Genomic DNA, 127,958 nt, shown 5'->3' with positions numbered 1-127,958 from the left:
CTCTCCGGGCGCTGCGGGGGCCCGGGGCTGTCCCTTGTCCCCTCGCAGCCCGGGCTGCAGCGGCACCTGCCCGGCGCTCTGGTGCCCTCTGCAGCCGCTGGGCCGGGGCTCCTGCGGGCAATGAAAATCGGTAATCCTGCCGGAGACAGCTGTTTTCGTTAGATTAATTTTCGTTAGATTAACTTCACACGCTGGTGCTCCCCCGGCCCGAGCCGCCCGCGACAGAGGGAATGGTGCAGCCACGGATGTGATTTCTGTAGAACAGCCTGGAGACAGATCCTTCTGCTCTACGGCTGAGCCGCGGGCAGCACAGATAAGGGACCTGCCTGCTTTCGATGCACATAAATCAAGAGCAGAATAACAGCAGCACAGGCACGCTGAGAGCCAGCCCCCCTGTGCTCCCCTGCCTCTTGTGTCCAGGGGCAGTTTCACCCACAAGGAACACTTACAGTGGGGGCAAATGCAAGCTGCTCCCCTCACATCAAGTCCTGCTTACACAAGCCTCTTGCATCTCCTGTGGGCCTGTCATTTATGAACCTGAATATTCTGCTCTTCATTGCGCTATGCATTTATTCATGGCATTGCCCTGGGAGCCTCAGTTGTGGTCTGCCTCCCCACTGTTTGATTCACTAAGGAATAGAGGAATAGAGTTAGGTACAGATCCAGAATAAGAAAATTATTCTTGCCCCAAAACATTTAAAACCCATACTTTCGTGTGTTATAAAATAGCAGAGGTGTGTATAATTTCTTAACAGACTCACTGCATAAATCTTTGTCAAATCTACTTTCTCTCACAGCCTGTGAGAGTGTATGGTTTCTGATTGTGGGCATGATGAAATTAAATACATTCCTAGTGATTGAGAACAACCTGAATGGAATGGTACCTATCCTTCCACCTACCCAGTCCACCCCTACGGAGAACTGAAATGGAGAGGTAAATGGTGGGAGTGACCTCAGACCATCTCAACTACACAGTAACAATCCCAATGACATACTGTTTCAGGTGGCTGCTTTATGGAATTGGCTCTTATCACTGGAGTCCTGTGCAGTAACATAGTCTCTGTTGGAGAACTTGGTTTCAGGTCTTTCCCTGCCTCGTTTTCCTGTCGTTGAAGTTGTTATTTTTATTTTAAATGCAGCTATTCTAAAATCATTGCTAATGTCCTGCATTGCAGTATCCTCCTTTCCTCAAAGGTTCAGCTGCCAGTAGAAATTGACTTTGATGTTGGTAGTGCAGCTTTGTCTGGAGCCCCTGTTGTGTAGGTCAGAGCATCTCTGTTCTGAAAAAGGAGCTCATGGGGGTGGCTGCTGCTTAAGCCCAGGTGTTGTCAGAGGAAGAGGATGTTGGATCTCTTGGGCCCAGCTCATCTCTTTGAAGTCACTTCAGGCTGGTGGCCAGCTGTCAGCCATGCAGGGCTCTGCAGGAGTCTGTTTGTAGCAGGCAGATGTGTCATTCAGCAGCCACGATGCACACTTGTCCTGTGCCCCCAGGCACTCTTGGCATCCCTCCTTTCCTGTGCAGCCAGAGCTTCGTGGCACCCTGGGGACCCTGCAGTTAAAGCCCCTCTGTGTCAGTGCTGGGGAATCCTGATGGGAAGATTCTTCCTGAAGTGTGTTCTGAACACTGCTTGAACAGTGCCTCTGCTGAGCCTTAGTCTGAGCAAAATGCTCCTGCTTCTGCCTGACCATGAAAACAGCTCCTCTGGGTGCCTGCTGGATGCTGGGGGATGTGGAGCACACCCCTTTGGCTGGACCTTGGTCTGTGGTGAGTTCAAGCCCAGACAGTGCTGAGGACAGCTCATTGCTGGGAGGGGAGCACAGCAGCCAGCAAGAAGCCAGGAATTTTATTGCAAACTGAAACTTCAGGGCAGTTTTGCAATGCAAGAACACTGACCCTGCTTAGCCACGAGGAGATTTTGTGCCCTGTAATCCCACACTGATCTGGATTACTTTTTTATTTAAAGAAACTGACCTCCAGTAGACACAGCAGGTCTCTCTGGCCCAGCAAGCAAGTCCTGAGCACAAGAACAGAAACAAAAGTTCTAACTAATAAAACAAATGGTGGAGACCACTATTGTGCCTCAATAAAAATGCCAAGGAGAGCAGTGTCTCCCATAGGTCTTGACATTTTATTAGTAGATTAAGTCATTTAGCTAGTCTTCTTAATTCTTTTTTTGAATTAATAAATTAAAGGTTACCAAATGCTCAGCACATTTGCTTAGAAAGAGGCCATCATTAAAATGCTGCCTTCTCTTTCCAGCAGGCAGCCTCGTTTCTTTTGGGTTTAAAGAAAATGCACACCTCCATAATGCAATTTTAACCAAGCAAAGCTGGCTTACATCTCTGGTGTGACACTCCATGTGTGACTCTGGGTAAGGTACCCAGCTCCTCTGTGTTTCAAACGTATTCCAGAACTTCTCCACCTCCCAAAGGTGTTCTGGCCTCAAAGCCAGGTGATGCTCAGATGTGTTATGAACGAGGCCATGAGGGTCATGACATGCAGGAGTAAATGGGAGGTGAGAATGTCCAAGGCAGAGTTGTTCTGAAGCTGGAAGCCTGTGAAGTGGTGATTGGCAGCTTTATTGTGTTTGGGACAATTCCAGAAAACAATTCTTCATTACTTGCTCAAAAGCAGTTTTTCCACTCTTCCTTAAGCCAGGAATCAGTCTGGTCTTCCCAGAAGTGATGAAAATAAGCAGGTTAACTGAAACTCTGCTAACACTTCACTTTACTTGGCAGAGTAAAAGGACTCTGCAATGCAGCCCCAGCAAAGAGCTGCAGGACTGTTCACAGGCCCAGGGAAACACAGCTGCAGATGTCACGTGAGCAGGTTCAGAAGAGGAAACCAAGTGTTGATAGATGCCAGTGTGCAGGCCCTGCTGTCACGCTCTGGTGACTCACCCCAGTGGATCAAGACAGGCCTGGAAAGCCGAGCTAATTTGTCATTTCCTTCCTCTTCCTCTCCCAGGGCAGCAGGTCACAGGGCCCCTCTGACCTTTAGCCTCTGAAGGGATGAGAGACTAAAGAGCTGACAGAGGTGTGTGTTCAGGGAAAGAAAGCATCAAAGGCTTACATTTATTTGCTTTTCTGGCACTCCTTGTGTTTCATGCATTGGCTCTTTTCTAATTAAATCCGGAGAAACAAAAGAAGTCCGAGGTTTCTCTCCCAGAGCTCTTTCATGCTCGGTGCTGCTGTTTGCAGTGAACGCAGGCATCTCCCACTGATGAGAGCACAGCACTGATGAGACAGAAATTCCCACCCAGCTCATCTTCTTTCTCTATCGCTGACAAATTCGACCTGCAGCAGGAAGCGAGGCACTGATATGATGCAGCGTGGAGGTGCTGCAGGAATCTCCCCTCCAAACCCGGGCCAAGCTGCGAATCCCCCTGCAGACACTCCCGCGGGGGTTATTGCAGGCTGGAGGAGCCGCTTTGCTCCTCCTGGCCCCGAGTCTGCCTTCGAGCAGGACACGGGGAGGCAGCGGTGAGCGCCACGGCCGCCTGCCGGGACCGGGGTGGGGCGCGAGCCCACGCGTGCAGAACTGCGCCAGTGCTCAGGTGTGCAGAGCTGCGCGTGCGCGCGTGCTCAGGTGTGCAGAGCTGCGCGTGCCCAGGTGTGCAGAACTGCGCGTGCGCGCGTGCTCAGGTGTGCAGAACTGCGCGTGCGCGCGTGCCCAGGTGCGCAGTGCCGCGCGTGCCCAGGTGCGCAGTGCCGCGCGTGCCCGGCAGAGGGCGCCGCACAGCCGGCAGCCCGGAGCCCCTCCCGGCATTTGGGGCTGGTGAAGGATTTGGGGTTTGGGGAAGGGGTTTGGGTTTCCTCCCCTTCCTGCCCTCCCAGGCCTTTCTCTTCAGGCACGAGGGTACAGCAACAAGCCAAACCAATTCCAGCTTTCCAGGAGGAAAGAACAGAACTAATCAGACATCTTGTTCTCAAACATTTCTCTAGAAATACAACAGAATTTTGCTCCTCTTGCTTTGAGAAGGGATTGAGCTCAGATCACTTTGCTCTGGAAATTGAACATTTCAGAGCATTGGTACCTGGTGGGAAACCACAAGGCCAGAGTTTGAAAGAGCAGAGAAAATCGAGGCAGCAGCAGAACTGCATCTGTGCTGAACGAAGGCAAGCCTCTGGAGCAGGCCCTGCAGACTGACCATCAGGAACTGCCTTTACATTTGACATTTGTTTGGAAAGTGTGATAGGCCTGTGCCAAAGGGACTTTCTGACCACATCAGGGAGGAAAAACAGATTCTGAGGTTGGCCACAGTTTTCTTTAGAATCCCTTTCTGTGCCTCATTTATTTACCTCTAAGTGAGGGATTATGTTTTCTGTTCACGTCTTTGCCTCTTGTCTGTTTAACTTAGGAGTTGTTTGGATTAGAGAGACTTCTTTATTAAAGGCTTGGATGCTACTGTAGTGCACAAATGAAGATAATTCAAACATTACCATGTTCCCATAAATACTCCAAATGTTATTATCCTTACATTTCTCCATAAATGCTAGAGAGTTATGATTTGTTTAAAGTGTGATTTAAGATAATTGGTTAGTCAGAATACTGGTTTGTTTCTGAATAATATGTAGTTAATAATATCTGCTGTTGAAGCCAAGAACTATTATAGATTCCAGAAAAAAAACAGGCAAAAAAAAAAAAACCCTCAACATCATATTTCTTATGAATTACTAGACGGAAGTGGTACTAAAAAGAGGAAACCCTTCTCACCACAGCACAGTGCACAGAATAATGTCTTCCCAGACAATGTATGAGGATCCCTGTTCAGGGCAGTTTTCTTGGGCAAAGAGCTCCATAGGAAAAGTGTAATTTCAGAAGTCCTCCACGACACAGATGGACATCTTGAATTCATTTCAATTGCAGTCTCCTGCCAAAAGAGCTCATGATCTGGCCCGTACCCTGCTGTGGACAGTAGCAGTTCTGTCTGAATCGAGCCCTCTGTGTCTGATGGACACAGAGCTGAGCTGCACAGAGCTGCTGGGCAGGGTCTGACCCTGTGTGTGTGACTGCCCAGGGCAGGGGCTGGGCTGGGGTTCAGGGGTTGCAGTAGAAGCTGCAACATTTGTGTTGGCCAAATGCCATCCTGGCAGCTCTTCACCAAACACAAACCTGTGAGCAGGTCAGTCCACTTCCAGCTTCTCTAATGTCTCATGATGCAGTGGGCACAGTCAATAAACCTGGGGATGCCAAGGGTCTTTGCACCTTCCCCCAGGAGGTAAATGCCCTCCCGGTTGCTGCCTTCCCAGTGCAGTGTTGTCACTGTGCAAGCACCGAGCTTTTCCCAGGCTCCAGAATAACCCCTGGCAGGGAGTTACACTGTGTGAGTTACACACAGACACACATGGATGGAGACACTCACCCCCACATCAACGCACAGAGATAGACATGTGTGTATCTCAAACTTCCCTTGCTTTGTTGCAAGCCTTTGCTATGAATATGCTTCATTAGAGCCTGGTCAGTTGTTGTTCAGATTATTGCCATGGTGGACTCTGTTTAATTAGATTTTTATTTGTAATGTTGTGCTGGAGTCGAGTCAGGAGAGGATTCTCTAGGCAGCAGATCAAACTCATCTATGAGAGCATTGAGGTCAGAGAAATGGCAAACTGCAGGCCAGATGTAGTGCTGATTTATACAATCACAGAAGCAGCATGCCACCCCTAGCTCCTGTTTGTTCTCAGAGTGTGCCACTGGAGGCGCTTCACTGAGTATCAGAACTATCTGAACTTCTGGGATCAGTGGCAAACCACGTGGCAAGTTCAAACCTTCCTTAGAGGCCAGGTGGCCTTGGGGCTGTGTCACAGACCTGTTGGAAGGCAGGGAGGGGACTTTCTCAGCTGCTCCTTTTCCTTCCGTGCCAGTGACCTGACAAAAACCAGCACAGCTCTCTGGAGTGGGGCAGCAGCAAACACACATCTCAGTCTTGTGACACGCCACATCGGGACCAAAGTTCTGCCCAAACTCTTCTCACTGCTGTTATCTGCGGTGGACCTTGGAATTTTTTTTGGTTTTTTTCCTTTCCACTGATGCAATTAAGATGAAGCAATATTTTAAGTCTTTCTTCTGGACTTGTTCCTTCTGCAGTGACCACAAGAAGCTGGTCATAATTAATTAAGTATCATCAAACACCCTAATGGCTCCTGGGCAGTTGCCCCAGAAGGTTTAAATTACATTGTTAATAATGTACACTGATAGATTTTTCCCCATCTAATTTCAGTTTAAGTTTTCCATCCTGGCATTTATTCTGGTACAAGAGTTTTACTACAATTGCTGTTGTATCAGGAAGCAGATTGAGACAGTCTTCCCAAATAAGTGCTTGCCTTTTGAAGCAGGAGGGGAGAGGAGCGCCTGAAGAAGTGGGCAGAACTCTCCAATTCAATGGGAGAAGTTCCTCCCGTTAGTGGGCAGGGGGCAGCAGGAGTTTGTGTAGGCTGAGAAGTGAACTCAGAGAGGGAGAGGGGTTGTGATTTCTGTCAGGGAACCCCAGTGCAGCAACTCTTATTAGAGCCTGTAAATAAATATTTTTCTCCTTGATGCAACAAAGCACTCACTAATAAAAGTGAGCATTGAGGAGCTTCTAATCTCATGTTAGAAACAAATCATATCTGCCCCAGAACTTCTGTCTGGAATTAGCTGGTTACACAAGGCATAACCTTGCTGATAACTAACAGTGTTATCATGACTTATCTGAAGTTTACTCTGGCTTTCTTTTGGTTCTAGTACATCAATAATTAGGGCTGTTCTGATCCAGCTCATTGCAGTGGGATTTGGGTGTGGAACAGTGTTTATAAAACAAATTTGTCCTTGTGCAGAAGCCAGCATCCCACAGAAACCCTGCCTGCCTTACTCAGGTGGTTCTAATCTGAAATAATTACTTGGATAAACAGTTTCTGCCTGACACCTCTACCAGATTTCCCATGGGATCTTACATAACCTCTGTCCTTTACGAGACTATTGTAATATAGAAGGAAAAGGTCACGGGATTCATCCACCCTGTTTCCTAAGTGCTCCAATGGAAGTCCTCATCCAGCACTGGAACAACAAACCCTACACACTACTTAGCAGTGTTATTCACTCATGATTCAACTAAAATGCCATATGTGAATGTGGAAAAGAGAGTTGTCAGAGTATTCCAGAGAAACTTCCTTGTGGCTGAAGCTCCAGTTTTCTCTTGGGCTTGCGTCTCTCGCTCCATCACTGTTTAAGGTGGCCACTGCAGGCACAGGCCACTCTGTCCCTGCATCCTGAGCCCTCCTTCCCCCTGCCCCCCACCTGAGGGCCAGCCTGGATGGGTCGTGGGGACAGAGCTCGTTTGTAGCTCCATGGCATTCTCCTTTGCTTGTTCCCTTTCCCCCTGACAGCAGTTACTGAACTCCAGCTGGGAGGAGCTGTGGGCCTCCCCCTGCTGAAGGGCCCAGCTCTGTGCTGTGCTCACAGCTGGAGCTGCTGGGGAGGGTGGGGATCAGGCCTCACCTTGTGGTGTCCCACCATGGCAGGAAGAGGCTTGCAAACGTGGCACATTATTATAAATAGCCTCACTAATGAGGAAAGCTTGTGTACTTGTCTAACACTATCATTTGTGTCCTGGGAGAAAGGTTAGAGCAAACAGAGGAACTCCTGCAGGCAGAGCAGGGAGAAGCAGCTTTCAGAGGTGGTGAAAAGGGGAGCTGGGATGTTGTTTTCTTCCTCCACTTCCATAAATCAGAGCTTTTGGTGAACACAGCCTGTGGGGACCCTTCAGTAAGCCCCTCCTGCAAGATGCCACATTGAAGTCCTACTTGCTGACCCAAGGCTGGAACTGTGATCTTGCAGAAACAGGCTCATGGCAAGCCCAGCTTTTAGCTCAGCTCATGAAGGTGCTTAAATAAGCAGATTTGCAGCTCACACATGCTTATAACACTGCCACTGCTTCAAAGAGCTCTGTAAGCATCTGTCTGGGAGCACAACCCAGGCCTCACCAGCTCAGCCTGGAACGCTGCAGCCAGACAGTGTTGATAAATCAGTCACCAGATGAGATACCAGAAAACTTTTATACAAGCTTTTAATACAAAATTCAACAAAAATATATATAATCAGGCATTTTATGCAATGCATACATTCTTTATATCTGCAGGTACAGATAAATAACAGAAGGCAAAACCAAGTATTTTGCTTATCTTTGGCCATTAACCAATAATCACCCCCAAACAGATATTATAGGGTTAAAGGATAATAAACTGAGTCTGCAAATGTCTCTCATTACAGACACAGTATCAGGCAAAAATACAGTAGTCAGATTTTCAGAAATGTAAGGAAATAGTTCTCTAACACTGCCCAATACTGAAATTTCACCTGGTTTGCTGCTATGGAGCATAAGGCCTTCAGCTGACTCAGGCATGGTCCTGGGTTACCTCAGATACACTGCACCCCTTTTAACCTCCTGCCCTTCCCCACACACTGCTCTCTACAAAGCCACGCTGCACCTCTCACAAATAAACTAGCACAAAGTCTGACCTGGGGGCAGCTTTCTGCACCCCAACCAATGTACAGAAGGAAGCTTAACTGCTGTGTAAGTCAATAGTTTTCCTACCTCAGTGTGCCAGAACAGCTGTCCTTCCACTTACAGCTCAGATGCATCACGGCTCTACCAAAGCAATATATACATGAGACACATGAAAAATCATACAAGCAATTTTTAAAGGTACACTGATAACATGTAGCAGCTTATGTCTATATATGTACATGTTTTCACAGTTACAATTTAGAAAATTGAGAACACCAGGAATACTTCTACTGTGTTTTCTATAAATAGTAAAAAAAATTACCTGTCAGGCATTTTGATAAAATAGTATTTAGGTTATCACTTTAAATAGCTCTTGAAAACCTGTAGAGTTTTAAGCTTAAAGGCTGTACAGTTTGAGGATTCTGTAAAGTGTTTGTAGCCAGTTTCAGCAGCTGGGCCACCTCCCAGTTGTCGGTTTCGTTTTTTTGTTTTCTTCTCAAATAACTCAAATCTGGTAACAAAGGAACTCCACCACTTTGGCCGGGATAGGCAAGTTCTTGACCTGGCTGGTGGGCATCACCCTGCGGATGGCCATGCGACACAGGTGCTGCAGGCTGGACACCTGGCTCGGGGTTGCCCAGAAGTACACGCTGCCATCCTGGGTCCTGCACAAAACCCACAAAACCCTCCGGGTTATTCCACAGGAACCAGCTCAGCCTGCTACCAACTCACACACACAGCTAGGTAGGGGACTTGCTGGGGCTCAGTTCCAGCTGCTCCCGATCCTGATTTACTCCAGTTCCTATTCTAAACTACAGCAGCACAATAAGCAACTTGTCTATGCAAAGGGAGCAGATCTCCCAGCAGCTACTGCTGTGCCACCTCACACACAACAACTGCCCTCAGCTATCTGATGGGCTTCTTCCAGTCCTCATGTTTTGGGTCTCTCACATATTTATTTTCAAAGATAAGAAATGAGTTTATCAGCTGATTGATTTTACTGCTACTCCAGGCATGTTTAAACAAACAGTACCAGTCAGAAGCACCAGGCTGCAAGTCAGAACTGAAGATTTTCAGAACACTGAGCCACTGTTTTCAATCTCTTGTGTTACCTTCATATTTCAGAAAGGAAAAGAAGCCTATACTTGCCCTGCAGCCAGAACACTGCCATCAGTAGAGAAAGTACAGCAGAGTCCATTGTTCAGAGGTGCAACTTGTACAGGGTATTCTTCATCAATTCTCCAGAACCTCACCATTCTGAGGGGGAAGGACAACACAGGAAGTTATCAGAGCGGGTTTTTAACTGTGCTTGGTGTTTTCTGTGCGCTGCACCGTGCTGACGGTGCTGAGAGGCTCCTGTGCCAGGGCAGGAAGGCAGCAGGGGCAGCAGCCCCGTGCCCACACTCACTTGTCGTCGGCCAGGCTGGCCACGTGCAGCCCGTCGTGGCTGAAGCACACGGAGCGCACCCAGCGGTCGTTGGCGCCGCCCGCGAAGATGGGCGTGGGCGGGGGGAACAGGTGCCTGCGGGAAAATGGACAGAGCCACGCTCAGGGACACGGCCTCAGCCAGGACAGCAGAGCTCAGGCACTCACACACAAACAGCGCCAGCTCCCCACGGGTTCGGCAGCGGGGACTGAACTGCCGCGTGCTCTTCGGCCTTGCTCAACAACTCAGCACACACTAAAATACCAGTGCTGCACTGCACTGGTATTAACTCTCTCTCAGATGGAAGAACAACCGCCAGCCTCTGCCACTTTAGGACTTCCATCAGCCACTGGTCATTTCCAAGTGCGCTCTGGGAGACAGTTTCCAGATTTGAGTGCTCTACTTACCCAAATTCCCTAAGGATCACTCCAATATGTGGATCCCAGACATAGACTCGAGTATCATAAGATGCAGTAGCCAGTAACGCTCCATCAGGAGAGAACTCACAAGCTACAACATCATTGTGATGGCCTTCAAGTTTCCGTAGCATGGAGTATTTATCCATATCCCAGAGGAACACCTGCAATTAAATGAGCTGATGTTATAGCTCTGCTCAGAGAGGCAATGAAGCATTTAATTTGTTTTTTAAGTATAGCTAGTCTTATTTAGGATTATACTAAAATCAGGTATTATGAATTACTACAATTAAGAAATATGCTCAGTGTCATATTCAGATTAAAATCAAGGTTTTTTAAAAAATAATTAAAGCAGACATGCAAGTTCTAACTCAAATTTGTTAAATGTTATTAACAAAATAAGCCAAAATATAAGATAAAGGCAACACAATTTAACCATGTAGCTTACTGAAATTCATGTATTACAAAACTATTTTATTAAAATATTCAGAAATAAATAGGGTTAAACTCTACAGTCCCCTCTTTTCAGTAACTACCAAAATTTTAAGAAATATACAGACAGAAAATGTAAGGTTAACATATTGTTACTCCAGTGGCATCCCTTTAAGATCACTTGTTTACAATTGCTTGGATCACCAACGTCAGCCTAGGAAGAGAAACAGATACTGCAAGCAAAAAGAATTTTCACAGCCAAAAGTTATGTCTTTGGCAAAACAACAGGGAAGTCTAACCACATTATTAGAAAGAATTTAGTCATTTAAAATCAAGTCAACAGTAACAAACAACATTAATATTACAATTTACCCAACTAATTGCACAGTATATTGTAAGAATTCATTAATTCAATATTACAGTATTTTACATGCAATTATATATCATATATTATCAAAATAAGGACTGTGCAGAATTACTTAATAGGAACTATCCATGTACTGCAGCATGGTTTTACAGGAATATAAGTCTTTAGCAAAAGCTGTTATGTCCCTCAAAGCACTCACTAGTGGCCTTGATTTCTCCCTTGACAGTTTTACTGCACAGGTTAAATTCTGACATCTTAGATAAATTTATGTTTGACCAAAACAAACTCAGCCTTAGTGCCTCCCATACCGCCTGACTCTGAACCATTTTACAGTCAGTTATAAACACGTTCACCAATTTTTCCAAGGAGACCCCAACATTCTATAAAACTGGAAACTAAGTTTGAGGAGTCAGTGTGTTTCACTGCTGTGAAAATTATTAAAAAAAAAAAAAAAACAACAACAAAAAAAAAAAAAAAAAAAAAAAAAAAGCAAGCAAGCAAGCAGACAGTGGACATGGAGCAGCACCTGCGTACGTACAGGACCCCTTGCAGCCGAGGGCAAGGTTACTTCGTCCTACGGTACAGACGGTACAGCTCGCCGGGCTGGCGGCCAGAGCTGCCACTCTCTGCCCGCCAACACCACTGTGCTCCTCAGAGTGGTGCCAGCTTAACTCAATCACACCAATATTGCTGCCACCACCTGTGACAGGGAAAGCAAGAAGCTTATGGAAAACACACAGCCTCCAGACAGCAATGTACACATCCCCCTCTGCTCCTAGAGAGCCAAACCCCAGAGCTCGGCTGCGCTCACCACCACGGACAATGCCTCTGAGCACTCGCACAGGAGTGATGGCCAGTGCCCCAGCTGGGCTTCTGAGGCTCCACTACACTGCCTACAGAGCCCCTGGAACCAGGCTCAACTCCTTTTCTGGTTTGCCCTAACTCTTCAGTGCCAGGAGTAGCTTATGGCATACATGCGTTACCTGCACTGCTTTCAGTTCTCTAGCAGGGCTTTAGGATGGAAGCCAAACCAGTGTGCGCCTCTTCCCTCTAACTCTTAGATACTACTGCCATTGGTAGGGGAAAACAGGGAGAAATGTTTTTGTTCAGCAGGAGATGCCCTGACTGGCTCCATCTTTGGGAAGTCTTTCTCATTGAGCACGAAACAGGAAGGACAAAATCAAAACCAAAATAGTTTTATGCATTAATCTAAGTATCTTTTAACACTGGCAGCTTTAGTGGTCTTTGTTTTATGCCGTGACCCTGTGCAGACCTATTTCTCCACACTTACAGCCTCTTCAACTAAAAGCAGTGCAAGTTCCATTCACAAATCAGGGTCTCAATGCACCATTTGCCAGTTTAATTTCATGCACTTTCACATCATCATCAAACATTAGAAGTTCATGACACCGAGCACAAGCTTAATGTTACTTAGATTTAAAATGATTATGCACACAATTCAGGAGAATTAAGGAACAAGAAACTCTGACACATACTGCTTTACTAGCTCCAACAGAACAGAGGATGGAGGAGTCTGGGGAGAATGCACAGCCATACACCCAGTTCGGATGGCCTCTCAGCACCTTCATCATGTTTCCTAAACAGAAAGGCATTGCTGTAAGAATTGGTTAAGTATTACAAAGATGGGGAAGCTTTTCCAAGTTAGTTATTTCTTTGCGAAATTTTGTACTATTTTCCCAAAATACTTCTTGCAGAGTCATTCTACACAGAAATAAAACCCCTGCAATACAGCCTCTACTTCCATGTCCCTATTCAGAAAGGTCACTTCATGCACTTAGCCCAAAATCTGCTTCTGCCTCCAGGGCTCAGACAGATAAAGAATTCCAAGGGAATGCACAGTGAGTGACTAAAGAATTCCAAGTGCACAGTGAGTGACTAACCGAAGACAGTCAGTTTTTAAGCAATCCTGACCAAACTGAGTCTAGAGCAGTAAAAGAGGTGAGTACATGGGTGCTTCTCTCAGGTGTTGGAGCAGATAAAGCCCAGACATTACCATCATCTTTCAGGTCCCACACTCGCAGGGTTTTGTCTCTGGACGCAGACACGAGAATCAGACTGCCATCGGGGGCAAAGGTTAAATCTCTGACAACTTCTGTGTGGTCCATCAGGTTAAGGAGGAGTTTTCCTGTTACATGAGAACACCACAATTTAACTTGAAGGACTCCTGTACTTAGATCAAATGCTTTATGGATACAAATACTGAATATAAAATTACTGCATGTAAAGACAATTTTCTTTGTAGAAATGCTCCCTACAATGAGCAGCACATGGATCCTTTCACTCTCCTGTATCAAGAGGTAACTCCTGAGAAAGTTACAAAATCTATATACTAGAACCTCAGAAATAAGGCCAGACTTGTCTTTTGATGGACATACCTGTTCAAAGCTTCAATTTACAAGGACAGATTACTGAATAGTCATTATTTTTCTTAACTGAGTACTCTCCAACCAAGCAGCTGTGCTACCACAACAGTGAAAGTCCCTAAATTCAGATTCAATCTTTTTGAGTCATTCATTTTCTTTTTAAAACGATTAAAGGTCCTCATCAACATAAACCAGCAATTTCATGCTTTTAAGGCACGGTAAAACTAGGAAGACTATTAAGTAAACAACCAATGTACGTACACACACAATTATTTTGTGTCTTCCATCTCTCACATCTCAAAGCATGACGTGCCTCTCTTGTTCCTTTGGCAATTTTTCATTACTTCTAGTTGCAGGAGCTCACGTTTTTTAATATTTTGTCATTTGTATTGAAGGTTCAGTTCCCAATTACAATTCTATAACCGATTCCTGGTGCGTACCAACAATATTATCTCTGCAAAACGTGTGAGCTGGCACCTGAGCGCGACAAGGAACGTCTGGACAACGCTCTCAGGGCCACGGTGGCAGTGCTGGGCTGCCCTGGGGCGGTCCAGGAGCCGGGCTGGGCGCTCCCCGCGTGTCCCTGCAGCTCAGGGTCCCCGCTGTGCCCTCAGCTCCTCTGCACTCACCCGTGTAGACGTCCCAGATCTTGATGCGGCCGTTGTTGAGGCCGGTGGCGAGGAGCAGCTGGTCCTGCCCGAACTTGAAGCGGTGCCACTCAATGTTGACGCAGCGGCTCTGCTTCTCGGGCACCGAGGAGCCGAAGGCCAGGCTCCACACGATGTCCCCGCAGTCGATGATGTGCTCGCAGGGCCTGTTCTTCTGGCCGCCCTCGCTGCTCTGCCGCGGCAGCCGCGTGCCGGCAGCGTTTGCGCCATTCTTGGTGCCGTGCAGCAGGCTGCAAGACAGCACAAAGCACGCTGCAGCACAAGGTACAGCCAAAACCAAACCTTTCTTCAAGGTCTAATGGAACCTGGGAGTCGTCACGATGGACATCTCTGAGGTGCAAAACGGTGCATCTTTACTTTAAAATTATAAAAGTGGCTTTTGCTGATAACTGAGAAAAATGACCAGCACCTGGAAACCTTCCAACACAAAATAATACTAACACTCTGTATACAGTTTTACTTCTGTGGAGAGCACGATACCAACTTAATCTACTGCAAAATCCAACAGTTTCAAAGCATTTACAGAAAAATGAGCCACAATAAATTTCTAGGATTTTCTGCTAAAGAGTTACTGAGTGTCCAGCACATGGAAAACAATTAACCACCCCCAAAAGGGGGGAAAAAATGGGTTAGAGAAACGTAACCAGCTACAAAACTGCAGTGGCCAGCTACCAACTTCGCTAACATGCAACCTGCAAGTGCCAATAAAATGTGTGTTTTGGAACTCCACTTGCATTCGAACAAGGATGATAAGGAAAGAGGTCTGACTTTAAGTAAATTCCTAAAAGATAAAGCCAAACAGCATCATGATAGGAAGTGTAAAGGGCCAGATCACCCTACGTCTCTAAATTCCCTTTTCATTCTAACTTCCTCTTATTTTAGAGTGTGTGAATTAATTAACAAGTCACTCCTACACAGGCTTTGTGAGGCTGCAATAGTTGTTCCTCTTGCTGGCCACACAGGAAGAGACAGAACAGCTGTTATTTTAAGGAATTCATTTCTCCCAAGCCTAGAAGACCAATGCATGCGTTTTAATCGATTTGAAGCTATCTCCTGTTTTCCAGGTGCACCGAAAGCCATAGCGGTTTGTCTTACAAGTTGTTGAGGCACTGTGCCCAGGGGACCAGCTTCACTATGCGATGTCCCTGTGACCACGCCAGGTACGAGCCATCGGGAGCGAACGCGACCGTCCAGTTCTCCCTGCCGCACTTCTTGTCGAAGGGAGACGTGGGGGCCAGGAGCTCTCCTACCGTGCGCGACCGAGCTGGGGGGACAGAGGAGATCCGTGAGGGGAGGTCCGTGCAGCGCCTTACACCGGCGGCACGGGCAGCCGCGCGTCACCCTGCTTTGTTTCACGGCGATTAACGCCCCCGGGAGAGGGCCCGGTGTCACGGAACAACCCAGCAGGGCTGAGCCCCCGCAGGGAAACACGCGGTGCTGCTCGCGCTGTGCACGATGCCGCAGCCGGTGCGGTACGGGCCCGCGCCTGCCCACGGCCGGGAGAACGGGCCGGTGGTCGGGAAAGGCTCCGTGTGCCGGGCCGGGCTCCGTGTGCCGGGCCGGGCTCCGTGTGCCGGGCCGGGCTCCGTGTGCCGGGCCGGGCTCCGTGTGCCGGGCCGGGCTCCGTGTGCCGGGCCGGGCTCCGTGTGCCGGGATCCCGTCCGTTACCCGCGGGCAGCCCCGAGCGCGCTCCGCTGCGGGATGGGCTGAGCGCCCGCCCGCCCCCGCCCGAGCCCGGGCCCAGCCGGAGCCCGGCCGCGCTGCCCCCACCCGCCTCCCCGCTCACCGATAAGCTTCTCGTTGACACTCGGGGGAAAGCTGGCCATGGACGGGCGGCCTGAGGAGCGGCGGGTCTGCCACGGAGCGGGACGGGCGGGCGCGGGCGAGGCAAGATGGCGGCGGCGGGCGTTGGGGCGGGGCGGGGAGCGGAGCGCTCGGGGGGCCGGGCCGGGCTCCGGGGGAGCGGCTCTGCCGGCCCTGCCCTGCCCTGCCCTGCCCTGCCCGGCCCGGCTCGGCTCGGCTCGGCTCGGCCCGGCTCGGCCCTGCCCTGCCCTGCTCTGCTCTGCTCGGCCTCCCGGGACCCTGCCCTGCCCTGCCCGGCTCGGCTCGGCTCGGCTCGGCTCGGCTCTGCCCGCCCTGCTCGGCCCTGCCCTGCCCTGCTCGGCCTCCCGGGACCCTGCCCGGCCCTGCCCGCCCGCAGCCGTTCGAGCTCCTGCGCCCGGTCCTTTGCCCCTCCCGGCCGTGCTGCTGTCGCGGCTCGGTTCGCAGCCTGACCCTGTCCTCCCGCCGTGCGCCTCCCTGGTTCGGGGGCTGGAGGAGTCTCCTACTCTGTAGTGTTATTTTCTATACGAGTGTAGTTCAGCATTTAAATCCAGCAGCATCTGGTTTATGAAAAAATTTTGAATTTGCTGTTAAAGAAGTTGTTCACAAGGAACTTGGAGAAAGAGACCCTGAGAGCCCCTCATTCTCTCTGATTTTGTATTAACATCTCTATACATCTGTCTCTCCTTCCATTTCCTCTTTTCTCCTTTTGAATATTTAAATTCTGCCCCTCTATCGACGAAGTGACACTTCCTTGCTCTGTCTGGACATCAGAGAAGCACACAGCAGGATAATTAGCTGCAGATAATAACTGATTTCATTCCAAAGCAGTGGCCTCACTGGCAGGCACATTGCAATAGCCATGGGATCAGCTATTCAGCTGTAGCAAGAGCCAGGAATTACCCCAGCGTGAGCAAGGCCAGCAAAGCATTTTTGCAGTGACACAATGTCAAAGAGAGGAGCAGGGTGAAGCTCGGCGTGTTCTTGGTGATGTGAACCCTGGCATGGATTAGTGCTGGTTTGTATAAATTCCCCTAGCACACCCTAGCACTTATTTGAAGCAGCACAATCCTGTTCCTGCTCCGTCCATCCCCCACTGCCCGCTGAGGGAAGAGCCCTGAGCAGCTCTCTGCAGCTAATCCCTGGACAACTCCTTGGAGCAAGGCAGTCTTGAAGCCAGTGAATATTGTGAAATGCTGCTTGGAATTGCTCATGGGTTGGGGATGTGTGAGCTGGGCCAGCCCAGGGCTGAGCTGACTCACGTAAGGATTCTCTGGAGGGTCTGAGCTTTGCTCAGAGCCAGCACACGCTGCTGACCCTGGGGGCTCTTACAGCCAGCTTTGGCTTACTCAGCTTCACAGGGGTGTTACCACGCTGCTGCCTTTCTCACTTCTTTTTCTCCAGTCCACATTTTGTGCATTATGGACACAAAGGCAGAAAGGGATATGTAAAACCCCAGGGGTTTGCAAGCTTGTTAGAAATTGTTTGTTGTCACAGGCTGTCCTGGTGACATTGGTAGCGTCTTCTCTGTTCAGGAGGGACTGGAAGGGCTTGTCCTTGTGTCTGAAGCCAGAGAGGGAGGGATGAAAAGCTGTGTTCTGTCTGCAAGCTGCCAACTCATCCCCTCTGTTCAGTAAAATGTATCTGTCTGAAATTCAGTCTAAACTTGAGGAGATAAAGAAACCACATTTTCCTTCCTGGGCACTCTTGCTGTGTTTGTTTTCCTGGCAAGTGGTGTATGCAGATGATTTTTCAGATGATTTTTCAGTTCTTCCTGGGTGAGGTGTGGCTGTGGGATCCCAGGCTGTCACATACTGCCAAGGCCTGCAGCGAGTGGCTCAGGCTGATTTCTGGGTTTTCCATTATCTTCCTTTAGGGATGCAGCTGCCAAGCCTGCACAGGGCTGCTCAACTGGGAAGCTTACAAACTTGGTGCCATCTTTCTCCATCAAGTCTTTGCTCACTGCAATAAGCTTTCACAAGTGAAAGGGCTTTTGTCCTTTTTGCCTGTCCTGGAAATACCTTCAGGGTTCCAGGCTATGGAGCTTTTCCCCAGGCTGCTGGAGCACCAGGATCTGCTGTTTTCACATTCCTGTATTCTGACATGGTGAATTCAGTTCTACCCATTTTCTTTGCTTTGTCTTCTCTTTTTCAGGCCCACAAGTGATGTTTCTCCTCCTCACAGCTGTCATTCTATAAAGCACTCTTGGCAAATTAGTAACAGTTAGGTCCAGTCACACTTAAATCCAAGGTAGCTCATCTGTGCAATAGTGCTTGCCATTAAAAATTATGCTATTTTTAGTCTACACTGTTAATTATTCACAAGCTCCTGTTTGAGAACCTCTTGGGGAAGGAGAAAGTTCACCCTCAGGCCATGGAGGTGGAAGAGATGGTGAAAGGAAAACACAGAATGGAAGGAAGGAGATGGCAAAGAAGGTTGAGGAGGAAAAGAGCTCACAATGAAGTGAATGGTGAGCAGCAGAGGATTGAGACAGGAAAGTGCTGCCAGGAGTTGGACATCAATGATCCTTGTGGGTTCCTTCCAATTCAGGACATTCTGGGGTTCTGTGATCCTAGGGAGGTCCAAGTGGCAGCTGCCCCCAAGCTGAGGGGTTAAAAATTCAACATGCCTGTAAAGTAACAGCCCAGCCCTGCAAGGAGCTGTTAGAATGCATGGGACCTTGCACACAAGGCTTTGCCAGCTCTTGGTCTGTAAATACATTTTCAAAACTTTCATTTTCAAAACTCTCCCAGGGTGTCTCCCACCCCCCTTGCTGCAGTTGTGCCATGAGGTGCTGCTGGGCTGGCACCAAGCTGTTGCTTCGTTTCCCATCCTGTTGTGTGCCTGGTGGCTGCGAGCAGTATTGGCACCACTGTGGCCCTGGAGAGTTTGCAGTCTAAACAGACAAGGCAAACAGCAGCTGGGAGGAGGACTGGGGGATGAGGCCACTTTCTCAGGGTCATCATGGAGCAGTCAGGAGCATAACTGTGTGATTTTCCCACAGGCACCAGATAAGGCTGCCTCCCTTCCTGGAATTCTGGGCTGCCATTTCTCTCTCCCCTTTTGTCCATTGCTCTGTGACCTCTTTACCATTGCTTCTTGTGAAGAATTTTAGGTGATCCTAAATTGATGTACATCTGGTACTTAAGGAGTTAATTTCAAACGTCTGCTAAAAGAGTGTGCAGGGGAAAAGTTGCACAGATGGAATATCAGACCATGGGAATTTTTTCTGGTTTTTTTTGGTCTCATTGGGATTTTACAATTTTTGGAGCACATCTTTGGATATAGTAACTGGAGCAGATGGCTCAGTGTATGTGGGGAATTCAGTGCTTCCACGATGAGTAGCTGCACTGAAATAACAGAGACAGAATTTTGGGGTTTTTCCTTTTAGATTCAAACCATCCCTTCTCTGTAAGCCAGCCATGGGTGCCTTGTAAGGGAGCTGCTTGCAGAAATATCTGTGCTAAATTTACCCTGAGGGTACAAGAGGTCTTATCCCAGATGGCTGAAGAGACACTGAGAGTTTTGAGCTGTCCTAAACTAGAGCAGGAGGGAAGGAAGCTCTGCGAGTGCTGAGGAGCCGGGTGCTCAGTGCCCCAGGTCCCTCCAGGCATTGGCCAGAACAGGCTGGGATTGGGAAGCTGGTGTAAGACCAGAGGAATTCAAAGCAGTCACAGAACAAGTCAGAAAAAGGGCTGTGTCCTGGCCAGCTCTGAGTGTACAGATCACAAGACAGCAGAGAATGTTCTGAATTGTTCCAAACCCAAATGCTTTTGTGATAATATGAAATATTTACCTTATTTTAAATATCTGACCCAAGGCAGAACTCTACAGTGGTTGCTGCTAACCTGGGGTGCAAGCAGTATGAAACTGCTGAATATGTTCACAATGGAATGGAAAGAATACCAATTTTGGCTGTTGTGTTTTTTATTTTTTTTTTTTTTTTTTTTTTTAATGTCTTGGCATTAGACTATCAGGATTGCGCAAACAGAGGGAAAATCAATGGCGTGGAGGGTGTAAATGTCAATAAATCATCTATAAAGTCAATTTATAGAAAACCAGCTTGTGTTTAATAGGAAAAACAAATGGGTTAGACTCCCTACATTTTGTAGAGCAGATCAATAAAATAATCAGGACAGAAGAAGTCAGCTTGTTGGGAATTGCAGGGCTGTGTGTGACAGCTTCTGCCTGGAAACAGCCGAGGCTGCATTCCTGCTGCGGGGAGTTGGGAAAGAGCAGGTTGCTTATAGATAAAAGAGTGTTTGCTCACAGATCAAACAGCTCGAGGTGGGCCTGAGCTGGTGTTGAACTGAGCTTGAAAATATTTGGGTGGCTTGTGTCCAGCCCTGTTGCTACAGGGAACACATGCAGAGGACTACAGAGGAGGTGCAGAATCTGAGAGAAATGGACATTCTTTGAAAGAGGAGGTTGGACAAGCAAATTTCTCCTAGTCCCCATTTGCGAGTTGTGAAATTGCTGTAAATAGGTGTAAGAGGAGAGAACACAGAGCCTTCCCTTCTGTGGTACCCTGAGAAGTGTGGCTGTGCTTGGCCAGTGTGTGCAGGGTAAGGCTGGTGTCACCCTTGGTGGTCACACCCTGTGCACAGACACACAGGGAGGGAGCCACCAGCAGAGCTGTACCTTCCAGTGATGGCCTCTCCAGGTGTGGCTGAGCCCAGCTCTCTGTTCCTCACACTCCTGTGCAGGTGTGAGTGCAGGTCTGCTCACAGCTTTCTGGGGCTGGCAGAACACTCTGGGAAGAGACACAGTTAAACTCATACTGCAAATGGAGCTGTGATCCTGTGCTTGTGCCTTATGAGAGCACAGCCCATTCCATGGGGTAAAGGAATAAGCCACAGCACCACAGCCCCCCTGTTTGGCTGCCCCACACCACAGGCTTTGTTTCTTTATGTCTGTTCCTAAACAGCCCCGGGTGCAGAGGCGCCAGGGCTGTGCCTGTGTAATTCACCTCCTGCATCACCTTTCTCTGCACTGCTCATCTGGCTCTGATCAGCCAGCCAGGGTCACTCCAGTGAGTCTGAGAGCTCTTAAGGGAAGGCCCTGCCCTCTGCATTAACGTAATTGCAGGTTATTTGTGAGATTCCTTCCATGGCTTACTTCCTGAAGGTCTGGCACAGAAATCCGGTTTTGTAATTTGAGCTCTAACGAGTGGCTGGATGTAATTATGGGCTCCATTATCCCAGCAGCCTCTGGAGCATGGAAAGTAAAAGCTCAGTGTTGCCAGTAGCACTGAAAATACAGCAGTTGGCAGCTAATAATTCCCTTGTGCAAGCAGTCTGTGGGCAGTGTGTACACAGGTAGGACCCAGCTTCTCCGGGGCCGGCTCTGGTCTGTTTGTAAATATTTCCCAGAAGAAGCTGATGAGATTTCTGGTTATACTCCCATTATAGCTCTCCTGAAGGCACAGATTGCACACAAAATGTGTAACAAGTAAGATGAATAGGTTCCCCACTGAAGCAAAGCAGGATTTGGGGGAGCATAATGAACCTTTCTGCCAGGTGTCATAAATGGGGTTGAGCTGGACCTATGGACACAGGGTCAGCTGCAGAACAAAGGGACTCGTGGCTGGCTGAGCACAGGCTGCCAAGGCAGCTGAGCACTGGGGATGGCTCTGGGAGTGCTCTGGTCACTGAAGGCTGCATCCAGCTGGAGACAGGTCAGCAGCTGCCGGGCTCTGGGGAGGGGGCAGTCCAGAGGGGCCCTGCTCCAGGGGAGGCTGCTGCTCACCTCCACGATGTTGCCTGTTCCATCTTTTCAGGTTGCAGGGATGGGATTGCTTTCTCGTTGCTGCCTGTGCAGCACTAATTCCCAAGGTCTGGGATGCAGTGGGAGCCCTGGTAGGTCCCTGCAGTGCAAACAGCATGTCTGTAGTAAAGGCTGAGTAACACAACTCGGGTGGATGGTGATAAATCCACCACGTGGAGATCAAGCAGACTTACTCACACTCAATCTAAGTGTAGGTTCTAGTCTTTAAACTGCAGTTGGAATCCCTTCCATGCTCCTGGGTCAAAGCCCTCCAGCTCCCCCATGGCTCTATCCAGGCCCTGTTTTGGGCTGCATTTGAAAACTGTGATTTCTTTTTTTTTTTTTAATTTGAGATCCATATATGGAAGTAAAAGATGAATTGACCACTTGAATCCTGCCAGTCTAACACAAGAAAATACTTTAAATGCAATTCCATTACTTGATTTAGCTGGAGGAAGCTTGTGTGCTGCACCGGTGTAACCTTTTCCTTTCCTTCCTTACTGAGCCTGGAAGCATTGCCCTCTTGCCTTCTTTCTGTTGGAGCTGGCTTTTCCTGTCATACTGCATACTCTGAGAGAGCTTGGCATTTTTCCCTGCCCTCTGCAGCTCTGGAATGCTTTCTTGCTGTTTCTTAATGCCTGTTATGACTGCAAATAAGGCAGAGGTGGTGCCTTTGTTTCACTGCTGCTTTTAAGTCCCATGATGGTATTTGGGGAATCCGTGGACCTGCAGCACTGCAAAATCACCCCCACAATGAGCAACGAGTCCAAAAATGCAAAGCAGGTTAATGAATCCTTATAGGGTCAGGTTTAGGGCAAGGACAGTTATTAATGGCCAGCAGTATGAGTCTTCAACATTGTCATTGCCCATGTGGCCAGAGAATTAAAAAAATAAATACAAGGACTGGATCTGTGTGTGGATACCAGCTGGGAGCTCACCAGGAAAGTGCAAATGTAACCATGGTGTTCACAAGAGCAGCATGGCCCTGGGGTAAGCTTTATCCCCAGTTTCTAGCTCCATTTAACAGCAGCTCAAAGGCCTCTGCACTGCTCAGCATTATTTAGAGGCCCAGAAAAGCAGCACATGTTTTATCCAAAGGGTATTGTCATGTACCATCCATCCAAACCTCTGGATATCTACTGCAAGTAAGCTTTTTTAGGGTTTTATTTTAGAAAAGCTTGTGTGGGCTTAAGCAGCAGTTGCAATTAAATAGGGCAGCATCAGCTAATGGCATGAGTCATGGGGAGGAAACTGAGCAGCAGTTGGGGAAAACTCTTCAGTAACAAAGGGTCTTTATATTCATAAATTCATACAGGCTGACACAAGGCTTACACAGAGGTTGTTTAAGAAGCAGAAAATTCAATTCTGGTCTTGATATTTTCCCAATTCTTAAAGACTTACTTTTCCATCAGACAGTTCCTTTCCCTCGTCAGTCCCTCCCCTAAGCTGAGTACTTCAGAAGACAGAGCAGGGAGGAAAGGCAATCTCTGATGGCCAAGCTGCTCTGGTGGCTCTTCTCCCCAGTGCACTGCACCCAGTTTTAAGTTAAAATAAAGTCCAGGTGTCCCACGTGTGAACCTGCAGGTCTTTGCCAAGCGCTGACTCCCCCCGTGCCAGTAAATCCCATTTCTGCCCCCAGCCCTTTGGTCAGAGCTGAACTGGCAGCAGCAGTGCTGCGGTGCCAGCAACAAAGGCCACACTTGGTGGATGTGCTGATGGCACTGAACCCAAATCCTGGCTCTCAGACTGTGTGATTATGGTCTAAAATCAGCTGATCTGACTGAGAAATCATGCCACTGAACTGAATGGGACTTGCACAGGTTTTTACACAGTGCCAGGGGGACGAGTGTCAGGCCCAGTCTTGTATTGTGCAAATTGAGACCAGTTTTAATTCTGGGGTCCTCCGGGTGATGGGAATTCCCTGGGGCTCCTTGGGTGAGTCTGCCTGGGTGTGAGCAGCCTTTGGGAGCTGATCACCAGGCACTGGAAGGCTTTCTGGAGACAAGTTTAATGTGATTTTAGGAGAATTCTGCATTGCTTGCAGTGGTACCACTGTAGGATGCAGAGGAGACAGGGACTAAGAACAAGCTGGAAGCTCCTCTTGCTGACCCTGTGGTGTGATAAACAAGAAAGGAAACAAAATGTCAGGCAGAGGAAGTGATAACCTCGAATTATCCTTTGGGGCAATGTTCTAATCTAGGCTGATCTGATTAGTCACCAGAACAATTAAAACACTGCTTTATAATATTCAAGTAACTTAACCTCTGCAATGACTGTCATATGTGGGGATGGCATTACTCACTAGGGAAGGGAAAAGCAGATACACAAAATGATCTCATTCTGCTGAAGTCTTTAGAACAGGAACACATACACTGGGAGTGATTGTGATCAAACAAACTTCAACTGGGACTCGACTAAGAGCTTGTTTATAGCTCCAAGGCAAGTGGGCAGACACTAACAGGGCTGTGTCCCTTTCCCGTGCACGCATCAGCCTCCATTTCAGAAAATATACTGTTCCATTAAGTGCAATTAGAATATCTGAGCTCTTAGAGGCCCTGATAATAGACTGTTCCTTTTATCAGATCAAGTACCAGGGATTGAACTCCTGGTGTTTTGCATCCAAATGAGATTTCTACTGGAACAGAAATACTTGCTTTTAGAATTGATTGTGTGAAACATCGTGCTACAATTTGAATGATCCCTTGATGATTGGACTTTCTGGGATAGAAGTTCCAATGTGAGTATCTTGTACAGAATCCCTGATTGTCAGGTAATTTGCTGGCTCTGCTCTTGTTTAACCGATCCTGTCGCGCTCAGGGAGGAGCTGGGAAGCAGGGAACACAAAGGAAACTCCGTGGTTTGCTCTTAAGAAAAGGTCTCCTCACGTTTTGCGGTGTATCCACGCGTGCGGGTGGGTCCGTGAGACAGCTCACGGAAGAGCAGGAGCGCACGGCCGGGCTGCTGGCCGAACCCGAGGGCGTCCAGCGGCCTCTGATGCCCTCTGATGGACACAGGGGCGGCAGCGGGAGCTCCCTCCCGGCTCTCCCGGCTCTGCTCGGCTCTGCCGCTCCTCCTCAACCCGCGGGGCTCGAGGGCTTTGGAGCTAGGAAGGTTAAGTCACTTCTGACCAAAACCTGGCAGATCCTTTCCTTCCTCCCTTCCTTCCTCCTTTACTTAGGTTTGTTTGTTTGGCTTCTCTCAAGAACAGGAGAGAAATATTTTTGACCCTGATGGCAGATTTGGCGCAGTTCCCCCTCAGTGACACCCCGTCCATCAGGAATGGGATCAAACCTGTGCCTTACAGAGGAACGCTTCCAGAAGGGATGGGAGCTTTCTGGACCAAAGCAGATAAATAAAAATAAAAAACTACCGCTCAGCAGGTTTGAGCCACTGCTGGAGTGTTTGAAAAATGCTGGCGAAAATGAGAAACTGGGATGGGAGGAATGGAGAGAAAAAAAATCAAAGGATGAAACAGCCTTCAGGTAGTCAGAAGGGAAAAAAGTTAATAAAGAAATCATCTGAGTTGAAACACAAAATAGAGGAAAGCAGAAGATGTGAGAAAGGAAAAAAAAAATTCCATATTCTCTGGCAAGAAGCCAAGTGTCACCTCCAAGAGCCACTTCAGGTGTAATGCCAGAGAGACCCAGATCTCCTGGGTAGGTGTAGGTGATGTTCATGAAATTAACTGAATCTGAAAGGGTAAATGCACCAGAAAGGAAGGAAATGCTGCAGGGCTTCTGCTTTTGAAGGGGACTTTATTGGAGGTGGGGCTGTTAACTGATGGTATCTGTGACACAGGATCAGCACCTTCACTCCTGAGCAAGGACAAAGGGTGAGCTGAGAGCTCCCTGAGGTTTTCCTGCAGGCCTGGCCAGGTCATTTCCTATGCATGCCTCGGCCTCCTCCTCTGCCTCCTCATCCTCTAGCTCAGGCAAAAAGCAGAAGTGCCAGAATACCTCCAAGGAAGTGATTCAAGGGGCATTTTTGGCTGGATTGAAAACATCCGTGGCTGGAAATTTCACAAGGGGGACTCTTCCCACGTAGATAAATGTCCAACTCACACTTTATGGCTTGGCTGTTCAGGCTGTAAACTTCTGCTGAGAGGGAATAGAGACATGGCAGGGACTTCCCTGTGCCAAGAGACTCCTACCACTAGTGCCACTTTGACAGCCACAGTGGGAGAGTTTTAGTGAGGAAATGCCATTGGCATTCACAGCAAAACCTCACAACACTCTGTGGATGCCTTAGGCTGCAATTCCTTATTTTAGTTCACATAGAAGCTTAAGGAAGTGCATAAAAAAGCTCTTGCTAAAGTGTCCTTAAAAATCCACAAGCAGGAGGTTGTCAAGAGCTGCTGAAGAAATGGTGCCACCACTCAGAGCTCTCAGGAGCTGGGGAGCTTGGAAAGGTTTATTCTCCAACAATTCCCAGCTAGCTGTTACAGACTGTCCTGTCTCTGCCTGGGGAGGGCACAGTCAGGGGGGGACTGGCACAAAATTAATTGTAGAGCTGTTGTGGGGATTTGGGGACAGCAGAGGGAGAATGGGTCTCCAGTCTAAGTGCTGGCTGGAATTTTTCATGGAGTTTGGGGGAACACTATGAGAATTTCCAACATTGTCATTCTACCCCTGTGTCTAAAATCTGTGAATACTTCAGCAAATCCTGTTTGCTTTTAGATTTGCTATGGGAAAAGCACTGCCAGAAGCAGGAAGAAGCACTGTTTGTTTTGTTTGGTGTGTTTTGAAGGGAAGAAATAACCTGTCCTTTTCTACCTCAGTCAGGAGTTCCCAGGATGCTTCTCTCTGATCTAGTCATATCAGCCTGATTTCTTTCTGGCATTTTGGGACATGTTTTTCAGAACCATATCAGTCAGCTGAAGCCCTTTCCTGCCCCTACATGAATTATTATTGTTTAGATTTTGGCAGAACACAGAGATCCCTGTGAAGATTGTGGCTGGATTGCCTTCAGTGGAGATTATTTCTGCCTGACTGCTGTGGGACACTGAGGGGTCAAATCCAAAAAAATCCAGTTGGAAAAGGAGACGTGACCAGAAGGGGCCAGTGGGGTCAGCTCTGCCTCAGGGAGACCCAGCCCTCAGGTTTAATATGAATTAATAAACCTTCCTGGGGAAGGGCTCTGCTCCACTGAACCCTTGGGGGTTTTGTGTTCATCTCTGCACCTTTGGTGTTGGTGTTTTGTGTTCTCTGCCTTTGCACTCCCTGTGACAAAGCCTTATTCTTCAACCAATTAATTGGGTTTTTTCCTTATATAAAATATTTGCAATTGATTTTTGTCTTTTATAAAACATCTGCTCTTCAAAAATTTGCTGTCACCCAGATTCCTAGATTTGATGCTAGAATGCAATGGAACTGCTTGTCCTGTAAATCCAAATTACAGGAATTTTATTGCTTATTATTTACAGGGAAAGTTAACTCGGGATAAATTTGATATTGCTGTTGCTGGTAATAATTCCTATGTGCTGTGATAACAGCAAGAGTCTCTGAGTCACATCAAGGCCCTGACTGAGTGGGGGGACAGAAATTCTGTTTGATTCTCCAGTTCTTCTGCCAATTTTAAATCCACTGTTCCAGAGCCCTCACCTCAAGCTGCATCTTTATTTATCATCAGAATTTCAACGTGACTCTGGAATGAAAGAACATTATTTTGTGCTTCTGTGTACCCAGAAGGAAAACAAATTAACATTCCCAAGAAGGAAAGTGGAAGTGGATGTTTATTTGTGTACATCCTCCTTTTCTGAGTCACCGAGTAAACAGTTGGCTGGGGCTGGTGTGACCAGGCTGGGGACGAAGGTGCCACACTCGGATCTGAAGTTACTGCCAGAGTTCTGCAGCGAAGACTCGTAACAGAATAAGTTAATTTATGCAAATACCCGTGTTTATGTTTGAAAGGTAAGGTACAGCTGTGCATTCCAGCCTGAGCCAGCAAACCTGCGGGCGACGTGTCACGCACCGCGCTTGGAGGTGGCCCCGCAGGGGGAACGCACATCAGCCAAGGGTGCTGTCCTGCCAGGGGGGCGCACACGCGGGAGCACCGCGGGTGTGGGCAGGGATGGCCACGCTGCGTTCCGCAGGGCGCTGTGCCCATCCCGGAGGGCGCTCTGTGTGTGCCCGTTCCCGAGGGCGCTCTGTGTGTGCCCGTTCCCGAGGGCGCTCTGTGTGTGCCCGTTCCCGAGGGCGCTCTGCGTGTGCCCGTTCCCGAGGGCGCTCTGTGTGTGTCCGTCCCGGAGGGCGCTCTGCGTGTGCCCGTTCCCGAGGGCAGTGTGTGTGCCCGTTCCCGAGGGCGCTCTGTGTGTGCCCGTCCCGAGGGCGCTCTGTGTGTGCCCGTCCCGGAGGGCGCTCTGTGTGTGCCCGTCCCGGAGGGCGCTCTGTGTGTGCCCGTCCCGGAGGGCGCTCTGTGTGTGCCCGTCCCGGAGGGCGCTCTGCGTGTGCGGTCCCGGAGGGCGCTCTGTGTGTGCCCGTTTCCGAGGGCGCTCTGTGTGTGCCCGTCCCGGAGGGCGCTCTGTGTGTGCCCGTCCCGGAGGGCGCTCTGTGTGCCCGTTCCCGAGGGCGCTCTGTGTGTGTCCGTTCCCGAGGGTGCTCTGTGTGTGCCCGTTTCGGAGGGAGCTGTGCCGGCCCTCAGGACCTCGCCACGGCTCCTCCTGCCCCGCCCGGCTCCGCCCACGACGGCCCCGCCCCATCAAACCCCGCCCCCACTGACACCGCCCTCCTCAGTCCCCGCCCCGCTCCCGCCCAGCCCCTCCCCTGCGCAGGCGCTGCGCACGCGCAGGAGCGCGCGGGCGCGGGCGGGGCGGCGCGCAGGCGCAGTGCGGGGCTCGGTGTGCCCCTGGCGCGGCGGGCGCGGCGGCGGGGGCGGCGCGCGCTCCCGCTTCCGGTGAGGTGTCATGGCGGGCCCCGCGCGCTGAGGGCCCGCGACACCGGCACCGCCCGCGCGCACCCGCCGCTCCCCGGGCGGGCGGCGGCGGCGGCGGGACATGGCGGCGCACAAGCCCGTGGAGTGGGTGCAGGCCGTGGTGAACCGCTTCGACGAGCAGGTAGCGGGGGCGGCGGCGCGTCCCCCTCTCCGGGCCGCGGGGAGGGCCGGGGCCGCGCGGCGGGGGAGCGGCCCCGCTCCCCGGGGGGGGGGGGGGGGGCGGCCGTGGCAGCGCCGCTCCTGCCGCCCCCCCGCCCGTGCCGGGGCCGAGGCCCCGGGCCCCGGCGCCCTTTGTGCCGGGCGGGCCCGGGGCGGGGCCGCGCACCCCTCACAGCCCCTCAGCAGCCCCTCGCAGCCCGGCGCTCCCGCCGCACCGGGATCCCGCCGCTGCCGGGCCGGCCGCTCCAGGTGCGGCGCATCCGTCCTTGTGCCGGCAGCGGCGGTGAGGAGGGGCCTGGCTTCCCCTCGCTGCTGCTCCCCCGCCTCTCCCGGAGTGTCTCTGCTTTCCGTGGACGTTCCTGTGAGATTCACGTCCTTGCTTTACATCATCTGGCTCTCCAGAGGGGAGGGAGAGCCTCGAGAGCGAGGTTACGGAGGGCTGGAGCGCTGCGGCGGCCGTGCTGCCCGTGCCCCCCGGTGCCGGGGCGATGTCGGTGTGCAGCCCCATCCCCTGAGGCGTCACGAGGGGGTTCCAGCCCCTGGTTTCCATTGCAGTGAGGGATATTTACATCTCCTTGCGAAAGTCAGCGCTAGTAGTTCGGAGAAGGATTTTCTGAATGGAAATAAGAGGGATTTGCTGGCCTTAGACTTTATATTTCTCTGATCCACCAGCAGGAACTGCTTACTGGGATTAGGTGGGTGACTCCCCGTGGGGCTAAGCTCAGTGCTTACGCTCCTTCCCTGCTCCCAAGGTGCTTTCCTGAGTGAGGTGGCTCCCGTCAGGCTCAGTGATCAGTTCCTGTGGTGTTTGTCTCATTTTGCCACACTTTGAGTGCAGCCCTTGTGTCACAGGAGGCCCAGCTCTGTCAGACCCTGCTTGGTGTAAATCCATCAAAAGCATGGAGCTGCTCCTGCAGACTGAGCCTTGTTCTGTGCTGCATCTGTCCCTCAGAGCTGCTGGGCTTCAACACCCTGCAGAAAGATGTGGCCTGCTTCAAGAAAAGCAAGATTCATATGGAGTTTATTTTGAAGAGGAAAATAGCAAACTTTGTCTTTTGACATTATAATGTGGCAGATTTTTGCAATATATTATAGACATATTTGCATAGTTACCTTATTCTCCCCCTTGAGTCATAGATCATTTTTTCCATAAGCTTAGAAAACACAGGATTGATTATGCTCTCAATAATGCGAGAAAATATTTCTTGATGTACTGGTGTTAAAAGGCCCTGGGCTTTCTCCTCTTCTTTGTGGTGTATATTGTGGAATTGGGCTTGCCAGCATCTATTAGGAGTTACAAACTTTGAACAGAATTATTTTTCTGTGCTTTTTGTGGCATGGTTATGGATAGGTGTAGGGGAGGAGTCCTCTCTGGACAGGAAGAAAGCTGAGATGCTGAAATAGTGGAGTTACAGTGATAATATGCATCAAGTACATCATTGTCAGTCCCAGTTGTGGTGTCTTATCAAACTATACTGAATATATGCAGATTACTTCAGTGGTGTTCATGCAGCTGTGAGGGTTTGCATCCTGTGTCTGCCTGAATGCAGGACTGTGGGTTCAGCACCAGGAGCCAGCTTGGCATGTCCCAGTGGGTTTGAGTGAGGAGGGCAAGAAGGGCAGCTCAGCTCCATTGTGTTTTGGTTTTTCTGCCCAGGGGAAGACAAACTTTTCCAGGGTTTCTTCCTTCCTTTGCAGAGGAGGAAAGTGTAACCATCTTTCCTCCCAATTTACAGATGTAGACAGGCTTTTCATTCATTTGCTGAGTGCTTGAATTCATTTTAGGAAAGATGAAACAGCAAGCTGAGAGGATGCTAATCGGTATTGAAAACAAGGGAAATCAGGGCAAGCCAGTCTGCTCTGGTCTGCTCTTGTTTATTGTTATAAATGCTGCTTTAACCAAAATCTGCTTTTGTCTGTGCAATTCTGTGGGCCTGGAGTGACTGGAAGGCAGAGTTTTGTGAATTAACCAGTGCCTGGCTCACGGAATAAATCCTGGAGCTCCTGCCAGTCCTGCCCTGTGCTCCAGTGAGCCTTCACCTGCTGCAGGGCTGGCTGGGGCTGCCCCCAGGCTCCAGCTGCTGCAGAAGAAGTTGTTGCTGGGACTGATGTGACCAGACCCCGCTGACAGAGAGCACGGGGAGAACTCTCAGCAGAGTCTGCACTTAGTACTAGTTATTGAATTTTTCAAAACTTGGGGTGAACAGGATAAAATTAGACTGCTGTAGCCCAAAGAGCCTGGAAATTTGTGGTGTTCCTTGTGATTTCAGACATAGTCAGAGCTTTGGAAAATAAAATTCTCTCAGTTTTTCCTATGGAAATACTCACTTCCAAGTTTATGTTTTGTGTTTTCATAATGCTTTAAGTGTGTTACAGTGTGAAATCACAGGAAGGCTGGCACTGCACTGGAGTAGTTGTGAGCACAGTTGGAGTAGTCTGACTGCCCAAACCATTTATATCTAGATTGGTTTAAAACTATCAGATGTAATAAAAACTATTAATCCTTTATAAACTTGTGGCCATGTAAGTGGTTATTGTGGTGGAGTGCCCATCCCTGGAAGTGTTCAGGGAGTGACTGGATGTGGCACTCAGTGCTCTGTGCTGTGACAAGGTGGGGGTCAGTCACAGGTTGGACTCAATGATCCCAGAGGTCTCTTCCAACATTAGTGATCCTGTGGTTCTGCAATTCTGATATGCTTTAAAGAGAGAAGACTTTAGTTATGTGGCTTGTGGTTTAGGCTTCCCATTTGCAGTTCATGAGGTGTGATGGCTCTCAGTTAAGAAAGTGCATAAAAACTGGAAGTCAGTAGTAATGTTCCATTCTCCCTTTAATTAAAAGGTATTAAATTAAAGCAAATATTCCCTCTGCCTGTTGATTTTTCTCCGCAGTGTTTGAAATCTGTGCAGACTCAGAGACCTGCAAAAGCAGCGGTTGCAGGTACCAGCTCTGGTTTTCCTCGTGCCTTGTTAGGACATCACTTGTGCTGTGCTGGCTGTGCCCCCAGGGAAGTGGCTGTGCTGGGAGGTGAGGCTGGGCAGAAGGTGCAGCTCCTGCCCACAGCTGCTGTGTGTGGGGCAGATTGCCCCAGGAGCTGGGGCTGAGCCAGGCTGGAGCCCTGCCCTGCAGCGTGAGGCGTGCTGTTCCATCTTCCCCAGAGCAGAGCCTGCACTGGCTCTGGTGTGATGGCTCTTAGGGTGTGTGCAGGGGATTTGCAGCTGAGGTGCTGCTCTGCACAGGGCTGGAGCCCAGGGACAGGAAGGAAATGCCCAGTGCTGCAGGTGTTACCTGGCTGCAGTGAGGAGCTGCTGAAAGTGTCCAGGTGACCCACGGCCCTTCCTCACCTCACACAGTGTTTGTGTTGGCAGGATGGATAAATACAGCATTGGTCACAGCACCAACTTCCAGCTCACCTTCTGACAATGCTTTATTTTTAGAGCAACCTATAGAAAAACTTCTGGAAGTTTTGAAACAGGCTGAGCTGTGAGGTTCTTTTCAGGGATAGTGCCTCTTTAGCAGGTGTGTGTGGATAGAGGGGAGGAAGGTGCCTGTTGATTTAGAGGGATTTGTGTCTGGTTCTGACAGTGCTGGTGCTGAGGAGGGGTGGTGCTGTGGGGATTTTCTGTCACCAGTACGTGTGTGTCTTACAGTCTGCTGAAAAGTTCCAAGAAATTGTTTGGAAGGATGAACTGAGGTGGATTTTGGGTCTGTTAAGGATAGCAGTAGGGATTTTTTCCTAGATATTGTGTGTTTCTCCAGACTATTAATTACCAACTAACTAGAGTTGATTTGTGTTCATTAATTGCAAGTGATAAAGCAAAATCCATGGCTCAGTGTAGCTTTTCTCAACAGCCTGAGTGCACAGCTTACAGGCACTCAGGCCTATCAGTGGTCATAGTTCCAAACCAGTGTCCATGTTCATATAACAAAAGATTGGACCTTCTTGCATCAGACTAGAGAATACCTGAAACAGGTATTGCTAATCACTTCACAGGCATGGAAAACACCCATTTTTCCTAAATAGTTACTATCTATGACCAAAGCAGGATTCCTTAAACTGAACATTTTTGGCTAAAAGTGAAAAAAATCCCAAACACAGTATATATATTTTTTCTTTCTCCATTTCAAAGATTTGCAATTTGGCACTGTAAAGGTTCCAGATTTCATCTACCTATTTTGTCTTTGTCTGCTCTGTGAAATAAGGTGAAATTTAGAGCCAAGTGCCATTGTTCCCTGTCCTGTGTGGCTTGTTTGGTCCCTGAAGGAGCCATGAGGCTGCACTGGGGTGAGGAGGGTGTGTGGAGCCCACCTGGGTGTGGGCTGGACGTGCCCAGGGCAGCTCCAGCCTCGCTGGCTGCTGCTTCCTGTGCCAGTGGTGACAGGAGCTGAGCTGGGGCAGTGACTGTCCCTTTGCTGCTCTGGGGTGAGCTCAGAGCAGGGCAAGTGGTCAGGGTCAAAGCCCCAGGTATATTTAAGCTTTGTGCTCTAATTTCTGTACAGGAAACCATTCGTCAGTATTTGTTTTTTCTAAAATAAAATCAAAGTCAATGAAAGTAAAATTTCAGCTTTCCCCCACCCCCACGTTTAGATTAATGGATATTTGTAGAGAAGTAAACTAGATTGTCTTTAGTTGCTCAGCACTGTCACTGCATTCTGCGAGGGGAAATAAAATATTCCAGCATGCCAGAGTGCCCAAAGAAAAGAGCTGAGGAATAAAACCCCCCAAAATAACAGTGCTAATATTTCCTTTTTGTATAGTTTCCTTTTTTAAATGATAGTATAAAAAGCAGATTTACTTCTAGGTGACCTTGTTGTAGTGGCTGTTGTGGCAGGAAGCTCCAGAAGTGTGTAATGTGATGTTTCTCTGGCATGGGAGCACACAGAACTAAATCTATGACACAGTTTCTTTGAGAGGCTCTTCTCAAGTGTTTTAGCACTCAGTGGTATTGAGCTTTGCTGCTGCTGTCAGCACAGAGACTTGAAAATTCAAATAAAAAGTACTAGCAATAGTGAAATTTTAAATTAAATGTATCTATCATCCTCCAATGACTTCCAAAAATGTATTGTAGAAATACCATCTGACAGTGAAAACAAAGCTTGAGTCACAAATGCTGTTTATTCTGCTTTTGCAGGGGTAAAGCGAGCACGCAGGAGCGCCTCGTGCTGCTGTGAAGCCCTGCAGTCCAAGCTGCCAGGGAGTCACAGGTTCCAGTGGGGATGAGCTGGGCTGCCCACGGGAGCTGTTGCTGTGGGTGTGTTTGCAGGCAGAGTCTCAGCCCTCCCCCTGGAGGTGCTGCAGCTCCCGGAGCCCGTCCAGGTCTGGTGCTCCTCGGGGACCTGCGCCTGCTGCTCCGGGGGCTTTGCTCTGATCTGGAGGACCAGGACCATTTTTTTCCTTCATTGACAGTCAGCCATTCTCTTGGGAGAGAGCAGCCCATGTCCATAGGGATCCTAGTCCATGGTAGCAAAAGAATTGAGCTTGAACCCACACCAAAGCTCAGCTTATACGGAGAGGGAGTCGCTCCATGGCACCAGAACAGGACAGTGTGTCAGTGCCCTCTTCCCTCCCTGGGGACAGGCTGGGTCAGGCACGCTGCATGCAGAGCTGTTGGACAAAGTGCTCCAGGTTGGGGTTCTTCAGTGCCATTTGTCTGCATTTTAAATGTGGGCATTTGGACTTTCCCCAGCAGAAGGTGGTGTCCGGTGGCTGCAGGGGGGCAGTGGGGAGGGTGCCCTTCCAGAGCCCCCTGCCTGGGACGTGCCTCCTAAGGCACTTTGCAGCTGTAAAGCTGATTGTAATTCCTTGGAATCCTTCTTTTACCCTCTCTTAAATTCTCTCTCTCTCTGATAATCTTTTCTAATGCGCAAATATTACACCATGGCTTTTCCACTGAGCTGTTGCTGTCTTTCAGAATACACCTTTATTCACAATTCTGGTCAAAATTGATTAAAACTTTTAGTAGCAACTCAAGCTCCTATGGATAGGGAATTCCAAGGTCACACTTTCAAATACAAATGGCATAAATGTTCCTATATTAGTTTGCTTTAAAAAAATATAAATCCTGGTTAAAGGGGATTGTTCCTGAAGAGTGGTGTCCCAGAAGTGGCGGCTGGGAGCAGGCAGGGGGAGTGGGTGTGTGCCTGGGAAGTGACTCGTTTGTGACCCCTGAAGAATTTGGGTACAGCAGGAAACAAAGTACCCAGTGTTCACACAGCACCAGGAACATCTCGGGGCGGTGCAGTCGCTCTGAATCTTCTCTTTCTGGGAGAAGATGGATTTCAGGGGTAGTTTTTACCCCTGGCTGTTGGGCAGGGACAGCTAACGTGTGGCTCACAGGTGCTCCAAGCGTGTTTGAGGCTGAGATTCAGCACTGGGGTGTTTGTGGGGTGACCCCAAAGATACCCATGTCTGTGGGGGCTGCAGGGCCAGTGCTGGTTCCTCCTTGGCCAGTCCTGCCCTGTGACAGAGCAGGGGACACACATGGAACAGCTGCTGCCTTCCAGCTCACCTGCTCTGGGAGCTGCTGGTGTTTTCCTCCCCTCAGGTCCCAAGATGCATTTTTTTCTTGGAAGATTTTTGGTCTTTATTAAGCCCATTTTTAAAATAAAGAATCTTTTCTTACAATTCTGTCTTATATTTTTCTGCTCCTTTTGATTGCTTTGACATCCAGGTTGTAGAAAATTTGTCACAAAATAGAGGTTTAGTTTCAGTTCAGAAAAAGGAACAGGTGAGCTTAAGCATTTTGTTTTATAGATAACTAGTGGAAAGATGAATGTAGAGAAGATGAAATAATGTGCTCGCTGTTGTCTCTTGCTGAATGACTTTCAAGGTGTGTCACAGTCTTTTAATCCATCTTTAAAGCTGTAAATTTCAGTGTGAAAAAGCTTATAACAGTTCTCTCTTGTAGCTTCCAATAAAGGCTTGCCAGCAGAATACCCACACCAAAGTCAGCACGGAGCACAACAAGGAATGTCTCATCAACATTTCCAAGTACAAGTTTTCCCTGGTCATCAGTGGTCTCACCAATATATTAAAAAATGTTAATAACATGGTAAGTTTTCTAATTTTGCATTGTTTGGTGATTTTTTTCCCAAATAGTTGTTATTTATTTCTATTGTGAAATCTGGAGAGAATTATTTGAAATTTAGTGAGATCGTTGCTTGCCTTTTACACTTAATTATTTTCTGTTCTGAAGTTCACCAGCAGCATCCATCAGAGCCATGTTCCACAGAAAGGCATTGGGATTTTGGGGTAGGGAAGGGATTTAAAACTTGTGCTATTTCAATTTTCCAGGCTGCCTGGGTGTTTTACTGTGTGTCTATATATATAAGATAGATGTATTTTTAACCAGATGAGTTTCAATCAGAACCTTTGCCATGAGAAAAGTTTAGTTCATTGAGTTTTGAATCCATGTAATTTGGGATCATTTGGAATGTCCCCAAACAGGTAACAGAACTGGCCAGGCTCTGGCAGTGCTTTTTTATGCTTTTAGAGACATTCTTTGGAGTAGACCCTTGGCTGTCAGTTGTGTAGGGATGTGCATCTGCTGGAGGACTGATAAAATGAGAAAATAGGTTGCCCTGCTGCCAGGGATTTTAGGCTGCTTAAAGGTACCTGTAATCCTGTTGGAGAGAGAATTTATTTTAATTAAACTCTACAGGCATGAGGGAACGTGTTGATGTGCAAGGTGATTGGCTGATAAATGAGAAAACTGTACAGTTTAAAGAAGTTTCTCTATGTGATACACAGGTTTTGAGAGGAAAGACCTAGCAGAAAATGTCAATTAAAAAGCTTGCCTTGAGGAGAAAGTCTGAATGTTTGTCATGTGTGATGGTCTGAGCTTCTGTGGGAATCAGCAATAATTGGGGAGGGTTTCTGTAGCTGGAACAGAGCAGCCCAAGAGACACTCAGCCATCACAGTCTTGGTTCAGGAAGAGTCTCAGCTGAAACCTGGGCTGAGGTGAGCCACTCCTGCCCTGGGGTAAAATAAACTTCTCTGGGTGGCTCTGACAGGTGCTCTGTCTGTGGGCAGTTGTGCCCCTGTGGTTTTGGCCGAGTCTTTCCTGCTTTATGTTGCTGTTTTAATGCTGTGGAGGCAGTGCCTGTTCTTGGCACAGAACTGGGTGCTGGCTGGAGCACCCCAGGGAATCCTGCCTGTGTCTGCAGTGGGGCATCCTGTAGGGAGCTGCAAAAGGCTCAGCAGTGACTGGTAGCAGAATAGGTTCTGGAAGGTGGAACCCACACTCTGAGCAGCCAGTGGGCCTGAGGGAGGTCAGGGGCTGCAGGGCACCTCCACCCTTACTTTGCAGGGGCTGTTGGTTCCTTATTGCTTTTGGCGTTGCAGACTGGACAAAGATACTTCTTTAGTGATAAGGTTTTAATTCCTATTTTAATCTGACTTTTGCTGGCTTTATGTCTAAACTCCAAACCAGAGCAGTAATGGAGCCATAATTTACTGTGCCACTTTGCTGCTTCCCTTTCATTACATCACAAGTCAAAGATCTGTGTCTCAGATGAATCCATTCTACTTCTAGAGAATATTTGGAGAAACTGCTGAAAAGAATTTATATCTATCTCAGCTGATTATCTTGGATACACTGGAAAAATGTCTGGCAGGGGTGAGTAGGCTTGCATAAGTAATTCTAACTTGGAATCCAATGGGTTGGACAATACAGGTCAAATGCTTGTGTATCTGTTGTTACTGGTACTAAAAACTCATCAGATTTAGAGCAAAATAGGATTAATGCCATTTAAAAATACTAAAACTTCCTATAAATGCAAGTAGGTGATGTGATTGATGCATAAATGATTTGGAGGGTGCTTTGTATTGCCTAAAATTAATGGTCTTTTTTCCTGTTAAAAGTAGCAGAGGAGTCAGTACAAGTTTTTCATTTTGTGCTACTTAGTTCTCTGCATACAGTGCTGTTTTCTTTAAATGTCTTAAAACTTTCATTTGTTGAAGTAATTTTCCATGTGCTTTTATATAGAGCAGAAACTTTGCTGCCACTACTCTAGAGATGATTTCTGCAGGTGTTTCCTAGATTACTTTAGTTAACCATGTCCAAATCTCCACTGGGAGTGCAGGCCTGAGCTTTCCAGTCGGAGCTGCTGCGAGGCAGTTTGCTGGTCCCTTTGGGAGGAGAGTGGTGCTGGTTGTACAGCTCAGTGTGCTGAGCTGGAATTGCAAAGCCAAACTTCACCGAGAGCGAGATTTGCAGTGCTTTGTTCTTTTAACAAGAATGGGATTTTATTTTAAAATAAAATAGCTGTATTCGATTTCCAGCTTTTACAGCTGAGGAAAACACCTCGTTTTGGCACTTTTTGTCTTTGATGCATAGAGTCAAAAGAACAGTTTGAGTCAAAGAACCAGAGTTTTACTTCAGAATTTAGTTATTTTTAAATATTTCTTCCATGCATAGTGTTTGAAACAGTGGTTTTCCTGATAGGTCATCATATTTAAATAGCCTAAAATTGTGCTGAATGTTTCTTGCTCTGTCACTTGAAATGAGAGCAGTTTGAGGCAGAATATGTTAAATCAGAGTGAGCCAAAGCTCTATACAAAGCGTGTTGTGTTCTGTGGTATCTTCAGATGGATTTCTTGCTCAATGTTTCATCAAGTTCTCATAGCAACAGGACTCAGGTCAACTAAGTGGGAGTCTCTGAAACTTCCCAATTCCCTATGGAAAACTCATTGGTAGAATTTTAGAAAGCTTTAGTGCTGACCCTTCTGTTAAAACTTGCTCTTAGTAGAGCAAAGTTTCACTTTGAATTCTTCTGTAAATAGTTTCCTTATGTCTCACACTGTGCAAACTGGCAAAAATTAGATTTTTCTTTTGCAGGGAAATGAAGCCATTTTTGACTTGTATAGAGCAATTCCCAGCAAGAGCGAGGCAGAAGCACCTCTTTTTGGTTCATTTTTAATATAAAATACTCGTTGTCAAAATATGGCCACCAAGCCCCTACCCAAAGGGAGGTGAGGGTGAGCTTTGCCCTTTAGCCCTCAGCAGAAGCCGAGGCAGGCAGTGCTGTCCTGATCCTCACACAGAGCAGCAGGGCACGCTCATCAGAGCAAGGCGTGTGCTGCTTCAGAGCCCGTTTGGTGTTGGCCTGGTGCCCGCTGAGATCCGTCAGCCTGGTGTCCCCAGCTGGAGCTGTGGGGTGGTTTGGCTGTGCGGGGCAGGAGCCTGTCGGTGCAGGTCGGGAGGTTGGATCCTGCTCGGGGCAGGGCTCCGGGCTCTGCCTCCCCAGCAGAACTCAGGGGACGCTGTTTGTCCGTAGCAACCGAAGGACACCATGCGCCTGGACGAGACCATGCTGGTGAAGCAGCTGCTGCCCGAGATCTGCCACTTCATCCACACCTACCGCGAGGGCAACCAGCACGCGGCCGAGCTGCGCAGCTCTGCCTCGGGCGTGCTCTTCTCGCTCAGCTGCAACAACTTCAACGCCGTCTTCAGCCGCATCTCCACCAGGTACTGACCCCTGCAGGGCTGGCATCTGCACTGCTGCTGCAGCTCTGGGCAGGGCTGGCATCTGCACTGCTGCTGCAGCTCTGGGCAGGGCTGGCATCTGCACTGCTGCCTGCCTGCAGCCCCCTGGGCAGGGCTGGCATCTGCACTGCTGCCTGCCTGCAGCCCCCTGGGAAGGGACAGCATCTGCACTGCTGCCTGCCTGCAGCTCTGGGGAGGGCTGACATCTGCACTGCTGCCTGCAGCCTCTGTCTGCTGCCAGCTGCAGGCTGTTCCGAGGAGCCAAGGCTTTAAATACTCTTTAATGGGTAGTTCTCGAGTGGAATGCCCTCAACCTTGCACTTGGCAAAGTGAAAGGTTTGCTTGGGTTTCAGGTTATGAAATGAACCCGTTTCAACCCCGTGGGTTACTGTTGGCTGCATTTATTGCTTTTTTAATCTGCTTTCAAAAGTACCACTGAAAATAGTGAGTGAAGATAATGCAGCAGAAGTTGAATAAGTTCTTGTGGGTGCAAGGTGTCTTGGAAAAAAAAGAATGCTGAAGCTAATGGTTGTATCCATTTACTTACAAATTTAGAATGAAAACTGGTGATTGTCCACAACTCTGCTGGAGCCTCATGGTTGTTTTCCTGCTAGGAAGCTTTTATGTTAAATCTGTCTTTTGCCTGAAGGGGACAAACAGCTGGGCTGTTTGTCAGTTGTTGGAAAAGACCCATTTGTCTTCTGACTGATTTGAGTTTCACAGCACATCTACTGTAAAAATAACTGAATTTTCTGCTTTTCTAAGTGAGAAGGGAGACAGGTCCAAAATTTCCATCTATTTTCTCTTTTTGCTCTGTTCCAGATCCTCCTGATGCTTCAGCATTTGTCAGTCCACTAGAGTGATGCGCTAAGCTTTTTATTACTGAAATACTTTGATATTTTTTGAAAGGTGCTTGAAGTAGCTTAGCTCTTGTCACACAGTGTTACAGTTGACATCATTCTTGATTTATTAGAAGTGGAGCTTGGGCAGCCTTTCAATGGTCACATAGCAATAAGTGAGCCAATTTAATTGAAACAAAGATTTATATTTTCCTCATATATTTATTTGGAAAATGTTTGTGCTTTAGAATTCAGTCTAAAATGATTGAGTAATTTGAAATTTAAAGTATTTTCAAAGTTGTTATAGAGCCTTTAATAACTTCTATTTCAAGAACATAGACTTGGCAGCTAGCATGGGGGATGTGGTTTTACTCCATAGGTTGATAGTGTTTTGTTGCTTATGGAAATGGAAACAATTTCTTTTGCTCCTTTTATTGGAAGCATTTTTCAGTTGAAATTTTTGAGAATTGTTGAATCTAGTGGGTGGATCTGTGTGTGTTTGTATGGCTGTAGCAGGGTCTGTTCCCCTGCTCCAGAGCCCCCCCTCAGCATCCCTTTGAGCTGGAGCAGAGTGCTTTTCCCTTAACCTGTTTTCCCTTGCAGATGGCTTGTACAGCAACAGTTAAATGTTTGACCAATTGTTGCTGGTCTCCACAGGGGTCAGCCTGCTGCCAGTCAGCACTGCTGATCCCTGACCTGGGTTTCCTGTTTAGGCATATTTCTGGGCCTTGCACAGCAGCTGGGGGATTTTTGGCATGAAAAGCACAGCAGTGGGGACCTTCCCATTCCCAGCGAGGGCTGTTAAGTTCCCCTAGCGCTGAAGACATGAAGAACTGCTTTTGTGTCTAGTACTAGAAATCACATTCCATGTCTGAAACACATCTGTGGCCTTGGAAGGAGCCCTGGCACTCCTGAGTTTGTGGGAACAGATGCTCTAGTGATCAGTGGCTTGGTGTCTGGGAGATGCTGAGTAAATTCTCTGAGCCAGCAGTGTGAAAAGATGCTGTTGTGTTTAAACTGGTGTGATTAAACTTCATCCTGTGTGCTCAGGCCAGAGAAATGTGGAGCAAGAATGGTTGTAGCTCACTGCAGTGATATCATCAGTACCATGAGTCCCTGCTGTGCTCTGAGATCTTACCTGGGGCAGGACCTGCTGTGAAGGAGCAGTAGCCTAAAGGTGTCAGGAGTCCATGACTTCAGTGTTTGCTTGAAAAGATGACAAGGTCACTGCCATAGGAGTGTGGATAACAGGAGGATTTAGGCAAATCTTGGGCACAGTCAATCCACAGAAGGTACTGGCATCTTGTAAGATCATCACTGGTTTTCTAGCTCCATTTTCAGTATGAGGATGGCACAAGACTGTAATATTAAGTCTCAATCATGCAAGATCTTTTATTTCTAAATCTGGAAATGTTCATCTGAGATGATGGAACATTCTCCTGCTATTAAAATGTATAATCTCACATGTGTGTTAATACCTGTCTGACAGGATCTGATGGAAAAGTTTATTTACTTTGTGTGGTTTTAGGTTGCAGGAACTGACTGTTTGTTCAGAAGATAATGCTGATGTTCATGATATTGAACTTTTACAGTACATCAGTGTGGATTGCTCAAAACTCAAGCGACTCTTGCAAGGTATGATCTGAGCCTGTGTTTTGAAATATTTCTATTTTAATCTGGTTAGTCAGAGATGACACAGTGCAATTGATATATCTGGGTTTTGTTGCTCTGTTTTACTCCAAGCAGTCATGTATTTACTGAAGTATTTAAAAGTAGTTAAGTACTATTAAAACATTGATTTGAAAATTGCTTTGTGCTTCAAATATCTTGTATAACCCGTGTTGTTTTTAGAAAAAGTTTCTGTTCTAAATGCAGAAATGTTTTGTCTTTTCAGAGACTGTATTCAAGTTTAAAGCTCTTAAGAAAGTAGCTCAGTTAGCTGTTATCAACAGTCTTGAGAAGGTAAGTGTTCAGTACTTCTGTTTCATTGCTTATTCATAGACTTTCTTCTAGCTTAGGAATAGTTGCAATTCAGTAATTTACTATAAAATAAAAATTGCTGCCTCCCTTTGATGCAAATATGTTTTGCAAGAAATTTTGAGTGATTAGAATTAAGAATAAAGCCTCTCTTTGTTTAAATGTGCAATTCAGTAAAATTGTTGAAGCTCTGGAATGTGAAGGTGTTTCCCATTATCTGCAGGCATTTTGGAACTGGGTGGAAAACTATCCTGATGAATTCACAAAGCTGTACCAAACCCCCCAGACTGACATGGCTGGTAAGGCATAACACATGACAGTGTTCAAGGCTGGTTTCTCAGATACCACCAAATGCATTCACTTGCATTTTGTCCCCCTTTGCTCCTTGTGCAGCCTGCAAATAAACGAATTTCTGTCAGCCTTTGTCAGGGCAGGCAAGAGTATGTTCCTGTCTGTTTTCTTTCCTGACTCCCCTCTTAAAAGAGATTCATTTTGTGCTTCACAACACAAAGAAATAAACCCCAAAAGATGGAGACTCTTTAAATTTATATTTTTCATCTTGATACAGGGTAAAAACTTAGAGAACATCACCTTTACTTGTCTCTAGTGAAAAAGAGAGGAGAATTTATATTTTCAGGTAAACCATGTCTTTAACTGGGTTGAGACCATTTGATCCCCAGTAGCATGTCAGTATTGTGCAGACCAGACCTTTCCTTCTGTGTAGGTGGAACTATCCCTCTGCTCTTTTATACCTGTTCTTTATCTCTTCATAGTTAAAACTAGTATTGGACTTGGGCTTATGTTTTATGCAGATTGTGCTGAGAAGTTGTTTGATTTAGTGGATGGCTTTGCTGAAAGCACAAAACGTAAAGCAGCAGTGTGGCCACTGCAGATCATCCTCCTGGTCCTGTGTCCAGAGATAATCCAAGATATAGCAAAGGATGTGGTAGAGGAAACTAAAATGAACAAGGTAAGAGAAGTAGCTGTATTCTGGCTCTGTTTTTTACAGTCTGCTTGGTTTTGCTGATTCTCTATTTCGGGGGTGTTTAATTTTGTCTTTCCTCCTTCAAGAGCACATTGCAATTCCATATGTAAATGTATGCACTCTTTTTAAGTTCTCACCTTACATACATTCTTTTACTGTCAGTAATTCATACAGATAGTATGTCCCAAACAATGTTATTTCAGAACTTTCCATTTCCTTGAAGATTTGAATCTCTGTGCTGTGATCTCCTCTGCCTCCACCCGCAGCAAATGGCTGTGCTGAGGTTCTGGGGTCTGCAGGGGGCTGTAAGCCCCACAGGTACAGCACCTGCAGCACCTGCTGGGTTTGGTGTGGCTGCAGCATTAGGGCTGAGAGTGAGCAACCACCTCTTGTGCCATTCTGATTGCCCCAGCTCTGTCAAAGAGAATGTCTTTAATAATGACAGCATTTCTCCAGGGTGCTGCATCCTGTTGGTTTTTGCCATCACAGTGTCTGGTTATAACTATCCCTGCTTTGAATTCTGCAGAAACTGTTCCTGGACAATCTCAGGAAGGCCCTGGCAGGACACAGTGGGAGCAGGCAGCTGACTGAAAGTGCTGCTATTGCTTGTGTTAAACTGTGCAAGGCATCTACGTACATCAACTGGGAAGATAATTCTGTCATTTTCCTGCTAGTGCAGTCCATGGTAGTAGATCTTAAGGTAAGAATGTCTGTTTCCTAATTGCAGTGAAGAAATTTGAAATAATGAAGTTAACTTTGAATTTCTTAGTTAATACCAGTGGTTTTCACTGGAAAGTTTTGTATTAAAAGTAGCCAAGAATAATCATGGTATCCAATTTATATATTTATATTTTTCTGAATTATATAGAATTTGCTGTTTAACCCAAGCAAACCTTTTTCAAGAGGCAATCAGAATGCAGATGTAGACCTGATGATTGACTGCTTGGTTTCCTGCTTCCGCATAAATCCTCACAATAACCAACACTTCAAGGTAAGAACACTGCTTGTGGTAAGTCATTCTCTACATACTATTGACAATCTGTCAGTTATAAAAGCTGTGCTAACAGCAGCTTGAAGCTCATAAATTAGTTCAACTGTATAAATATCCCTTAGTAATAAATCCCTGCATGTTTTGATAAATCTTTTCACAGCTGATTAGGCTTCTCTTGTTCAGACTTGACAGCTTTGTCAATTTAATAAAAAGGCTCCAGAATGTTTTTCAGGATGACAGGAAAGATGGCAAAGACAAAGATATTCCCAAGTGGCTTTTATGTATTTTTATTGTAGATCTGCTTGGCACAGAATTCCCCATCAACATTTCATTATGTGCTGGTAAATTCACTCCACCGAATCATCACAAACGTAAGTTCTGGCAGTATTTCATCAGCCAAGGTCTGGGGCTTCTGTTCAGATCAGTATCTACTTAGTAAATACCATTTGGATAGCAGACCAAATCTTGTGAGTGCAGAAGTGTCGCTTTAGGAGGCGAAATAAAACGACGCGGACACTGGAATCCCCAAAGTGAAAAGAGAGAACTTGAATTTCTGACTCCAACATTTATAGATTTCCAAAAGTGACAGTGGATTGGAGGATTACAGTGCCACCTCTCTAATGACACTGGATAAACTAACAGTCTATTAAATTTTTTTTCTTCTAGGAAAGAATGCAAAACAATTAATTATTTACATAAAGTGCGTGAGAAAGTTTATTATGAGAATGTAAACATCAGAAGGCTTAGAAGAGCTTAGAAGAACAGGGTGACACAGAAGATCTTGGGCTTGGTGCCTGTTCAGGAGTCAGAGCAGCTAGTGAGCAGCTAGGTCGGAATCCTTGCTTCAATTGCAGCCTATTGAAAGGTTACAAGTTTGATAACGGGCAAGCAGGATGATGCTGGGCATACTGGTAACAGCGTGCAGAGAGTTTGGGGTGAGGGTCGGGCACGCTCAGCCTCGGTGGCCCCAGAGCTGTGGCTCGGAGTCAGCGCTGCCCTTGCCTTGCAGTCGGCGCTGGACTGGTGGCCGCGGATCGACGCCGTGTACTGCCACGCCGTGGAGCTGCGCAGCATGTTCAGCGACACGCTGCACCGCGCCATGCAGGGCTGCGGGGCGCACCCCGCCATCCGCATGACCCCGGTAAGCCCCGGCACCCAGGCCTGCCCTCCTCTGCAGCACCTTGCGCTGGACACCAGAGGGGGGAAGAGCGGAGCAGCAGGGAGCCGCACGTGCTCCGTAGCCCTGCAGTGTTGGGGGATTGGCTGTTCCTAACTCAGCGTCTCTCAGTTTTCCTGCTGCTTTTAAACTGGCTACGAAGTATTTGTCCTCTAACTGTCCTCTGTGGCTAACTGTCCATTTTAAGCTTTCTGGCTCTGTGAATAGCCAGCTAACGTGTCCATCCTTGCTTAATGTGAAAAACCAAAGCATTCTGTATGTGAAGATAATCACTGAAAACTATGATGCTTTTACCATGATTGGCATGTTCATTTGTCTTGCTTTATGTTGAGCAAATTGACTGTTTGGTCTTGGTGACAGCAACAAAGTAAAAGATTTTTCAACCATTATGAAATAAAGTCAATATTCTTGGCTGTCTTGGAGAAAGTCTTGAGTAAATTCAGATTTGTACTTCATCCAAATTCTTCCAGTAAGTCCACACACAGCTGTGTTGCTGCATTCTCCTCTGAACATTCCTTGAGGACTTTTGCTGTGACAAGTGGTCTTGATAGGTTGGTTTAGAGAGCCTAAAATGAGACATAAAAATATTCCTGTTGGGCTTCTCAAAGGAGAGCAAATGAGCACAATGCTTTTGGTTGAAAGCTACTCCATGTTTAACTTGCTTTTCACCTGTGTGTATTCATCTGTTGGAGAATAGTTGCCCTGACAATACCCCTGCTCTGACTGGTGGTGCTTTGTCTTCTGCTTCTCACTTTCCCTCTGCCTGGCTGCTGTTGCCCACGTGCTCAGACGCCCGCCAGCCCCTGCTTTGCATGGCCCTGGGCCTCTGCTGCTGTAAGTATGACCCGTAACTACCGCAGAAAAGCCCTTCCTTGCGCTGACTTTTCTGTGCATAGTTACCCGCAGAGCCCGCCGGCCCCGGACAGCGCCAGTGGAGCTCCTTCCCCCAGGAAGGCACTGTTGGTTCTGTGCCCAGCACGATGCTCTTCCCCCGTACCCCTGCTCTGGTTTAGAACTGGTTCCTGATTTCCAGGAACTCTCTGGTGCTGAGCTCCTCCACGTCTGTCCTTGTCCGGTGCTGTCTGTCAGCGTCCCGCTGCTGTTGGTCCCTCGGTGCATTGCACAGAGCCTGGCCTGGCTTTCTCATTGACACTCTTTAGTTTGGATTGGGTGGAGGCAATAAGTGCTTTCACAGAAACACATCTCCTTTCGCCACGTGCCTCTCCTAGAAATCCCTGAGCTGTGGCAAACCAAGGCTTAGCACAGAGTTAGCTGCCTCTATCACCATGCTATCAATTTCTTGATCAGATGCTTTTTGTGGTAGGTTTTATTCCATATATTTGCACAATAACTAATTATTGAAATAACATGAAGACCTTATTTCTTCTAGAAGTTAATCATACCATGTCATAGCTCATCAGTTAACCTGAAGGTGATTTCAACCTAGGCTTTCTCCTTTTGTTCAAAACTTACAAGTAGTTCACTGGTTTTTCAGCTGGAGGCAGATTGTTTTTATATTTAAGCGATGTCCTGTGTGCCTTTTAGAACTGAAAGGTTCATTTTCCAGAGGTTGTTGAGGTGGACATGCAAGCATCTGGCCTGGGGCTGTAGCAGAAAATAAAGACATTACTCTGCCTTTGGAAAAAATTCCCTCTCATGTACTCAGAACAAGTTGGAAACGTTTATTTTTATTTCTGTCTCAGACCAGAGAAATAACCAGTAATTCTTTTTGGTCCTTTTTCCACTTTTCTTTTGCCACAGTTTGTCTCTTTTACAAAAAATTTTCTTATGTCCACATGCAGCTTACTGAAACAATTGTTAAGGGAACTTTAAAGATACTGTAGTGATTGCCTGTGAGAGAGGGGATCTTGAACTAGAAGGCTGTGTGACTATACTTGAGTTTTGTATACTTTTAAACTTCTTCTTGAATTATAGATGATAAAAGCAATACATTTCATAAGATGTTTAATTATAACTGTTATGTTTGACTACTTTCCTGATGAAGACTCTGATTTTTTTTTCCTTCTGTCAGAGCCTTACATTTAAGGAGAAAATGACAAGCCTTAAATTTAAAGAAAAACCTACTGATTTGGAAACCAGAAGCTACAAGTTCTTGCTGTTGTCCTTGGTGAAACTGATCCATGCAGATCCAAAGCTTTTGCTGTGTGTAAGTAAATCCTACTGTCGTACTGTTCAGTTGTAGTGGAATTTACTTTTGAAGCTACTAAATTAGTAAAAATTAATGGTCACCTGACCATCTAGGACACTTCCTACTCATCTTTTTCTCTGGTTATGATGCTCCTGTGGTTTTAAAGGAAAAAGAAACTGTAAGAGACTTTACAGAATCAGAGCAACACAATGAGGGGGAGCATGAAGTTCTGCGACTCTGAAGGGGAAGGTGGGGGAAGGAGAGGGGAATAGAAGAAAATTAAAATAAGGGGGTTGGAAATTAGTCATCATTTCAATGAGTACTGTCTTAGATCTTCCATTTTCTCAGGTCTGTGATGGTTTAATATAAAAATATTCCAGTTCTGTCAGAGACATGATATGCAAGGCATGGATTAAAAATAAAATGACAGATTCTCTGAAAGATCCCAAAATCTCCCTAGTTCAGCAGCAGGAGTGCTGCAGGAGCTGTCAGTAGTGTGGTCAAGCAGGGGAAGGCTTTGCAGCTGAGCCTGTGTTGTGTGTTTCCATGCAGAACCCCAGGAAGCAGGGCCCCGACTCGCAGGGCAGCACGGCCGAGCTGATCACGGGGCTGGTGCAGCTGGTGCCGCAGTCCAGCATGCCCGACATCGCCCAGGAGGCCATGGAGGTGAGGGGCACGGCCCGGGGCTGCTGCCACAGCCTCTCCTGCAAAAACTGTCTGTCTGTCTGTCTGTGTGTGTGCGTGTGCAGCTTGGCTTTGGACAGAAATACCCGGGAAAGCCTCTGGGTCTGCAGTATGAGCGTGAAGCGAAGACTAAGTAGAAATGCTGTTGACACTGAGTAACAATGAACTCTTGCTCTTCTATGGAAAATGCTTTTTATATCTTTTGTTGTTCTTAAAGCAGTTAATGAATATGACTGCATCTGTTTCTCTGCCTGAGCTCAGGTACTCTGTAAAGTTCTGTCTTTAAATGAACTCTCTTTGGCTTTAGGCCTTGCTGGTTCTGCACCAGTTGGACAGCATTGACTTGTGGAATCCTGATGCTCCTATAGAAACATTCTGGGAGATCAGGTATGTAAATTACCTTATATAAATGAGAGAAATAGCTGTTTGATTTGTCTTCTCTTTTGAAATAGCTGTGAGTATTTTGGGAAAGCTTTGCAACAACAGGGAGTTCATGGTCTCTTCGGGCGGGGGGAAAACCCGTCACACTTGACACTAATTTAACCCTTTGGCAGTTTTAACAGAGAGTGTGAGGCCTGACGGGATATGAAGAAGGAACATCCCTAGATGTGTTCCTTCCAGAGCAGAGTTGACACGTTGTCAGAGCAGTGTAGGTAACTCGTGCTGCCCTGTCTGTGCTGTCTCTGTCCCGGGCAGAGCTGGAGCTCCAGGCCGGGCTGCCCGCGGGGCTTCAGCTGCTCCAGGCCGCGGGCGCTGGGAAGGGTCCCAGGGGAGCTTGGCCTGTCCATGCACACTCTCACCTCTCTGTTGTACTGCTGGAAGCCCAGGGTAGTGTTTGCACAGGGTGTTCATGCTAAGTGCCTATTTCTATGTGAAACGTAGTGTAATACCTTCAGACGTTTTGGTGTTCCGTCAGAAGGCTGATGCTGAATTTCGTTTTGCTGCAGTTCACAAATGCTTTTTTATATCTGCAAGAAGCTTACAAGTCATCAGATGCTCAGCAGTACAGAAATCCTCAAGTGGCTGCGAGAGATTCTCATCTGTAGGAATAAATTTCTGCTAAAAAACAAAGTAAGTGAGCATTGCCATCTCCCTGTTAGGATCATTAACATGAATTGTTCTCTGTTGTGTCACTGCCTTTATTTACCAGGTTGTTTTTGATTGGAAGAGATTTAGTAGCTACTCCTACTTGTTCTGTTCTCTGATTTCCTCTCTGCTTTGTGAGGCACCTTGGTTAGAATTGGTAACCAAAGTTAGGTTTGGGGTTTTTTTTCCCCTTTAGCTGCACAGGTTGCTGTACTTGCCTGGAAAAGGAATGTTTCACAGAAACATGTGCCTTGTGCCTCTTTGCCTAATACAGGGAAATAGTCCCCAAGGTGAGAGAAAGGGAAGGTAGTTAATGGTAAAATACACATGCTTATGGATGAAGAAAGTTTCCTGTTGGATCTCAGGTTCTTCTGAGTCCCAGAATTCTACCTTGCTTCTTTCTGATATTCTTAAAGTATCAAGTAATGTATTTCTTATGGGGAAATAGCAGTCTAGGATACCATTAACACGAGGAACTTGATAACACCCTGAGAGCAGCAGTGGAAAAAGTACTGTGTAAATGTCCAAGAGCTTTTTACCTTCCTCAGATCTATGCTTTTTGCTCTTTTAAAGTATCAATTGATATATTCTTTTCCTCTGCTCTCTTTATAGCAGTCAGATAGGAGTTCCTGCCACTTCCTTTTCCTTTATGATGTCTCTGGAAGTGGAACTAGTCAAATGTCTCTTGACCATGAGGAAATGATGCGCTGTGCACCAGGGGCTACCCTGAGGAAAGCAAAGGGGAATTCTTCCATAGTAAGTAATACATGTGGGTAGTTAATTTTAACTCTTGAGAAAAACCCCGTGGGCAAGTAGAAATTAAATTACTTTTAGAGTTATTTTTGAAAATAAAATTATTTATTTCTGAGGAGAAAAAGACATATGTATCCTAAATAATGTATGTATGTAATGTGCTGGTTAACAGTGATGTTTCAGACTTTACAAAGTAACATTTTTTCTGTTAAAACGTTGGCAGATATTTTTTGATTGCAATTGCAAACAGCATTGTGACAGCATGTATGAGCTCTGATCCTTTTTAGGATGGCTTATTCCTACTAGACCAAAAGGAGTTTCAAACACAGTTTGGCCAGGGCTGCATTTTCACAAGCAGTGTTCCCCAGCTGGGAATTGTGTGTTTCCCAGGAGAGCACTGCAGGATGCAGCGGGACCCCGATCTGCCGCCAAGCCCAGACCAAGCTGGAAGTGGCCTTATACATGTTCCTGTGGAGCCCAGATATCGAGGCAGTCCTGGTGGCCATGTCCTGCTTCCGTCACCTCTGTGAGGAGGCCGACATCAGATGTGGAGTAGATGAGGTCTCAGTGCATAATTTCTTGCCAAACTACAACACTTTCATGGAGTTTGCATCTGTGAGCAACATGATGTCAACAGGTGAGACTCATGAGTCAGTTAAAGTAACTTGGTACCTGGACAGAAGACTGTTACTTGTGTTTGAGTTCTTTAAACAGATTGAGGTTCTTGATTTCATGCTGCTCTGGCTTTTCATGGAATGTCTTAGTTATTAGAATTGCCAGAAAGTGTAAGGAATTTGGTTGACTGAGCTCAGGAGGATCTTACAATCGTGTAACAAGAAGCTACCTTTCTGAAGATTTTTAGGGGGACATGTTCCTCTTAATTCAGTAATTACTTTCAAAGATCACAAATTTCTTGTAGGTGGATTTTCAAAAACTTGGTTCAATGTTCTGTGCCCTTTGCAGGGAGAGCAGCTCTTCAGAAGAGAGTGATGGCATTATTGAGGCGCATTGAGCACCCCACTGCAGGCAACACGGAGGTGAACTAACTTCTCACTTCACATGCTCTGTGTGCATATTAAAAAACAAGCACAGAAGTATTGTTGCTACACGTAGTTTTGAAGTTAAGTCGTGATATATCTTACCTTCTTTCAGGCCTGGGAGGATACACATGCAAAATGGGAACAAGCTACAAAACTAATCCTTAACTATCCAAAGACCAAAATGGAAGATGGGCAGGTGACTATGAATTTTTCCATTGGTTCAACATTTAGAAATTCAAGCCAAGTCTTTAAGCTTATGTATTTGAAGGCATTTGAGTTTTAACGTAGCAAAGGACCTGTGTCTCCCAGGTGACCGAGAGCCTGCACAAGACGATCGTGAAGCGGCGGATGTCGCACGTCAGCGGCGGCGGCTCCATCGACCTGTCGGACACGGAGTCGCTGCAGGAGTGGATCAACATGACGGGGTTCCTGTGTGCCCTGGGCGGGGTGTGCCTGCAGCACCGCAGCAGCGCGGGGCTGGCCACCTACAGCCCCCCCATGGGCCCCCTCAACGAGCGCAAGGGCTCCATGATCTCCATGGTCTCCACCGAGGGCAGCGTGGAGACCCCGGTCAGCAAATTCATCGACCGCCTGCTCACCCTGATGGTGTGCAACCACGAGAAGGTGGGGCTGCAGATACGCACCAACATCAAAGACCTGGTGGGGCTGGAGCTCAGTCCAGCACTCTATCCCATGCTCTTCAACAAACTGAAGAATACCATCAGCAAGTTCTTTGATTCTCAAGGACAGGTGATTCACAGTTGTGTGATATTATTTACATTTGTGTCTGTCCTGTCTTTCCCCCGAGTGACTGAAATGGATCCCTGTTTGTGTTCTGTGCACACCCTGTGTGAGCAGAGTGATCATCACAGCACATGTTAATGATTATTGTGGTTGTGATTCCAGGCTGTATTTAACATTCTTGAGTAGTGAACTCTTGAGTGCAGAATCTGTGAGATTGTTTGTGGAATCCTTATGGCTGGCAGTGTCCACATATTGAATTGTGACGTGTATTGGAATTCTGTTGGCTTGGTGGTAGCTAGAAAAATCCTTGTCCATGAGATTTTTGAAATGTTGCAGTATATTTGGCAAATACTCTTTCTTTTTTTTTGGGGGGGGGTAAAAAATTAACCAGAAATTGTCATCCTCTAGGTCTTGTTAACTGACACCAACACACAATTTGTAGAGCAAACCATTGCTATAATGAAGAATTTGCTTGACAATCACACAGAAGGGAGCTCAGAACACCTTGGCCAAGCAAGCATTGAGACAATGATGCTGAATCTGGTTAGGTAAGGAGCCCTCTTGACCTTTCTATACACAGGCATTATGTTTAAGAAGTGAGTTGGAGCCTTCTAGTTTATATCTTTTCTGCTTGTGTCCATGGAGAAGCAGCAGCTGATTTTCTGATCCTCCTTATGCTTCTGACAGCTTCAGTAATTGTGGAAGTTGTGTAGCATTAAGTGCATTGCTCAGGAGTGACTGTTTTGTTTTAAAGAGCTGACCATTCCATAGCTTGGCCCTATTGCCATAGGCATTCCTGGTTACTTTTCTGTACATTGATGTTAGTGGTTAAAAACCAGCTGAAGGGCAGATTGTGGTTCACTATGACACTGATAGAAAATTTTGGCCAGAAGAAATTTGCTACTGATGCAGGGGCTTTCTTGGGACAGAGGAAGTGAAGTAGCATGAAGTATTTAATTAATCTTTTCTGCTTTTTTCTTCAGATATGTGCGTGTGCTTGGAAATCTGGTACATGCCATTCAAATAAAAACAAAGCTCTGTCAGTTGGTAGAAGTAATGATGGAAAGGAGAGATGACCTTTCATTTTGTCAAGAAATGAAATTTAGGTAAGGATGGCATTACCTAACTTACAGGGTAGAGTACTGTGGGCAAGTGTAGTTTTCTCTGGTTGGGTGGTTAAAAAAGAAACCAAAGCCCTGTCACAGCAGTATTCCTGGTACAGGGAGAGTTCTCTGGTCTGTGTCTTCAGAATGATTATGAGCCTGGTGCTGCATTTAAGTATTACTTAGTTTGTGGTGATACTGAACTCTTGTACAATTTAATGTGTGATACAGACTGGTGGAAAAACCCCAGCAAAGCTAAACCAACCTATTTATGTGTAACAGGAACAAAATGGTGGAATATTTGACAGACTGGGTAATGGGAACTTCTAATCAAGCAACAGATGAGGATGTGAAATGCTTGACAAGGTAAGGGGCACTCTTCACCTGTAACAGCATTTGATATCCATGGATGAGCTGGCATATTGGGCTTGCTGTAACAGTAATAATGTTAAGGAAAAGACAAAAATTGAAACTGAAGCTTTGGTAAGCTACAGCAGAATTATATTTAATGTTCAGTCTTAAATGACTTGGCTCCTTTTAATACTTTCTCTGATTTAGAACCTATAACACAAAATATAAGAGCTGTTTTCATAATGGACAGAACTTTAGTAAAATACCTTTTTATTATTAAAAATATTATTTTTCATCTCCCGGTAGAGCTATAAGTAAAAGTGACTTATATTTGTTAAATTTTATTTTTCAGAGATTTGGACCAGGCGAGTATGGAAGCAGTGGTCTCTCTTCTTGCTGGGCTTCCACTCCAGCCTGAAGAAGGAGATGGTGTTGAGTTGATGGAAGCAAAATCTCAATTATTTCTCAAGTAAATAGTGACTTTTAACTGTTTCTCTATACAATCACTCTGAAGATAGGCCCTGTATGACCTTTATTACAAACTGTGCTTTTCTTCCAGCAGAAATAATTTTGTTATCCAAGAGGAATTACCTCTTCTCTGGCCCATTTCAAAATCTCTGCTTTGTAGGTTTATGGAAACATTTTCATTTAAAAAATAATTAGAAAATTTGGCTTTGTTTCTGCTTAATGCAGATGTGTGTTTCAGTCATGGCAAGGATTAGCTCATTTGATACTGTACTTTATTTATTTTTATCCATGAAACTTAAACTCTCTTGGAAGACATTTGTTGATAGAGGCACACCAGTGTTGGGGAGAATGGGCACACAGGTTTAGGACAAAGGGAGGTTGTTGGAGCACAGTTAGGGTTTGGGCTTTGCCATGAGGAGTCTCCTTGGGGCAGGGGTGAGGTTTGGGGGGGTTTGTTGTGTGATTGCTGCTGTGGGTGAGGTTTGGGGGGGTTTGTTGTGTGTTGGCTCCCATGGGTGAGGATCTGGGGTTTGTTGGCTCCCATGGGTGAGGATCTGGAGTTTGTTGTCTCCCATGGGTGAGGATCTGGGGTTTGTTGTGCATTGGCTCTCATGGGTGAGGATCTGGGCTTTGTTGTGTGTTGGCTCCCGTGGGTGAGGATCTGGGGTTTGTTGGCTCCCGTGGGTGAGGATCTGGGGTTTGTTGTGTGTTAGCTCCCATGGGTGAGGATCTGGGGTTTGTTGGCTCCCGTGGGTGAGGATCTGGGGTTTGTTGGCTCCCGTGGGTGAGGATCTGGGGTTTGTTGGCTCCCGTGGGTGAGGATCTGGGGTTTGTTGTGTGTTAGCTCCCGTGGGTGAGGATCTGGGGTTGCTGCGCGTTGGCTCCCGTGGCAGGCTGGTGTGACCACGAGGGCCTGTCCCCAGGTACTTCACGCTGTTCATGAACCTGCTGAACGACTGCAGCGAGGCAGAGGAGGACGGCGCGGCGGCGGGCGGGCGCAAGCGCGGCATGTCGCGCCGGCTGGCGTCGCTGCGGCACTGCACCGTGCTGGCCATGTCCAACCTGCTCAACGCCAACGTGGACAGCGGCCTCATGCACTCCATAGGTAACGCCCCGCCCGCATGGCGCCTGCCCCCCGCCTCTGCACCCTCCTCACTGCTGCTGCCTTCTCTCCCGCAGGCTTGGGCTATCATAAAGACCTCCAGACCAGAGCCACCTTCATGGAAGTCCTCACCAAGATCCTGCAGCAGGGGACGGAGTTTGATACCTTGGCAGAAACAGTGCTAGCAGATCGCTTCGAGAGATTGGTGGAGCTGGTTACGATGATGGGTGATCAGGGGGAGCTTCCTATTGCTATGGCTTTAGCCAATGTGGTGCCTTGTTCTCAGTGGGTAAGTTGATTTTGTTTCCTACATTCTGTTAAAATAATAAGACTAGATATAAAAAGTGCAACAACAGTCTGGTACAGAGAGAATAGAGCTGCCACTGACAATAGCTAGCCTTTCTTTGTATGATCCTAAAAATGTACTGAATCTAAGTTCAGATCTTGGTGATGAGATTTAGTTAATGTCTAGGAATGATATACAGTTATTATAATAAATGCATCTGGGCTGTTTATTTATTACAGGTGATGTGTGCTGTGATGCAGACACACAGAATTGTATTTGCTCTTCTAGGTTTTAGCAAGATGAGTTGGGCTTTGTTATACAGTGGAGTAACTGCCTGTCTGTCTGGATAACCATTATGGACCTGTAAGGCTGGATATCCTGAGGCAGATTTTTAGACAAGCAGTAGCATAGGAAACGTTTGCAGAGAGATTGCTTTTGTGTAATTTGATATTTACCTGCCAGAGCCCATAGCAGACATAAAACTTCATTGCAAACTGCTCGGTGGTTTTGTCATAGTACTGGGGTTTCATACTTGCCCTGGCTCCCTGAGAGTCAGATTAACTCTTCTTCCTCCCTTTAAGGATGAGCTGGCTCGTGTCCTGGTCACACTCTTTGATTCCCGGCACCTGCTCTACCAGCTCCTCTGGAATATGTTCTCAAAGGAGGTTGAGCTGGCAGACTCCATGCAGACACTCTTCCGAGGAAACAGTTTAGCCAGTAAAATAATGACTTTCTGTTTTAAGGTACATAATCTCTTTTTTTTTCCTCTGGTACAGATCTCTTCAATAGCAGGAAAAGTTTAGTAATATGAAAATACAAAGCTGCTTGTCTTTGGGGTTAAGCACTTGAGTAATGGGATTAGATAAAAGCCATACAGAGTTGCCTTTGGATCTCAGTTTCAGTTAGTCTCAGCTCTCACATCTATTAAGTTTGTGGAGTTTTCTTTTTGGGTTTTAACATTTAATGAAGTGAATCTTGTAGAACACTTATGGTCAGGCCCTTAAAAAGTAGGTATCCCTCTGGCACTAAACTTTTGCCTTTCTGACTAGTTCAATTGTATGAGTGATTCTGGGCCAGTGCCAGCTGGAGGACTCTTCCTGCTAAATTCTGAGGTCCTGTTTGTGCTCCCATTTCAGTTTAAAAAGTTGTGTACAAACAGAGGTGAAATGTGGAGTCAGCGCTCTAAGAAAAAACGTCTGCTGGTTAGCAGAGTTGCTACTTTTCTCTAATTGAAAATTAATTAAAATACCTGTAGAAATTGATCTTGGTTGTGTTCCAGAGGTGAGACTACAATATACAAACCCGAGTTTTACAGGAATTTGGCTTATGCCAAAACAGCCCGGGTGTTTTCAGGCTGTTGAAAGCTTCCAGAACTTTGCAGCATTCCTGTGTCAATCTGGGCTCTGTCCTTGTTTCCCCTGCACACAGGTCTATGGTGCTACATATTTGCAGAAGCTGTTGGAACCTTTGCTGCGGACTGTGATCACATCCCCTGAGTGGCAGCACGTCAGCTTTGAGGTGGATCCAACAAGGTTTGAGATTCAGGGCGAGCAGCAAATGTATTTATTTGTCAACATGATTCCCACTCGTTGTCTGTAATAGGATTCCTTTTTCCTTGTTGCAGATATTTTTCTCATGCTTTCGTACTGTTGTACCTCTCACTTTTCCAGACACATTCACTGTTTCTGCAGCCCTCTTGCTCTGTTGCTTTAAATTATTTCTAACTCTTAGAAAAATCAAAAGTATTCATCTCTTAAGTAGCTTATCCAAAAATAGGCCTTCTAATGAATGCTTTAACCATCAATTGTGTCTACCTCAAAATTCCTTTCGGATAAACCATCATGAACTGATAATGCAATTATCAGTTGGAATTGTGCATGCATGTGTTTGTATGAAATGGTCTGAGAGAATGCCACCTACAGCTGTCTGTTCACTACTGAGTTTTACATGGCCTTTTATTTGTACCTTATGTGGTTTAAAATAACGATGGAAACTTTGTGCAAAAGATCACAAGTATTTCCATAAGAAAAAGGGCAAATGAGGTTCTTACCAAGGATGTAAGTGCAGCTTGTGTTGTGTTTGATTGCTGGTCATACATGTGTGGGTCTGTTTCAGGCTGGAGCCCACAGAAAGCCTTGAAGAGAACCAGCGGAGTCTCTTGCAAATGACAGACAAGTTTTTTCAGGCAATCATTAATTCCTCCTCGGAGTTCCCACCCCAGCTGCGCAGTGTGTGCCATTGTTTATACCAGGTATGCCTGCAGTGCTTGCCTGCCCCTAAGCTTTGGGGGTGGTTTGTGAAATTCCAGCAGTTCGGAGCTTGGTGCTAGACACAGGGGGCACCTTGAAAAAGCTCTTCTCAGGTGTTTGATAAGTAACAGCAGTCTGAACGTTGGGGCTCAGCGGTGTTTTAAGGCTTGTGTTTGCAATCAGGAGGTGAATGAAGGTACCCAGGTGACCTCCATCCCCAGCTCCTCTGCTCTGTCCTGTGGCTGCTGAGCCCAGTGTCCTGCTGGATCTCATTGTGTGTTTCTGGTGGATTCAGCTGCTGCTGAAAATCTGAGTAGGAGTTCCCTTGGGGCTCACTGGGAATACAGTTTCCAGTCCAGTTGGAGCGTGTCGCAGAAATGCTGTGCCTGGTGGAATATTGGACCTGTGGTCTCAGTGAGGTGCTCTGGAAGAGCTGCTTCTGCCCTTTCAGCCAAAGTCTGTATTCAGGTCTAAAGCAAAGCCAAGCAAATGGATTTTCTGACCTGTGTGAGCTAATGATGAGTAACAAAAATCCTGTCACATTTGCACAGTGGATGCTGGGGTGATCAGAGCAACTGCTGCAATGCCCAGAGCTTGGGAGTGAGAACAGGGAATGTGTGTTGGGACTGTTGTGGTTTGGGGTTGTTCCTGTGGGCCCTTGCACTGAAGCAGGTGTGCAGATGCTGAGCCTTGTTCCTGCCTGACCGCTCTGTAAAAGCCTCTGAAGCTTTTGGTTTCTCTTCTTGACAGTGGCTGTGTTTGGGTTGGTGGCAGAGTGACTTTGGGTTTTTTTGATGTGTTTGGGTTTTGTAATCAGGAAATGAAGTGGGCAGATTGGTCTCCTCCATGGCCACAGTGTCACAGACATCAACTAGAAGAATATTTGAGTGTTACTGAAAATATCACACACAGCCTTGGTTGTTCCTTCTGTTATTGGATGTTGCATTCTCCCACACCTCATCTCAGAACTGGGTTTATATGCTGTTTCCAGGATGTGTCAGATTATTGCCATTTCAGTGGTCCATTGGTAGCAGTTATTTCTGTGCAAACCATTGGTAATTCCTTCATTAAATGGAATTTTAAAATGTGCTCACCAAGAGGCATTCCCAGAGAGTCTTCTATGGAAGCCTTTCCGAGTGTGTTTGCTTTATTCTTGCCTTTACTGTCTGTGGTAATAAGGGTAATTTGTTCCCAAAAGAGATTATTTACTGGCAGATATAAAAGTGGTATTAACTGATATGTAGTTTCAATATTTACTACTTTAACCAAATAGGTGATTTTTATAAGATAACTTCCTTTTTTAAAAGGTGAATGTGTTCCATCCCAAGCACTAGTGTGAGAGTAAATTATACTGAATTTTGTGGTGGTTTTTTCATGCTTAGAGTTTTAAAGTAACTGTGTGCAAGGAATGCTCACCAGATGTGTTTTGTAAATGATTAGTAGCTAGTTTTAATCACTGTAGCAACCTCAGAGAAACGGTGTCCTTGTTTGGGTATTGGTGTCTTTGCTGGCTGGTGTTTCTGTTTGGGAGCAGAGCCCAGTGAGTGTTTTCCTTTGGAAACATCAATAACTGGCTGCTGGGATAGATTCACCTGGCTCCTCACAGGTAATGGATGTTCAGGAGTGTGATGTGAGAGCAAGCATGCTCACAGTAACCCCTACAGAGGATCTGTGCTGGCTCTCCCAACAAATCCCCCCAAACACACGTGGGTTTTCTTGTGACAGCAAGGTGGAAACTTTCCTCTTGCTGCACTGTCCCAGTGAGTAGAGTGTGTGTACAACTGCTCCAGAAGCCACTCGTGGAAGTTACACAGGGAGAGTTGGCAGAGGTGCTGCTGGTGAAGTCTTCACAGGTCCTGCTCAGGTTTCAGTTCAGCTTGCTTAGTGAGGGTTTTACTGGCTGGTTTGCTTTGGGTGTTTGCTTTTCATTCTGTTCCATCCTGGACCTGTGGAAGCTCTCTGCCAGTGCCAGTGTGACCCTCTGGAGGTGGCTGAGTGCTGCAGGCTGGCTGGGACCCAGCCCTGGGTGCTGCTGGAGGTGCCAGGGGTGCCCAGCCCTGTCCCAGCTCCCAGGAGTGTTGATGCACCTCTGGTTGGGGAGCAGGGCACGAGGGTTGGGGCTTTGCTCAGATGCTGCTGGAAGTAAAACAGAATTGGGGCCTCCGTGGGTCCCTTTGCATCTCAGTGAAATGCAGAAATAAGCACAATCAGGTCAGATCTCTTGACTTGGAAATCTCTAATAAATTAACTGTAGGCTGTAGCTTCTTTCTTCCTTTGTCCAGAGAGTGTTTTATGGCAGAGTTACCTCTCACAGTGTAATAACCCTGATGGTTCACAGGTCTAACCAAATTGAAGGACACACAGAGAAAGATTGGAAGATTCAAAACTCTAAATTTGTTTTAAAAAGCAATATGTATTTCAAAGGTATAACACTACTATTTGTACTGTTAAAATTATTTGGGGATGGTAAAATACATTTGAAAGCTGAATACACCATTTAAGGCCCAAGATTGTGTATCATGAGCACATTGATGTGGTTTGACTTTTAATCTAGCCAGAAATAGTAGAAATGATTGAAATTCAACATATGCTTGTTTTGTATTTAGTGCTTTGTAAATAAGATGTAATAAAACTGTGGAATAAAAACTCCATCATCAGTCTTTAGTTTATATATTTCATTTTCTGTTGGTTATGTTTGTTACATTTTACTGTGTAATTTATGTACAAGTCAACATTGGTTTTTTGTTGCTGTATGTAGTTGGTGCTGTGACTTGTTTGTGCTCATCTCTGTTCTGTAGGCAACTTGCCACTCTCTACTGAATAAAGCTACCGTAAAAGAAAAAAAGGAAAACAAAAAATCAGTAAGTTTGGAGACCTTTTTATTAGCCATTTCTTTCAAAGCACAACAGAAATCTTTTGCTGTTTGTTCAAAATATCTTCACTTCAGTCTATTTGACCTCACTGTAAAATCATTCTACTAATTCTGGCACAAAATAGCTTTCATTTCAATTAACACTGGAATTAAGTTAGATTTAAAATATTCTCTGTGTGCCTATTTGAGTAAATGAGACATTTTTAACATTACTGCTTAGTATTTAATATTCTGACTCTTCTAGTCTTGCCACCGTCTTCAAATTAAAAAATTGTGGAAGAGAAATGTTTCCTATGGTTTTGAGAAAAATCTGGGTCTGTTGAGCTGCTTTAACACTCTGGCAGATAACCTGAGCTTGCATCCTGGGCAAAGAACAATTAATATTTGTGGGGTACTCGAAAGAGGCTCGTGGGACTTGTTTCTGACACATTTTCTTCTGTTTGCTTTGTGATTAAGTGAGAAAACCCCAACTTTAGCACTTGTATCATTTCCTGAGGAAAGCAGATTTTCCATTTTAAGTAACTTGTTGTGTTAGGGTTTAGATCTGTGGGTTGCTTTAGAGCATTGTCTTTAAAAGTTCAGACTTACTCTTTTCTTTGGCAGTGACCTCAAAATATAAAGTAGGAATCAACCAGAATGGAAATCTAGACTTTTATTAAATACTGTTAGTTTTGCTGTAACTGAGCAGAATAGTAATCATGTTTAAGTGCAAAAGTTGTGGGCAAACCAGTATTTTTAAAAGAAAATATCAGTAATTGCATCACAAGGTAACTGACTGGAGTTGCTAATGAACCAAAGTGATTCTTGGTGTATTTTGTACTAATGGCTTTGTCTGGTTTAAGCAGCATGATTTGAGATTGCATTAGTTATGTTTTGAAGTATTTTACTAAACTGGGATTTGTTTGGCCTTTTTTTTATGTTATACCATACAGGATAATATCAAGTTTGCTAATTTTATTCTCTGGAAAGGAAGAATCTGACTCCTTTTGATTAACCATTGTTACTCATTACAGTATACTCACATGGATATTGATGTTTTATAGAACCACATGTTGAATATCCAAGAACTTTATTTTTGTCAGGAAGCTTTGTTAAGTTAAATCAGAGACACCCAAAGAACAACTCTCCTCTTAGTAATGCACAGTTGATTTCCTAAAAGAAAAGAGATTGCTTGGGAATTACTATTTTCCTGGATGGCAAAGGACAATATTTTAAATCTGCTCAGTGGTTTTATACAGTGTATGTGTAGGCAGAGGAGTGCACTGGCCACTCAGCTCTGGCTCCTTCTGTGCTGCTGTGGACAGATGATGGTTTTGAAGGGTATTTCTGCAAATAGCTCCTCCTCACAAATGGAAAATTACTCCTGAAGCTGTAGAGCACAGTGTTGTTGCTGGAGAGGCTCGTGGCTCAGTTGTGCAGTTGCAAACACACAGATCAAAGACCCAGTAGGTGAAAGGTGTTCCCTGTGCTGGGGAAGGGCAGTGCACACCTGAGGCACCTGCAGGGTCCCTCCAGGGGCAGGGCCCTGCGTGGGGTCAGCTCTGAGACGTGGCCAGGAGCTCTGGGAGCCGTGTCCCTGCCACGGGAGCTGTGCAGCTGCTGAGAGAGCCAGCTGCTGTCTGAGAGCCCCACTCCTTTCCCTCTTGTTCTGGTTCTCTGGGATGCAAGAGAGTCCCGCTCCAATGCGCTGCGCACGGTCCGTGTGGAAGGAATGCTTTGGCTTGGCTTGCCGTGCAGGGCTTTTGGCAGCCCCTGCCCGGTGCTCAAGGCAGGCCTGTTGTGTGTGGTTGTCCGTGCACAGGTGGTGAGCCAGCGCTTCCCCCAGAACAGCATCGGGGCCGTCGGCAGCGCCATGTTCCTGCGCTTCATCAACCCCGCCATCGTGTCCCCGTACGAGGCGGGCATCCTGGACAAGAAACCCCCGCCCCGCATCGAGCGTGGCCTCAAGCTCATGTCCAAGGTGAACCCAGACCCTGTCTGCCTGCCGCTGCTTTGTGTGTGCCTGCTTCAGTGCTGCTCCTTGGCCAGTGGGAGGAAATGGGGGAAATGTTTGGGTCAATTACTGTAACAGTAGTACATTAAACCTCTGTGTGTCTCTGCATGTTTTTCCCTTTAGATCCTTCAGAGTATTGCCAACCACGTGCTGTTTACAAAAGAGGAGCACATGCGGCCTTTCAATGACTTTGTGAAGAGCAATTTTGATGCGGCACGAAGGTACGGCCTGGGGACAGCAGTGCTGTGCGCGGAGACAGGGCCGGCAGCGCTGCACGCAGGGAGAGGGGCAGCAGTGCTGCGCGCAGGGAGAGGGGCGGCAGCGCAGGGAGAGGGGCAGCAGCGCTGCGCGCGGGGACAGGGGCGGCAGCGCTGCGCGGAGGGAGAGGGGCGGCAGCGCTGCGCGCAGGGAGAGGGGCGGCAGTGCTGCGCGCGGGGAGAGGGGCGGCAGCGCTGCGCGCGGGGAGAGGGGCGGCAGCGCTGCGCGCGGGGAGAGGGGCGGCAGCGCTGCGCACAGGGAGAGGGGCGGCAGCGCTGCGCGCGGGGAGAGGGGCGGCAGCGCTGCGCGCAGGGAGAGGGGCAGCAGCGCTGCGCGCAGGGAGAGGGGCGGCAGTGCTGCGCGAAGGGAGAGGGGCGGCAGTGCTGCGCGCAGGGAGAGGGGCGGCAGCGCTGCACGCAGGGACAGGGGCAGCAGTGCTGCGCGCAGGGAGAGGGGCGGCAGTGCTGCGCGCAGGGAGAGGGGCAGCAGCGCTGCGCGCGGGGAGAGGGGCAGCAGTGCTGCACGCAGGGAGAGGGGCGGCAGTGCTGCGCGCGGGGAGAGGGGCGGCAGCGCTGCGCGCGGGGACAGCTGCGGGTGCCCCTGCAGGACAGCCCTTCACTGTCCCTGCCACCCTGATGTGTGCTCCTGGCTGGGAATTGCAGGTTTTTCCTGGACATCGCGTCCGACTGCCCGGCCAGCGACACCGTCAACCACAGCCTGTCCTTCATCAGCGACGGCAATGTGCTGGCGCTGCACCGCCTGCTCTGGAACAACCAGGAGAAAATCGGCCAGTACCTGTCCAGCAACAGGTGAGCCTGCAGCCCTGGCAGGAGGGAGGAGCTATCAGAGTCCTGGAATGGCTTGTGTTGGAAGGAACCATAAAGCTCATCCCAGCCCAGCCCCTGCCGTGGGCAGGGACACCTTCCATATCCCAGGGTGATCCAAGCCCTGTCCAGCCTGCCCTGGGACACTTCGAGGGATGGGGCAGCCACAGCTTCTCTGGGAACCTGTGCAGGGCCTCCCCCATTACTTTAAAAAAGAAAATCCAGCCTGTTCCAGTTGAGGAAGGGTAGTGGGAGCTGCTGAGTAAAGGAGGAGTTTCCTGACAAAGAACATGTTGTTTGTAGGGACCACAAGGCTGTTGGACGACGACCCTTTGACAAAATGGCAACGCTTCTTGCCTACCTGGGGCCTCCTGAGCACAAACCTGTGGCAGATACACATTGGTCCAGCTTAAATCTCACTAGTTCCAAGTTTGAAGAGTTTATGACAAGGTAATGAGATTATTATGGACACACAGTGTGGGTTTCTGGACTTTATCATGTGAGGATATGTCAGTAGTTCTTAAGACTCTCTACTATCAAGAGTCTCTGTTTTAAAGGAGAGTTTAAAAAGCTGAGTCTACACAAACCTTTTAGGTTTCTGAGTAGATTTTAATTTAAAAAACTAAGCTGAGTATGAGAAAGGGTGGTAACATATGTGATTTAAGGAAGGCTAAAGATTGTGTAAACTTCATACTTTTGTTCAGAGATGGAGGTAAAGAGGGTTTGGGATTTTTAAAATTTGCTTGAAAGGCAATTGGGAAAGTTGATTTTTAAAATTTGCTTGAAAGACAGTTGGGAAAGTTGATGTCAATGTATTGCTTTTTAGGCATCAGGTACATGAGAAAGAGGAGTTCAAAGCACTGAAAACATTAAATATTTTCTACCAAGCTGGGACATCCAAAGTTGGCAATCCTGTTTTCTACTACATCGCTCGGCGGTAAGAAACCTTTCACCTTCCCAGTCTGAAATGAACCTGTCAGTCAAAGGTGTCAAGTGTATGTGAGAGACACCAGCTTGGTAACAAACAAGAGTCTGAAATAGCTTATTTGCTAATATTTGCTGACAGTATTTTGACTTGTTTCCTAAACCAAAACTATCATTTCAAAGTAATTACACTCATGACAGGAGTCGTTCCTAGAGGTGTTAAGGAAAGGGAGATCCCTGTGCTCACCCCCAGGTGTGGTCAAAGGCAGCTCTGAGGATTGGATATGCTGCTGAAGCTGCTCTCTGTGCTGAGGTGCTGCTGGTGAGGTGTGCTGGAAGCACTGGGGAGGCTGGTTTGGCTTGGGGGGCCGTGGGAGTGCTGCAGGGCTGGGATTTCTCCAGTCCTGGCATCACCAGGCACTTTGGGGTGCTGGCACAGCCCCTGGGCTGTTCATGGTCTGGTCATTGCTGGTGCCTTTTGTGCCTTGGGAGCAGAGCCCTGCCTGGGGGTGCTGGGGTTGCTCTGTGCTTTGTGCTGCCCATGGTGGCAGTGGCACTGGGGGCTCCACTTTCAGTGTTGTCATGAGAGGATGTCATCAGTGGTGATTCTTTGGATGGAGTGGAAGAACACAAGATGAGGAGCATTATTTACCTTCTGTCCTGATTTTCTGTCTTCAAAAGCCACACAACAGTCCATGAAACCTGCAGGTGTGCTGACAGAAGGGGCTGGCTCGAGGGCAGCCTGGATGCTATTTTCCCCCCCTATACTTTTTTTTTTAGCAAGATCCCTAACGTTTAATCCCCTTACATGCTCAGAGTTAGAATCAAAGGCAGTCTTTTGAATTCTCTTTAAAAAACTCTGTTTGCTTGCCACATTTTTCTTCTCCATTTTGTTCCATTAGACACAGTCTTATTTCATGTCAAGTCAAACAAAATGCCTGCATTGTTATCCTGCCTTGTTCAGACAAGAAATTAGGCATACAAATGCAGAGAGTAGTGATAACCCATCTTAAAAAGTGACTGTGCCTGGCAGTGATCCGAGGCATCCTTATGTATTCTGTGCAGACCTGACATGCAGTGTTTCCTCGTTTGCAGAGCAAGAAATGGTTATTTCATCTGCAGAGAAAGAATTCCTGGAAGTAAATAAAGACAAAAGTTTGCACCACCTGTTTGCTAGGCCTAGCTCACCTCCCTCTTCTTTAAAAGCAGAAAAATCAATTTATCCAAAGATGCCTCACTGGGCAAAACTGTCATGGTCCAGTCAGCCAAGCATTCCTGCCTTCACAGAGGGTGGGTAGGAGCAGATTTCTGAACATTTTACCCAGGTGTGGGATATTAATGAAAATATTGCTGTACTGCAACAAGGGCCTTGCTGCTGGGTGAGTTATTACCTTTTCCTTCAGCAGCTGCACAATTCAGGAATCCTGGCAGGGCTGCCTTTCAAACCAGCAGGAAGGAAGGGCTTTGCTCTGGGCTGATGCTCTGGCATCATCCCTTCTCACAGGGATGTGGCTAAGTGGAGCTTTTTTGGGGTGTTTGTCTTCTGGTTCTGAGACAGGTGTTGTGTTTTCAAGGTGTGAAATGTGGAAAAATTGTTTAGATTGGAGCTGCCAGGCTATTTGAGGGCTTGTAGCAGGCTGGGGTTTTTTGGGGGTGGGTTTTTCCCCCCTTTTTTTTTCTTTTCTCTTTTTTTCTTTTTTTTTTTTTTTAATAGTTGAAGATCTTGTTGCTAAGGCATTGTTGAGTCATTTTACTGATATATCTGGATCAGTTTATGTCCTCCTTGTGCTGTGAAATTTAATTCCTTCTGTCATCTATCTTCACATTTTGTTTCCTGGGCAACAACCCAGCTTCTGGAGCCAGTGCTCTTCTGTTTTTAATCCCTACCCAGTTACAAAAATGATCCATAAATCAATGAATATTGATCCTGAACTACTGCCATTAGGTTTTAAGGCTGATCCCAAACTAATTAATAGGAATAAAACCTCTGAGTTATTGCTGCAGACCGCAGCAATCCCCACAGCAATTTTACCCTTTCCAGAGGGGGTACCCAGCTATTAGAGGTGTGCCAGAGCTCCTCTGGGTATTTTGAATATTGCCCTGAAATGCTGAATAGTTGTTTTGGATACCAGTTTCACCGAGAATAGATGATTTTGTGTTTCTGGAGGTCTGAGTGCACAGCGTGTTTACAAACCCAGGCCCCCGGGCTTAGCTGACAGCGGCTGCGCAGTTGCCCAGCAACAAGTGCTCGACTCCCACACTTCTGCCTCCTCCCTGCTGCCTTATCGGCTCATTCGTATTCCAGAAAAATACCAGGAAGCCTAAATTCCAGTCTGCTTTTCTGAAAGCAGTCTGAGCAGGCAGCCCTGGTGCTGCAGCAGCTCAGGCAGGGTTTGGGAGGGAGCAGAGCCCTGGAGTGCCGTGGTCCTGCTCACTTCATACCCAGCTGTGGTCTGGGATCCAGCTCCCCAGTCCTGCCCGTGCTTTTGGGAAACCCCAGTGCCCCGTTTCCCCTTCTAGGCTTTTCTTAGCATGCTGAGAAGTGTGAAGGCTGGATAGCAAGTCCTTCAGGATGGGGGCTTGCAGTTGCCCCAGATAACCTCTGGAAAGCAGTGTTTTCCTGTTCCTGGTCTTCAGATTGTCTCATTGTGGGTGGAACATTCTCAGAGCCTTTAAAGTCAATTCCCTGTAGGTTTTTAATGCAATAGAATTTGGCATCCTGTACTGATTCTGCAGCAAAGACACATGCAATATTTCCTGTAATTTCCTCAAATTAAGCAGTTTAGCCACAGCACCTCATTTTGTGATGAGTCTTGCCTTGCAAGCCCAGCTGCTCCCACTGTGTGGGATGAGGCCAGAGAATGATGCAGTTCTGGGAATTGCTGAGTTCTGAGCATGGGAAATAGGTTGGTGCTGTGCTACAGTCAGTCAGCACTTAGCAAACCCAGGGACTGTCCAAGGAGTGTGGCAGCAGGGACTTCTTTGGTGTTTCTAAGTTCTACAGAGTAGGAAGGGGAAGGATAGTCACAGTGTTGTGTCATCTCATCAACTTATTGCTAAATAATATTAGAGATACATCAGTATCTAAATAATACAATTTAATATAACAGTAATTTCCCCCATAAGACATGACAATGGAGCCAAATGTCTGCTTCAGGCAGGTTTGTATAATACAATGCTATCTATTTATTCCTTTTACTCTGCTTATTAGAAAAGAGGCACAGTCGCTAGTTCAGTTCAATACAAACATAACTTTATTTTTACTTAAATGCCAATGAAATAACTGTACAAATCCATTGTGTAACATTTACTGTTAGAAATTAAAACAAGTTTCCGGTTATAGAAATACTGTTCACAATTGGAAAGTTGTCATTTCTCTGATACCAGTAGTTGTAAATGATCTACAGCCCCCATTGACACCTTAGGAGAAACAGGTAGAGGACTCCAGTCTCGGTTGTGAGGTTTTCTGGGTTTTGCAGCACCTTCATGCTACAATAACTGGAAATTAAATGGCCTGGAATGAATGGAAAACATTGTATAAGATCTGTAATATTAAGTGGATAATACTTTTTCAATTAACTTGTTCTTCAGTTTTCATTTCATGCTGTTTGCAAAACTTCATCTGTAGTATATCAAGTACCTTTGCCATAATTTAAATAATTTTCCTAGAGGGGACAGAGCCATGCGTGCAGCTATTTCTACTGGCTGACGGAGTGGATGTTGAGGAGAAGAGCATCCATGCTCGCCCTTAGAAAGCAGGGATTTGGGCATGTTCAGTGCCATGGACTGCATTCATTCTCTTTGGAGTCACAAGAGTCAGGGATGTTTCAGTGACAGCTCACCAGCTAACTGCTTAATTGATTTGTTACATGACTTGTGTTAGAAATTGGCTGATATTTCATTTTACTGATAGTGGTTTGCTACGTTCTGGCTGATTTGTGATATTCTTTTAAGCAGAACATATTAACATTTCAGGATGTCACTTGACATAAAGTCAAGGAGTTCCAGGTCATTAATTTGGGTAGATAACTCCTTGGTGTTTGACAGTGTCATGGCATTGAACATCTGGCATTTTTCTCTACTTTTATCTTTTTTTTTTCTTCTTTTTTTTCTTTTTTTAATATGGAGAGAGCAATAACTTGCCTGCGGTCTCTAAGTCAAGCCAGAGCAGAAGGATACTGGCCCCTACCACTGTCCCATGCTGAAGTTGGACCATGTTGCCATCTCAGTTTACACCCTCTTAGCAGACAACATGGCGTTGTCATATTTAATTCCTAAATTCAAAGCTGTTGTTCTTCATATTTAAAATGCTCTAATACATATGAAGCAAACGTAGATATACATGCTAGCGATTTTGCTCAGGAATAACTTCTGATTAGTGAAACAGTTCAGTTTAGTTCCTTTATTTTTTCCCTTTCTTTTACATGTCGTCATAACTTACAAAGAACTGTGCTGCTATATTACAGGAATTGCTCACTGGCAAGTCAAGCAAGACAATGCAGATATGATACAGGCCTTCTGTTTTTTACCAGTTGTTCAATGACAAAATCATACGTAAAATCAGTACTTAAAATTCTGATGTGTTTATTCTGTGCAAGTAAAATGAAAAATTTAAATACAAAATAAGCACATTTTAGAAAACAAAATAATAGATTAGTTGTACTCAATTAAGACATATGAAAATAAGTAGCAGCTTAGTATCAAGACATTAGTGTGCACGTCTTTAAGAACTGTTACTTTCTTTAGATCAGAGTCAGGACTTTGAATTTCTTTCATTCATTGTTTCAGCTGGATGTGCTAACTCCAGCTGTTATCACAGGAATAACCTCAGTAATTTCCACGGGGTGCAAGCCCTTAGTCCATAGCCACGGCCACGGCGTGCAGCAGTGCCAGGCAGAGCAGCCCCATCTGCCAGCGGCTGGCGCGGGAGGGCACGCCCGGCGTGGCCTCCTCCTTCCTTAAGGTAGCAGTTGTGCTTTGAGGCATCTTGGAGTAGTTTGTTGGCATTCCACTGGTGATGCTTAAAGTCATGGGAGTGGTGGAGGATCCTGTGGCAGGGGCCAGGCTGGCGTTGCCCTCGCTGGAGTCCTGGACGAGGATTGTGCGAGTGGCCGCGGCCTCCTGGGGGCCGTCGGGGGAGTCTGTGCCGGGGAACAGAGCCGGGGGGCTCTGGGTCCCCAAGGGAGGGACTTCCTTGGCTTTCAGTTGTTTGTGCGTTTTGGTCACTTGGGTGGGCTCAGGCGCCGCGGCAGAAGCCCCCCTGTCTGCTGCCTTGGTGCCTTTGATCATGGGGCTGGAGTCCAGGGCCGTGGGCTGGGCCGGGGCTGGCGCGGTGCTGGGCCAGGGCTGGTCAGCACAGGGCGCCCCCACAACACGGGCAGCTGTGCCCTGCACCCACTGCAGCACGTAAGGGATGGTTTGGTTATCGCTGCAGGACCAGGGGTTGTTGTACAGAGTTATTACCTGCAGCTGGGAGAGCTGGTCAAAGGCTTTGTCAGGAATGTATGAGAACTTGTTGTTGTGCAGGTAGAGGCTCGTGAGGTGTTGCAGTCTCACCAGTGTTCCTGGGAGTATCTGGGACAAGAAGTTATTGGATAGATCCACTGTCTCTATGTTGTAGGGCATATTGGTTGGAACTGTCCAAAGTTTGTTGCTGCTGAGATTGAGAAACTTGAGACTGCTCAGTGTGTTGTTGATCAGGACAGCTCTTTCCACCATATTCCTGGAAATATCGAGCACTCTAAGATTCCACTGGTAAGCTGTATCAAGTTTCTGAAGAACTTTAATGTTGTTGTTTGTGGCATATAATTCCCATAAGGACTTAGGCAGATGAGCAGGAACATTCTTGAGCCAATTATTTGAAATATCAAGGGTCCTCAGATTGGTGAACCTCGTTAGCTGATGATCGAGATCTACAAACTGGTTAAAGGACAGATTTAAATATGTAAGGTTGTCTTGAAGTCCCTGGGGCAGTACAGTTAAGTTTCTGCCTGAACAGTCCACATTCCTGTCGTTTCCTGAGCACTTACAGCTAGAAGGACAGATACCCAAACCAGTGGGTATGAAAACCAGAAGGACCAGCAGACAGGTAGATGTATTCAATATCTGGTATTCCATTGTTGCCTGGAAATAAATATACCAAAATGACACCCTTTAAATCCAAGTAATGCATTTTATCTCCGTATAAGGGTTGTCTTGGCAATGGCCACTTGCAGGAGAAATTAAGTAAAAATATCAATAACCCCCTTTGTGGCACGGTCCTTTTTAGAATTGTTCAAGAGAGACTTCACAAAGCATCCCTTCAGCCTGTCATGTTGTCTGGCAGAATGAGACTTGTTTTTTTCATCTCCCTTTCCCCCTCCTGCTCAAATGAGGGCTTTCTTCCGAAAACGCAAGTCTCTTCCAAACGTTATACAATGTCTGCTTCTTGTTTTTAGTGATTTCAAGCCTATATTATGTTTGGAATAATGTGTTCATTTATAGAGGATGAAAAAATGGCTGTCAACTGGATCTTCACAAATCTCTGCAGTAATGTAGCAGTCCCCCCCATCCAGGCATGCCGTTTGCTTAAGTAAATTGGTTAAAATACATCGTAGGAATTTAGCTTGAACCCCAAATTCCAGTGTTCATGCTAACATGCACTGTAGCATTTTTTTCCTCCTTACAGTGCTAATTGCAATCTCAGAGCTGGAAACACATGTTTAGAACCCGAGTTACCGTTAGTAAGAAATCTCTGACACTGCAGCAGATTTCTGGTGCAAGCATCTGTCATCAGCTCCTAATTCCATTCCCGTTTCCATCTCTGATTTGGTAGTAGGATTTTGTGAGTAAAATCAAAAAGCACAAACTTACCGTGGTGTCCTGCAGTATCAGCACATCGTTTCTGTGATGGATTGGAGCTTAGAGGTCGCCTTGTTCTGGAGAGCAGCTCCAGAGGCTGCCGGGGGCTGTGCTTGTCTCAGCTGCATCGTACGGCTGCGCCCGGCTCCGCAACCACCTGATCCTGTGGGCACTGCAGAGCCGGCCCCGAGCCCTGCCAGGGACCTGCTGGGCAGGGAGTGCCCCGGCTCCCCAGCCCTGCTGTGCTGCTGCTGCTCCCTCCCAGCTGGGGCTGCCTGCACACTGCGCTCCCCCCGCAGGCTCTGGCGGCTCGGCTGCCGCCCCTCTGCACGTTTCTGTTTGAAATGGCAGGTTAGCTTGGCTTCTTTTTGCCTTCTCCTAACCTCTCCTCCTGTAGCAGAGGTTAATGTGAATTTAGGCTTTCTAGCTTAAGCTTTTTTGAGCTACACTGCCAGAATATATTGTCATAATTTTAAAATACTGTTTTCTGCTCCTCGGATCAGGCTATCACTATGTTGTCAGGTATAATATAGCTCAGCTTGTAGGATTTTACAGATTTCTATAGGAAATCTTGATCTGATTTTCTCAAAGCAATATGAGAGTGAGAGTGTTTATAATGTTTATTTTATAGTGCTGTTAATTTTAACAGGGTGTCATGAACAAGCCTTACAAAAGTCTTTGTATGATTGTAATGCTATTCTTCAGGCATACCCAATCATACAGCTTATGTAAACAGTAAAGAAAATTGAAAATATATTTTCCTATGGCCCTTGTATACACAGCAGCCTGGAATTGCATTTGGATGATGTACTACTCTTTATTTGCAATAGTTTGAAAATTCTGAAGTTTATTGTATGCAAGTCCTTGTTCTGAGATCCATCCACAAATCTATTCCTTCCTCAAGCAAACTGCAAACTCTACCATTTTGCAGAGCTCTCATGGAAAGCCAGCTTCAGCATCTAGCAGCTTCTTTATATATATTCAATACTGGTATTAGAAAAAAAAATCTATTGCTGATACCTGGCCTGCCCAGCCAGGCTGGTGTGGGGGAGCTGTGCTGGTACTCAGGGCCCAGAAAGGAGCATGTAAAGCACTTGGACACTGGGAGCTCCAAGGAATCCAGCATCCATGAACCATTAAATGAGTTTGTATTAGTGACTGAGTGCATGCTGTACCTCAGCAAATATTCAGGTGGGCTTTAAGTGACCAAAACATCTTTGACTGAGAAAGCTTTATTGAAATGTCCTGGAAGTGATTGCACTCACTTGCACGGCCCAGTGGAGCAAACCCGGGTGCGAAGCCGAGTCCCTCTGACGTTGGGCTGTCTGTGACATCTCCACGTGTGTGTTACCTGTGTCTGGCTGTGCTGGCACACACAGCTGTGTACTCTGCCTTCTGGAATCTCTAGCTACAGGTGATGACTGGGCACAATTTGTTTTGTAGTCAGAAATTTGCTTCAGGCAGAAGCAGGTTGTTCTCTCTTGTGAAAGCCGAAGTTGGGAAACACCAGGGAAATGACAAGGAAATGCTGGGGCCTCACCATTCTTGCCTGTGTCGACTTCTCCTTTTTTTACTTTCTTGAAAATTACTTGGTTTAAGAAAGATGTAGAGTATTCTGGAAATAAATTTGGCAGTCTACAAAGGGTGTTCTGGCTGGGGCAGTGTTTTGTGGATCTCCTGGTTCAGTAGCTCAGGTGGTGAGGGCTGTGGTTCCTCTGCTTCCAGGTGAAGTGCCGAGTGCTTGCTGGGGTCTGAGCTGGGCTCCTCAGCGGGTTCCCTGAGCCAGTCAGGGGGTGGTGGCAGGTCAGAGCACTCGGCTGGAGGGTCTGGAGGAGGACAGGACTCAGCTGCAGTGTTGGCTGGCTCCTGCTCTGAGGCAGGGGCTGGGGCCGAGCTGGCTCCGGAGCAGCCCGCAGCCGGCGGAGCTGGCTGCCCGTTCTCTGTACTGGTAGTGTGGTGGGGTGGGTTCTCTGAGGCAGTCGGGTCCTCCTGCAAGTTTGTGGCTTGTTTCAGTCTCCAAGGCAACATAAATAAGACTGAAGAACGCTTGGTGCCGGGGTCAGGGTCCATGAAGAGGTCTGACGTGTCCCCATCCACGAAGGGGGACCGGCCTGCCCAGTGGGACTCGGCCCGAGGAGGCCTCAGGCAGCATTTCCACAGGAGAATGACCACGACTGCCAGCGCCATCCCAATCAAAATGCTGCCAAGGATCAGCGCTGCTACCCAGCTGCCATCCCCAGCTTCCTCCTCCCCTGGGAAGGCCTGGGCTTCTGTAGCAGCCTGGCTTCTGTCAGACTGCTGGAAGCTGGGCACAGTTGCTTGCAGGTGGTGGAGGAGGGGGTTGTCTGCCCTTGGGCTCGTGGCAGTGGTGCACGTGTGGCTTTCAGTGCTGGCAGCGTGATGAGGTGCTGCTGCAGAAAGGGAGCTCCAGATTTCCCCATAGAAGAGAACCAGCACGACCTGGTTGCTGGCCATTTCCCTCCAGCCTCTTTGCAAGGGTCCTCTGCTGTTGCAGGGAAGGAGTAGAACATGGTAACTTGTAAACTGTATTTCTGCACTTTACTGCCACCAGACAGTTCTGTGTTAATGCCATCAGACTGAAAATAACGGTCTCCCCAATGTTTCACATTTCAGGCCTGTTCCCATCTGCATGATCAGTGGGTTTGGCACTGACTTTACAAATAACAGCAGATTTTTAGCATTATGAATCATATTAATAAAGTGCCTTGTTTGAAGGTAATGGCTTACTATAATCTTTTGTCACCTAGCAGAAAAAGGCATTGGCAGAGCAGTCCTAACAAGGTTTCAAAATAACATTTATCTATCACGTAACTGGTTATGGACCTGGAACAAACTCTGCAGCATTGACAGACAGGGTTGTCAGAAGTGAAGCAGTGGCTTGTTGTGATATAAGCTAAGACAGAAGTAAAATGCTCTTTAGAATTCTCTTAAACTTTTATTTCCTGTTCTCATATTTGTTCAGCATAGCAAAATATTTGAAAGTTTTCCTAGTACTTATGCTATAATGACACAGCATTCTAATGGTGAAGTGTTTTATAAATAAATTCCTGCGTGCAGATTGTGCAAATGTTGAGTTGGTGGCATGAAACAGACTTTTTTCCCTGTACTGATTAGAGTTCAGCTCTCTAAATGTCTCCATATGAAATAAATTATATAAAATTCATCCCCTACACAGCTCTTTTCCTTCTGAAGTCACTTTCATGCAATTTGAGCTAATTCATTAGTTACTACAGTGCTAGTCTTGTGAAGCTATTTCTGGGAAATTAATATGCATGAGTCTTTATGGGTTTACAAATACGCAAAATTAAATTTTAAATGCAGCAGTGTAAACACACATGAGCAGTAAGTTAATGAGAACATCGTGATCTAAACTCTGACAGGTTTGTAACGGGCTAAAATGATTCTATTCCGTTTTTATCCCACTCCCCTCTTCTCAAAATAGCTTCAATACTTGAATTTGATCCTTACCTGCACATTTATCTTCTCTGGAGCAGGCACCGTCTGCCTTTGTTGTTTGAGGCTCAGGAGAGCTGTGTGTGCTCAGAGTCAGGCAGGGCAAAATGGCTCTTTTCATGCACAAGTTTGTGCTGAGAGGGAGGAAGTTGCCAACGCCGGCAGGAAGCGTCTGCGCCAGCAGCTCGGGGCTCTTATCTCAGAGATGGTGTGTCCCACTGTCCCACGGACAAACTTCTGCTCTGCCTGCCCTGCTGGGCTGCTGCAAAAGGTGTTTGTGGCTCCTGCCACATCAGGCACCTCTGTGTGTTGATGTGGAAATTCTCAAATACCTGTTTGTCTGTCTTTGTAGAAAATAGTTATGATTTCTTCTGTGGGAATCAAAAACCCTGCCAGCTTGGGCTGGATTTGAGTTGCTGATGTAATTCAGTGGTGGGTTTGCTGTGCTCTCAGGGTTATTAGTGGGAAACCACCCCTGGGTTCCTTGGTGAGTCATGGAAAGCTGTGTGGTCATGGGATGCTGGCTGCTTACACATCCTCTCTTGTGTGGCTGCACTCAGAGGCAGAGGGCAAACTCTGATTTCACCCTCAGCCTGTCCCTGCTTGCTTGGTTGTTTTTCTGTGTGGACAGCGTTGTGACCAGCTGCCATCGCTGGTGGAGGGCTGTGCTCTGAGCAGCTGCTTCTCCCTGCCTGTCCCTGTCCAGCCCATGGAGTGTAACCCAAGCTGCTCTCTCTGCTCTCTGTGAGCATTGGAAAGGCTGCATGGCGGAAAGAAACCCACCCCAGATATGTCCTCATGGCACTTTGCAATTGTGTTCTGCCAGTAGCTACTGACAGATTCCTCTGCAGCCCTTCCTGTTGGGCCTCTCTGCACTGCTTCTCTCTGTGACACTCTGCCTGCTCCTGCAGCACACACACATCCTGATCCCATACTCACACTAACCCGGTGTTTCTCATCTCATTTGTTTCCTGCCCGTTCTCTTCAACTCCCACAACTGATTCCCAGTTCTAGGCTGAGCATGCAAACTCCTTCCAGCTTTATTTTCCTCACTACACAGCCCACCTTTGAGCCTGGCAGTTGAATTTTTTGAGCTGTCTCTGTCCTGGCTGCCAGGGTGCTGTGGTCCTGCTGCTGCTGTATCTGCCCTGCTGGCCAAGCTAATGGGTGATCCAGTGGAATTGGGGTGGGGGATTCAATCATCCTGGTCCTCTCAAACTCGTACAACCATCTGATGTGTCACAGCTGTTGGTTACAGCTGCACAGGATGTTTGGAGCTTTGGCCCTGTGCAGCCTCAGCACTTGTAACCGCAGTGCAACAGAGCTTCTTCAGCCCAAGGAGCAGCCTCTGGAGAGCTTCTCACGTTTTCTTAAAAGAGAAAGCTCTGCTGCAGGGAGAGCAGCCACAGGCACCTCCCTGGAATTATGGCAAGGTCAGGTCTCTGAGAATAAAGAAACTAAAAGTTGTTGTGGTTGAAAGGAATTCCTGGCGTGTTCTCTTTGGTGTCGGGAGAAAGTGGAGTGTGTTTCCATGATGCAGGAAATCACAGCGAGTCATCAGAGACCTTTCCTGAGCTCAGCCAATGTTACAGGAATAAAACATTCCAAAATGCCTCGTCATATTTTTTTCCTAATATTTTGACTTAAAGAAATAGTATCATGTAAGTCATTTAAAAACTCATATTACAAGTTTATTGAAGATAACAAATTGAACAAGTTCTCATATTCTAGTAAATGCTACAAACTTTATCTATTCATAGTCAATGTTAAACACAATAAAAATTATTCTTATCAGTCTGCTTCAAAAGTCATTAAGCTGGTTTAAGAAGTTCTTGATGGAAAATCCAAAAGGGCATTTTGAGAGGGACTAGTTCATGGATTAGTGGTTGAATCAGAGTTGTGACTAATGTATGGTTTCCTTTGAAAAGCAACTTGGCCATGCCTGTGCAGCATTTTAGTGTTCAGTGTTGATCAGACTGACAGTCTGTTCCTTGTTCCCCTCTGTGGTCTTTGAGCATGGGCAGATTCTGTCCTTTTGGTTTATCCTGTTCAGCTCCTGTCACCCTGATTTCTGGTCAAAGGAGTAAAACCAGTCCTGACACTACTTACAGAAAACTATTTAACACAATTTTACCTTTTCTGAATCCACACGTGGCTGCAGCATTCCCACTGGCATAAATGGAAAACCTCTAAAATCTGGATTTAGCTTTCCTGGGGGAAAATTCTTGCTGTTACTTGAAATACAAGCTTTTGCCTTACATTAATGGTGTAAAAAAGGCAAAAGATGAATTTTTACCTGAGTGTGAATTAAATCTCAACTACAAAATTGGTTAAAATGGGTTTGTGTGACTGGGATGCTTCTTTGCTTTTTTGTTCATTATCTGCTGCTTTGGTGAGTTTCTCAGTGGTTTCACCTTCAGTTTTCCTTTGGTTCTCAGCATCCCTCCCTGATACCAGCTCCTGCATTATCAGCTCGGTTCCACTGGTCTCTTGGGGCATCCTCTGCCACGTTCCTGCTGCTGTGGGCCATAGGCTGTTGGTGGCCAGGAGGTCACCATTGCTCCTGGGCCTGCGTTTGCCCTGCTGGGCTCTTTTGAGATAGGAGATTTTGTTGGCTACTACGACTGTGGACAGAAACAGGGAGATGCAGATGAGCACGAGAACTGCAATGATAATGAAGCAAATCAGTATGAGAGACTTATTTCTTCACAGGTTTCTTTGGTCATTGGGCTCTTGGGCTTATTGTTTTTTTCTAATCCTCCCGTGGTGGAAACTGCACTTGGGGCAGGGGAAATCAAATTTTGAGTTACTGTGGAAGAGAAGTCTGGCAGGGTACTTTGTGTTTTGGCAGGGGAAGATGTTGAATTTTGGGCCATTGTGGAGGAGAAGGATGGCAGGGTACTTTGAATTTCAAAAGCAGTCGTTTGGCTGCTGAAATTGAGACTCAGAGGAGAATTTGTGCTTGCTTCTGCGCTGTTCTGACTCCCACGGAGGTTTTGGCTGATGGGACTCCAGGTTTCTTCTCTGAGGTGAGGGTAGCCTGTGTGGTTTGCACTCGTTTGCAGCCACAGGGAGAAGATGATCATGACAGGGAAGGCCAGCTGTGGGTTACTGCATCTCGTCGTCTGCATCTTCCTGTTGAGTCCCCTGCCAAAATACCAATTGTGGTGCTAGTTTAGCAGATGCTGGTTCTTAGAGGTTTGGATTGGACTTGTCAGGAAATAGCAGGATTCTTGATGACAAATACATGGCCTCATTTTGGGGGATGTAGGAGCACATGTTCAAGTGCCCAGATTGTGAAAGAATAGATTGTCTCAAACTTCTGACAGTTTGAGGTTATGGAAAACATAGAGAAATCAAAAAAGAACATGGAGCAGAGAGAAAAAGAGAAGTGTTTCCTACTGGGGGCTTCATGATGTCAGGGCAGACTCGGGGAGTTCCTTCTCTCTGAAGCTGCCCATGTTACACCCAGTCATCACTTCTGCTTTACACAAAGACCCTGTGGAGGTTGCACATCACTGGCTGCTTCTCACCTCCCTGAATTCCCCTGGGCCAGGCAGGGGAACCCTGCAGGGAACAGATGGGCAAGGGAAAAACTTGAACCTAAAATGTTTCTGTAAGTGACAGCAATAACTTAATGTGAACTGTGTGCAGTTCCTAGCACAGCTGTCTGGGGTACTTTAAAATGCCCAGGAAAATCTTTGGTCTCTTGTTTTTCTGCTTTTTTGTACAAAAAGCTCTTCATCACAAATGTACTTCTTGTATTTTTCTCCCAAACATTCTGCAGATTGTGACATTTTCTGTAAAACGCCACCAATAAGTATGCAAATGAGAGTAACCATTCATATGTTCTGTTTCACATTTGTGTGGCATTCAAATCTGTACCTGTTGAATTTTTCTGGAGGGTAGGAATGTGAGAGTAGAGTAGGTCTGATATGAAGATAATAGTTATTATCTCAAATTACCAGTGGCAAATCAGCCAAGCAGTGACCCAGGCAGTGCTGCTGCTTGGGCCGGGCTGCTCCTGACCTTCCCAGGGCAAGGCCGTGTCCCACCAGAGTCTTTCTTCTGTCTCTGGTTACAGATCAAAGCATTTCCTTTGAGTGTTACACGCTCTGCTGGTGCAAACTGAACTGCTACAGGGAGTGACCAAAAGTAACACTGTTAATTTTATGGTGGGTCTTGAAAAAATGTGTTTGTTGCCTCTAAAGGTAACAAAAAGTATTTGTGTGTGTGTAACTATGGAAGATCAGCCAAGTGATGTTCCTGGCCTGTGACCAGGTGAGGGGAAGGCAGGGGATACCCCTGGTGTGTAAGGGGATCTCTCCTTGCACAACAAGGAAGCAACAAAAGATCTGTCTATAACTTTGCAGTTCACCCATGACATAAAACTGTTCTCCATCCTGAGCTTAATCGTGTTTGTTCAGTTTGAACCAGAAACCGTCTTAGTCATAAGCTACAGCTCAGGTAGGATTTTTGTTTGTGTGTGGTGGAAGTCACCTGGATGATTCCTTGCAGCATACTTTGAAAAGGAAAAGGAAAGCCAACCCAGCAAAGCTTGGGGTTTTTAGCATTTCAGCTGTTTTGAGCAGGACAGGCAGGGCCAGCCCAGCTTCCCTGCAGCGTTCCTGTCCCTGGCCAGGCTGCAGCTCCAGCTCTGCCCCAGCACACGGAGCCCAGTGTTCACTGTGGCCTTCCAGACCAGATGTGCTTTTCTTACAAATCAGCGGGCTCAGCTGTGGAGGGCTGCTCTTGAAACCCCGAGAGCAAAGGAACTGATCTTTAAAGAGCTGGTTTTCTTTTTCTTTTTAGTTCAACCCTTTGTGTCTGGGTATTGACAGGGTCTCAGTACCCAGCGAGATCTGCACTGCAAGGACAACAGAGCCAAGTAGTGACTGTCACTGTTAATTCCTCAGTCTGACTGTGAATAACCTTTAACATGATGAAAAATACAGTATATCAGCTTTCCTGACTCAGTTGGAGATACCATGTCTACAGTTTGTTACTATTTTTTAATTACTCAGATTTCTGTAAAAATACTTTTTCATTTCTTTTTAAGCAACTTTGAAGTATAACTTAAAATAGGAGAAGGAAAATGTGTACTTACCTTGCCAAGATGTAGTCAACAGAATATGGATGTTTCAGATATTTAGTCCTTTGACAATAAGATTTCTTTGTGCATATATTTGCTCCTAGGATGCAGACAGCCATCAGGGTTCAGCAGGGCGATTTGGGCAGTGCTGGTGTTTTTTAGGCAAACCTGTAACTGCAATGACATGTGGCTCTAAGTGGGGAACTAAAACCACAGCTATGACACACTTCCTTTGGGTAACAGCTATACCATGACATGTTGGGGGAAAAACACCAACTTGCCCAACTTAGCTCTCAGAACCACAGGAGGTAAAGGGAGGGGGGGGAATCTCTTGTGCAGATGAATGTTCTGTGTTCTGTCTACTCAGTTGACCAGCACTCAGGTGCTATCAAGAGAAGTGTCCCAAAACCCTTAAAGCTACACCTGTGCTTAGAACATTTATCAGCTCTTCTGTAGCCTGTTGTTTGCCTTGGAAGAGTTGAGTTAATGACTGCTCAGAACAGCGACAGGTATTTAAAAATACCTTAAAATTTCACAAGCTGATGAATTTATTTTTAATTAATTCTTCCTACTAGACTTCAGTCTGTTGTGTGAGCCCTGGAGATGTGGTTTAGGCAAATGCATTGCCCAGTCTCAAAATTCAGAGAACATTTAAGTGAGGAAAAAATATTCTCAATTATGTCAATGTTTTTGAAAAGAAGTATTTTTGTAGGCAAGCCCTCTGTACTCCTCAGAGGACTGACCATTCTTAGAAACACCCCCAAGCACTGGAGTGCTGCAGGATAGAGTAACTGGAGTGGCTCTGGATCCTCTGAAAAAGTTGGGGTGTGGATGTTTGATTTTTAAGACTCCTGTGATAAATATATTTTTCCACATACAGGTGTAGATATAATTTGAATCTCTAAGGCTGTTACGAAGTTAGAGGCACTTAGAGGTTGTGGGCACTTCAGGATGAAGCTGAGTTAAATCCAAGCCCCCTCATCCTGGGCACTAAAGGTGGCCAGAGTGTGAGGCAGTGCCCGAGGCCAGTGTGGTGTCCCTGCTGTGGCCCGAGGGTGTTTGCAGGACTGCCACAAGGGTCAGCCTGGCTCATGGGCAGGACTGGGGGGGCTCTTGGTGTGCCTGGGCACTCAGGGGTTTGTGCTGTGCACCTCAAGCATGACCCAGCCGTGTCTGTCCTGTCTTACAGGTTCAAGACTGGTCAGATCAACGGGGATTTGCTGATCTACCACGTGCTGCTGACCCTGAAGCCATACTATGCAAAGCCATATGAAATCGTGGTGGACCTCACACACGCTGGCCCCAGTAATCGCTTTAAAACAGACTTTCTTTCTAAATGGTTTGTAGTTTTTCCAGGCTTTGCTTATGAAAATGTTGCAGCAGTTTTTATTTATAACTGTAACTCTTGGGTCAGAGAATACACCAAATACCATGAAAGGCTCTTGACAGGTTTGAAAGGGAGCAAAAGGCTTGTTTTCATAGACTCTCCAGGGAAGCTGGCAGAGCACATCGAACACGACCAGCAGAAACTCCCAGCAGCTACCTTGGCTTTGGAGGAGGACTTGAAAGTGTTTCACAATGCTCTCAAACTGGCTCATAAAGACACCAAAGTTTCTATTAAAGTAAGTGCTTTTAATGCTGTTCCTAGTGATCTGTTATATTTGTTTAAGGGTTGGAATATGATTTTACTGTCTCTTAATTCTTCCCCCTTGTCTCAAGGAGAAATCACAGCTTTCTAGTACACCCCATTAGGAAGTACAAAATTTGTACATTTATCTTTCCTAGAAGTAGGAGTGTGAGGGTTTTCTCTGTGTGATTACCCAGAGGTGCTGCAGCAGTTTTCTCCTCTGTCCCCAAGGTTGGCTCGACCGCGGTGCAGGTGACGTCGGCAGAGCGCACGCGGGTGCTGGGCCAGACCGTGTTCCTCAACGACATCTACTACGCCTCTGAGATCGAGGAGATCTGCCTGGTGGATGAGAACCAGTTCACCCTGACCATTGCCAACCAGGGCACCCCGCTCACCTTCATGCACCAGGAGTGTGAGGCCATCGTCAGGTCCATCATCCACATCCGCACGCGCTGGGAGCTGTCGCAGCCCGACTCCATCCCCCAGCACACCAAGATCCGCCCCAAGGACGTGCCCGGGACGCTGCTCAACATCGCCCTGCTCAACCTGGGCAGCTCCGACCCCAGCCTGCGGTAACAGCTCTGCCCTGCTGCTCCTCGGCTCGCTCAGGGGGCTCCCCAGGGCTGCTCCACTGCTAGACAGCCTCTCTTGAGAAAAACCACTTTGCTTTCACCACAGCTCCATAAAATGCAATTCTCAGTAAACAAAGATTGAGTTCCTATGAGTTAAGAAGGGCACACACTGTCAGAAGAAGTGAAGGCATGAAGGAAACCTAATTTCTCTTTGTGAGGAGCAGTAGTTCTGCTTTGCACTCTGTGTTTATTGGGTACATATGATTTCCGGGTTGTTGAGCTTCGTGTTTAAGAGCATGGGAGCTGTGCCCCTTAGAGCAGCTTGTGATTTGTGTCAGAACAGGCTCCCCCAGGCTCGGTGCTGACCAGGGGCACCCCTGGGCTTTGGGCAGGCTCTATCCCAGCAGCTTAGGTACACCTGGAGGGAATTAGAATTTCCTGGAACTCCAACCTGTTCTGAGAAGCCCAATACAAAGCCCTTCAAACATACTCTGTAACCTTGTTAGAAATTGTTCAGAGCAAGTGAAGGAATAATTTCTTCTATTTCTCCAAGGAAATTCTTTTTTGCTCCGAATTGTAGCCAGTCCAGGGGAAAACGTTTGGGAATTTAGATGTAATTTCTTCTACAGTGGCACTGAATTGTTTTTTTAAATGTCAGTACTGTGGCATATAACGTGTATATATATGTTCAAAAGTACAAGAAAGCTCTTACAAATCACATTGTTTGCTTTGTTACAGGTCTGCTGCCTATAATCTTCTATGTGCCTTAACCTGTACCTTTAATTTAAAGATTGAGGGCCAGTTACTGGAAACTTCAGGTCTGTGTATTCCTGCCAACAACACACTATTTATTGTATCTATCAGTAAGACTCTTGCAGCAAACGAGCCACACCTCACCTTGGAGTTCTTGGAGGAGTGTATTTCAGGATTTAGCAAATCCAGTAAGTATCTGCAATGCTGGTTAGTGCCAACCGTGAATTTGAAAAGATTCTAATCTCTAAAAGGATTTCAGATCTAGCTTAGTCAGCTGAGCTTCCTCATGGGCTCTGTTGCTCTCTCCTTTTGCCATGCATCTTTGAAGCTTCTCTCTTGGCCCAGTGTTCTTTGCTCAGCTGGGACAGTAATTGTTTTAGGTGCTCTAGCTGAAAGGAAGAGTTACTTCTGAAGGGAGGCCAGTGCTGGCTGGGTGTGATGAGCAGTGTTGTTGCAGGCATTGAGCTGAAGCACCTGTGCCTGGAGTACATGACCCCCTGGCTGTCCAACCTGGTGCGCTTCTGCAAGCACAACGACGACGCCAAGCGCCAGCGCGTCACCGCCATCCTGGACAAGCTCATCACCATGACCATCAACGAGAAGCAGATGTACCCTTCCATTCAGGCCAAGATATGGGGCAGCCTGGGACAGGTACCCCCTCTGCATCCTCTGTGAACAAACACGTGCTTTCTTGCACTTCAGATCAGGTTTCTTCTTCCCGCGGTCAGCACTTTATAAAGAGTTATACTTTAAAGTGGAAAATGAAATGAAAATAGTGCTAAATTAGAGTTTCTAGTTCTGAATCACCGGTAGTAAAACCTAATGGAATTCAGCTTTGTGCTTCTAAAATTTACATGGGGCTTTTTGCCAAAAGGGTAACGAGTCCCTAAAACGGATGGTTCCGTTTGTGATAGTTGTGCATCTTCAGCTAAAGACATGAATGACTGCTGTTTAAAGGGTGGGTCATGGTGGAAAAGTAAAGTTAATCTGACTCTCTTTCTGTGTCAGATAACAGATCTCCTGGATGTAGTGCTGGACAGTTTCATCAAAACCAGTGCCACGGGGGGCTTGGGCTCCATCAAAGCTGAGGTGATGGCAGACACAGCTGTAGCATTGGCTTCTGGCAATGTCAAACTGGTGTCAAGCAAAGTGAGTTCCCTCTTTGCCTTCTTTTCCTTTTAGAGAATAATTTCAACTTATTTACTAATGTGACACTGAGATGCTTTCTGATACCTCAGGACAGGCAGCAATGCAAAAGCTATGATAAAGCAGATTCCAAGCAGTAGAGTAATTTCAGTGTTAAGTGTTGATGGTTTTTACTGAAATTCTGAGCTGTGCTCCCCGTTTGAGTAGAACAAAATGGTTGCTCTCTTTTCAGGTGATTGGGAGGATGTGTAAAATCATTGACAAGACCTGTCTGTCCCCCACCCCCACGCTGGAGCAGCACCTGATGTGGGATGACATTGCCATTCTGGCTCGGTACATGCTCATGCTCTCCTTCAACAACTCCCTGGACGTGGCTGCACATCTCCCCTACCTCTTCCACGTGGTGACTCTGCTGGTGGCCACGGGGCCCCTTTCCCTCCGAGCTTCCACTCACGGGCTCGTCATCAACATCATTCACTCTCTTTGCACTTGTTCACAGCTTCACTTCAGTGGTGAGCTTTTTTGGATTTTCAATGAAGCTGATTGCTCCTTAATTTGTTTAACAAATATTTGAGTTGTCTTTCTCTTCAAACTATTCTGAGAGTTTGAAAAAAGTGGGTTGTAGTTCAGCATGAATACAAATCAGAATGAGGATATGCTCAACAAGAAATGAGTATGGAATTAAAAAATATCTTACTTGGAGCAGGTGCATAATGTAAATTGTTTGTATAATGGGTTTTAGAAAAAGAGAAGAAAGTACCAGTGATTTTCGGGTAAGGCAAAGGAGAAAATATATCTGTGCCAAAACTGGCTCATGTACATCTTGTGAATGGTTGCATAACATGGTAACAAAAATACCAATTACATAAGAGAATTGTGAAGTTATGGCATTAAAACAGGTATTTTATCTACTGCTGTATTTTAGCAGTCCTAAAATAATTGATATTAGCAATTTGGCACTTCTTAGCCCAGAAGCACAATGTAAAACCAGGCTGAATTTTGTTCAGAAGAAAAGTTCAAAATGTATGTGATCTTGTCTTTTTTTAAGTGTCTGCAATCTCATTTTATGTCTGCACATATCAGCAGGGAGAGTGGTGTGCACACACACACCCAGAGGTGTCTGTGCTCCGATGCACAGGGTGCTGAGCCTCCTGCTCACACAGTGGGTTTGAAGTGCTCTGAAATCATCTGAAAGGTCTGAACTGTGAAGATAGTCAGTGCCAGAGCAGGGCCATCATTTTCTTCTGCTTTAAGTGTATTTCTTCATGTGAGTGCCAGAGCCAAAAGCAGAGTCTGCTGCAGTTTGAACTTGCAGTTCTGTTGGTATTTCAGAGCGGGAACACTCTGGGTTTCCATTTTCTGAATCTCTGTGAGGAGAACACACAGAGCCACATCTTTACACAAGTTCCTCTGCAGAGTCTCTGGAATCCAGTCCTCGTGCCTGGTTTCAGCAGGCAGGGCAGGAGAGCAGAGCTGCTGTGCCTGACTCGGGGCAGTGGCCAAGGGAGCGGTGCTGGAACGGGCACAAGGACCTTGGCTGTGTCCCTGGGGGGAAATGTGGGTTTGAATGTCCCTGGTGTAAATCTCATATGTGCAACTTTATCCAACAGAGGAGACCAAGCAAGTTTTAAGGCTGAGCTTGACTGAGTTCTCTCTGCCCAAGTTTTATTTGCTGTTTGGGATCAGCAAAGTGAAGTCGGCGGCGGTGATCGCCTTCCGCTCCAGCTACCGCGACCGGTCCTTCTCGCCCGGCTCCTACGAGCGCGAGACCTTCGCCCTCACCTCGCTGGAGACGGTCACCGAGGCCCTGCTGGAGATCATGGAGGTGTGTGGGGATGGGGTGAGCCCTGAGGGACAGGCCCTGCAGGAGATCATGGAGTGTGTGGGGATGGGGTGAGCCCTGAGGGACAGGCCCTGCTGGAGATCATGGAGTGTGTGGGGATGGGGTGAGCCCTGAGGGACAGGCCCTGCTGGAGATCATGGAGGTGTGTGGGGATGGGGGACAGGGGTGAGCTCTGAGGGACAGGCCCTGCTGGAGATCATGGAGGTGTGGGGTTGGGGTGAGCCCTGAGGGACAGGCCCTGCTGGAGATCATGGAGGTGTGTGGGGATGGGGGGACAGGGGTGAGCCCTGAGGGACAGGCCCTGCTGGAGATCATGGAGGTGTGGGGATGGGGTGAGCCCTGAGGGACAGGCCCTGCTGGAGATCATGGAGTGTGTGGGGATGGGGTGAGCCCTGAGGGACAGGCCCTGCTGGAGATCATGGAGGTGTGTGGGGATGGGGTGAGCCCTGAGGGACAGGCCATGCTGGAGATCATGGAGTGTGTGGGGATGGGGTGAGCCCTGAGGGACAGGCAGCAAGGGCAGGGGATGTGCCTCCTGCCTGCTGACAGTTAACTGCTGATTTCTGAGAGCCAAACTTCTGCACATTCCCAGTTGTACAAATACATTTTCTCCACGTTCCATCTATTCAAATGATGTAATTCCCTTTAGGCTTGTATGAGGGATATTCCAACGTGCAAGTGGCTGGACCAGTGGACTGAACTAGCTCAAAAGTAAGTCATAGACCTCAAACCCTGAGCCCTCCCTGCCTGTGCAGTACATCCAGAGTTCTCATCTTTTTGTTATGTATATATTTTGTTGTGTATATGTTGTTTATTGCAATGTGCTGTGTTTCTTCACAGGTTTGCATTCCAGTACAACCCCTCCCTGCAGCCCAGAGCACTGGTTGTCTTTGGCTGTATAAGTAAACGAGTGTCACATGGGCAAATAAAACAAATAATCCGAATTCTCAGCAAGGTATACGAGTCTGTCTCTTGTCCTTTGTGACTCTGAAGTAGCTATTTTTAGCTTTATTTTCCCATCAAATATAGAACTTGGCATAATTTTAGGATAATTTTTTTTTCTTGTGTATTCTTGTATAGAACTGATTGGAAATACACTTTCTGTAGGCTAGGCTTCTGAATTTAAATGGATTTGGTGGCTTCTGAATTTAAATTGAATTAGTTCCATCACTGCTGTGATTTCTAGAGTATCAGTAGGTCTCAGTATTGAGTTTAAAATTCCTGACACAGGTAGATCCAGCAGTCAGTATTTGAATAAATGAGAAATTTTCTATTAAGGCATTTACCAGCATGCACATGATGCATAGCTTCCTTTTTCTTAAAGGAAGTGAATGACCTCATGTGTGGTAGGTAAATATAGTAAAGAGCTGATTTATATCAGGAAACTTTGAAGCAGGTGCCTGGCCTGACAATGATGTTCCATCAGTCTAAAGCAGGTTATGTTCCACAGCAGGTGAACAGTGTACTAAATATGTGTCCTTTAAGCATTTCATTAGAGTTTTATAGACACACACTTCATTTGAATAGTGTCTACATGATAAAAGAGCTTTTCTACAGCTCTTACAATCTCCTGCAGCCTGTTAGGGTACATACACATTGTGCAGTCATACATTTATTTCTGCTGTCTAAATCTCCACTTGGAAAAGTTCTTGAGAGTTGGTTTAAAATGAACTCAGGCTTTGTAAGTAATTGAGAAAAACAGTTATTGTGCAGATCTTTGATCTTCTTTTTACAAAGCAAAATGTAATTATGGTTGTATTTTTAATTACTCTTTTTTTTCAAACAGGGACTTGAGAGCTGTTTAAAAGGCCCTGATAATTATAATAGCCAAGTTCTAATAGAAGCCACAGTTATAGCCCTTACCAAGCTGCAGCCTCTTCTTAACAAGGTAAATCACTGCCTTTTAGAATAAACAGAGAATGTGTTTTGTGAATTGTGATTATGGGTACGATCTCAGAAATACAAGTTAAGTGTTGGGGCTTCTGAAGTTCACACTTCACTGTGATTCATGCATGGAAGGAGCACATATGGGAAGTGTGGCAGATTGTGGGACCAGTGCAAAGGCTTGAGAAACGCTGGGAATGTTCTGTTCTGCTCCCTGGAGCGGGGCCCTGGCAGTTGGGCAAAGGCTGTGCCCGTTCTCCCACAAGGCTCCAGTGCAGCCTTCAGCTGTGTGTGCTGCTGCTGCCCTGCACACCAGGGCTGGGGGAATGGCCTCGTGTGGGGCTGCTCCTTCAGCCAGCCAGGGTCACTGCCAGGCTCCTGCCTCAGAGCACACCGGGGGCACAGCAGGCACAAACAGCTCCTGGTGTTGAGTAAAACTTGTTCTGGAAACAGCTCAGGGGACCCAGGATGTGCTGAATGCCAGTTCCTCCTGTGTGTGCTTCTGATTTGGATGAGGAAGTGCTTGGCCAGTCCTGTGTGCAGAGCTGCAGTCCATGTTCAGATGGAGAACCACAGACCCATTTCTGGTCAGGCTGGTACAGGGCAGTGTGGGTCTGACACTGAGCAAGGAAGGGATGGAGGTGAGCAGGAATGGCTTGGGAGGTGCAAACAAGGCTTGACATTAAATTTCTTTCTACTGTTCACCTGTGAAGTGCATTAACAGGTCCATGTGAGCATCTGTTCCCTTGGAATGGATGTGGCTGAGGACAAAACCTGCTACAAGGGGGCCAGACCCTCCCCCCTGTCCCGGTTGTTCCTTCACCTGCAGGAACTGGCTCTAAAGGGCAGTGGTGGCTCTTTCTCTCCCTGCAGGACTCCCCTATGCACAAGGCTCTCTTCTGGGTGGCCATGGCTGTGCTGCAGCTGGATGAGGTGAACCTGTACTCGGCAGGGACAGCCCTGCTGGAGCAGAACCTGCACACCCTGGACAGCCTGCGCGTGTTCAACGACAAGGTGAGCCCACAGCCTGCGCTCGTGGCAGCAGTCAGAGCTGACAGAAAGGGGGAAAACCCCAGCTTTGTCCTTGTGAACACTTGCTAAGCAACTAAACCTGAATTTGCATTAGAAATTGTTTCACTTGGGTGATATCCACAGATAAAGATGTGGAGAGAAGTTGTCATTACTCTGTTGGAAACTGGAACAGAAATATCCAGATGTGATCTGTGAGAAAGTGTTTGATATTTTCCTGTAGCCTCTGAAAGAACTGTTCTGTCACTTAAACAAAAAACCCCAACAAACTTGCCATGTCCTGAGTAACTTCAGCTGAGGTGCTCTTGTATTTTGTTTTTGTGGGTCAGAGCCCAGAAGAAGTGTTCATGGAGATCAGGAGACCACTCGAATGGCACTGCAAGCAGATGGATCATTTTGTTGGGCTAAATTTCAACTCCAACTTTAACTTTGCACTAGTGGGACATCTCCTGAAAGGTAAGAGTGCATACTGCTCTTTGTTTGAGATGGCTCTTACTTCAGGAATAAAAACAAGTCAAGGGATAAAGGGGCCACATTGGGTGATGGATTTTGAGTAACTTGGATTACAGAGTACAGAACTAAACACTCTTGGATTAAAGGACTTTATCAGATTTCCTTTGTATATCTCCTGTGAAGGTCTTTAGTGCTGCTGCTGAAAGTTCTGAACTGTCACAGGGTGCACAGCTTCATTTGCTGCAGTCTTTTACTTCTTCCTCCAAGAATTTCTCTCCCTGTTTGCCTGTGCTCAGGCTCACTGTGTTCTTTAGAAGACTGATTTGTGAGATAACAGATGAAATGTATGCACAGACATTTGAAATTATGCAGTTTTGAGGGGAGGGGTAGAAAGAATTAGTCTTAAATGTGCCATTTCTGGTAGCACTGCGCTCTCTCACCTTTGAGATGGAATGTCTGAGAATGTGCTGGAAAATATTTATAAATGCTTTCAAAATATTAGTGCCTCATGAATATGGATTCAGAAGTTAAAGGCAATCTTTTGTTTCTTAGGGTACAGGCATCCTTCCCCTACCACTGTGGCAAGAACAGTGAGGATTTTGCACACACTCCTTGCTCTGGTTAACAAACACAGGAACTGTGACAAGTTCGAGGTGAACACCCAGAGCGTGGCTTACCTGGCAGGTAATGAACCAAACCTCCTTTCCAGTCTGAGCTGACTGAAAAGGACTGGATTGTCCTGGAATTCCTGCAGGTTCAGATTGTTAAAATTGTACCAGCACAAAGAAAACTTGTAACTGGGGGACAGGAGTGTAGTCAGGGTGGGCACATTGGGAAGGCTTTTTGGGGAATGAGGGCTTTGCCAGCACAGCACATCCTCTACAGCCTTGGGACTTCTTCAGGGAGGCTGGAGGTTTCTTGGTGTAAATACTCCAGTGTATGCCTGACAGCCTTCAAGTTTCCAGTGGTCTGGACATAGAAATTGTTACCATGTGAGGGCAAATTTGTAAATCTTGTCATTGTAACTGGATGGGAAGCACAATTCTTTTTAAATGACCTGCTTTTAATCTGTACATTTCCTAAGGTGTAACTGCAGCTCAGTGGTGTTGATGTAAATGTCCATTGATGCCTGTAAGAAATGCAGAAGGCTGGAACATTGTTTCATTGTTCACTGTGTTCTGCTGTGGAAAGCTTCCCTTGCCTTCCCTTGCCTGTCTGTGTTTGCAGCCCTGCTGACGGTGTCGGAGGAGGTGCGGAGCCGCTGCAGCCTCAAGCACAGGAAGTCTCTCTTGCTGACAGACGTCTCGATGGAAAACGTTCCCATGGATACATACCCCATCCATCACAGTGACACTAGCTATAGGTTGGCTGTCTCACCTCTACATCAGTTAGCCACATTGCAAAGCCTGGTTCCGTTAGTGAGTGAGCTGTGCCCCCCTGACAGCGCTGACTCCGTGGGCTGTAGTGGCTCCTGAGCAATTTGCTCCTTACACTGGGGTCAGGAGTCAGAAATTTGCACGTGCAATTCATACAGATTTAATTTTCAGAGCTTAACTGCTCTGGAGGCTGTTAAACCTTTTGCTAAAATCTTTCTACAAGACCTGATTTAATCGCATTTATATTTTAGAGGAACATTTTGTTTGTCCTTTTAAGAGCTCCAGGGCATGGAGCTGTCTGTGCCCCTGGGAAACCTTGACACCTTGTTACAGCCTGTGTGCAGCCAGAGAGATCAGCCAGGAAATCAACTGGAAGTGCCAAGGAGGGCCTGTATCCTCAACAGGGAGCACTTCACTCATGATCTCTCTTTTTAGCATTGAGGTTGGAGTGGCTGATTACTAAATATATTTCATCTTGCCCCGTAGGCTGATTTGCTTGTGTTCTTTTCATGGCTTTATTTTTTATCCCTTCAGCATCACATTCACATCAGATTGTTTGTTTTCAGTAGCTCAGACATCTTTGCAAGCAAAGTAATTGCTATTTGTTATTATGTCTTTTGGGGAAATTAACCAGTAGGAAAGATGGGTTTAAGAATGGATAGTTTGGCTGCTTGAAAAACCTCTGCCTAAATAGCATAGTTTTAAGATTTTCTTAATTGAATTTCTCTGCACTTTCAGGACACTAAAGGAACACCAGCCCTGGTCATCCCCCAAGGGGTCAGACAGACACCTGGCTGCCAGTTACCCAACTGTGGGACAGATCAGCCCTCGCACCCGGAAATCCATGAGCTTGGACATGGGGCAGCCTTCACAAGCCAACACTAAAAAGCTTCTAGGTTATTAACATAACTCATTTATTGATCTGTCTGCAGAATACCCTGGGAAGCGTTACTGGAGAAAAAATGTTCTTGTATTAGTTCTGGCTTTAAGGGCTTATTCCTGATTGAGAGGAATAAATGCAGTTTCTGCAAAATGCAAATTTCAGGGCACTGGACAGTTAAAGAGGACTCAGTTCTTTTGGCCATGAGGGGGGGAGCAAGAGCAATGCTCAAGATGTGCATGCTGAAGTGGAGAAACAAGATATTCCAGATCCTGAAGGTGCCTAGTGGCAGATTTGTGCTCTCAGCCCTTTCCAGCAAACCCAGGAAGTGGATTTTTAGCTGCTCCATTGAGTGCTCTGGTTGGGGCTGGAGGAGGTGGCCCCAGAACATGGTAGATGTGTGTAAACAATCTGATTTGTACTCATGGCTTCTCAGTGCATCATGTTTACAACAAACTCATGTATCAGGGGAACAAGCTGAGTTGCTTTGCAGAACTTGTGGAAGCCCTTTGGCATTACACAGGTGGAAGAACAGGGGCATTTCCTTCATTCCAGCCCTTTCCTGCTTCCTTTTCAGTAACCATGTCCTGGCATGTGTATTCTGTGTGGGGGCCAGGAGTCCATGGCATGCCCCCCTGACTAACTGCATGCTCCCTCCTGTGTATTGTGAAGCACTCTGGAAGCTGTGATGGAGAGCGGCATGGTGTGATCGTATTTTCTGTCCCATCCCTGAAAACAGTGCAAAGGGCCACAGATTCCTGTCAACACATGGTAGATCGGGGAGTAGCTTGGCCAGAAAATCAGAAGACGTTGGAGTATGGATTTAGGTTTAATGTTTTTAATTACTTGATAAATTGTTTTTAGGTACAAGGAAAAGTTTTGACCATTTGATATCGGACACAAAGGCTCCTAAAAGGCAAGACATGGAATCTGGAATCACAACGCCTCCCAAAATGAGGAGAGTAGCCGAAAATGATTATGAAATGGGTGAGACACAGGACTAACATTTTAAGAACAATACTAATTGTAAACGCTTTGTATATCTATACAAAGGACTATTTCTAAATTCAGTGTTTACTTACCAAGGTTACTCCAAGGTAAGGGAGAAGCACTTTCTTAGCAACGGCTTCTGCAGGGTGCAGCCTTCATATCTCGGCAGCTGCACTGGAGCTGCTCAGTTTACAGGTGCAGAATCAGGGGCAGCTCTAAAAGACTGCATGTAGGAGTGCAATGAAATAAATAGCATTTGGCCTTCTATAAGTTAATAAGCCCCAGCTGCAAATTCCTGCAGGAGATGGAACGTGAGCTGATGCCTGGAATGCCTCTCTTCATCTTCTCCCCCATCTGCTTCCTGTGCCCTCACCCCCAATTGCAATGCAAGACCAGGGTTCTTCTCTCGTATCTGCCTGACCCTAAATTTGGTACTTACACCCCTGGGCCTGTATTTCACTGAAGAGGAAATTGGGGGTTTTGTTTGCCATCTGATAACACATCCCATGTAGTGGTCCCGTGCTGCTGCACTACGGCGCAGTCGTTGCTTTGACCTTTGTGATGAGGCCGGTGAGCTCTGAGGTTTGCACATGACTGACTCCGGTGTGCAGAACCTGATTCTGTCTTGCTCTGGGTTTATTGTGCTCTGGATGAGTTGCTCTTTTTTATCTGGCAGAAACCCAGAGAATATCACCACAGCAGCACCCACACCTCCGGAAAGTTTCCGTTTCCGAGTCAAACGTCCTCCTGGATGAAGAAGTTCTGACTGACCCAAAAATTCAAGCACTGCTGCTTACAGTTCTTGTAAGCTTTCTTCTGTGTGTTGTCTGCTATTTTCTGATGCCCTTTTAACTCCTAGAACATGTTCCTTGGAGTTTTTCCTGCTGAGCTTATGACAAACTATTTTGTATAACAAAAGGTTATTAATACATTATAGTTTAAAAGAAATGAACATTATTGGAATCCCAGGATGATTCCGTTTAAAAGTCATTAACCAGTAAGAGGTGCAGTCTGATAGCACTGCAGTTTCCACTCCAGCTACAATTCAGAAAGACTCAGTTGTGTAAAAAACTGATGAGATACATTTATTGGCAAAAGACAAATTGTTGCCAGCTAGTTCTGTTGTTTCTCAACAGAGACATAAATCAATCTTTTCTAGCACTGCTTTCTGGTAGTCAGAAGTCTTAAACCCTTTAAGCAAAGGCTGTAACCACCCAGGTGCACTAACAGCTCCTTCCCTGCCAGGCCACCCTGGTGAAATACACCACGGACGAGTTCGACCAGCGCATCCTCTACGAGTATTTAGCAGAAGCCAGCGTTGTCTTCCCAAAGGTCTTTCCTGTTGTGTGAGTACTGAAGTTCTGCTTACAATAACTCTGTGCCTGGCTCTTCTTTAGAGGTCTCTGGTCCAGGACAAGCACCTACAAGGCACTGGCTTGTGTGGAGGTTACAGGCTGCAGTCTGTCCATGCTGGTTGATTTTAATTTGTACCCCAGGTGTTTCAAATCTGATTTAAAGCCTAGTGCAAGTGCTCTTTGGGTGTTTCTTTAGACACCTGTTGTAGTTTTGCTGGAGTGAATATGTGTAAAGGAAACCCAGCTGTCAGGAGTTAAAGGGAGAGGTGTTCACAAACTGACCTGAGCACATCATTAGAGTTCTCATGGAACAGAGCTAGGAATTGTGTTCTGAAATCACTGCTGGGGCAAAAATCCCACCTGAGCTGCTGGTTGCTGAAGTCAGTTGGGAACTGCAGGTTTATTTTATTTAATGACCAAAAACTAAGCCACTTTTCCTTTCTTCAGGCATAATTTATTGGATTCCAAGATCAATACCCTTTTATCGCTGTGCCAGGACCCAAACTTGTTGAATCCAATTCATGGGATTGTGCAGAGTGTTGTCTATCATGAGGAGTCCCCACCCCAATACCAAACGTCCTATCTACAGAGTAAATATTTTTCCTTTTTTAAAAAAATAGTGCTGTACTGGGAGCACTCTCTGTTCTCTGTCAAGTGAGAGCTGGGCTTTCATGGTGGTGTTCCATTTGTTGTTGCAGGTTTTGGATTTAATGGGCTGTGGAGGTTTGCTGGCCCCTTCTCCAAGGTAAGAGCTCTGTGGGGTCTGGGCTCTTTGGCCTTTCTGGGCACGTTGGTGCTGCAGCAAAGATGCTCATAAGGGGCATCATTCTCATCTGAGTGAGCAGAGAGCATCAGGGGCACCTCCAGGGCTAAAACTAGCCCTGGGCCTGCAGCAGGTGCTGTGATACATAAGTTACCAAAGTGGGGTAAAAGCAGCCAGGTGTGTGAGTGCAGCTTTTCCTGCTCCCAGGGTCAGTTCATTCCATGTCTCTGACAGGGTAGGGGTTAATTTGGTAAGAGATGATTCCAGGAGGCTAAATTTTGTGTTGGAGCAGAGCCAGTGGAGCACTGCCTGTGTGTCCAGCCATCCCAAGGGAGGTGGCCCAGCTGTGGGGCTGGGGCAGGGGCTCTGCAGCCCCTTTTCCTGCCCTGGGCTCCCACACACTGAGATCACACTGACACCTGGCCTGCAGTGTGTACATTTAGATTGGTCTGGACAAGGCCACAAATGAGTTTTTACAGATAGGTCAAATGCTCTTGAAAATTTGCAGGCAAAACAGTGGGACTTGAGAGGGAGCTCTGGAGCAAAGCTCAAACTGACAGCAAAGTACAAAGGAAAGAACAATCTTTTTTTCCCCCATCTCCCACAGCAAACCCAAATCCCAGACTATGCTGAGCTCATAGTGAAGTTCCTTGATGCCTTGATTGACACGTATTTGCCTGGAATTGATGAGGAGACCAGTGAAGAATCTCTCCTGACGCCCACCTCTCCGTATCCTCCCGCGGTGCAGAGCCAGCTCAGCATCACTGCAAACCTCAACCTCTCCAACTCCATGACCTCACTTGCCACTTCCCAGCACTCCCCAGGTCAGTGCCTGTCCTGGTACCAGCTGGGTGGGGGAAGTGGGGGAATTTCCTGCTCTAGGAGCCTCGTTGGATCTTTGGATGCGTTTATGTGTCAGACTTTGGGGCATTGTGGAGTCAAACGAATATTCAGTTGTTCCTGAGCTGTGATTCAGATCCTGGATTTTATCCAGCACAAAAATTGTCTCCCAGGTCACTCCATGTGAAGGGAAGAGAATGAAAGGCATCAGAACAGCAGCACCTATATGTGGAACATGTGCCCTGCAGGGGATCCCTGGCTCTCAGGCACTGGGATGGTTTGTTCAGGGTTCAGAGGGGCAGCAGAAGTAAGGCAGGGCTGTTGGATTATTGGGAACAGGGGTTTCTTTGGGAACATACCTTGCTGTCCGTGTGGAAGGACATTCTGGGCAGCATCTTTCCATTTGGAACACAGCATTGGTGGCAGCTCCAGCAGTTCATTTCCAAGGATGAGGTGATGGTGCAGGATTGGGCTCTCTGCAAGGGAAAGAAGCATTTTGCTCTGTAAATGTCCTCCTTCCTTCTGCCCCACTTTCCATTCCCTCTTCCTTTACAAGCTGAGAGGAAGGAATTAATCCAGCTCGTCAAACGTTCCTTCCAAGTGCTGTGCAAACAGATGGCTTTTGTCAAAGGCTGGTTAGGAGTCTCCACAAACAGAGTTGGGAACTAGGGAGCTCGTTCAGGTTAATAGTGAGTCTGAAACAACACACTGCTGGCACTCTGAGCACTGTTTGCTTGGAAGTTAAATTTAAAACACCAGTGTGAAGGCCACGTGTTCAGCAGCACTCAGTTAAAAGAAATATTTTCAGCCAAGTGAGTTTTTTTATTATGGCTACAAATACTAAGTTGCAGATACATGAAAATTTCATTTCTTGCATCTGGAAACAACTATGCAGGATCATTGTTTATAAATGTTTTGTCTGTCATCATCTCTGTTCCTTTCCCTCCACTTCCCAGTCTCATGGACATTATTCACTTATGTTTATTTCTTTCATTCTGTGTCTGTGAAGCTTCTCTGCCTTGCTCTAAGTCTGCAGTTTTCATGCAGCTGCCTCATCCAGGTACTCTCTTCTTTCATCATATTTGCACGAAATGCTGCTTGAGCTGCGTTAGGGCCGGGCTGTGGCATGAGGAGCAGTTTCTGACACGGGAATGGCTTCAGCAAGTGCTAAGCTGGTGCATTTCTTGGGGGATGCCACTAATACCCAGTGGTAGAGCAGACAAAGTCACCCACGGCCTTGGGAATAAACCTGGTAACAAGAGGGGTGCTTAATATGGCAATCACTCGGCTGCACGTGTGAAATGAACTGTTTGGTGTGAGCTCCTTAGATTGGCCAGGACTCAGCTCTGACTGCAGGGACACACGGGCAGACAGACACGAGTTTGGACTAAACTGCAGCAGACGGTGGGGCAGTAAATCAGGAGCTGCACCCTTCTGCATTTCTGCTTTGTCTGGAGAAGTAAGAGAAAGCTGCAGAAGAGGGTTTTTTGCTCATGCCTATGGATTGTCCCTGTCCTCAGCATAGTTTGGGAGTTTTGTGCTGCCACCCACACAAGGAGAGGAAGGTGCAGCCTCTGGCTGGAGCCCTCACATTGTCCCTGTGCTGAGTGTGGAAGGTGTTCTTTGTTCTCACTAATGCCAACACCAATTAATTTCTTGCACATAATTGTGGATATGTCACTTAAAACAACAGAACATTGTTCTAACCTTTCTATTTGCTGTCAGACATCCTAATTTTTGCTGCTGATTGTAGTTGTATCCTCTTGCATAAAACCACCCGTGCTGCTCTTCATTGCTGGTGCCGCAGCTGTGCCATGGGTGTGAGGTGTTGGTGAGCACTCACCAGACAGACTCAGTGTGGCAGCTGCATGGAGAGGCTGTGCAGGGGTTAACTCACTGCAGAGTCAGCATAAAGAGCAGCAATTGCTCAGGAGCAGGTCTGCACCTAGCCCAGTTCTGGGCTCTTGGGTGTGCAGTGACAGTGCCCAAAGCCACTGCTGAGGGCTCTAACGCTGGCATTGGGTGGTGGTGTTGTGTCAGCGTGGGGTCTTCACTAAAACACTGCAGTTTCGAGGTTCGTTTGATGGGAGACTTTTAGCAAAGCATAACAGAGTTTTGCTCTGAAGGACAAGGTCCTGCAGAGGACATGCAAAGCTTCTCAGAAGGTCTAAGTTGGTGGGTACAAACTTGTCTGGTGCCATTCTCATCGTGAGCCCCACAAGCCTCTTCCTGCCACTGGTGGGGCTGAACTCAGCACAGTTTCCATGAAGAGTCCCAGCCTCAGTTTCTCTGTGCCTGTGTCCTTTCAAGACCCTCCTTTGGAAACTGGTTCTTTACTCATTAAGGGTCAGTTTGGTGGTTTGTTTTGTGTTTTCCTCCTTCCTTCACTTAAGCAGACTTGTTTCCAGCAGGACAGCCAAGTTTTCTTGGTTCTACTCTCCCTTTGCCCTCTGCGGGCCCCACAGGCTGGAGGGCAGGAGCGAGCGGCTCTGCAGCCCTCACCTGCCACAAATCCTGTTTGGTTCTTTTTAAACTCGTCCCGGCGGTGGCGGGCGGGGTGGCGGGCGGAGCTCGGCGGGGTCGGGCCTTCAGGGGGACCCACCCCTCCGGGATCCGGGCGGCTCGGGGGCGGCCGCCGGCGGGGCTCAGCGCGGCGCTCGTGTCTCCGCAGGGATCGACAAGGAGAACGTGGAGCTCTCGCCCACCGCCGGCCACGCCAACAGCGGCAGGATGCGCCACGGCTCCGCCAGCCAAGTGCAGAAGCAGCGAAGCGCCGGCAGCTTCAAGCGTCACAGCATCAAAAAGATCGTGTGATTGTCGCTTTTTAATTTTATTTCTTATTTTTGGACCCGACTGACACGCGCGGCCCCTCGCGAAGGGCCCTCCACCGGGTGTGATGCTGCACTTGACCTGTACAGTTCCCATCCAGCCGCGTTGCCAGATGATCAACTCCTGACCCACTGCCTGAGTTAACGCCTTCCTTCATCCCCCTGCTGGGCTCCAGCCGTGCTCAGAGCCACGCGTGTGCCCCGGGCGAGGCTGGAGTTCTGTAGCGCTGCAGAGCCGCGTCCTGTTCGAATCCAAAGCCATTCCCCAGCCCTGCCATGTCTGCTCTGGCCTCAGGTGTTCCTGCTAAGGGAAGTGTTGATCCCTAACCCTGTTTGCACGCCTCAAGGTAGTAGTGGCTTCCTGAGCCAGGGAAGTTTCTCTAACCCTGGTTTTAATCCAAACCTATAAGATTTTAGCTGTGTACTTTTTTTTTACCACACTGAGAAGTTCATGATAGCTGCAGTACAAGGAGCTAACAGAAGTGGTGGATTAGGTTAAATTTCTGGTAATTAGCAATAAAAGGGAGAGGAAAAGGAGGCTGCAGGAGTCCCTCATTCCCAGACCAAGCTTCACACACTTGGACTGTACATGGACCAGACTGGACAAACTGGCTTTTTTCCCAAAGGTGGTTTTTCTTTGGTTGGTTGGTTGGTTGGTTTTGGGTTTTTTTTTTTTGGCTGTACTTTGCCTTCCCTGAGGAAGTTGTACAGGGAAAATCCCTGGGAACTGAGCCTCAAGCTGTCATTGTAGCACCTGCTTTAGTTCTGCCCTTCCCAACAATGTGCACCTTCAAGAGCTCCTGGCAGAGTATCCAGTGGGGAATGGAGGGAAGATGGGATGGATTCATTCCCGGCTCTGGGGGATAGTGTGTGGCAGAGCTGCCCCTGTGCTGCCCGAGCAGGGACAGAAACAGCCACATCTGCTCAAGGTACATGAATTTGAATTAACTGACACTGTGTCCGATGCCAGGGAGGTCTGGTGGAGGCGCAGTCCCCTCCCGGGCTGGGTCCAGGGCTCCTGCGGGGGGCGCACACAAACCTGAGGCTGCCGGGGCGGGGCTGCTCCCGCTGCGGGTGCCAGCGCCCCGCGGGGTTCTGAGTCGGGGCGAGCTGGGGTCCAGGCAGGGGCTGCGTCCCTGGGGGCTCACTCAGCTCCTGCTCAGAAACAGATCCCTCTGCTGGGGTAGGAATTAACAATCCTTCAGTGGCTTTAAAGGAAGAAAAAGTATATCCATTAGGTAAAAGCCAGTCCTCCAGTGCAATCGTTAGTGGCTTTCAGTAAATCAAACTCCACAGCTAAATTATTAGAGAATGGTACAATTAAGGGTTCCAGTTTATTGCTATAGCACATAATTCCCATGTATCCACACAGTAACAATGTAACATTTATGTAAATAAAAATACCTTTATTGTATTGATTCATAAAATAACAATTTCTTTAATTTGTTTACATTCCTGGAAAAACTATGAACACAAACTTCATATGCAAGTAGTTTGCCAAAACAAGAGGAAAACTTAGAATTAGCAGTCATGGAATAAACAGGCTAGAAAGATGAGCTGGTGCAATTAACCAAATCCCCTCACTCGGGTGGTGCAGGCGCCAGGGCAGGAATGGGTGACACAGAGTGGGGTCTGAGCAGGGCCGTGAGGCTGAGCTGGGCTCAGAGACAGAGCAGGGGCTCAGGCCTTGAGTTTGGGGTCTCCAAGTTAGAAACCATTGTCATCTCACACCTCAGATTGTGAGGAGCCACCCCTGGTGTCACTGGGGTTTGCACTGGGTTGTGCCCAGTCGAGCTGGTTCCAGCCCTTCCCGTTTTGCTGAGGACAAGGAATTGTAGAAGCCAGAGGATTTGTATGTAGGAGGAAAACAGCCTCTTGTAAAGGTGGTGTGCTGTTTCAGTTGTTTCTCATATGAGCAGGTCTCCTGCAAACAGGAACAGTAATTCCAGAGGAACTGCCCGACTGATTCTGTTTGGGCAGAGAGCAAGCCCTTCACTGTTCTGCATCGCTCATGTCAGAAGTGTCCCTCCATCAGAACTGCTGTGTTCTCTGCAGCACAGAGATGTGGGAGCAGAGGGGACAGGGATGAAAGTCACCTTCCCTGTGAGAATTACTCCAGGCTCTCAGTCCCAGCTGGAAAAAATGGTCTCTTCATAAAGTCAGTGAACAAAACTGAATTTCATCTTTCCTGGAAGGAGTTGGTTGGAGTTTTCCCTGTGTGAGAGGTTCAGTGAGAGGGTCTGGACTCTGGCAGAGCAGAGGTATCAGACACCTGCGTCAGGTAACGGGTGAATTGAGGTGTAAGGACTGCTGATGGCCAAGGTTGAATTTGGGATCGTGTGTGCCCTGATAGACAGGAATGTTGTCTCCTAGTACTGGTGCTTGGGAAGCTTGTGCTTGGCTCCCAGGGAACCATGGCCTTTGTGTACTAATTAAACTCCCATCAGTAATTAGTTGTTGAGTGCCTTACTGTCACTACATTGCTCTCCCGCTCCCTCCAGCAGCCACTGCTGGGATTTGCCTCTTTTTCTTTCTCACATCGTCCTTCCTTTGTTCTTTCCCTGTTTGAGCATTCTCCATCCCATTCCATCCCTGGGAGCTCTGCTCCCATCCCGGGCTGCTCTGTCCTTTCTCCACCTGTTGCTCTGTTCTCTGGTGCCCAGCAGGTTGGTACTGGTGACAGTGTGGGTGTGAGCCCTGACCTGACACGCAGAAGCCCCATCCCAGGGTCCCCAGTGCCACTGCACTCCAGGCAACCCGCGGGCCACTGGCAGTGGCTGCTGCTCCAGGCTCTGCTGCAGGGCTGGAGCTGCAGCCCCAGAGTCCCTGTGCTCTGACAGTGAAAACTTAAAATTCAGAAAAATCCGATTGGAACACGTGGACCATGCAACGCCCTCCCGGGGAGCGTGTGACCCCCCGGCGCAGAGCCCGTTCCCTGCCCCCACTGACCACAGCTCAGTACTGTAAAGACAATGAACATTCTGTTTGTGTTTGTATTTTCCCTGACTTAAAGATAACTCAGTAGTATTTGAATAGTGCATAACCTACCTGTAATGATGCCGACATTTCTGCTTTCCCTGCATGAGGTTTCCCAGGACAGGGAACATTTCACTGAGTCTCGAGGGCTGAGCCCCTGGCGCATGCCAGGGCTGGCTCTGACCTGACCCGGGTTCTAGGTTTTAGGGCTTTTTGTTTCATTCTAAGGTTAATTTTTTCCAAAGTCACAAAGCACGTCCTATTGTTATGCAACAAACCACAGACAGTCACTCAGAGTGTTGGTCCCACCTTTTTTTTTATGCAGTATATTCACCTGTAAATAGGTTTTGTGTAAAATTTGACAGAAAAGTATATTTACTACACTGTAAATACATGTGACAATATATTGTATTATTTTGCTTTTTTTGTAAAGCAGTTAGTTGCTGTATATGTATAACATACAAATTTGATTATTCTAGTGTTAGTAACTGTTAACTACTCCTCCCCCTGCTGGTGCATTCCATCATTTAAACCAGAAGCTGTGTCCGACACACTCACCCCGTGTGTGATCTCACTGCTTCCACCCGGCCTCGGCTTCCCAAGGGTTTCCATGACGCCAGTCCTGGTCGTGCTGTCAAAGCCAGGCTGTGAGCCTGCAGAGCCCGCTGGTCCCAGGCTGGTGGGAGCTGTGGGTCAGAATGGTGGAAACCTGGTTTCAGATAATTATTGTTCACCCCATTCTCCCCTCATGTATGTACTTCCCCCTTTTTTTTGAAGTAAAATGTAAATTCAACCTGCTCCCAGTTGTTCGAAGGTCATTCCGGGGCTGCAGGGTGAAGGTGGTGGATGCTGATGTCCTCTCTCTGTTGGAACAAGTTTGGGTAGGTTCTTTGGGGCTGAACCAAGGGATCCAGCCCAGTTACAGAGCCCAACACCCCACTTTTTCTGGGGAAATTAAGATTCCAGTTAAAATTGAGTGTCTGGGGTTTGTCTTCCCAGACTGGTGCTGCTCTGGGTGTGGGATCCTGCACAGATCTGAGATTGCCTGCGGTGACTGACTAAGAAGAAAGCCCATTGTCATGAATTTCATGTCACTTCAATAAGATTATCATAACTGAATAATAAATCAGAATATTTCTTTTTAAAATGTAAATTTAATATTGTAATAAAACAGCTGCTTGGTCTTTAAAGAACAATTCAGTATAATTTGTCTATTTGAGCTTTCTTTGCCTAGAAGCTTGAGGTTTCAGCTGTCAGGCAACTTCTCTGACAAATGATTAATCACTTCTATTTTTCTTTTAGGGGGATACATTACTTCCCCATTAAAAGTGTATAAGTACTTATATTCTGACTTTGTGAATCGTGAAAGGATGTAAAGACACATTAAAGTGTGACTGCATTGACTTCTTCTGAGACATCTTCTTGTTCCTGCATGGTGAACAGACAGACCTGCAACACCTGGACAAGTGATTCCTGTTGTGCTCCTGCTGCCAGCTGGGGCTGCACGAGTGGAAGAGCAGCAGTGTGTGAATTGTTAAATTTCATTTTCTTTACTTCAGAGGAAATGTTCCTTAGTTCTGAGTTGGACCTGGAGTGGGATCCAGGCAGGAGCCAGCTCCTGAGCAGCACCTGCTCAATCACTGCTGTTAAAAACATTCCTGAAGTTCCTCTTTTGGACAGTGGAGCCTCCCTGCTACTTGAGATCACAAATACACTGTAGCCACAGGGAAGGAATGAGTTTTATTTTAGTTATGTATGCAGTTGGAAAAACTGTATTTAGGGGAAAATTGCACTGTTGGAGCAGGCAATTCTGTCTAAGGAAATAGCTTCAAAATCCCTGCCCAGCTGATGCTGCTGAAATATTTTACAAAGGAAAATAATAAAGTAAAAATGCAGAACTTACTTGGGGAATGCATTCTGTTCTGGAGGTGAGAACTGCACAAGGAGGCAAAGAAAGTTGTTGATGGCTGAGCCCAGGACGGCTCAGAGCTGTTGGGGAAGGTGCCCCAGCACTGTCCCAGGTGATACCTGTTCCCTTAGGTCCTCTCACAGGACTGGATTCTGCGTGGTCACTTACACCATTCCAGATGTGTGTCTGTCCTCCCCTTGGGCCCCTCTGAGGACAGGGGACAGAACACCTGACCTCAGACAGCTCTAAGTGATGGATGAGCCACCTGTGTGGCAGAAGTGGGGGCCAAGCTCCTGCAGCTGTGCAGCACTGGGCCCCTCTCAGAGCAGGGAAGTGCCTGTCCCACTGCCTGAGTTACCATTCTCAGGTGTGAATCCTCTGTGCCTTGCAACAGGGGCTCTTCAGTTGGCTGCTCCTCTGGTTAACAAGCTCTCAAATGAAAATCACTCCTAGGCTTGTGTGGGAGGAAAGGGTACAAAAACAACTCTCATGATGTGACTTGTTCAAATAAGTATGGGTTTGTTCTTCAAAGGAATCATGAAAAACCTCTGATGACAGGATCTTTTGGGATATTTAAATAAGAGTGCTATAAATAGCCAGGAGGAACTATATGCTCAAGAAAATCCCCCTGAACTATTAAGTAGTATTTTAGGGGTTTTTTTCTCATAGCATACTGTCCTTCAGACAAACTGGAAATATCTGTTCTGCTGCTTCCACCCCCAGTTAGGTACTGGGAGAGCAAGGTCTGCCCAGGAGAGCTGGCTGTGCAGCAAGACACGGTGCAAATGCTGAAGAGCTGCTCGTCCAGCCCTCCTCCTCCTCCTCCTCCTCGGGCTGTGAGGACACGGGGAACGACAGCGCAGCAGGTTTCAGCAGTGCTGGTCCCTGTGTGTGTCTGCCACAGGCTGTGGCTGTGACCTTGACAAAGCCCTGCTGATTGACCACCAGGCACTGCAAACGCTGGGATTGCCCAATGCGAACAGCCCAGGGCGGCTGTGGGCTGGGAATTCTTCATGGACAAACTTCTGAGAGCTTCAGATCAGGGACATCAAAAGGGCAAAGTCTCAACACCGATGGATTTTTCCGCTTCATGTGTGACACAATTTGGGGTTTTTAAGTGGGTATTTAGTATTAATTCCTGATTGCTCTGAACAAAATTACAGAGGCAAATCAGGAACTTTTCACAGAAGAATACTTGAACAAATCAGTGATTTAGGAAGGGCAATCCTGCCCATGACTGTGGTTTCTCCAAGTTACTCATTTACACTCTCACATACCGACTGCCTGCTGCAGGCATGTGTCAATAAGCAACGGGCAGGTTTGAAAAGCATTGAATATTTCCCAGTCTCTTCCAAGTGCCTTGTCCAGGGCTGTCCTGGAATCATAGTCACACAGCCCACTGAGTGTGGCAGTGCCAGCCATGCTTCTCTACTATGTATTCCCTCAAAACCTCAGAGCTTCCTTGGGACAGAGAAATCAGCCACACAAGGATCTTCTGCCAGAATGCCAAAAGCCCTGGGGAGAAATGTCACAAGTCCTACACAATAAAATGAAAAGTCTATATTAATTCCAACTTGGTGCTGCTGCAGCTGAGCAATAACTTTACCTGAACACAGATTTGCATTTCTCATTCTAGTTCAGCCTTGCAGCTCCAATCCATTGCTGTAGCTTCTGGCTAGTATTTGCTCACTAATGTGTCACCACCAGCCAAACGTTCGTGTAAAACTCTGTCTAAAGCTCAGATTCACCTGCTTGCGTGTGTGGCTGTGTTAGCAGGCAACGAGGTGCTTTGGCTCTGGGGCCGAGCTCGAAGGTCCCAGCAGAACGCAGAGGCGGGCAGGTGGAGGGTGCTGTGGCGGCCTTGAGCAGCGGTGACAGGAGCCATTCCCAGCGACTTGTGGAGGTGCCCAGGGCCCGACCGGGGCACCCGGCAGAAACCCCAGGGCCAGGCAGGGAGCGGGGCTACGGGGACCCGCGAGGCTGTGGGAAACAAACTCCCATCAGTGCAGGGGTCGGGAAAGGCCCGGGATGAGAGACATGGCGGGAGTGGGCCGGGCTGGGCCTCGGCCGACCCACAGGGCCTGTCTGCACCCGACCCGGGGGAGAACGAGGAGGGGAGGAAGGCGGCGCGTCGGAACTGTCTCCGAGCCTCGGCCCCAGGAGCACTCCCGGCCGGGCCGGGCCCGCCCCGCAGCCGCCCCAGGAACGATCGCGGACCGAGGCCGGCGCCGCCGCGGCTCCGCTCCCTCAGGGCACGGGGCGGGGCCGCGCGCGCGCGCGGGAGTCTCGCGGGACGCCGCGCTCTCGCGAGAGGGGCGGGGTGGGGCGGGGCGGTGTCGCTGCATGTCCGAGCCGGGCGGCCCGGCCGGGGCACGTGGGGCGGCACCGGTACCGCTCCGGACCGGGCCCGGCACCGCTCCGGGCTCCGCCGCCGCTCCGGAGCATCTGTAAGTACCGCCCTGGGCCGCCGCCCGCCCGCTGGCGGAGTGGCGGGGCCCGCGGCCGCAGCTGTCAGCGGCTGCGCTGCGGGACGCGCCGAGGGTGCTCCCCCGCCGCGCTCCCGGCCGTGCCTCCCCCGGTGCCGCCACGCGGGCCGTGGCGGGAGCGCTCCCGCGCGGCCCAAGGTCAGCGCTCCGGCCCCGCCGTGACCCGCGGCCGTGGGCTGGGGCCGGCCGTGCCGCAGCGGGCGGGGGCCGTGTGTGTCGGGATGCGGGGCGGCAGCGGCCGGCCCGGGCCCTTCAGGGCAGCTCTGTGTCCCGCTCCCGGGATGCGGGCCGTTCGGGGCAGCTCTGTGTCCCGCTCCCGGGATGCGGGCCGTTCGGGGCAGCTCTGTGTCCCGCTCCCGGGATGCGGGCCGCTCGGGGCAGCTCTGTGTCCCGCTCCCGGGATGCGGGCCGCTCGGGGCAGCTCTGTGTCCCGCTCCCGGGATGCGGGCCGCTCGGGGCAGCTCTGTGTCCCGCTCCCGGGATGCGGGCCGCTCGGGGCAGCTCTGTGTCCCGCTCCCGGGATGCGGGCCGCTCGGGGCAGCTCTGTGTTCTGCTCGCGGGTCCCGGGAGGCGGCGGCCCGGGCGGTTCTCCCGTTCTGAGGGGAGCGCTGCGGCCGTGGCTGCCCGCCGTGAGGGCGGGAGAGGATGGCACGGGCGGTGCGGAGTCGCAGTGAAGATTAAGGCACCTTGTGCTGTCTGGTCTGGCGAGCTTTGCCTGTGTTATGGTAATGGCCATAAAAAGTGCTATTTGCAAAACTTCTAATGTGCTGTAGTGACTCCTTTTATTCGTAAGCCAGCATGGAATACAGGTAGGAGCAGGGGAATTAAATTATATTGCTGCTGAGGAAGTGATGTTGTAGTCTTGCTTTCCTGGGAGAATCCTCGTTGCTTGCTCCCTCTTTTTTTTTTCTTCCCCCTGATTGAAGCAGGGAAGATCTAAGTTACTCCTGCTCCAGAAATGGGCAACTTGATTTGTGCCTGGCCGAGTGCTTTGCTGCAGTCCAGTAATTCCACGAGGCAGTGACCACAGAATGGACAGGCATCTCAGCAAGGGCATGCTCTTCATGGGTGTTATCCATAGTAGCAGGAAACGGCACCAAAAGCTGCATTTGGCTGCAGCCCACCTGTTGGGAAAAGCCAGGGGCTGTGGGATGCCAGAAGTCGGGCCTTCCTGTGCTGCCGGGGTTGTGCTGCACCTGCCGAGCGTTATCGGGCCCTGTGGACTTTGTCTCAGGTGAAAGCAAGTGGCTGGTTGCTGGGAAGGTGCAGCACTGGGGTAACTTTGTGGCTGTGAATGATCTACCGAGCCCCGGGGAGAGCACGTGGAGTGGGGAGTGCGGCACAGCTCCCCGGGACCAAGGGCTCTCTCCCCTCGGGGAGTTTGGGCCAGAGCTGCCAGAGCAGCTGAACAGAGCTGGCTCCTCTGCTGGGATCACTGTGTGATCGGGTCATTTAACCTCCTCATTCTCTAATGAGCTGCTTCTGTAAGGGGTGAAGGACTGTGCAGGCACCTGCTGACCTGCTGTACCTGTCACCTAGCGATGGACCTGTGATTCTGGAAGAGTGCAGCACAGCCTCACTGTGTGTCTCATTCTCCATTCCCGGTGTGCTTGCATGTGCTGCACAGAGCAAATGCACTGGAGGAAATGACGGCTCTCAAGTGAGGAGGGAGAAGCCTGTAGAGCTTGAGCAGTGCTTGAAGTAGGATGGGATCCACTGGAATCCATTCAGCCATCGATTCCTGTCCTGGTCTTGCTCACCTGACAGTCCTTCAGTTTCTGCTTAAGTGTTTCATTGAGCTCTTGAAGCACTTTTAAAAGCTCTCATGGGGTTTATGCAGGTCAGTCTGTCACTGCAATTGTAACAGTATCTTCTGCAACAGGCTGCTCTCAGACGTGAAACTAATGATGTATTGGGGCTGCAGGGTCTGTGTGGATGGCACTGCAGGAGCTCAGTTGTTGTGTATTAGCAGCTGTTTTGTACTTGAGAGTGCTCTCCTTATTCAGCCTTGGTTTAAAAACCCATCCTAGGAACCAGATTCCTTCTTAAAGAGTGCTGGAGGGGCTTTGAGATACTAATACTGAAAGTTATGGACTGCCTGGGAAGCCTTGGCTTTAACCTAGACACTCCACAATGCCTGAAATGAGGGAAGAGGAATTCCCTCACTGCCCAGGGTGTGAGGTGACAGGACCTGCAGCTCAGATCCACCACGATTTGTCTGTTCCCAAAGGTGCAGATTGCCTATGGAGTTAAAAGTGACAGGAGTTTGCTGCAGGAGTGCAGCCAAAGCTCTCAGAGCCAGCAGCAGTTTGATTTGTGATGGCTGAGACTCTCTCTTCACTTTGAAAACATTGCAGGCTGGCTGCAGGGGGATTGGAGAGCAAGTGCACTTCTGCAGGAGCAGTTATCTGAAGAGCATAATGCTTTTAAAGCAGCATAGCCCACTTATCTGTGCCTCTCCTTGTTCATGTGCACTTAACTCATGTGAAAAAATGATTTAAGGTATTTCTAGCGTCCAGGGAGCTTGTAATAGGATTGGGGCTGGTATCCCAGTTGCCCCTAGCAACATCTTGAGCTAATAAAAAGCATTAATTGCAGCATTAATTACTTATAATTGTTTCATGTTTCAGATCTAATGATTAGCCTTTTTAAAATCCTGATTTCTAACTGCAGTGCTTCTGTGGAGCTCTTAATGCAAATGGCTGGTTAGACTTCATGAAGTGATCATTAAGTTCAGGCAACCATGCTCAGATATTTAGAAAATAAAATAGTTTTTTCAGGTGTTTAGTATTTCCTGGAAATTGAAGATGTTGCATTTGTTTCTCATGGGGATTGCTAGAAGGGGAGATATTTTCATGTCCCAAACTACTTTTTCAAGTGTTCTGTCTTTAGCTGGTTCACTGTACTTTTTTTTATTGTCCACTGTGTGGATTCTGGTCCTGCATTTTGTCAGCTGGAAGCTAACTGGATTTTTGGGCCCTGTATGTTACTACTAGCAGAGTGAGTATTTCATAAAAGACCATTTAAAATCATTCTTGAGCAAACAAATCCCTGCTGCAGACCTGTCCTGCTCGGGGTTGCTTTTGACCTCTGCTGCCACCTGGCACTGAGAATGAGAAACTTGCCATGTGCTGTGGCTGATTTTTGACTCTGGGTATAAATAGCAGCAGTTCCTGGCAAAAGTTCATGATTTTCATGTGCCTCTGGTATCAGGGGCCTTAGCTTTGCTTGGGGATGAGCCTGGGAATGGGGACCTTTGAGATCTCTCTGGTCAGGCTGGCATGTGCAGTGCCACTCCTCATAGCCCTTGTTCATGCACACAGGTGTCTTCCTGCTCCTTCCACGAGTGGCTCTCAGTGAAGCCTCTGCTGTTCCCTCCCAGCACGGGTGAATACAGGGCATCCTTCTCACTGATGGTTGGTGTCCTCCCTCTCTGAGTGCTTCTGCAATTTCTCCTCCAGCCGAGCCTTGGCCAGAGGGCCAACCAGACTTCAGTGCTTTTTGCTTTTCTGCCTAAGCCTAGTGCAGCTCTTGTTTTGAGAAGCTGTTTGTCAAGGTCTCCTGGCTGTGCTCAGCAAACATCCCGTGGGCAGAGCTGCTGCTGCTCCCCCGATACCTGGGGACCTGTTTGGTCTTTGCTGCTCTTGGCTCCTGGCTCTTGCAGCCCTATCAGTGTGTTTGCTGCAAACCTCCCTGTTCTGTCTCCTTGAAAATTCAAGCTTGTTTTTTGTCTCCCGTGCAGAGTATATTGGAAGCCCTTGGTTAGTTTAGTCTGTTTTGTGGAAATTGATAGAGGTGCCAGGCATCTGACTCAGGTGGCTGCTTTTAAATCTTCATTTATAAGCTGTACATGTAGTGGCCACTACACTGTGTTACCCATAGCAAGGGCTGCATTGGCTTCCTTATGTAGAAGCAAACACAAAAGGCTGATTATTGGATGTGTTTATTCTGAAACTCTGGAAAATAATTTGCTCTGTTCTCCAGCCTGAGTGAAAATGCAGAGAGAGTGAAAGATAAAACTTCTCCCAAATCCAGACTTTTGTAATGTGTTGATAGGTTATAAAGATAATAACAGCTGCTTTACCTGTGTTGTGGGAGTACAGGTAAAGTGGTGTAGAACCAGTTTTTGAAGCTTGCTGAAGTATCTGAAAGACTTTTCTGGGAAAGTGGAGAAAAAGCTCTCTTGCCTCCCTCTGCAGTAGAGGATTCACAGGGAGACACCAGCTTGGGTGAGGAAACTATAAATAATGAAACAAGTGGAGCAAGAGGTAATAAGATAGGAAGAGCAGTATGGAGCTCAATAAGCTGATAGGATTAATGTTAATTACAAACTGTTCATTCCTGCAGAGCAGGAGCACTCAAGGCCCTGCCTTAGTCCATGAGAGCAGTGCTGAGGGTTGCTGCGGGTTGGTGTTTGTGTCCCTGTGAGCTTCTTCATTTCCAAAGCATCTATTAAAAACACCCTACAGGTTGGCCCAGCTGATGCTTTTATTGTAAAGCTCTGAGTGTGGGAATGAATAGGAACTGTTCTGAGTCCTGCATTGGTGCAAAGGCTGCTGCAGGAGCTGTGCTGGGCCAGGGCTGGGCTGCTGTGTGAGGGAAAACACAGAACCAACAATCAGTGTGGCAGCTCCAGCTGCGAGGGGGGACTGAGCTTTTGGGGGAGCAGCACTGATGCTGATTACACTGAAAGCAGTTTTTATCTCAGAGATAAAAGACACCCTAGTGTTAATGGTGTTTCTTATTCCAGAGCACTAGTTTAATTCTACATCAACCAGCTTTTTCAGCCTTTTACTTAAGTCGCAATTTATCCTTTTGCAAATAGGAGACTGCTGGTTCTTAAATATTCTGAGGTTGTGGAGTGGCTTCACTGGTGGTTTTCATTCAGAGAGGAGCCTGTTCCTTGGGCTCACAACCCATGTTTACTGGGCTGTGAAAAGGTGGTGTTGCTTGAGGGCTATCTCTTGCTGTTCTGGTCTTTCAGTGCTACTGTTTGAAGCAGAAATTGCTGCACAGCACTTGCCTTTAATTAGTTAAGTACAGAGAGACTTACTTCCCTGTTGGCTTCTTTTAAAATAAGTGCCACCCAGTTTGAGATCTTGCTGGCCTGGCTCATACCTGTCTCTGGGTGTTTGTAGCTCCTGAGTCACGCTGTCTGAGCTCCTGGCTCTGGGTGGTGTTGGGTTTGGTGGGGGTACTCCGGGCTGGCTGCCGAGAGGGCTGGGGAGGCTGTGGAATCTGGTGGCCAAGTGACACCCTGGTGATCCAGAGTGTGTGATGCAAGGGCTGGCAGGCTGCTGTGGCTTCACAGCTCTCTCCTGTAAGCTCAGGCCCAGGGCTGCTGCTGAGCTGCATGGGAGGAAGCCCCCTGTGCTCTGCAGCTGGAACAGCTGGGAGCACATGCTGCAGCAGGACCTGGCAGGAGGTCCCTCCGTTGTGGATGTTCTGCCTCCTTCACCTTGTGTGAAGCACAGAGAAGCTGCAGTTAGATAATGCAGTGCCACGTGCCAGTTCAGCTTTCGATGAAAATATGCCTCCTGCCAAGGGTGGGTTATGTAAGTCCTTACGTCTGTTTCAGTGCAGCAATTTTTCTGATTTTAATCTTAACAGTAGGGCCTCCAGTTCCTTAGGTTTTTGTTAACTCCTGTTCTTATGCCTCCTATAAGGCAGAGCATGTGCTACCAGTTATTTTTAGCATGGAAAAATTTAAGAGCCCACGTGGTCCCCTTTAGTTTGAACCATGCCAGCCTGTCCAGTTCTCTTTCACCCAGATAGTATTTATTTCCCAAGTGCTGCTTCACTAACTACAGGGTTTGTGGGGAGGTATCCTGGCCTTGCTGTTGGAGCTGCATTTCCAATTTGCTCTGTGATCCTTCAGGACGGGCTTTAATTCCAGCCTTGATTTCCACAGCTTTTGAGGTTTGGAAACCTCTCAAGTGCAGGGGCAGAGGGAAGCGGAGGAGCCAGGACCGGCTGAGGGTACGTCCCTGCAGAGCATGGGGGCTCAGTCACTTGGGAGTCATCCTGGCCTCTCTCCTGGTGGAGACTCAAACCAGCTCGCCTTCAGAACAGACCTCCTTGTGTGTAGAAAGCCCTGAAATTCTGAGCAAGTGCTTGCTGAACTCCTCTTGGACCTGGAGAATGAATTATCTGGCGTCCCCGGGAACCTCGTGCTGCGAACATTTCTGACCTTATAAGGCTGTGAGTGCTGAGGGCTCTGTGTCCTGGCCGGGAAACAAGGTGGCTTAGAACTGCTCTGGGACCTAATGTAAACGAGTAGAGTAAATTGGCTGTCCTTGGCTTTTTTCTCAGGTAGGTAATGTGTGCATTCTTTCTTGTCTTCATCTCCTTGCTCTTTACCAGCAGTTTTCCATAGATCAAGTCAGGACACAGATTTGGAGAGCTGACTGACCCCTACTCTCCCCTTGGTGCCTTGACCCCATCCTGACGTGTTGTGGGAATTATTTAGCGGTTTGGAGAAGCCTCATGCCCTAGCTGCAGCTCTCCAGCCCCATGATAGGTGTGACATTTAGGCTGGATTCCCGGCATGCCAGAGGCAAGTGGAAGTGGCTGGTGCTGGGGTGAGCACATACAGTGCATGAGCTCTGCACTATTTATGGTGCAGGACTGTTGGGGCCCTGCCTCTTGGGAATGGTGCTGGACATCCAGTGTTTCTGGGGGCTCTGGCTCCTGCAGGCTGCTCCTCTCCTGTCCAAAGCCTCTGGAGCTGCTGCATTTCCCATCTGGCTCCTCCTGCCCGGAGAGGGAGGGTGCAGGCCCTGCTGGGCCAGGCTCCCTTCCTCTTGGCAGTGCTTGAGGGCATGTGATTTGACAAGTTGCCATTTTCTGTCCTGCTGCTGGCAGGAAAATCCCAGGCTTTCTTCCCCCGATGTGTTAAAATGATCCCATTGCCACTGCAGTCCTGAGCTGGCTGTCAGATCGGCAGTGGGGGGATGGCTTGGTTGCTCTGGGACAGGTTGGGGAGTGGCTGTAGGCTTTGGGAGCTCTCCTGGGGAAGAAATGGACAAGGAGCAGTGTCACAACCCTTGGGATGGGCAGGTTTGATCCGCTGTCCTCGGGCATCACGTGCAGCCAGGCTGTGACCAGCACGCCAAGGTCTGCCAGAGCCTTCCTGCCAGGTCTGCCTGAGGAGATGTTTGCTGCTGTTGAGCTGTTCCCCGGCCAACCCCACACTCCAGGATGTCTGCTGGCATCTCGTGCAGAGCCACTGCCTTTCAGCCTGCTCTAACTGATGGCAGGAGGTGGAATTCCCATTTAACACGATCCTGGTAGTGATGCAGCTCTGGCTTAAGTAATAAATCAAAAACATGAAATCAAATGAGCATTGCAAGGAGCCATCAGCTAATCCAGCAGTCCCCACTCATCCAGGTATCATAGAGGAGTGAAGATCTGTATCCTAAATGATGATAATGTTCAGAATGACTCGCAGAACTGTTTTGTCTGCCAGACTTTAGGACAGGCTTGTCCCTCTGGGCCATCCTGTGACTGTCTCCCTATGCTGCAGAGCTGTGTGGGACTATAGTTTGGACAGTTGGTGCAACTTAGTAGGGGATCAGATAATAATAGGGCTGTCTGTTTAATTGGGAATGCTTGCTGGGAATGGACTTCTGTGAGCTACTTTAATTTGGGTTTGTAGTACGCCTGAGAGACAGCTTGTAGGGTAGTTCTGCATTAATTACAACAACTTGGACAGGCAGCAGATGAGCACTCACAGCTCACAATGTGCCATTGTTCTGGGCAGCATAAAGGGGAACCTTTTGTCTTGGGAATGTACAGGCTTCACCCTTTCCACTTGCCAGCTTCCAAACACAGAACAGCCACAGTACTGCATAGGTTTGTTGGTTTTTTTAATTCCAAGGTCCCAGATGTTGCCATTAACAGGGGGTTCACCCTCAGCAGTGAGCCCTGCTCCCTGACTGCAGACAACCAGCTGGGAGTAACTGGAGTTTAGTTACTTCTTAGTTACTTAGTTTATTTAATCAGATACAAATGTCCGATGAACACACAAGTCTCCATGTACAACAACATAAATGCCTTATTTGTGATGTACTGGGAATATTACTGAACTTAAATCGTGTCTGCAGCTGACCTTTAATTTGGGATTGAACAAGCAATTTTCTAGTCCCTGCCTTTGCCATTCTTTCATTCATTTGTGTGCCTCAGTGTCTGGGCCCTGCAGGAAGCAAGGCAGAGTCTGAGCTAGTGTGGGTGAAGTTGTGGGGATGCTCCTGTGGAATGGAGAGTGTGGCTGGAGGAGGTGAGAAATCTGGGGTGAATATGAAATTATCTGAGGCTCTGACACTGGCTTTGAGCCCAGGGGAGGCATGGTTTTGTCCCTCAGCTAGAATGTCATCAGCTTCTTGTGGAGATTGTGGCCTGAAGGAGTGTTGCACTGGGAGCTGTAGTTGGGGTGTTAGTCCTGATAACAGAAGGGTTTTTTTGGTTGAGACATGCTGGGGCCAACTGCCTTGGTTGTCCTCTCTTGTCATAGAAATATTATGCTTCTAAAGAGGAGCCAGATAATGGTCTTTTCCAGTGGGTGGCTCCCCTTTCTAAGATTTTGCTATCTCCTCAAAACAATCTTTATTTTTGTTCCTTGCTGGCAAGAGTCTTGAGGGCTGTTTGGATTAAAGCCTGTCTGTGTAAGCACCCTCAGACACGTGGTGTTTTGCTTTAATTCCTGTGCAGTGAAAATATAAACTGTAAGTGCTTTGCAGCAAGGCTGTTTGGGATGTGGTAACAGTTCAGCTTTGCATTCCAGTTGCAGACATTCCTTAAGGAAAAGGGAAGGCATGGCAGCCCTGCCTCATGTGATTCAGGTGAGGCTTGCTAGTGAAGGAGCATGACTGGGTGTCCCGGTGGGAAGGAGGTCAGAGGCTTTGCAGAAGAAAAGGGAGTGCTGTCAGCTTTTAAGTCAGGGGAGTGGCAGCTGTCAGTGTAGTGAATTTGGATGTGGAATAAACTTTGGAGCTGCATTCCTAAGGCTTTATAGAAGTGTGTGTTGTCAGAGTCCAGAGCCCTTCTGAATGGGGTGCTGCCTTTCAAGGGGAGAGCTGGGAGCCCTGCCATGTGCCAGGCCTGTGCCATGGAATGCTGTGGTCCAGCTGGGCTGTGAGCCCAGCCTGGTGCTGGAGGAACCTGCTGTGCTGGAGGCTGTCCTGGGGGCAGGACTGACCTGCAGAGGTGTGAGGCAGAGAAAGCAGGGGGAAATTAAGTGCAGAGGTGAGGAAGGGTGAAATCATTGAGTATAATGATGAGACATGTCCAGATATCCCTAGTCTTGGGTAAGGATCTTGTTCTGTGGCGTGCTGGTAGAGCAGAGATGTGAATTTCTAGAGCAGCTGGAAAACAAAACTGACCATGCTAATAGCAATACTTCAAGGGACCTCAGCCTTCCTGTCACCTTCCCTGGGACTGTTCAAATGTGATTTCTGTTTCTCCTAGGTATAACTGCTGAGCTCTTGAAGATGGCTTTACGCTTCCGCAATTTCGTCCCTTATGCCATTCCCGGAGTGCTGGCTCTTCTTGGCTGCTGGTGGATCTATTCCTGGAGGAAAAAGCACTCCGGCTATTACAACAAACAAACGATAGCCATTGCAAGGGAGAAGCAGGAGGAAGTGTCAGAGAGTGGTGCACGTCCCAAACCAGAAGCATGTGTCCCTCGGAGAGTGCCTCTTCTGTCGGAAGAGGGGTGCCTGGAGAAGCCAGCCCCCAGCTCCCTGCTGCCCGCGGCGCCCTCTCCCCTGCGCCCGGCTCGCGAGAGGCCGGATCTCTCACGGGACCCCCCAGACCTGTCGGCCACGACAGCTGGGCCCAGCCCCCGCGAGGACGACAGAGAGCAGCTGGAATTGGTAGGGTCTCGAGAGGGAAGTGGTGTCCCTGCTCGTGCCTCGCTCCCTCTGCTCTCTGGGAGCTCAGAGAGTGACCAGAACACGGTGCTGGGGCAAGGCTCGGCTACAAACCAAGGCCAGCAGCCACGGGAGTCTTTGGGAGTCACGGAGGACATCGGCAACACAGAGCAGTCGGATGAGTCTTCATTTAAGCCCCCTAAGGAAAAGCAGATGCCAAGAATTGTGCAGTCAGACACTGGCTCTGTGACAGCCTGTTGCTTGGGACTGGAGAAAGAAGCCGGTACCCCACAAGCCTCTCTCAGTGAAGCTGAAGTATCAGGTCACAAGGATTCTGCAGTGAGTGTGTTACCAGGGAGTTTGGAGTCTACCTGTCCAAAGCAGTCCAGGGAAGAAGAGATGTCCGAGTCAATCACTGGTACTGTACCAGTGTGTCAGAAGGACACACAGCCAAAAGGAGAGGAGTTGGAAAGAGAGAAGATTGGAGGAGTGAATTTGGACAAGGAAGTTGAGAAAATTGAGCAAGTAGCAATACAGATAATTTCCAAGGTCATTCTGGCAGCAACCGAGGAAGTGCTGTCGGGTTCTGCAGGCGATGCATCCCCTTGGCTCTGCCAGGCCAGCCGAGCTGAGGCCCCTCTGGGGATGGAGAGTGCTGCTGCCTCTGCTCAGGTGCCTGTGGAGGGAGCCACGGCCGCCGAAGAGAGCGTGGCTGCAGGGAGCGGCGCAGAGCGGCGCAGTCAGGGGGTGACAGGCTGTTCATCACACGGCTGTTGGGCCAGCCCTGTTCAGGGGAGCACAGAGGACTGTCAGGTGAAGAGCTGCGTGTGCAGCGAGTCCCAAGGAGTTGGTCGGACTCATGTGGAGAACTCTCTGGAAAAGTCACCTTTGTCCATGGAGGACTCTGGGTATGGCACGCACACACCCGGAGGTGGGACGAGTGTGGAGGAGGCCCTGCAGAGCACAGTGCTGTCTGTCACATCAGAGCAGCACTCGGACTCACTGGGCACATCCTCAGCCCCAGACACGTCTGCTGAGCAGAGCTTGGTACCAGGGGAGACCCCCTCTGCTCCGGGGCTGCCCGAGGGCAGCACAGTGCCCTACAGCAATGGGATCCTGAAAGAGGATGGGCCCGACCTGAGTCAGGAGTGTAGCAGTGCTCCAGGCACAGATGGAGACCACTCAGAAGGTAAGGGACTGGAAAATCCTCCTGCAAAAAACATAGTGAGCAAGCATTGCTGGGCAGCACCTTGCAGGTGTGAGACCTCATTCCAGTGGTTTCTGGTGACCTCCAGGACCCCCTGGGTGCTTACCCCTGTTCATGGGCTGCTGCTGACAGGAAGGTGAGGCAGGTTCTGAGGTGCTGCTGGAGGAGCCAGAGCAGAGCTCTGATGAATTGTGATAAAATCAGCTGGTTGCAGAGCAATTACCCTGAAGCCTTTTTGTTTGAAGGGGCAGGTACATGCCAAGAAATCCCAACAGGGAGCAATATTCATGGAGTTCCCCCATCTGTCTGTGCTGCTTTTCCCTTGTAGATGCTGGATGATGTGTGCCTGGCACAGTACAGGCAAAGCTGTCTGAGCAAACATTAGCCTGTGTGACCTTGGGGAGGGATGTTAAAATCCTTTGTAGGACCCTGTGGTGCCAACAGCCCTTAATGACAGGGGATGTCTCTCGTAATTGCTGCAAAGCAGTTGGAACACTGCTTGTTGCAAGACATGGGGGTTGAGTTTGCCAGCAATGAAGGATTGAACCCACTGAATGTTTTCACTAGTGAGAGCAAGCCAGGAGGAGAGGGTATTGCCTTGTTGTGAGTGCTGGTGTGACAAGAAGGTCCAGGAGTGAGTTGTGGAGCCTGGTGGCACTGACATACTGAGATGGGGAGAGGGGAATGCAGCAGGTAAAGCTGACAAGGTGGCAGTGCTGGACAACAGGTCACCCAGCTGACCTTCACATACAGGCTGTGAGTCTTAAATCTTCCCTTTGCCTACAAAACTGATGCCAACAGCTGCACCCTTGGCCTTTCTCAGCCTCTGTGCTGTGTTACCCGTTAAGATGTGGCAAATGTGAAGCAGCTCTTGGGCTCATTTTTCTCTTTGGTCTCACTGGATGGTCTGAATACTTGCAAGCAAGGGAGGATCTTCATGCTTCTGCTTGTTAATGGGGAGGAAGGACCAAGCTCGTGTGACACTGGCTGTATCTGAGATCTGGTCAGGAGGAGGCTGTTGGAGTTTGTCCCTTTCCCAGGCAGAAATGTTCCTGGTATCAGCTGATGGTTTGGGAGCAAAATACACTTCAGCTCTTGCACCTTGTTTCTTCAAATATAGGGCAAATTTGGGCAAAAGGCAGCCCCCTACCATGCCTCATAGTGGGCACACTTGGCACTGGGGTCACTCTGCAGCCCTTCCCTTTGGGGTGGGAATGTAAGTGTGGGTCTTGGGGGCTGTCTGAATGCTTGTGCCTGTCTTGTAGGTTCAGATGTAAATAGTGTGGATTTTGTGGACAGTGGCAGTGCCATGAGGAAGACAGTGGCTCGCCAGAACGCGAAGCTGGAAGGAGGCTCCAGCAAGCCAGACTTCGTTATCTGGGAAATTGAGGTCCCAAAGGTAACCAGCTGCTGGCCTGCTCACCATCCTGCCCTGCCCTACACAGCCACCTCCTGGTCTGCTGCTGGCTCAGTGCCATGCCAGGGAGATCAGCAGCCAGTCCAGGATGACTGGAGTGTTCTGCTCCTGTTAGGATCACAGGAGTGAAGAGCCAGTGCACAGCTGTAAACATGCAGCTCTCCAGGGCTACACCCAGGGGATAGGTTCTTGTTGAGGTTGTTATTCCCCATTATCTTCCATCCAGCCTGGAAGTCCAATGCTTTGAAAGCATTCAGGAGACTTTGAGGGTACACAGGTATTAAGAACAGGGGATTATCAAGATGAGCTGTGCTTACTGGTCTGAACTCAACTCTGCACTGGTTCACCACTGCCTGTGACAGGGGAACTGAGAATGTGGGTGGTGTAAGCCAGAGAGAGCAGAGATGTTTGATCTGTGTTTCTCTTCCTGACTGTTCTTTCTTGTCCCTTTCCTGAAGGAGTTAGTTGGCCGCTTGATTGGCAAACAGGGGAGGTTTATGAGCTACCTGAGACAAGCGTCTGGTGCCAAGATTTATGTCTCAACACTACCTTATTTCCGTGACTCCCAAGTCTGTCACATCGAAGGTGAGTGGAATGTGGCTCTATTCATGGTCTAATGTGTATCTTGGGGGACTTAATTAGATGAGCATGGAATTTAAATGGATTTAGGGGCTTCTGAGTCCAGTGCTTTTCAAAACTCTTCTGGGCAAGCTGTTAAAACTACCTCCTGTTGAGGTAGTGCAGGAGGATCCTGGCAGTTGTATTTCTTCAAGTGATAGGACTGGAGGTGTCCTCAGCATGCCCATGCTAGAGACTTCCCATGGGATTTTTGTCTTCCAGGCACCTCACATCAAGTAGAGAAAGTCCTGAGCCTGATTGGCAAGAAGTTCAAAGAGCTGTGTCTCACCAACATCTACACCCTCCCTCCGCCGATGCCGCTGCCGCTTCACTCCCTGCTCGTGTCCGCCTGGGTGAGTCCTGGCTCCGGCTGTGCTGGGGCTGGAGCTTGCGTTGCCAGCAACACTCATGACAGTTTCTCCTCCCCGTGGCAGCTGTTCCTCCCCGATGGAGTCACTGTGGAGGTGGTGGTGGCACACCAGGTGGATGCAGGGCACATGTTCCTGCAGCAGCACACGCACCCCACGTTCCACGTGCTGCGCAGCCTCGACCAGCAGATGTTCGCCTGCTACTCTCAGCCTGAAATTCCAACCCTGCCCACTCCAGTAGAAGGCAAGTCATGGATGCTCACACATGGGTCTGTTGAAAAAGTTCTGGGCTCATGTGCAAACCTCTTGTCCCTGAGTCAGGCGTGGGAAGTTCCCAGTGGATGAGGATGTGATAGCTCACGTGTCATCTTTAAGCTGCTGCCAGAGTACAGATGTTGCTCTGCTCTCCCTTACCCTGTTCATCCCTGGAGTACCTCCTGAGCCACATAGCTGCATGTTGAAATTCAGACTGAGATCAAGCCTGTCTCAGCTTATTTCCACTCAGCCTGGCATCTGGGGTATTTCTGCTGGCAAAGTGTGGAGCTGCTCCCACACCTTCATAGTGTCACTGTGTCCGTGTCTGTCACTGTGTCTGCACCTGGTGTGAAGGGTGCCTCACATGGAAAGGGCTTGTGCATTCCTGTGTGGAGACAGGAAGGGAACTGGGTACCTGGGCAGGGCAGCTCGGTTGTGGCAGACAGAGCTGAGAGTAAAACCCACCAGTCCTGTGTCTCAGCTGCAGGCCTGGTGTGCTGGGGCTGTGGGGGATGTTGGAGGAAGATGGAAGCAGCCTAAGAAATGCTGTTGGTTCTCCGTGGATAAATGAGCAGCACTACTCATGCCTGAAGTGCTGATTTTTGGAAATCCACTTATCCTGAGCCTTTCTTCTCTGCACTGTGGTGTTTTGCAGTTGGTATTATCTGTGCAGCTCCAGGCCTGGATGGGGCATGGCTCCGGGCTCAAGTCATCAGCTACTTCGAGGAGACCGATGAAGTGGAGCTCAAATACGTGGACTATGGAGGATATGATAAAGTGAAGGTTGACACACTCAGGCAGATCAGGTCTGTAGATCCTCTCCCATGGCCTGAGGCCATGTCTGGCTCAAATCCTAATCACAGGAGTCTGTACAGTTTGAATTTTTAAAGCTTTTTCCACAGCTGAAGTGGGAAATGGTAGAAAGGTTCAGCTCAGCAGTGAGTGTGGGTTCTGGGGAGCACAGCAAGATCCTGCAAGGCTTTTTTGAAGGGAGGGGAGAGGAAATGGCAGCTTCTGCCACTTCAGTGTGGAAGCTGAGGAAGAGGATGCCTTCAGGAGGCCTTGAAGTGTAATTGATTGAGCCAGGAATAAGCTCCTGATTCTCAGTGCTCCAGCCCCACTGTCTGGGACAGCTGTGTTGGATCAGGGGTTTCTTACACAAGCCCATTAAATATTTGATTGTTCCCCAGATCTGGGAGACAGGCAGCACAGCCTCCCTGGTGGAGGTGGGTTTTGCTTAGAGCCTGATCCAGCTTGGCATGTTAATCAGACAATTTATTGCTGGGAGAATTGTCTGATTTTTATTTTTTTTGTTTGACTGTCATTAATTTAAAACTGAATTCCTGTAAGAGCAATTTGATTAATCAATGTCACATTGAAGAATGTAGGAGTGATTTAAAGCCCTGTTCTTACTCTGATCCTCTTTTCTTTAAGGTCTGATTTTTTAACACTACCTTTCCAAGGAGCAGAAGTTTTACTTGACAATGTGGTGCCACTTCCAGGTAAATGCAGCTCTTGATGTTGGCCCTTCCCCTGCAGGTTTCCATGGATGCCACCTGTGTCCAAGCCATGATTCTGTCCAAACCTTCTACCTTCTATATCCAGTGCAGCCTCTGATGTGACAAGAGGAAGGACTGGAAAAATTGTATTGTATTCTTCTGAATGTGCTAGCATGGCATAACCTGTCAGAATCCAGGGGAAAGATGATAAATGTCCAGGCTTTTTCCTGCTTGGAGGAGACAATGAATCACTGTCCTAAGCAGCAAGTTGGCAGGACTGGCAGGGTGTAGGTGCAGTAGCTTAACTGTTCTAATTCTTCTGTCATAGAGCTGCTGTAAATGCAAACTTAGTTTTTAATGTGCACAGAAATGCCTGACCTTTTCCTCCTGAAATGACTGATTTGGAAAGTTCTGTGTTCAAACTCCAAGCCTGCAAGCACTGGGAGAATGTCAGTCACTGCCTAGAAACACTGCTTTGCTTTTTTTTGTCCTTGGTTCTGCTCAGGTGCTGGGCACCTGTGGTACAGACACTTTGGGTTCCCAGTGCCAGGGTGCCCTCTGTGCAGGGTCAGCAAAGCCCTGAGGGACATAAGCTTGGTTTATTGAGTATCAAAACAGCAATGGCAGCTCCAAGGTGCTGCAGAAATGTGCTTTGCTGTCTTTAAAGCCTCCTGATTCATCAGCTACTTGTGTTTACATCATTGTGCCTGGTGGCTCTAAGAAGCTCTTCATCCTTTCCCTGCAGAACCAACAGCTCCAGGGATGGGATCAGCTGGCTGTGAGGGATCTCTGGCCCAGTGTCTCTAGGAGGACAGAGAATATTAGCTCAGCAGTCCTTTCTGGTGACTGTGAAGGACCTCATTTGTTTGCTGTGCTCTGCTTTTCCCACAGATGAGGATCACTTTTCCCCAGAAGCCGACGCCGCTGTCAGTGAGATGACCAGAGGTGCTGTCCTCGTGGCACAGGTACAGCCCCTGTCTGGAGAAGCCTTGCTGCTGGTGGCACTGCTGGTGTCCTCTGCCCTGCACTCTGTCTTACATAAACCCAAAGCCAGAGCCTGGCTCCTGGGAAGTGCTGGGGCTGGGAGCTCCCATCAGCACTGCTTGGGACTGGGAAGGGATGAGTATTCCCTCTTTTTTCTGATGCAGGCAGGGGGAAGGGAACCTGGATGAGTTTACAGAGCACAGCAGGGCCTGGTGTCCAGCAGATCTGGGGTCCCCTGGGTCTGCACTACTTTGCCAGTCCTCCCTGGTTTTACACCATGGACATGTGGGATCTGGCTCCAGCTGGCCAGAGGCAGCCCTGGGATGTCTGGTGATGTCCCAGAGACTTGCAGGCAGCACCTGCTTGCAGTCCAGAAGTGCTCACCTCTTCTGAAGTGCTTCTGGTAGTGGCTGTAGCTGTCCCTGTGAGTGACTTGGGACCAGAATTGCTGCATGCTCACGTTTTTCTGTGTTTCCAGGTCACAAATTATGACAGTGTCACAGGGCTGCCACTGATACAGCTGTGGAACCTGATGGGAGATGAGGTGGGTATATTGATGCCTATGCTGAAAACTCTTTAATCATAAACCTTTTATTGTTGATTAGGAGTTTTCAGAACCAATGTTTGTTGCTGTGGCTTGTTCACTTATCTACTCTTTGGGTTTTTCCCCCTCCCTTTAGGTAGTGTCAATAAACAGGACTCTGGTGGAAAGAGGGTTTGCTCGGTGGCTCGACTACTAGCAATGTCCTGGATGCCTTGACTACTCTTTCTGCAGAGAAAAAAAGACAAAATCTTGTTTTGCACTGTTACAATTCGGTTTGGCAACTTCCCCCGAGGAGACCTGCTCACACCTGCCTGCAGAGTTGTGTGGTCCATTGAAACACGTTTTGCTCAACTGTTACCATTTCACTAGAACAGATACCTCATCTCCTGGAAGGGGGTGTTCAAAGCCATAATGACAGATACTGTAGCTTTAAAGCAAAAAGTCCTCCCTGGCCTCTGCTCAGATTTTAAATGGAAAAGATCTCAAAGCTCTGGGGGTGGCAGGAGGCAGAGGCCCCCAGACGGTAACCGCGCTTTGGTTCCGGCTGTGTCGTGCCCCACGAACTCCATGTCTGCTTTTCCCAAAAGTTACATCGGTTGTCCTCTTTTTAACAGGCCCTGCCTATGAAATTAATGAATGTTATTAAGGAATTTAATGTTCAGTTATGGATTTTTCTGTATTGTGCCAGTAACCTGCACAAACAGCATCCATCTTGTGTCTTCCTTGCGCCAGGAGGTGGAGGAGTTGTGTTCCTGTGTCTCACTGCAATCATGGATTTTAGGCTTGATCTGCTCTCCCTGCAGGGGCTTGGAGTGCAGGATGTTACCACTACAATTTTTGCTCTGAAATGTCATGTATTTAAAGAAAAGAAACTGCTTGCCAAGCCCAATTGTAGTTTATATTTTTCTATCCGTGCAAGTCTGTAAATATATATTAAAAAATCATTGTAATATTTTGTACAAGAAAAACACTGGAAACAAAGGGAACTTTACAGAAACTTTTTCACACCAAAATGTCCTATATAGGTAGAACTGGTATGGAGTGCATTAGGGTAGCCAAATTATTTGGAGCATCTGAATGTTGGGAGTGTTTCAGCTCTGCTGTATGAGGATTAGTGTCCCCTTAGGTTGCTGTCTGGTTGAAATTGTGATCGCTGCATCCTTTGCTATGTTGCTGTACAGATCTGTTTAAAAAAAAAAAAGTAACAACTTGGCATTACTCTCGCAGTGGTGTTCTCTCTCAATTTTTTTTGTTGCTCCTTTTTAGATTTCTATTACGTATTTAAAATTTTGCTCAAGTAATTTAAGCTGACTTAATGCTCTTAAAGACATGCCCTCTAATGTGTATCATTTTAGATATGGATTGAGCTGGGATTTATTGCTGGCAGAGAAGACACTTGGCAGAAATTGTTGATGTAGTCAGTCCTCCAAAGCTGCTTCAGGTGATTCAAGGATGTGCTCACATCCTGTGAGCTGACATGCCAGGGCATCCCACATTTGGGCAGTGGCCTACACCAGCCTTTAGCCCGATCCCCTCTGCTGGGGAGCAGTTATATCCTTTCTTGGAGTTCTCTCCTCGTCGATGCTTTGACTTAATGTTCATGTTTGCAGTAACATCCAAGGAAAACTAAATTGGGTAACTCAGATCTATAAAAAATATATCCTTTTGGAATGTTTCTTTCCATTTCAATTAAAGCTCGAATTTTAAGCTGTCTTAGTGAAACTGTGATGACTTAAGAGCCTTCCTTTCCTGCCTCCATTGGAGCAGCCCTGGCTCCTTGCTCTGCACCCATGGGGTGGATGTGTCACTGCTTATTGTTCATGGCAAAGTTTGACTTGTCTGAATGTTGGTGTTTTCTCTTCTTTGAGAGGTGTCAGAGTCAGGAATCTACCACAGGGATGGGGAGCTCTGCCAGTGTCAGCTCCGTGTTTTCCTCTGGCTCTGCACTGTGGAAGAACATCCTGTTCCTATTTGTGTTGAGAGCTGCCTGGTTTTTAAACTGCAGCAAAACAGAACATTGCAGGGGGAGAGGAGCTGAAATAAGGAGGTGTTGGCAGGTAACAGATACACAGCTCTTTCTTCTTTAAAATCACAACTCAGCCTATACAGGAGCATAAATGCGGGGGGCTGTTCTAGGTTTGGGTTCTGTTTTGTATTATGGATAAAAGTGAGTGGATTTGCTGAGCTGGGGAAGGGTGTAGTTGAATATGGCCTGCTTGGAAAAGGTACAGGTCAAAATCGGCCCAGGGGAGGTTGTGGCAGTGGTGCTTTGTGCCCTGTCAGACCTCGGGGATGAGCCTGTGCTGGGTTTGGAGCAGGTCCTGCTGCTCAGAAATCCAGCAGTGGCCTCTGAGCAGCTCTGTAATCCTTGGCTCAGGCCTGAGGCTGAGCACAGGCCCGTGGAGCTGAGCTGTCCCAGGGGGTGCTGAAGCCCTTCAAAGGGACTTTTCCCTTTGGAAAGTGGTAATTTTATTAGGGGTGAAATGAATGAGGTCTCCAGAGATGCCTCATTTATAAGCTCCTGGAGAGCTTCCACGGGCTGCACAGCACACTCCAGCACTCCCTGCCAAGCAGCCCCTGCATGCCCAGGTCCCCTCTCCAGGCTCTTCCCATGGAGGAGAGGTGCTTCCTAGGAAGCCTCTGCTGGCCCTTGTCCTCCTGCCCGGGGTGGAGGATCAGGAGCCCATCCCTGGGCAAGCAGCCCCTTCCTGCCAGCTCCTCTGCAGTGCCAGGGCTGCTCCTTTGGCAGAGCCTGGAGCTGATTTCCCTTTGGCACATGGGTTTCAAGGTTCAGGGAGGGAGGAGGGCAGAGTTTCTGGAGCAGATGGAGAGTAAGGGAGCCCCTGTCTGGCACAAGGAGCAGTTCAGCTCCTCCCCTCTCACAGCCACAGGTGCAGCCCAGAGCCTGGCTAAGCACATCCTTAGTGCTTCACTGGCAGAGATTTTTTTTTCCTAAAAAGAAAGGAAAATTGGGTGTAGGCTGTATTATCTCTTCCATTCTACTGCATCACACAGATCCATGGGGTCCCAGCTCGGGCTGTCCCTGGGACAGCATGTAGGAGGCTGCTGAGCAAGAATTAGAAAACATGTGTCTTGCCTTTAGTTCATTGCCTCAGGGGCTGTGTTTTGGCTTCAGTCACCTCTGCTTCCTTCCCCACCCCAGAAAAAAAAAAAAAAAAAGAAAAACCAGCAATGATAGAGGAAAAACTCTGGCTGCATTGGGCAACAGGGCTGAGGCTGGCAGCTGGAGGAGAGACTGGGGGCTCTTTGCCAGAGGAAATGTCAGAGCAGTTTTGCCCTGACCCCCTGGGTCCCAGCTCCTCAGCCCTGCTGGGCATGGTGCCTCACCCAGCCCGTGCTTCACAGGGGAACTCCCCTCTGAGGTGCTGTGAGGGCATTCGAGGCCCTTTGTCCTGACCTTCACAGCTCCCCGTGGCAGTGTGCCCCACAGCTTAGTTACGTGTGAGTGGGAAAAATGCTTCCTGTTCCTTTTGAAATTGCCTGAAAGCCTCCCCGGCTCATCCCTGGTCCCAGTGCCCAGGAAGGTGAGGAATGGCCCTGCTGTGCCTTGGCCACACTGGCCCGAGCTTACAGCCTCCTCTCCTGTCCTGCCTCAGGCTGGAGCTGCTGAGCTTTGCTCCACAGCCTGGAGCAGGGGTTGGTGACTTCCCCACAGACCCTGAGCCCTGCTTCCTTTGTGGCCCTGCAGAGCCTTTGCTCAGTGAACACATGCTGGAAGCTTTCCTCCTTTTGCTGAATCAAGGCTGTAAAGCTGCTGCACATGCCCAGCCATGAGTATTGGTGTCTGAAAGCAGGTTTGGATGTTTCTTACAACATTCTCAATCCTTGTGGAAAGCAGGGGAAAGCAATGGGAGTTGTGCTGTAGCTGTCACTACACCAAGGTTTTAACCTTCCCCTGGGAGAGGGATCAGAGGGACTCTGGTTTGTGCACTTCATGTCCCAGCTTCAAAGCCCTGCGTGTTGCCTGGGGGATGTTACTCTTTTTTTGTGCCCTGACTCTGCAGTTTGGATTCAAGAACACTGAAGAGACATTTCATGCTGTTTCAAGTGAGGTGCCCTCATTTCTGGATAGCAGCACTCTCACAGTAATCCCTGGGTCTGGCTTTCTGTGCTGTGTGTTGTCTGAGGTTCTCCAAGTGCACCTGAAGCACTTCTCTGGCCCTCAAGTACCTTTCTTGTTGGCAGCCACGAGTGGCAGCATGAGCATCTCCTGCTTCTGTCACATCCCCCTGAGCTCTGCCTGGTGCAGGGACATTCCCTGGCTGCTCCAGGACTTCCCAGTGTGGCTGCTGGGGCATCCAGTTGCTCCAGCCTCCCGTTCTCCCCCAGCTTTCCTGTCCCCAGGGCAGAGGGATGCTCAGGAGGGATTCCTGGGAACCCAGCCCCAAGGGAGACACTTGTTCTTCACTGGACAAGTTGTTTTGTCAGAGCAGGAAGAAATGTTTGGCTGCCCTGTCAAGCCTGTAGCTCTAATTCTGCAATGGGACAGTGACACAGCTGCTGTTCTGTGGCACAAACCAGTGTGTCACACACAGGATGGGGTAAGGGGTGGCAGAGTGAACTGCTGCAGGTGCCCAGCCCTGTCTGGGGACAGAATGACACCACGCATGATGAGGAAAGAGTCGTAGTGGAGAAAAGTTGGTTTGCTTTTTTTATGTCTGCCCTGTCCCCCTCACACCTGCAGCCCTTCCATCCCCCCCTCCACCCATCCATCCCCTCCTCAGGAGAGCAGCAGGCTCGGTGCCGTGCAGAGGGAGCAGCAGATGGCACTCGAGCACCGGCCCAGCCCCGCTGAGCCGCGCGGCTCGCAGCCCTTGAGGGGAGGTGGATCAGCTCAGCTCTACACTGCGGCTGTGGGACCGCGATTTACATGCCTGGGATGTTCGTCTCTGCTCGCAGGTCCAGATTGTATCTCTGCTTGTGCAGGTTTGTCCTTACACTGTGTCTGGATGTGAGATGATAAAGGGAGAGTGTTACTTTTCACTCACAGAGACAGACCCCTAATTTTCTTGGATGTGTTTTGTGATCATGGCATGCCTTTCCCTCAGAGCTGCCTCAGAACACAGAAACAAGATTATTTTTTTCTCAAATAAGATCATTTTGTCCCCCCAGCCAAAATTAAGTGAGCTTGTTGTCCTCCCACTGAAAATGGACTTGCAAGTGCAGAAAGTGAAAAACAAAGTTCAGCATGATTGTTACGGAGGCAACAGCCAGAGAGGTGTGAATGAGTCAGGGAAAATGTTCCTGTTGAGACGGTCACTGTGTGTGCTGGGATGCAGAGAGGTCCCCTGGCTGAGGAGCTCTGGTTCCCCTTGGTGTCCCAGCACTGCTGCTGTTCCTGGCAGAGCTGTCACATCCTGGCTGCTTGCAGGGACAGCTGAGCTTCCAAGCACACAAGCCCTGACCCCAGATGCAGACCATGCTCATTCTCCTCTGGACTTCCCAGTGGCAGCTGAGATGGCACAAGCCCCAGAGGTGCCTGTGTCAGGCTCTGGTTGCCCAGGTCTTGCCCTTGAACAGGGCAGGACACCCAGGGTGCTTTGCCCAGGAATGGGGAGGAAGCACTGGCCCCTGTATCTGCTGAGCACCCCAGCCTCAGGCTCAGTGTGCTGGACACCCGTTACTGAAAATGGGGGGGGAAAGCACTTGTGAGCCCCCAGCTCTCCCATGTGTGAGACCCATACAAATCCAGGGGTTTGTCAGCAGCCTGACCTCTCAGGCAGCGTTCTGGCTCTGCAGTGAAGAGGTGCCCTCGTTCTTCCCCTTGCCTGACTCCTCTGTAATGGAAGGGCTAAATGCTTATTACTTTTTCTGTAGCCTTTTCCACTTGCCAATCAAACGTGTCTGGTTGGGGTTTGTTTTGT

General features: G+C 47.9%; 6 protein-coding genes across 10 annotated transcripts; 2 read left to right on the top strand and 4 right to left on the bottom strand.

The window, feature by feature from the left end:
* Nucleotides 1-8,028: 8,028 nt before the first annotated feature.
* On the bottom strand, nt 8,029-16,099 carry WSB1 (WD repeat and SOCS box containing 1). Its single transcript, XM_059865695.1, has 9 exons — nt 15,966-16,099; nt 15,275-15,443; nt 14,141-14,409; nt 13,142-13,273; nt 12,624-12,724; nt 10,320-10,492; nt 9,895-10,008; nt 9,636-9,743; nt 8,029-9,151 (listed from the first exon to the last, which is right to left on the bottom strand). The coding sequence occupies exons 1-9, from the start codon at nt 16,003-16,005 to the stop codon at nt 8,992-8,994; spliced, it is 1,266 nt and encodes a 421-aa protein (XP_059721678.1). The 5' UTR covers nt 16,006-16,099; the 3' UTR covers nt 8,029-8,991.
* A 12,563-nt stretch (nt 16,100-28,662) lies between these two features.
* Nucleotides 28,663-101,715, top strand: NF1 (neurofibromin 1). 3 transcript variants are annotated; one of them, XM_059865852.1, is made up of 58 exons: nt 28,665-28,817; nt 35,762-35,905; nt 37,389-37,472; nt 39,133-39,323; nt 41,709-41,815; nt 42,075-42,142; nt 42,381-42,456; nt 42,970-43,127; nt 43,669-43,842; nt 44,011-44,133; nt 44,430-44,504; nt 45,143-45,274; nt 47,343-47,477; nt 48,012-48,125; nt 48,451-48,530; nt 49,091-49,214; nt 49,842-49,985; nt 50,373-50,619; nt 50,946-51,019; nt 51,135-51,218; nt 51,332-51,772; nt 52,175-52,314; nt 52,750-52,872; nt 53,152-53,235; nt 53,573-53,689; nt 54,612-54,793; nt 54,868-55,079; nt 55,658-55,819; nt 56,505-56,608; nt 57,192-57,327; nt 60,124-60,186; nt 61,999-62,157; nt 62,314-62,411; nt 63,111-63,257; nt 63,576-63,722; nt 64,099-64,209; nt 80,792-81,224; nt 81,461-81,801; nt 82,540-82,742; nt 83,012-83,205; nt 83,563-83,703; nt 83,933-84,212; nt 85,311-85,525; nt 86,193-86,254; nt 86,384-86,498; nt 87,330-87,431; nt 88,301-88,441; nt 88,786-88,912; nt 89,462-89,593; nt 90,137-90,272; nt 91,024-91,181; nt 92,030-92,152; nt 92,832-92,959; nt 93,401-93,501; nt 93,958-94,100; nt 94,209-94,255; nt 94,881-95,097; nt 97,785-101,715. In XM_059865852.1, exons 1-58 carry the CDS (start codon nt 28,758-28,760, stop codon nt 97,925-97,927), a joined length of 8,502 nt encoding a protein of 2,833 aa, XP_059721835.1. In that variant the 5' UTR covers nt 28,665-28,757; the 3' UTR covers nt 97,928-101,715. The 3 variants fall into 3 exon arrangements, 2 of the variants coding, with proteins under 2 accessions (XP_059721835.1, XP_059721836.1); XM_059865853.1 differs by lacking the exon at nt 60,124-60,186; XR_009489154.1 differs by lacking the exons at nt 49,842-49,985; nt 50,373-50,619; nt 50,946-51,019; ... (37 more) ...; nt 94,881-95,097; nt 97,785-101,715 and adding an exon at nt 48,698-48,792 and having other exon boundaries at nt 28,663-28,817.
* OMG (oligodendrocyte myelin glycoprotein) lies at nt 67,428-72,105 on the bottom strand. Its single transcript, XM_059865854.1, has 2 exons — nt 71,049-72,105; nt 67,428-70,319 (listed from the first exon to the last, which is right to left on the bottom strand). Exon 2 carries the CDS (start codon nt 70,311-70,313, stop codon nt 69,051-69,053), a length of 1,263 nt encoding a protein of 420 aa, XP_059721837.1. The 5' UTR covers nt 70,314-70,319; nt 71,049-72,105; the 3' UTR covers nt 67,428-69,050.
* On the bottom strand, nt 72,253-75,608 carry EVI2B (ecotropic viral integration site 2B). 2 transcript variants are annotated; one of them, XM_059865857.1, is made up of 2 exons: nt 74,526-75,608; nt 72,253-73,539 (listed from the first exon to the last, which is right to left on the bottom strand). In XM_059865857.1, exons 1-2 carry the CDS (start codon nt 74,531-74,533, stop codon nt 72,672-72,674), a joined length of 876 nt encoding a protein of 291 aa, XP_059721840.1. In that variant the 5' UTR covers nt 74,534-75,608; the 3' UTR covers nt 72,253-72,671. The 2 variants fall into 2 exon arrangements, with proteins under 2 accessions (XP_059721840.1, XP_059721839.1); XM_059865856.1 differs by having other exon boundaries at nt 72,253-73,542; nt 74,526-75,600.
* On the bottom strand, nt 76,180-79,804 carry EVI2A (ecotropic viral integration site 2A). Its single transcript, XM_059865855.1, is given in 3 exon segments — nt 76,180-77,215; nt 77,218-77,657; nt 79,618-79,804. Coding segments are annotated over 3 exon segments (942 nt in total). The 5' UTR covers nt 79,722-79,804; the 3' UTR covers nt 76,180-76,817.
* Nucleotides 101,716-105,146: 3,431 nt separating the features above from the next.
* Nucleotides 105,147-123,299, top strand: AKAP1 (A-kinase anchoring protein 1). Of its 2 annotated transcripts, XM_059865692.1 has the most exons (12): nt 105,147-105,273; nt 111,224-111,624; nt 114,778-116,370; nt 117,654-117,787; nt 118,264-118,390; nt 118,646-118,776; nt 118,858-119,035; nt 119,702-119,852; nt 120,481-120,548; nt 121,437-121,510; nt 122,008-122,073; nt 122,210-123,299. In XM_059865692.1, the coding sequence occupies exons 3-12, from the start codon at nt 114,801-114,803 to the stop codon at nt 122,267-122,269; spliced, it is 2,559 nt and encodes an 852-aa protein (XP_059721675.1). In that variant the 5' UTR covers nt 105,147-105,273; nt 111,224-111,624; nt 114,778-114,800; the 3' UTR covers nt 122,270-123,299. The 2 variants fall into 2 exon arrangements, with proteins under 2 accessions (XP_059721675.1, XP_059721677.1); XM_059865694.1 differs by lacking the exon at nt 111,224-111,624.
* The last annotated feature ends 4,659 nt before the right edge of the window (nt 123,300-127,958 follow it).

This window comes from Haemorhous mexicanus, chromosome 22, assembly GCF_027477595.1.
Source record: "Haemorhous mexicanus isolate bHaeMex1 chromosome 22, bHaeMex1.pri, whole genome shotgun sequence".
NCBI lineage: Eukaryota > Metazoa > Chordata > Aves > Passeriformes > Fringillidae > Haemorhous > Haemorhous mexicanus.
The sequence above is the reverse complement of the archived record's forward strand: the minus strand, read 5'-3'. Positions and strand labels throughout refer to the sequence as shown.

Bases quoted from the DNA above. Each gene is read 5' to 3' on its own strand.
- AKAP1 (XM_059865694.1), top strand. From the start codon at position 114,801: ATGGCTTTACGCTTCCGCAATTTCGTCCCTTATGCCATTCCCGGAGTG. The intron at 116,371-117,653 runs GTAAGGGACTGG...CCTGTCTTGTAG, and splicing joins AGATGGAGACCACTCAGAAG to GTTCAGATGTAAATAGTGTG. The intron at 119,036-119,701 runs GCAAGTCATGGA...GGTGTTTTGCAG, and splicing joins CCTGCCCACTCCAGTAGAAG to TTGGTATTATCTGTGCAGCT.
- NF1 (XM_059865852.1), top strand. From the start codon at position 28,758: ATGGCGGCGCACAAGCCCGTGGAGTGGGTGCAGGCCGTGGTGAACCGC. The intron at 89,594-90,136 runs GTAATGAACCAA...CTGTGTTTGCAG, and splicing joins GAGCGTGGCTTACCTGGCAG to CCCTGCTGACGGTGTCGGAG. The intron at 94,256-94,880 runs GTAAGAGCTCTG...CATCTCCCACAG, and splicing joins TTGCTGGCCCCTTCTCCAAG to CAAACCCAAATCCCAGACTA.
- OMG (XM_059865854.1), bottom strand. From the start codon at position 70,313: ATGGAATACCAGATATTGAATACATCTACCTGTCTGCTGGTCCTTCTG.
- WSB1 (XM_059865695.1), bottom strand. From the start codon at position 16,005: ATGGCCAGCTTTCCCCCGAGTGTCAACGAGAAGCTTATCG. The intron at 15,444-15,965 runs GTGAGCGGGGAG...CTGTCCCCCCAG, and splicing joins TGTCAACGAGAAGCTTATCG to CTCGGTCGCGCACGGTAGGA. The intron at 14,410-15,274 runs GTAAGACAAACC...GCTGTCTTGCAG, and splicing joins GCACAGTGCCTCAACAACTT to CCTGCTGCACGGCACCAAGA.